At 57.7% G+C, this 139,420-nt stretch overlaps 3 protein-coding genes, 1 non-coding gene and 2 pseudogenes across 4 annotated transcripts; 5 read left to right on the forward strand and 1 right to left on the reverse strand.

Moving 5' to 3' along the window:
* Window positions 1-1,481: 1,481 nt before the first annotated feature.
* Window positions 1,482-1,553, forward strand: TRNAA-UGC (transfer RNA alanine (anticodon UGC)). The gene has a single exon. It is a non-coding gene; the product is annotated as a tRNA-Ala (tRNA).
* Window positions 1,554-36,008: 34,455 nt separating this feature from the next.
* LOC142595948 (SUN domain-containing protein 3-like) lies at window positions 36,009-41,747 on the forward strand. The gene is made up of 9 exons (XM_075724818.1): window positions 36,009-36,139; window positions 36,648-36,786; window positions 37,017-37,101; window positions 37,240-37,355; window positions 38,026-38,193; window positions 38,570-38,656; window positions 39,247-39,351; window positions 40,840-40,937; window positions 41,702-41,747. The coding sequence occupies exons 1-9, from the start codon at window positions 36,009-36,011 to the stop codon at window positions 41,745-41,747; spliced, it is 975 nt and encodes a 324-aa protein (XP_075580933.1).
* A 5,569-nt stretch (window positions 41,748-47,316) lies between these two features.
* Window positions 47,317-56,397, forward strand: LOC142595949 (scavenger receptor cysteine-rich domain-containing protein SCART1-like). The gene is given in 16 exon segments (XM_075724819.1): window positions 47,317-47,490; window positions 47,492-47,581; window positions 47,614-47,968; window positions 49,285-49,611; window positions 49,724-50,038; window positions 50,955-51,281; window positions 51,367-51,681; window positions 52,037-52,351; window positions 52,836-52,898; window positions 52,982-53,296; window positions 53,710-53,745; window positions 54,034-54,171; window positions 54,924-55,019; window positions 55,451-55,534; window positions 55,738-55,890; window positions 56,141-56,397. Coding segments are annotated over 16 exon segments (3,360 nt in total).
* Window positions 56,398-62,745: 6,348 nt separating this feature from the next.
* LOC142595950 (olfactory receptor 14J1-like) lies at window positions 62,746-63,370 on the reverse strand (annotated as a pseudogene).
* Window positions 63,371-80,473: 17,103 nt separating this feature from the next.
* On the forward strand, window positions 80,474-88,961 carry LOC142595951 (NADH-ubiquinone oxidoreductase chain 2-like; annotated as a pseudogene).
* Window positions 88,962-94,301: 5,340 nt separating this feature from the next.
* On the forward strand, window positions 94,302-103,196 carry LOC142595952 (antigen WC1.1-like). Its single transcript, XM_075724820.1, is given in 16 exon segments — window positions 94,302-94,475; window positions 94,477-94,566; window positions 94,599-94,953; window positions 96,075-96,410; window positions 96,523-96,837; window positions 97,753-98,079; window positions 98,165-98,479; window positions 98,835-99,149; window positions 99,634-99,696; window positions 99,780-100,094; window positions 100,508-100,543; window positions 100,832-100,969; window positions 101,722-101,817; window positions 102,249-102,332; window positions 102,537-102,689; window positions 102,940-103,196. Coding segments are annotated over 16 exon segments (3,369 nt in total).
* The last annotated feature ends 36,224 nt before the right edge of the window (window positions 103,197-139,420 follow it).

Raw genomic sequence — 139,420 nt, forward strand, 5'->3', positions numbered from 1 at the left:
GATCGAACAGCGAGAGCGAGCACAAAGGTGGCACAACACGTGGGTGGTGACGAGTGTCTCCTGTCCCCAGCCTTGCAGCTTGCTCAGCCTGTGGAGACGCTGTGCCTCTGACCCAGAGCCAGCAACCGGTCTGTCCCTTCCCTTCCCTTCCCTTCCCTTCCCTTCCCTTCCCTTCCCTTCCCTTCCCTTCCCTTCCCTTCCCTTCCCTTCCCTTCCCTTCCCTTCCCTTCCCTTCCCTTCCCTTCCCTTCCCTTCCCTTCCCTTCCCTTCCCTTCCCTTCCCTGCCCTGCCCTGCCCTGCCCTGCCCTGCCCTGCCCTGCCCTGCCCTGCCCTTCCCTGCCCTGCCCTGCCCTGCCCTGCCCTGCCCTGCCCTGCCCTGCCCTGCCCTGCCCTTCCCTGCCCTGCCCTGCCCTGCCCTGCCCTGCCCTTCCCTTCCCTGCCCTTCCCTGCCCTTCCCTTCCCTTCCCTTCCCTGCCCTTCCCTGCCCTGCCCTGCCCTGCCCTGCCCTGCCCTGCCCCAGTCCCAGGTTTCCAGCCTGCAGAGCAGGGCAGGGGGATGCAGGCGGGGGGAAGCAGTGTGCTGCCCAGGCAGGGGCAGGCTTCGTGCTTGTGTCTCACGCACCTCCCTCCCCTGGCCCTCAGCTCCCCGAGCAGAGGCCACCATCCCCCCAGTCCCAGGGAGAGGCACTCCCTGCAGCTGAGGCCTGAGTGCCAGCATCCTCCCTGCGGAGCTCTGTCGCAGCCAGACCTCTCATGTGCCCAGGACAGCTGACAAAGCCGTGCTGAGGATCAGCCACTGCAGTGCACGGGCGTCAGTGCTGTTTAGTCACACGCTGGCCCGAGCAGAGTTTCCTGGCCCCCTTTGCCCCGCTGCTGCAATGATTGATGGAACACGTGTGTGCTCCTCTCTGGGCATCAGCCCCATGGAGATGGAAGCCTGCCCTTCACCTCACCTCCAGGGATGCTGGCGGGAAGAGGGGTGCAGGGGGAGGCCCGGTACCAGGACGAGGGCGTGTGAGATTTCTGCCCCCATGTCCCCCCACCACACACCCTGGGGTGCCGTCAGAGCCTGGGGGCACCTCAGCCCAGCGAGGCCATTTCCCTCACCCTCTTGCTCTGCTCCTGCTGTGCGGCTGGCGACGCGTGTGGCACAGAGGGCTGTAGCCCTGGGGGGCAGAGGAGGCTCAGGGGTTTTCTCCTCTCCATCGAGCCCTGAGTGGGTCAGGGCATGGGAGCAGTGCCTGCAGCAAGAGCCTCCTCCTGCCCATTGCCCTGCAGGGACGTTGAAGGGGCCGTGCTCTGCAGTGCAGCCCCGTGCCAGGGCCAGGCCCCAGTGGAGAGCTACTGCTGACTTCCCCCATCTTGGGAGGGTGCAAGGGCTGTTTTCTGCAGAGGGTGCCTGGGCACCCAGGGGACAAGAGGGCTCTGCTTGTCACAGACATGTCACGGGAAGAGAGCGTCTCTGCTGCAGGCAGGTGTCAAGGGGATGTAGCTCAGTGGCAGAGCGCCTGCTTTGCGTGTGGGAGGTCCCGGGTTCAACCCCTGGCATCTCCAAGGGTGCTTTTTCCCTCCCTCCCAGGCCCATCTGTGGGGTGAGGAGGGCTGTGCCTCTTTTGAGCCCCCTCTCAGAAGAGGGGCAGGCAGCTGTGCTGGACCGCAGCTCAGGTCACTGCCCTGCACCACAGACCCACCCCACCCACCGCCCAGGGACAATGCTTGGCAGCAGAGTGCCTGCGGGGAGAGCTCAGGGAGGGCACAGGCAGCAGCAGCGCGCTAGGAATCCTCCCTGGCTGCACTCAGAGATGTGGTGTGAGGCTGCTGCTGCAGCCCAGGTGCCCTTTGGGACCAGAGCCACACTGCCCTCGAGGCTGTCCAGGGCTAAGGGTCTCAGATTGTCCTGGCTCCAGCTGGAGATCCCAAACTGCCTGGGAAGGGACCAGGGAGAAGAGCCCAGCGTCTGTCCCATGCCACCTCCCCACCAGCTCTGCCCTCCCCACCTGTAATAGTTCTCTCTTGCTCTGGCACCTGGCAGAGCTTTGCCTCCTCCTCCTCCTCCTCCTCCTCTTCAGGGAGATGAGGCACAGGCCCTGGGGGTGTGTGAGGGTGCAGCACACCTGAGCCGGAATTGCCCATTGCATGGCATTTTGGGGCCTGAACACTCTGGCCCTGCAGGCTGGCTCCGTTCTCTGGAGCCAAGCAGGATCATCACTGTGCCCCAGATCTGTGCTTGCTCCTGCAGCTCCCAAGCACCTACCCAAGGGGCCTGATGGTGAGACCCCAACCTTCTGCACTGCTGCCCCATGCTGGGCAGAGCACGGCTGTGGAAAGCCCATGGGAGAGCAGTGTTCCCAAGGCAAGACCCCCAAGGAGATGGGTGACACACATGGGCACTGCAAACACAGCCTCCATCCCCCAGGAAACTCCCACCGGGGCAGGCTCCAGCCCTGCATCTCCACAGGGAGTGGTGGGCCCAGAGCTGGGGAGGTAGGGGCTGGCTCTGGGGCCAGGGGCTGCCTGCAGGAAAGCTCTATGCACTAGAGAAGATGAGTGTGTGAGCCTGGGCTCCCCCGAGACCCCCCCAGGGTCACCCCAGGGCTGGAGGAGCTCCCAGCAGGGAATGGGCCAACGCTGGCATGGCAGAGGCTCTTGGTGACAGCTGCCTCCTCCCCTCTTCTGCTCTAGGGCCACATCCTGCTCTTGGCAGTGATACCGAGCTGTGGATGCTCCCCGCAGGGAGCCATGGACACCCAGTGCACCTTCCAGCCCGCAGCAGAGGAGCCCATCGGGCAAGAGCTGGAGGCTGTGGAGACCCACCAGCGGCAGCAGGGAGGGCCCTCAGGGCTCCGTCTTCCTGCCCAAGTGTCAAATCCTTCTCCCCACATGGCTCCTGTGGGAAAGCTTTCTCTGCCCATGGGAGCTGGGGCAGGTGAAAGCACCAGCCCAGGGAGAGGGAGCCTGGCTCAGCTCCCAGCAGTGCCTGCTTTAGGGGAGTGTCCTGCTTTTGCCTGGGACAGAGTGAATTTTCTTCCACGGAGCTGGCATAGAGTTGTGTTTTGGATTTAGGATGAGAACAATGCTGGTAACACACTGATGCTTTAGTTGTTGCTGAGCAGTGCTCACACTGGTCAAGGGCTTTTCATCTTCCCATGTCTGCCAGGGGCACAAGAAGCTGGGAGGGGGCACAGCCAGGACAGCTGACCCAAAGTGGCCAGAGGGACATTCCATACCATGTGACGTCATGCTCAGTATAGAAACTGGGGGGAGTTGGCCATGGGGCAGCAATTGCTGTTCGGGGACTGGCTGGGTATTGGTTGGTTGGTGGTGAGCAACTGCATTATGCATCACTTGCTTCGTATTTTTTATTATTATTATTATTACTATTACTCTTATTTTTATTGTTTCTACTACTTTTAATTTTATTTCAGTTATTAAACTGTTCTTATCTCAACCCAGGAATTTCCTCACTTTTGTCCTTCCAGTTCTCTTCCCCAGCCCACCGAGGGGGAGGCTGAGCCAGCGGCTGTGTGGTGCTTGGCTGCCGACTGGGGCTAAACCACAACACCTGCCTAACGGTGGGACAAGGAAAGGCAATTCTCATGCCCAGTTTTTTTCCTGATATGAGAAATGCCGCTGCTGGAATGAAATCTCTCTCCCTGGCTGAGGAAGGGAACATCAGTGGTTCCTTCAGCCTCTTTCACAGCAGGTTCCCCTGGAGCCCCAGGGACACCTGAAGGGGGAAGGAAAAGCCACGCCTTGGGCTGGTCCTCTGCTGCTGAGCTGGGCTGGGCTCCTGGGAGCTCCTGGAAGCGGGCAGCGCTGCAGAGACAGCTCTGCCCAGGGGCAGCTCCTCTGCAAAGCGCAGCAGGGCTGAGGGCACTGCCTGCAGGCACCAAAGGGAGAGGAGCGAGGCAGAGAGAGATTAAAGGCACTGTGGAGTAGGAGGATACCGAGAGCTGACGGCAGGGGAGAAATGTTGCAACCACAGAACTAGCTGAGACTGGCAGATGCAAGAATGAAGAAGAAAAGGAGCAAGGAAACAATTCCTAGGGAATGAGGTAGCTTCAGAAGGCGGCCAGCCCAGCAACCAAGAAAAGCAATAGGAAATCAAGAGACCACCAACCAGAATTAAGTAATCGGACTTGGGTTCGGGTGATGGGTGGTACATTCTGGGAAAGCTGTCTGTAAGGGTATAACTGGGGTCTGCCATCTGCAGCAGGGGCTCCTTGCCTGGAGGCACCCAGCTCGAGCTGCTCTGCATGTCGGATAAATGAACCACGTATTTACTCAGCGGGCTGGCGACTCGTCTTCTGCGAGCAGGAACCTAGGGCCGAGCCCTGCTGAGGTGGCACCCGCGTAATTCCTACCATGGTCTAGGTGGCGGCTGCGTCATTCCTGAAACAACAAGCCAGGTGCCTGCTCCTGCCCTATCACCTCCTCAGGCACCTGTGACATCACAAGAAGCTGCAGAAGCCAGGTGCCTGCTCCTGCCCTAAGCGCTACAGAGCCACCTGTGACATCACAAGCACCTGCACGAGCCAGCTCCTGCTCCTGCCCTATCACTCCTCAGCCCCCTGTGACATCACAAGCACCTGCACGAGCCAGCTCCTGCTCCTGCCCTATCACTCCTCAGCCCCCTGTGACATCACAAGCACCTGCACAGCCCAGGAGCTTGCTCCTGCCACACCATCTACTCAGGCACTCCTGACGCCATGAGCAGCTGCGCAGAGAAGCTTCCTGCTCCAGCTTTGTCACCTACTCAGGCACACGTGACATCGCAAGCACATGAACAAGCCAAGTGCCCCCTTCTACCCCTTCACCTCCTCAACCACCTATGACCTCACAAAGGTCTGCAAGAGCCAGGAGCTTACTCCTGACCTAATAACAACACCCGCCATTGACATCACAAGCGTCTGCCCTAGCCAGGTGCCTCCTCCTGCCCTATCACATCTGCAGGGACAAATGACAACACAAGCTCCTCCACAAGCCAGGTGTCCTTCCATTCCCAAGCAGATACTCAGACAACAGTGACCTCAAAAGCTGCTTTGCAAGCCAGGGGTCTGCTTCTGCCCTCCCATCTAATCAGTCATCAGTGACATCACAAGCACCTGCATAAGGCAGCTGCCTTCTCTTGCTCCGTCAACTACTCAGGCACCTCTGACATCATAATGAGCTGCACAAGGAACGTTCCTGCTCCAGCCCTATCAGCTACACAGGTACAGGTGACATCACAAGCACCTGCACAAGCCAGCTGCATGCTCTTGTCCTATCAGTCACTCATCTACCTATGACATCTGTCCTGGTTTTGGCTGGGATAGAGTTAATTTTCTTCCTAGCAGCAGGACAGTGCTGTGTTTTGGGTTTAGTAGGAGAAGAATGTTGATAACATGCTGATGTTTTTAGTTGTTGCTAAGTACTGCTTATGCTAGTCAAGGACTTTTTCAGCTTCCCATGCTCTGCCAGGCGCACAAGAAACTGGGAGGGGGCACAGCCAGAATAGTTGATCCAAACTGCCCCAAGAGCTATTCCATACCATATGACGTCATGCTCAGTATATAAACTGGGGGGGTTGGCCGGGGAGCAGCGACCGCTGCTCGGGAACTGTCTGGGTATCGGTCGTCGGGTGGTGAGCAATTGCATTGTGCATCACTTGCTTTGCATATTATTATTACTATTATTATTATATTGTTATTATTATTATTTTACTTTATTTCAATTCTTAAACTGTTCTTATCTCAACCCAGGAGTGTTTCTCACTCTTACTCCTCCGATTCTCTCCCCCATCCCATCGGGGTAGGGGGAGTGAGCGAGCGGCTGCGTGGTACTGAGTTGCTGGCTGGGACTAAACCACGACAGTCCTTTTTGGCGCCCAACGTGGGGCACGAAGGGTTTGAGATAAGAACAGATTAACTAGAGTGTATTAAGGAATCTGTTAACAGTTGCCGGTCATGATATTAGTTCATCTGATCTGTACCATGTTCTTTTCTTGGCTGTGCATGTTAAAGCTTGGTGTTGGTCTGTGCATTGCGCTATGCTCTGTAGTGATTAAGGATGTTTTGATTGGGAGGTTCCTTATCAAAATCCTGACCTTGAGCATGGTTTTGTATCTGGGTTTTATACACAAGTCATTACTGTACTTCGGGTACCACCTCATGGAGAGAGTTAGCAATTATACCTTTCCCTCAGAGACGTTTGTTGTGGAGGAACTACAGAATGGCACCTTCATTACCTTATTCTATAATGCTTCCTCCTTCATTACAGAAAGTTTTCAGTATTTTGAACATCCCTGGGCAGTTAAGATACTTCTATTGATACTTCTTGGGAATATTGTTTTGGTTTTGACAAAGGTTAGTAAGCAATTTAAGAATATCATCCAGAGATCTGCCCCAAGGCTGGAGAGTTATGAGTGGCAGGGTGTGTGGGATCGTATGCGCAAGTACCTAGGGCAGTGGGGACCTCCAGTGTTTTGGAACTTCACCCCTGAACAAGGGCAGAATCCTGAAGAACTAGTAAAGTATTTGGAAGAAGTATGTTCTCACCCTGGCAACTCCAAAGAGACACAACTCATTGCAACATGCTGGGGACTGGCCCCTGCTTATAGAGCCCTGTTCAACACTATTCAGTACCCTCAAGGGAAAGAGAGGGTCTCTGGATCTGATGACAAAACAACAGGCACTGTGGCTACTCCAACCACAGCCATGAGCACTGTGGCTACTCCAACCACAGCCACAAGCACTGCAGCTACTCCAACACCCACCACAGGCACTGCAGCCACTCCAACCCCAGTGGCAGGCACTGCGGCTAAACCAGAGAACCAACCTGCGCCGGTATCAGTTGCCCCTATACAGAAGAAAAAATACACAAGCAAATCAGTTCATTTAGTAAGGGAGGAAGATGAACCAGGGCCATCACGAGAACCAGAGGAGGAAGAACCCATAAATGAGATGGTGACCACCCGATCCCTATCCCTGAGTGAGCTGCGAGATATGCGAAAAGATTTTGGTCGTCATCCAGGCGAGCACATCATCACCTGGCTGCTCCGATGCTGGGATACCGGGGCCAGTAGCCTGGATTTAGAGGGTAGGGAAGCCAAGCAGCTGGGATCCCTTTCCAGGGAAGGGGGCATTGACAAAGCAATTGGAAAAGGGGCAAAACCGCTCAGCCTTTGGAGGTGACTTCTGTCAAGCGTGAAGGAAAGGTATCCCTTCCAGGAGGATGTTATATACCGCCCAAGCAAATGGACCACTGTAGAGAAAGGTATCCAGTACCTGAGGGAATTAGGCGTGCTGGAGGTGATTTACAGTGACCTGAATGATGAGCAGTTACCCAAAGATCCAGATGAAGTCAGGTGCACACAATCCATGTGGCAGAAGGTGGTATGGAGCGCATCAGCATCGTATTCCAACTCGTTGGCAATACTAGCCTGGAAAGATGACGAGGCACCAACGGTGGATGAAGTGGCTAGACAACTCCGGGACTACGAAGAAAGTCTCTCTTCCTCCCTATGGGCCTGTGTCTCGGCTGTGGAAAAACTGTCTGAAAAACTGTGCCAAGAGTTCCAACAACTCAGAGAGGATCTGTCCTACTCCCCACCTGCACGGACCAGTGTCTCAGCCATCAGGAGTCAACGTCCCTATGCTCAAGAGAGAGGATATAGAGGATACACACCATGGGGCACCCTGTGGTTTTACCTGCGTGATTATGGAGAGGACATGAGAAAGTGGGATGGAAAACCCACCTCAACCTTAGAGGCACGGGTGCGTGAGTTGCAAGGAAAAACTATTAGAAAAGGCGGTTCTCCCAGGAAAATTGCAGCTCCAGTTTCCAGTGAGCAGTTCCCCAGACAGAGTAAGAGGGCTAATTTTACTTCCGACCTTGATCAGGGGACTTTTGATTCACATTTACAGGAAGTGAACAACGAATACTATGACCAGTGTTAGAGGGGCCCTGCCTCCAGCCAGGTGGAGGAAAGGGACAACCGGGTTTACTGGACTGTGTGGATTCGATGGCCTGGAACGTCAGACCCACAGGAGTATAAGGCTCTAGTGGACACTGGTGCACAGTGCACGCTAATGCCATCAAACTATAGAGGGGCAGAACCCATTTGTATTTCTGGAGTGACAGGGGGATCCCAACAGCTCACTGTACTGGAAGCTGAAGTGAGCCTAATTGGGAATGAGTGGCAAAAGCACCCCATTGTGACTGGCCCAGACGCTCCGTGCATCCTTGGCATAGACTACCTCAGGAGAGGGTATTTCAAGGACCCAAAAGGGTACCGGTGGGCTTTTGGTATAGCTGCTTTGGAGACAGAGGAAATTAAACAGTTGTCCACCTTGCCGGGTCTCTCAGAGGACCCTTCGATTGTAGGGTTGCTGAAGGTTGAGGAACAACAGGTGCCGATTGCTACCACAACAGTGCACAGGCGGCAATATCGCACCAACCGAGACTGCCTGATTCCCATCCATAACCTGATTCGTCGACTGGAGAGCCAGGGAGTGATCAGCAAGACTCGCTCACCCTTTAGCAGTCCCATATGGCCAGTGCGAAAGTCTAATGGGGAGTGGAGACTAACAGTGGACTATCGTGGCCTGAACGAAGTTACACCGCTGCTGAGTGCTGCCGTGCCACACATGCGAGAACTTCAATAGGAACTGGAGTCAAAGGCAGCTAAGTGGTATGCCACAATTGATATTGTTAATGCATTTTTCTCCATCCCTTTGGCAGCAGAGTGCAGGCCCCAGTTTGCTTTTACCTGGAGGGGTGTTCAGTACAGCTGGAACCGACTGCCCCAGGGGTGGAAGCACAGCCCCACCATTTGCCATGGACTGATCCAGACGGCACTGGAACAGGGTGAAGCTCCAGAACATCTGCAGTACATTGATGACATCATTGTGTGGGGCAACACAGCAGAAGAAGTTGTTGAGAAGGGAAAGAAAATAGTCCAAATCCTTCTGAAGGCTGGTTTTGCCATAAAACAGAGTAAGGTCAAGGGACCTGCACAGGAGATCCAGTTTTTAGGAATAAAATGGCAAGATGGACGTCGTCAGATCCCAATGGATGTGATCAACAAAATAACAGCTATGTCCCCACCAACTAGCAAAAAGGAAACACAAGCTTTCATAGGCGTTGTGGGTTTTTGGAGAATGCATATTCCAAATTACAGCCAGATCGTAAGCCCTCTCTATCAAGTGACCCGGAAGAAGAACGATTTCCAATGGGGCCCTGAGCAACAACAAGCCTTTGAACAAATTAAATGGGAGATAGTTCATGCAGTAGCCCTTGGGCCAGTCCGGGCAGGGCAGGATATTAAAAATGTGCTCTACACTGCAGCCGGGGAGAATGGCCCTGCCTGGAGCCTCTGGCAGAAAGCACCAGGGGAGACTCGAGGTCGACCCCGAGGGTTTTGGAGTTGGGGATACAGAGGATCCGAAGCCCGCTGTACTCCAACTGAGAAAGAGATACTGGCAGCATATGAAGGGGTTCGAGCTGCTTCAGAAGTGGTTGGTGCTGAAGCGCAGCTCCTGCTGGCACCCCGACTGCCGGTGCTGGGCTGGATGTTCAAAGGGAAGGTCCCCTCTACACATCATGCAACTGATGCTGCGTGGAGTAAGTGGGTTGCATTGATCACACAACGGGCTCGAATAGGAAACCCCAGTCGCCCAGGAATCTTGCAAGTGATCATGGACTGGCCAGAAGGCAAAAACCTTAGAATATCACCAGAGGAGGAGGTGACACGTGCTGAAGAGGCCCCACTGTATAATAAATTGCCAGAAAATGAAAAGCAATATGCCCTGTTCAGTGCTGGGTCCTGTCGTCTTGTGGGAAAGCATCGGAGGTGGAAAGCTGCTGTATGGAGTCCTATACGACAAGTCGCAGAAACTGCTGAAGGAGAAGGGGAGTCGAGTCAGTTTGCAGAGGTGAAAGCCATCCAGCTGGCTTTAGATCTTGCTGAACGAGAAAAGTGGCCAGTCCTTTATCTCTATACTGACTCATGGATGGTGGCAAATGCCCTGTGGGGGTGGCTGCAGCAATGGAAGCAGAGCAACTGGCAGTGCAGAGGCAAACCAATCTGGGCTGCCGCATTGTGGCAAGATATTGCTGCCCGGGTAGAGAACCTGGTTGTAAAAGTTCGTCATGTAGATGCTCATGTACTTAAGAGTCGGGCCACTGAAGAACATCAAAACAACCAGCAAGTAGATCAGGCTGCTAAGATTGAAGTGGCTCAGGTGGATTTGGACTGGCAACATAAGGGTGAATTATTTATAGCTCGGTGGGCCCATGATGCCTCAGGCCATCAAGGAAGGGATGCAACGTATAAATGGGCTCGTGATCGAGGGGTGGACTTAACTATGGACAGTATTGCACAGGTTATTCATGAGTGTGAAACGTGCGCTGCAATCAAGCAAGCCAAGCAGTTCAAGCCCCTCGGGTATAGTGAACGATGGCTGAAATATAAATATGGGGAGGCCTGGCAGATTGATTATATCACGCTCCCACAGACCCGCCAAGGCAAGCGCCATGTGCTCACCATGGTGGAAGCAACCACCGGATGGCTGCAAACATATCCCGTGCCCCATGCCACCGCCCGGAACACCATCCTGGGCCTTGAAAAGCAAGTCCTGTGGCGACATGGCACCCCAGAAAGAATCGAGTCAGACAACGGGACTCATTTCCGAAACAACCTCATAGACACCTGGGCCAAAGAGCACGGCATTGAGTGGGTGTATCACATCCCTTACCATGCACCAGCCTCCGGGAAAATTGAGCGATACAATGGATTGTTAAAGACTCCCCTGAGAACAATGGGTGGTGGGACATTCAAACATTGGGATACGCATTTAGCAAAAGCCACCTGGTTAGTCAACACCAGGGGATCTGCCAATCGAGCTGGCCCTGCCCAATCAAAACCCTTATGTACTGTAGGGGGGATAAAGTCCCTGTAGTGCACATGAAAAATATGCTGGGGAAGACAGTCTGGGTGACCTCCCCCTCTGGCAAAGGCAAACCCATTCGTGGGATTGCTTTTGCTCAAGGACCTGGGTGCACTTGGTGGGTGATGCGAAAGGATGGGGAATTCCAATGTGTACCTCAAGGGAATTTGATTTTGGGTGAAAATAGCTAATGAACTGAATTGTATGATATTAATTGCTTTATAATACTGTATGTTATCTCTTAACTGTATGTTATCTCTTAACTGCATGTTAATATAATAATATAGTAGGTTAATATTAAGTATATAATACTGTATATTATGATTGCTATATGCGACATCAATGGTATTGCAGTAAGAATTGCCCAGCTTAATGAAAATGAACTTTGATGAAACCATGTTGGAATGAGAACTGACTTCAGCATGCAACAGTCCAACACTGCACACCACCTCTCCTGCTCTGAAAGACAGATGGAACCCAAAGTCACGGGCTAAATGAACTCAATGGACATTTTAGAGGGATGGGCCATAGACGAAGGGAATGATATCTGTGTGTATATCAAGATAGGGAAAGAGGTGGTGATTAATTGGAACACATTGGAAAGGGGAGGGCCTGTGCATGACGTAGATGGTATAGAATAAGGGGTGGATACTGTCCTGGTTTCGGCTGGGATAGAGTTAATTTTCTTCCTAGCAGCAGGCATAGTGCTGTGGTTTGGATTTAGTAGGAGAAGAATGTTGATAACATGCTGATGTTTTTAGTTGTTGCTGAGTACTGCTTATGCTAGTCAAGGACTTTTTCAGCTTCCCATGCTCTGCCAGGCGCACAAGAAACTGGGAGGGGGCACAGCCAGAATAGTTGATCCAAACTGCCCCAAGGGCTATTCCATACCATATGACGTCATGCTCAGTATATAAACTGGGTGGGGTTGGCCGGGGAGCAGCGACCGCTGCTCGGGAACTGTCTGGGTATCGGTCGTCGGGTGGAGAGCAATTGCATTGTGCATCACTTGCTTTGTATATTATTATTACTATTATTATTATATTGTTGTTATTATTATTATTTTACTTTATTTTATTTCAATTATTAAGCTGTTCTTATCTCAACCCAGGAGTGTTTCTCACTCTTACTCCTCCGATTCTCTCCCCCATCCCATCGGGGTAGGGGGAGTGAGCAAGCGGCTGCGTGGTGCTGAGCTGCTGGCTGGGACTAAACCACGACAGAAGGGAAGGGAAGGGAAGGGAAGGGAAGGGAAGGGAAGGGAAGGGAAGGGAAGGGAAGGGAAGGGAAGGGAAGGGAAGGGAAGGGAAGGGAAGGGAAGGGAAGGGAAGGGAAGGGAAGGGAAGGGAAGGGAAGGGAAGGGAAGGGAAGGGAAGGGAAGGGGAGGGGAGGGGAGGGGAGGGGAGGGGAGGGAGGGGGAGGGGAGGGGAGGGGAGGGGAGGGGAGGGGAGGGAAGGGAGGGAAGGGAAGGGAAGGGAAGGGAAGGGAAGGGAAGGGAAGGGAAGGGAAGGGAAGGGAAGGGAAGGGAAGGGAGGGAAGGGAAGGGAAGGGAAGGGAAGGGAAGGGAAGGGAAGGGAAGGGAAGGGAAGGGAAGGGAAGGGAAGGGAAGGGAAGGGAAGGGAAGGGAGGGAGGGGAGGGGAGGGGAGGGGAGGGGAGGGGAGGGGGAGGGCAGGGCAGGGCAGGGCAGGGCAGGGCAGGGCAGGGCAGGGCAGGGAAGGGCAGGGAAGGGAAGGGAAGGGCAGGGAAGGGCAGGGAAGGGCAGGGAAGGGCAGGGAAGGGAAGGGAAGGGAAGGGAAGGGAAGGGAAGGGAAGGGAAGGGAAGGGAAGGGAAGGGAAGGGAAGGGAAGGGAAGGGAAGGGAAGGGAAGGGAAGGGAAGGGAAGGGAAGGGAAGGGAAGGGAAGGGAAGGGAAGGGAAGGGAAGGGAAGGGAAGGGAAGGGAAGGGAAGGGAAGGGAAGGGGCAGACCGGTTGCTGGCTCTGGGTCAGAGGCACAGCGTCTCCACAGGCTGAGCAAGCTGCAAGGCTGGGGACAGGAGACACTCGTCACCACCCACGTGTCGTGCCACCTTTGTGCTCGCTCTCGCTGTTCGATCGCTTCTCAGAGGCAGCGGAACAGGCGGCTGCTGGTGGCCAGAGGGCAGGAGGAGCTGGCACAGACCCATGGCCCCCACGGGCAGAGCTGCCCCCAGGATGGGTTGTGTGGCCCCGGTGCCCTTGCCCTGAGATGCCAGTGGGAACCAGGAGCTGTGTGGTGCAGGGAGCCCTGCGGGCTCTGCCGCTCTCTCACTGCCGTCTCCTTTCAGCTGCTGGCCCGCATTAACATGGATGCAGAGGAGTTTGCTGACATATGCAAAGTCTGCAGGTTTCTGAGGCGTCCAAGCGTGGTGATGCTCTCAGTGATGCTCAGAGGCCTCGTCACCTTGTCGAAGGAACCCGAGATGGTGAGCAGGGCGCAGTAATGTGACTCAGGGGTCAGGGTGGTCTTTCACCACTTCACAAAAAGGAAACCGTGCTTTTCATGCAGGCAAGAACAATGCAGGTCCTGCTGCCAGGCATCATGGAGAGCCTGCAGGATGCCAATGCTGACGTTAAGAGGAAGGTCCTGTCTGTCTGCAGGAATGTGTTGGGTGTTATGAAGAGGCATGGGGCCAGCCCCATTGCCCCGAAACTCTCTGAGGAGCTCCTGCAGCTCTTTGACGATGTAAGGCTGCTGTGGGAGCCTGAGCCGCAGCGCTGGGCACTCTGCAAGGCCAGCTGCTGTTGGGCCCAGCGCTGCGGGCAGCACTCGGGCAGGGCTGCTCCCTTCCTCACGCCTCTTGTGTGGCCTTTCAGGGGCCCAGGGCCGTTCAGCTGTGGCTGCAGATGTGGCCCACAGCTCCTGTGTTCAGGAGCCGGCCCCGGAGCATGTCCCTTCCCAGCGGCCACACTAATGCCCCTGCGCACCACGGGCAGCAGGGAGCGGCTGTTGCTGAAGTCCTCCCGTCCTCCTCCCTACCACAAGTCCAGCCAGGTGCAGCAGCTCTGCATCAGCCTCAGAGAAATGATGAGTTTGGTGGTGAGGGACAGCAGGAGACAGAGAAAGAAGAATGTGTGGAAGAGCCCGATCCCACTCTTCTTCCATATGAATGACCAGATGGAGAGCGTGGCCGAGGTACAGATTTGAAACCCTACCAGTGGTGTGGGGAAGGGTGTGCTGACACCATGGGAGGGGCTTGGGCATCAGGGGCGAGGGCTGTTGGCAGTCGGACTGTTGGAATGTGTGTCACCTCGGGGTCCCAGTGCCTGAGTCGCTGGGGACAGGGCAGAGCTTCCCTCCTGCCCTGCACTGGGCCCACCGCTGCCTTCCTCCTCCCCGCCGACCCTTTCAGCTCTCCTCCAGCGCAGTCCGTAGGAAAGGTCCCTGCAGAGCCAGTGCAAGCAGGGCCAGAGAAGCTGGCACGGACATTTCCCAGAGCTGCCCTGCCTGGTCCAGCAGCACTCAGCAGCAGCCCGTGGCCACCAAACACACCAGTCCCTACAGGCTCCCAGCTGTCCCTGCAGGCGTGGGAGGCCAGGGCTTTGAGCCCCAGTCCCTGTCCCCCCGGACTGTGCCCAAGAGACCTCCCGCAGTTTGGGCCAGGGCATGTCCCAGCGCCCAGAGAGCAGGATAGCCCCAGGAACGAAGCGCTGCTGTGCCAGGTCCCCCTGCATTGGGCCAGTGAACTTGGTCTGCACAGAGGGGTGCAGCAGTTGCAAGGGGTGTAGAGGCAGCTTGTCCCCCAGCCTGGGGCAGGGAGAGCGGTGGGAGGGGAGATGCAGCCAGAGGGGGACTGGCCCTGCGTGCTGGGACCAAAGCTCTGCCTGCCCGGAGCCTGGGCGTGAAGCAGCTGGGGCAGCCGCAGCTGGGGAGCCAAGCGTCTTGCTGGGGGATTCCCATGGGGAGGTGCTGCTGGTGCCGTCCTGCTCCGGTGTCTCTGGGAGCCCAGCCCTCGCTGCCTACAGCCGTGGGCCTACACCTGCTTTGCCCTTCAGTCTGCCCCCATCCCTGGCAGCAGCTCAGCAGCGCTTGAGGATCCCTGTTCTGCTGGCCGGCAGCATGAGATATGTGAGGTGGTGGCTGCCCTGTGTCCCTGCCCTGGGCACTGAACCCAGTTCAGACTCTGTGCCCCGCTGCCTCTTCTCCTAAGGGGCTGGGAAGAGCTCGGAGCCTGGCCAAGAGCAGGAGGATGCCAGGTCTCCTTGCCTGGGCTGTGGTGCCATCTCCCAGCCTCTGCTTTTCTGCAGGCCTCTAGGGACACTCTCCTCGCCTGCGCAGAGCTCCTGCAGTGGAGGAAGCTCAGCTACCTGGCCGAGACAGGTCAGACACACCTGACTGGAGAGGGCTTGGTGAGGACAAGCCCCAAACCCCAGGGCCGGGCTGGACGGGGGCTGCCCTAGGTGCCCATGGGGAGGGCTGTGCCTCGCCTGCCCTGCTCCAGCCTGGAGCCGCATCCTCCTTCCCTGCCTTCAAGCACAGACCCCCAAGGGCTCTTCTCCAGGCCCCTCTCCCCTCCCTGCCCCCAGGGTGCTGAAGGAGACCCTGGCCCATGCGCGCCCTGGCAGTGGGACAGAGGGGTCTCAGCACCCCCAGACCCCCTCTGCCTGTGTCTCTCTGAACCTCAGCCCCACAGGGCTCCTGGCTGGGAGGTGGGAATCGCTGGGAGGGAAGGGGAGCACTGGTAGGAGGGCCTGGTCTGGATGGCTGGGGAGGGCCCACCCTATGGGCTGCTATGAAGAAAATTAACTCCATCCCAGCCAAAACCAGTGCAGTCAAGCCCATCCTACTCCTGCCACGCAAGCGACACGCAGCAGAGAGGAGTGTTTGGGCACACTGGAGGGGCTGTTGCATCCCACAGGCCTTCGATCCCATCTCTTGTAACTGCCCAACTGCAGCCAACCCCCAAACCCCACCTGCCCGCATGGGCTCCCAGTAGCAGAGGCGTGTTGGTGCAGGGGGCAGGCGGGGCTCTTGGAAAAGGACTGGTGAGAAAGGGGATGACTGTTGCCCAGGACAAGAGGGAAAATGTCTCTGCTCTGTCCCCAGCTGTGCCGTCTCCCTGCTGGTGTCATAATGCACCTTCAAATGATGCGGGCTGATGTCACAGGGGGATGCCCCACATCACAGGGAGGTCTCCCCAGCGCCGCAGAGGTGCCGACACTTCCCGGCAAGGCCTGGGTGCTGCTGGGCACTGCTCAGGGGCTCCCCAGTGCTGCCCTTTGGAGCTGCTCCACAGCCAGGAGTGGGGTTTGGAGGAAGCAGGGCTGTGCTGGGGGACCCTCGCTGACAGGCAGGACCCTCACTGACAGGGAAAGTAGGGGCACGTCGGAGAGGAGTTTTGGGCAAGGAGCTGCAAAGAGCATCCCTTTCCCTGAGCTGAGGGGCCATCAGCAAGTGCGATGGAGGGCTGCTGCACCGTGGCCGTCAGCTTGGAGCTGAGCAGCTTGTTCCCCACGCTCCTGTATCTCTCCACCAAGGGTAAGGGTTCTGGGAGCTCCTTCCCAAGGGGAGGCACCGGGGCTGTCCACTGTCAAAAGCTGCCACTGCTGGGCTGTGGGGGTGGCTGGAGGGGGCTGGGGGCTGCCGCGAGAGCCCTGCCTGAGGGTCCCACCGGGCTCGGGGAACAATGTGGCAAGCAGGACTCCCGGCTGCCCTGAGTCCCAAGGCTCCCATGGGAATGGCTCGGTCCCCTTGCAACGGGGCCCATCCAGGGCCAGCTTTCCCTGGGAGCGGGTACCACTTGGGGTTCTGGCTCTGGGATGAAAAGGGGTCCTGCATCGTGGGGCTGGGGTGTCCTTCAGCTCCCACGGGGCTCTCACCAGCCAGCTGGAAATGCCTCTGATGTAAATCAGTCCTTTACCTTCAAGCAGTCTGCTTTGGGACAACCTCTGTTCCTTCCCAGGGGATCCTCTTGTGCCACCAGGCGGGCAGACCGTGTCCTGGGCACTGGGGTGCCATCCCTTTCTGGGGCTTAGATGGCCACTGCCCTGGTCCTGAGCCCTTCCCACATCCCCATTTCTGCTCCAGCCCTGTCCCGGGAGCAGAGGAAGGCTGGCAGTCTGACATTGGAGCACAGCCCAGCTCCGCAGCCATGGCAGTGTTTGTCTGGGCTGTTTGTGGACACCCGCCTCTGTCACCCCCTGGGCGAGGAGCTGGCCGAGAGGCCGTGAGCCGGCTGGCCTGCAGCCTGACACCTCTTTCCCTTGCTTTCCAGAGGTTGTGGCTGTCTGGGATGCTGTGTCTGCGTATATCCTGGGACAGCTGAAGCTGGACAAGGTGGGCTGGCGTCTTGGTCCTCCTTTGCCCTGGAGAGCCTGGGCCCCGGGGAGCCATCCCTCCTTGAGCATCGTGGCAGCACACCAAGACAATCCCGTGTGCCCAGAGCTGCTTCTTGGTCAACCAAGAGAGAAACCAAGGCCAGATCGAGTCTGAGAAAGCACTTGGTGCACAATAGGGCTTCACTCTTCCCTGTGCTCAGAGTGGAGAGAGCAAGCAGAGAGGCAGGGGATTATGCTGGGTCCATGCCAAGGATAATCCCTGGGAATCAGTGCCTGTGCTGGAAATGCCTGGGCTCTTCTCCAGCCAAGGGACGTTAGCATGTGTTTTGAGGAGGGGAAGAAAACCAATGGAGAACATGGGCCTTGGCCACAGCTTTTACTTTTGCCATCTCTACAGTACTCACTCATCAGCCTTTTTGTCTTCTTCCTGGGCAGGGTGTCCTGCTTGCAGGACTCGGGACCTTCGCTATGGTCCAAGAGCAATGCCAGGGCGACAAAGAGGTGTATGTGGTTCGCAGACCCGTCTTCCAGCTGGATATTGATGTGTCATGCCTGCAGGAGCTGACGTTCCCCACAGTGGTTATCCCTGGTGAGGAGGCAGCGGCCACCCTCCACTCTCGGCCTCCATGTCCGGGGCTGGGGTGCGTGCTCTCTGCTCTTTGGAAAGGGCTGGGAGAAGTAGAGAATTGCATCCAAAGGTCGGGGCATGGCTTGAGCTCCCCCAAAACAAACCACTCCCCAGGAGCTCTTTTCTATGGCATTTTGTTATGACTCTTAGATGGAAATGTGGCCTGCTGTGGCAGTGACGCTGTTCCTCCTCCTTCCAGGCAATGTCAAGATCAAGCCGCTGAACTACAGGTGGCTATCGCGAGCCACCTCCTTGCCGTGGCACACGGTGGAGGACTGCGTGAAAGAGACCATACTCTTGTACTCTTACCACCTGAGGAACAGCCAGCACCTCTCCTTCGCCTTCAAGGACATTGGCGTTCTGTCCTGCGAAGACGGTGTCCTGTGCATGCGGTTTTACTACAACTGCGTCACAGGGCTGGAGAGCAAGGCCAGCCGCATTGCACTGCTTCACACTGTAAGCTGCTCAGGTTTTGAGGGCTGCTGCAATGTCTTTGGGAAGCCCACTGAAGGCTGAGCAACCCAGACGCCATTGGCCAGCCTGGACGTTGCAGGCCACTCAAGTGCCTTTCCCCATGCTCACCCCCACTAACTTCTCCATTAGCAAAGAAAGTTTCTTCTGAGTTTCTGGGTCCTTGCCCTACAAAAAGCCTGGCAGTGTTCTTGCGCAGCTTCAGTGTTTGCTGTGCAGCTTCTCCAGAGCAGAGCAAGGGCTAACGCTCATGGAGGACGATTTGGAAGAGGGGTTTGGAGAAGTGGCTTTCTTTTGGAGCAGGAGACAGGTCTGCTTCCTTTGGGAGCCAAGAGAAAACTGCCTTGGAAACCTTCCAACAGCTCTGGGTCACTTTGCAGAGGCTGTGGATGCCAGTTGCAGATGTCTGCGGTGGAGCGACCACCGCTCGGGAGATGCAGGCTGCTCCTGCCCAGGCATTCCCAAGGTGAGTGCGTTTCCTCTGCAGCCCTCGACTGACCGAGCGGGCGGCTTCCCAGCTCCTGCTCAGCAGCGCGCATTGTCGGGGCTCAACACTCAGCATCGCGTCAGGGCTCAGTCCTGAAGTGACTGGTTTATGGTTAACTAATGCTGAGTTTGGGCTCTGCCTGTATTCTCCTGCAGTGACTGGGCACCGTGATTGTGTTTCTCACGCCCAGCCTGCCGTCATTCCCACCAGAGAGAAGCAGCTGCACACGGAGAGGACTTGAAGCTGCATTTTCTGGTGTTGGGGGGAGATCGCCAGTAAAACCTGTGCATGGCCACAAAGGAAAAGGGCTGCCATGCCTTGCACGACAGTCAGGAGGATTAGTGCTGGGAAGCTGCAGAGGGTAGAGGGTCACCCTTCTTCAAGCCTGTGTCATCATTTGCTTTCCAGGTTTCAGTTCCTGGTGGTCAGCAGAGCGCTGGCCAAGTCTTTCGCCACCTGGCACAAGAAGGCTGCAGAAAAGCATGGGAGCAGAAGAGGTACGGGTACCCTGCCCCACGCTGGGTGACCACAGCCCACTTAAAACGCACTCTCCACGGGGCTGCTCTGAAGAGCTTCCTCCTTTCCCAGGCACAGAGGGGCATCCTGACCAGCTGCTGCACAGGCGGGTGAAGTTATCCCTCCCCGTGCTGCCAAGCCAGGGGCCAGGCACAAGGCAGCAAGACATGGGGAAGAAGCCTTCTGCCAGGTGAGAGCCTTGTGGGAAGGGATGAAAGGGATCCTTGCACCCATGTGGGAGAGACATCCCCTTTGGACAGTGCGGATGCAGGGACTCAGGAAAGTGCCTGACTCATGCCCCACGGTTTTTATGAGCTTGCTTGCCCCATGGCAGGCCCCTTAGTGAGGAAGACGGCACATGCTGAGTGCACCCCACATCGCTTTGCTTGCCCTCACGACAGAGCTGAGGTGCAGCCCTCTCCCATCCATCTGATGGGGCTCAGGAAAGGCTCCCCCTTGCCATGGGAGATGGCCCCACCTCCCCTGCTGCTTCTGCCAGCCTGGGGAGCCTTGGCACCAGATGAAAAGGAGAGGCCAAAGTGCCCCGTGCTCATGCCGACTCCTCCTGGTGTCTCTTTGCAGTGTGCTCCCCCCGTGTCCAGGCAGCTCCCCCAGGATGAAGGAGCCAGGCAGGCAGGAGCCAGCTCCTCCAGCCAGGCCCACCGCTGCACTCCTGTCCTCTGAAGCCTGCAAGAGAGCGTTGCAGGTACGTGCTCTGCCTTGCTGTAACTACCGTGCTGGTTGAGACTCGGCAAAAGCCTCTTTGTGCAGAGAGCCATCCTGAAAGGATCCCTTGGCGTGCGTTCATTGTAACCTGGCTGTCACCTCCTTCAGATCTTCTTCAGGAAAAGGAAGGGGCTGCACGTCCTTCCCGCCTGTTATTGCCCCTGGGTTTGTCATGAAACACTTTATTGTGTCCAGGGGCTATGGAAAGTGTACAAGTCCTTTCTAGGTCATTGACAGTGGAGGTCTTTGCTCGCTCAGCTGTGTTTGCCATGAGCTGAGGAGCCTGGCATGACTCCATGGCCCCTCATCTGTTAGGGGAAAAGCGCTGCTGACCGACCAGCTGAAGCAAGAGGCACCGACATGGGCCAGGCCCAAAGGAACATCCCCTCTGGGAGCTGAGACTAATCCTGTCTGCTGCTGCGTTTCCATCCCCTCCAGGAGGTCTGGCAGCTGTCTGCAGAGTGGGAGCGAGGGAAGACCCAGTGGCAAGAGCGGCGACAGCAAGCAAAGGCAGAATGGGCAGCGTGGCAAGCATGGTCTGCAGGGGAGGACCGACAGCCGCCCCAGGTACGGGCAGTGACTGACACCGCTGAGAGCAGCAGTGACCCTCTCTCTCGGGGCACCAGGGCGGCAGGTCTCCAGGGAGTGGGAGCAGGACTGACCCAGCTGCAGGGCAGGGGTTTGCCTGCTCATCCCTGTCAGGGAGATTGGCAGCAGGGTCCAAGGGGCAAAAGCAGCCGTCGGCCATGATGACGGGCAGACGATGCTGAGTCTCCCAGCAGCAGAGGCAGCTCCCCTGGTAACTATCTCCAAAAAGAGATGGTGCTTCCCCAGCTGCAAGGGAAGCCCATCCCTCCACTGAGGGCAACCCTGGGGGAAAGAGGATATTTCTCTGCCAGCCCTTGTGAGACTGAAGCAGGTTCTGGAGCTTGGCTGTGGGCTGGATCTCCCTGACACCCAAGGGGACTGCCTGCGCATCCAGAATTGGCTTTCCATGTGGGATGTGGAAGTCCTGGCTGAAGACAGAGGGGTCCCTCTGATGGCTGGCTCTCCCCTTTCCAAAGCAGAGAGCATGTCCTTCCCTTGAAGAGTCTTGGGCCAAGACACCTTGCCCCTGGGGGGACACCTGTATGGGGCACTCAAGGTCTTGGCCCAGCCTCACTCAGCCCCAGGCTGATCAGCTGCACCTAGGACCTTCTCATGGGCTTGGGCATCAGGGGCCTCTCCCACTTCACAGGCACCTTCAGGCTTCATCGCAAGCAGATCCCACCACAGGTGGCCTGAGCTATGCCTGCAGGATTTCTCTGCCTTCTCCCTCTCCATACAGTCATAGGCTTTTCTTTCTTCCTCCCTAGCACTAGGTGCTGGTACCGCAGCAGCAGGGAAGGTGCCGGGAGCAGCGGCTGTAGCAGTGGCTGTTAGCAAAGAAGCTGGGAGGCTTCTCAGCTGCTGAGATCCACCTATAAATACAAAATAAAGAGCTCTGGGGCTGTTCCCAGCTGGACTGACTGGCCTGTGCCCGGTGCTGGACCGCTCTAAAGGGATTATGCACACCCCATGTGTGATCCCAGAAGTGCTCCTAGGTGGAGGAGGGAATAAAGTCCACACATAGCCCACAGCTTGAAGACGTGCAGCCCCACTCCTGCACATCCCAACACACAGGCAGCATGACAGAGGAGGCTCTCACACCCCTCCTGGGAACCCAGCACAGCTGGTGCCTCCCTGCAGCGCCTGCACGCTCATGCACACGGCATGGAGAACCACCAGCAGGGCCAGCAGTCTGTGTGTGATTGCAGGGCTGTGACCACACCGGGACCACGGAGGTGTGGTGGGTCAATGGCACAGCAGGACGGCTGCAGTGGAGGGACACGGGCTCTTCAGGAAGGACCATCTGGGGAGGCGAGGAGGTGGACTTGCCTCCTGCTCGGGGTGGGACGGGAGCCAGCTTATGGCTCAGGATCAGAAGGCAGACCAACGTGGGTGCTGCGTTAGCAGGTATCTGCTAGAGAGCTGTTCAGGAGGAAGATGTAGATGAGGCCTTCTTGAAACAAGTGAAAGAAGCCTCACATTCACAGGGCCTGGTCCTCATGGGGGGCCTGAACCACCCTGGTGTAGCTGCTGGAAGGACAATGCGGCAGGGCCAAGCAATCTAGGAGATTTCTCGAGTGCATTTCCTGGCACAGGTGATGGGGGAACCAAGAAGGAGAGGTGCTCTGCTGGACCGGGCACTGCTGAACAAGGAAGAACTGCTAGGGGATTTGAAAGCCAGTGGCAGCCTTGGCTGCAGTGACCATGAGATGGTGGAGTTGAGGATGCAGAAGGAAGGGAGCAAGGCAAAGAGCAGGACTAGAGCCCTGGCTTTCAGGACAGCAGATTTCAACCTTGTCAGAGATCAGTTTGGAAGAATCCCATGGGAGATGGCCATGGAGAGAAGAGGGGTCCTGCAGAGCTGCTTGATATTCATGGACCACCTCTTCCAAGCTCAAGAAAGGTGCCTCCCAAGAAACAGGAAATCAAGCAAAGGCAGCAGGAGGCCAGCATGGATGAGTGAGGAGCTCCTCACAGATGACAGATGTCATCTACTTGGATTTCTGTAAAGCATTCAACACAGTCCCCCACAACATCCTTCTCTCTAAACTGGGGAGATATGGATTTGAATGGTGGACTGTTTGGTGGATAAGGAATTGGTTGCATGGTTGCATCCAGAAGGTAATGGTCAACAGCTCGATGTCCAAATGGAGACAGATGGTGTTCCTCACGGGTCCGTACTGAGACCAGTGCTGTTTAATATCTTCATCCATGACACAGACAGTGGGATCGAGTGCACCCTCAGCAAGTTTGCAGACGACACCAAGCTGAGTGGTGCGGTTGACGAGATGTCATCCAAAGGGATCTGGAGAAGCTGGAGAGGTGGGCCTGTGTGAACCTCATGAGGTTCAACAAGGCCAAGTGCAAGGTCCTGCACCTGGGAGGGGGCAACCCCCAATATCAATGCAGGCTGGGGGATGGAGGGATGGAGAGCAGCCCTGCGGAGAAGGACTTGGGGCTACTGGGGGATGAAAAGCTGGACATGAGCCAGCAATGTGCGCTTGCAGCCCAGAAGGCCAACCCTATCCTGGGCTGCATCAAAACAAGCGTGGCCAGCAGGTCGAGGGAGGGGATTCTGCCCCTCTGCTCTGCTCTGCTGAGACCTCACCTGGAGCCCTGCGTCCAGCTCTGGGGCCCTCAGCACAGGAAGGACATGGAGCTGCTGGAGCGGGTCCAGAGGAGGCCACCAAAATGATCCGAGGGCTGGAGCCCCTCTCCTACGAGGCCAGGCTGAGAGAGTTGGGGTTGTTCAGCCTGGAGAAGAGAAGGCTGCGAGGAGACCTTATTGCGACCTTCCAGTACTGAAAGGGGGCCTACAGGAAGGATGGGGAGAATCTTTTTAGCAAGGCCTGTTGTGACAGAACAAGGAATAATGGATTTAAACTAAAGAAGAATAGATTTAGACTGGGTATAAGGAAGAAATTTTTCACACTGAGGGTGGTGAGGCACTGGAACAGGTTGCCCAGAGAGGTGGTGGAGGCCCCATCCCTGGAAACCTTCAAGGTCAGGTTGGACGGGTCTGTGAGCAACCAGATCTGGTTAAAGCTGTCCCTGCCTCCTGCAGGGGGGTTGGGCTAGGTGAGCTCTAAAGGTCCCTTCCAACCCAAAGCGTTCTATGATTCTATGATTCTATGATGCAATTGCTCACCACCCACTGACCCGATCCCCAGCCAGTCCCCAAGCAGCAATCGCTGCCCCCTGCTCAACTCCCCCCAGTTTCTATACAGAGAAGAGGTGACAGCAGCATTCTCCAATTTATAGTTGTCGTGGTTTAGCCCCAGCCAGCAGCTCAGCACCACGCAGCCGCTCGCTCACTCCCCCTACCCCGATGGGATGGGGGAGAGAATCGGAGGAGTAAGAGTGAGAAACACTCCTGGGTTGAGATAAGAACAGTTTAATAATTGAAATAAAGTACAATACTAATGATAATAGTAACAATAAAATAATGATAATAATGATGATAATAATAAGAATATACAAAGCAAGTGATGCACAATGCAATTGCTCACCACCTGCCGATCGATACCCAGTCGGCCAACCCCCCCCAGTTTCTATACTGAGCATGACGTCATATGGTATGGAATAGCCCTTGGGGCAGTTTGGATCAACTATTCTGGCTGTGTCCCCTCCCAGTTTCTTGTGCCCCCGGCAGAGCATGGGAAGCTGAAAAGTCCTTGACTAGCATAAGCAGTATTTAGCAACAACTAAAGACATCAGCGTGTTATCAGCATTCTTCTCCTACTAAATCCAAAACACAGCACTATGCCTGCTAGTAGGAAGAAAATTAACTCATCTAGGAAGAAAATTAACTCTATCCCAGCCAAAACCAGGACACCAGAGAAGGGCAACGAAGCTGGTGAAGGGACTGGAGCACAGGCCTTATGAGGAGCGGCTGACGGCACTCTGTCTGCAGAAGAGGAGGCTGAGGGGTGACCTTATCGCTCTCTACAGCTGCCTGAAAGGAGGGTGTAGTGAGGTGGGTGTTGGTCTCTTCTCCCACGTAATTAGCAATAGGGCAAGAGGAAATGGGCTCAAGCTGCACCAGGGGAGGTTTAGGTTGGATAGTAGGAAAAATTTCTTCACGGAAAGGGTGGTCAAGCATTGGAACAGGCTGCCCAGAGAGGTGGTGCAGTCACCATCTCTGGAAGCGTTCAAAAACGGGCAGATGTGGCACTTGGGGACATGGTTTAGTCTAGTCTGCCCTTGGTTGGTTTAGTGTAGACTTGGTAATGTTAGGTGAATGGTTGGACTGGATGATCTTAAAGGTCTTTTCCAACCTAAACAATTCTATGATTCTATGATTGTGTTTCCTTCTTGCTAGCTGGTGCGGACAGAGCTGTTATTTTGTTGATCACATCCATTGGGAGCTGACGACGTCCATCTTGCCATTTTATTTCTAAAAATTGCATCTCCTGTGCAGGTCCCTTGACCTTTCTTTGTTTGATGGCAAAACCGGCCTTCAGAAGGATTTGGACTATTTTCTTTCCCTTCTCAAAAACATCTTCTGCTGTATTGCCCCACACAATGATGTCATCAATGTACTGCAGATGTTCTGGAGCTTCACCCTGTTCCAGTGCCGTCTGGATCAGCCCATGGCAAATGGTGTATTTGGTTTCTGTACGTGCACGAGTAATTCTGCCTCTACCTGCAATGATATCCATAACGTCACATACCATTATTGGTCTCGATACGTGTGCATCACTGTAACGCTATTGCTGTCTCGATCTGTAGTGGTATCGGGATCTGTAATGGTATTGGTGATGGCATCTATCATGGCACTTGTATCTGCATCGGTATGTGTAATGCTATCGCTATCTGTAGTGGGATCAGAATGTGCGATGGCCTCTACATCAGCAAAGGCATTTGTAATGCTCTGAGTGTCTGCTGTGGCCTCTGCATCTCCTAGTGTACCTGCACCTGACTTTGCATCAGCAATGGTCTCTGCGGTGGTTTCTGCAGTGCTATCTGCAGCTGCAGCAGAATCTGCATCTGGCATGGCGTCTGCATCTGCAGCGCTATTGGCTTTGGTGTCTGCACTGTGGCATCTGTGCATCTGCAAAGGTCTGTGCAATGGGTTCTGCAATGGTATTTGATCTGCCATGCCATTTGCAATGCTGTCTCTGTCTGTAATGGCATCCGCATCTGCTCTGGCATCCGCAACACTCTATGCATCATCAATAGCATCTGCAATGGGAACTTGCGTTGCAGAGGTGTCTGATGGTTCCTCTGTCTGTCACGGGCCCTCAGTCGGTAATGGTGTCACTTGCTGTACCTGCTGCTTTTGGTGTAATTGAAAGTGCACTTGGATCTGTGACTGCACTTGTATCCTCAATTGTATGTGCAATTGCACCTGTATCTGGAATTGTATCTGGTTTGTGCCTGTCCCTGCAGTTGTATTGGCAATTCAGTGTGGGTCCGTGCCTGTAATGATATTGGTCTCTGTGATGATGCTGGCAGCAGTGTATTTGATGGTGCCAGTATCTGTGTCTCTAATGGTATCTGTGCCTGTACCCGTAATTGTACCCGTAACTGTATCTGCATTGCTAACGGTATCTGGACCTGCACATGTACTTGGAATGGTTTCTGTATGCGCACACGTAATTCCCTCTCTAGCTGAACTAGGAAGCGCAGGGGTATCTCTAATGGTATCTGTACCACTGACGGTCTCAGGATCTGTGTGACTACCTGTAATGCTATCGCCTTCTCTGTACTGGTGTTGGGATCTGTGACAGTCCTGGTAGTGGCATCGGCAATGGCGTGGGTACCTGTATCAGTATGTGCAACGCTATCGATAGCTGCAATGGGATCGGCATCTCCAAGGGCCTCTGCACCTGCAGCGGGAGCTGGATCTGCAATGCCATCTGCAATGGTTTCTTCAGCTGCAGTGGTACCTGCCTCTGCAGTGCTGTTTGCTTTGATAGCAGCACCTGCAGGGTTGCCAGCAGTGGCTTGTTCAGCTGAAATGGTGGCTGCAATGGCATTTGAATCTGCAATGGCATCTGCAAAGCCATAGCGTCTGCAATGCTCTGTGTGCATCTGTACGCTCTCCACTGCAGACACCACTGCAGATGCAGATGCCATTGCAGATGCAAATACAATTTCAGATGAGGTTGTGGATGGAGATGCTGTTGAAGATGCAGGTGCCATTGCAGACGCCATTGCAGATGCAGAAACCATTACAGACACCAGTGGAGATGCAGATGCCATGTCAGACACCACTTCAGATGAAGATGCTGTTGCAGATGCAGGTACCTTTGCAGACGCCATTGCAGATGGAGATGCCTTTGAAGCTTCCTTTGAAGATAGAGCCCTTGATGCCACTGGAGATGGCCTTGCAGACGCAGATACCACTGCAGATGGCCCTGCAGATGCAATTGCCTTTAGAGTTGCTCTCAAAGATGCTGAAGCCATTGCAGTCACCCAATGGAGATGCAGATACTCCCTGTACCTTCAGTGGTATGTCTACCACTCCCTGTATGTGTAACGGCAGCTCTCTCTGTAATGGTTCCCCTCCCAGGAGCGAGATCGGTCTCTGTATCTGTATCCATAGCTGTAACTGAATGTGTACTCGTGGCTGGGGCTCTTCTGGTGGCTGGAACTGCGTGTGCAGTTCTGTCTGTATCTATGACTGCCCCTGCAAGTGTATGTGTAACGGTGTCTGTGACTGTACTTGTATCTCTAATGGTAGGTGTCTTCTGTCTGTATGTGCCCCTGTATCTGCCGTTGCATCTGCAATTGAGTCGGTATCTTCCTCGTGGGATTGCTGTCTATGGCTGTATGTGAAAAGGCATTGTCAAGGATATCTGCAATGGCACCTGCATCTACAATGTTCTGGCCAATGGACTGTGCATCTGCAAAGGTATCTGCAGTGGCGTCTGCAATGCGAATTCATGCTGCAGGGCCATCTGAAATGGTATTTGCATCTGCAATGGAAGCTGCAACGGTATCTTCTTCTGTAAATGGATTGGGCATCTGCAATGGCATCTCCATCTCCAGCACTACGTCCACCTACAATGCTCTCTCTATTGGTATTTGCAGCTGAGGAAAGGCGTGGGGTTTTCCCTCAGATGGACAAAACCAAATGATCAGAAAACAGGACAGGTTGCAACGCCCGTCAGGTATTAATGAATTACTTAAAAGTCAAGTGAAAGAGAGGTGCTGCGATGACAGACAGTGAATTTCACACCCTGCCTCATATCCAGAGGCTCAAGCTCGGCACGCTCCATGCTCCTGCGTGGCAGGCGGCTTTCCGCAGCAATGCTGCTCACCGGGCGTTGTTAAAGACATCAGCCTCACAGATGTTTCTGCCTCCCCCCAGACAGCCCTGATCCCCTCAGTCACTGCCTGCCTGCCGGGTGCCCCCACCCCTTCCTCCTGGTGCTCCCCTGCGTGCCAGCAGCCACGGCTCTCTGAGCAGGAGAGACACTCCACTCCTCTTGGCAGCCTGCAAGCACAGACTAGAGCACAGGGCTAGTCTTTTTGTTCCCCTTCCTGGGCTGCACTTCCGCCCCGGAGCTGGGTGCTGGATCCTGGTGGGGGCTGGGTGTTTCAGCCCTGTCTTGGAGCCCAAGCGGTGTGTGTGTCCGTGCACACCCGTGCTGCACGCGCCTCTCTGTGAGTGTCTGCGTGTGCCTGCTGGGAGTCCATGTGCAGCCCGGCTCCCGCGTGGACCTGGTGTGGGGAGCTGCCGCAGCTGGACTTCCGTGGGACAGGCAAACCCCGCGGGGAGAGGCCGACACGCGTTGACCGTGGCTGCTCCGGCCGTGCGCTGAGAGTGGGTGCTGAGAGTTATGCCCTGTTTCCCACGTCAGCTCTTGGCACCAGCCCCGGGGAGGTGATTGTCGTGTCACAGTGGGCAGTGGTGGCCGTGTCACCGTGATGTCACTGTGGGCTTGTGACACGGGCGCCCTGGAGGGTACAAAGGGTGCTGCTCCCAGAGGCGGGGGAGCATCTGGAGGAGAACCTGGGTGCTGCTGGGCAGGAGTATGGAGAGTACTCGCCAACGACCTCTCCGGCGTCCACTGTGCAGAGGGGACGCGCGGGTGCCCGGCAAAGCAGGGCAGGAGAAACTCCTTCTCTCCTCAGCCCCGCACCACACCTGGCCAGAAGCTCAGCACCCAGCTGGTGCAGGCCAAGCCGCGCATGGAACCAGTGCGTGCGCGAGCACAGGACCGCTGGCAGAGTGGGACACAGGTGCGTGAGTGCAGGCGGCTGACGGAGCCCCTCTCTGGGGGAGGCTCCCGTGCCAGCCCTGGCCATCCCTGACAATTCCCACGGCCGTGCCCCTCACACCCTGCTGGCTCCTGACGCACAGGTGCAGCCATGCAGGCAGAGGTGCTGAAGCAAGACCTCTGCATGCTCCGGGAGCGCCTGCTGCAGTGTTCTGGTGACTCACAAAGGCACAAGGAGCTGCTGCAGTGTCTGGTAGGTGTGGAGTGTTCCCGTTGTGCCCGGGGGCTGGGGCTGCGAGACCTGAGCCCCTGAGCCCTCCTTTCCCCCTGCAGGGCAAGCAGCAGCAGGAGCTGCGGCAAACCATGGAGGAGCTCAGCACGGAGGTCAGTGTCCCCTCCTCTGCCCACGTCCCCCAGCTGCAGCACCTGGGGCTGTGTCAGGGGCTCAGTGCCTGTGTCCGGCTCCTCTTCCCAGAACCGTCTTGTGGCGCGGTGTTTTGAGAACAACCGCCGGGAGCTCCAGCAGCTGGAGGGGCTGGTGGCCCAGGCAAAGGTGAGTTCACAGAATCACAGACTGGTTGAGGCTGGAAGGGACCTCTGGAGATCATCTGGTCTTGTGCAATGCCCCTGCTCAAGCAGGGTCACCTAGAGCCACTTGCTCAGCCCCATGTCCAGCTGTGGACCGTGTCCAGAGTTGGGCCTGGGGGTTGCTCTGGCTGCCTGCAGTGCCTGCAGGGCTGGGAAGGAGAGGGGACGTGAGGGCAAAGGCAGTGCCCGAAGGGAGCCATGAGTGCACTCGTGGGAGCGTCCCGGTGCCCTGATGGCTGCTTCTCTTCCCCTCCTCTCCCACAGGAGCACGTTCAGCTGGCAAAGGAGGAGGCAGCTACAAGCCTGGAAGAGGTGCTGAAGGTACAGGGGAAAAGGAGGCCCGTTCTGACAGGGTCCGGGAGGGGGGTGCCAGTGCTGGGTCCGTGCAGCCCAGCAGCCACGGGCAGTGGTGTGGCTGCGGAGGATATTTACTCCGGGATATGGCATCCATGATGGAGGGATTGGGCCTCTGGAGAGCCCCCAGGCTCTTGGCTGTGGCTGTGCTGCAGAGGGGACCCTGATGGGTCTGCAGGCACAGCAGGCACAGCAGGCACAGCACTATGGCTTTGGGGAAGGGGGTGCGATGAGTGACCCTCACTTGGCTGTACGGGGACACCGGGTGTGACAGGAACCCAGGCATGGGCTGGAGGGGAGGTGATGGGGAGTCTGGTGTTGCGCCCTGGCCGGTGGCATGGGGGTCCTCCTCCACCCCGTGCCCCTCCTGGAGCCGTTCCCGTTCCCCCTTCTCTCCCAGGCACACCTCTGTCAGGGAAAGGCAGAGGGAGGCACAAAAGTGCGGGAGCTGATCAAGGTCTGTGACCCGCACCCAGAAGTGCCACGGGGAGTGGCCAGAGCTGCTGAGCAATGGTGCTGGCCCCAGGACACCCGTGTGCCTGCCGCCCTGGCCCTGGCCTGACCTCCCAGTGCCCTGGGGACTGAGTGGGGATGCCCTTTCCCACCATGGCTCCCTGCAATGTGTCCCGCGTGCTTTGCAGGGGGAGCAGTGGTCAGAGCTGGCACAAGCTGTTCAGGAGCAGGCTGAGGTCAAGAAGGTACTGGGGACTGGAGGGACGGGGGCTCCACAGGTTTGTGGGGGGAAGCCCCCTCAGAGCAGACATGGCATGGACTCCTGACTGGGCCCTTTGCTTCTCCAGCTGCTCAGGAACAAGCTCCAGCACCTCCTGGAGAGACAGGAATGCCTCCGAGAGCCAACAGCTTTGTGAGTGGTGATGGGGCCCCGACTGAAACCTGGGGCAGCGGGGTGGGGGATGCTCAGCAGCTTTGGGCAGAGCTCTGCCACTTGCAGACATCTTTGTGGCTCCTGTCCGCTGCTCCAGCCTGCTCTGCAGAGCCCTTTGTCTTCTCCTAAGCAGCTCAAAACCCCTCTGTGCCACTCGGGACTCCTGCAAGCAGCTCTGCAGCACTCTGAGCAGCTCCCAGGCTCTCCTCCATGCCCCCCAGGCCTGGGGTGGGACAGGGGCAGGGGGTGGGTCTGTGCAGTGCTGGGATGCCGCGGTGCCTGGTGCCAGCCCCGGCAGAGCCTGGGCAGCACCCTGGCTCCCTGTTGGCCACCCAGGGGGCCACCATGCCGGCCGAGGTCTCTTCTCACAGCCCAGAACCCCATGGTGTCCGTAGCAGGGGGAAGGCGGCGCCGGCGGACAAGACAGGCGAGTCGCTGCTGCAGGAGATGGTGGCTGTGCGGCTGGTAGGACAGACAACCCCGCTGTGGGCCTTGGGGAGGGAAGGGTCTGCACTGTGCCCGGGGGACATGGGGGCACTGATCTCAGCGCGAACGAGGGAGGGGGGCTGAGCCCCCAAACCTCGCCGCCTCGCACACCCCAACACATGTCCCTGCTGTGCCTTGGCCTCTAGGAGGAGCAGCTGGCGTCAAGGAGGCATAACATCACTTCTTGGCTGAGGTGAGTGGCCCGGGGGAGTCAGGGTGCCGGGGCTCTTCCATAGGCACTGGCATGTCCGTGCCAGTGGTCCAAGGGCACTACGCAGCTTTGGACTTCTCTGGGATGAAATGGTTCAGTATTTCTTTTCTTCCTAGCTTGGGGGGCGCATGGGGGGGATTTTGGGGCCCACCGGGGAGACGTACAGTAGAGCCGAGAGAGGTAGCCGGGCCCCTCACCCCAGTCCTGAGCGGGGAGTGTTGTGCCCAGCACGGTTCAAGGTGCCACGGTGCTGTGCGAAGAGGGTGGTTGGAAAGAGCTGAGACACATTTGCCCCCTGTTCTGCCTGACCCCTCTCCTGTCCCACAGGAGATTTCTTCTGTTCCTCGCCTTCCTGCAGATCGTCGTCCTCATCCTGGTCCTGCTGAACAGGGACATCCTTAACTGGGTCCTGCCACCGAAGCTGGCGGCTGCCTTTGGGAGCCGCCCAGTGACGTCCCGGTTCTTTTGAAATAAAACCAGAAAGAGAAGACAGACATCTGTGACTGTAGGACAAGTGCGCGACCGTGTCAATAGTGAATGTCCGCTGACGGGCCAGAGGGAGGTGGCTGCTGCTTTCCCTTCTGCCTGTGCGTGCCCCACGATGGCTCTGCCTCAGACCTGGTTCTTGCCCGATTTGCAGGCAGGAGGGTGTGTGCACCGTCCTGCGTAAACGGTTGCCCGTTTTCACACAGGCGCAATGGAACTTGACCAACAATGACCGCACTTGCATAAGAGGGTTTGTTGTTAGGAGAAACCAGGCCAAACCAGCTGAAAGTGCCAAAGTTGCAACAAAGTAGTGCAAACTCAGCTAATAAATATGCATTAAGCATGCTTGCATGGGGGTTGATGTGAACAAATCCTCAAAAGCGTATGGTAACAAGGGGTGTCATGGCCAAAGCATATAGGTTATGTACATTGCAAAAATGAATATGTGAGTAGTCTCAAAACTGTATATAAAGGGTCAAGAGCATGAAAAGGGGTACTTCTCATGCTCCCAGCCAAGAAGCACCGTTACTGCCAGCAATACAAGGGGTTTTAGCTAGGGTGTACTTCTGCTGCCTTCTTTCCAGTACCTGCGCACGAACGAGAAGAAAACAAAATGCGAGCAAATCCTTTTTTACTAACACCGTGAATGCCAGGTGACCGGTCGGAGGGAGGTGGCTGCTGTGCTCCCTACGACGGCTCTGACTGTACACCGCTATGTACCGAGTACAGGTTCACGAGAAGGTGGCGAGCCACAATGACCACCCGCAGGCTCAAGACCTCCTTTAGGAAGAATAATAAAACAAAGAAGGTGTGTGGCAGCTCGACTTGTTCCTCGCAAACGTTCTTCCAGGGGGCTTCCAACAGCTTGCACTGCCGACATGGATCTGTTGGAGCGGGTCCAGAGGAGGGCCACAAAAATGATCCCAGGGCTGGAACACATCTGCTATGAAGAAAGGCTGAGAGAGTTGGGGTTGTTCAGAGTGCAGAAGTGCAGGCTCTGGGCAGAGCTTCCTGCGGCCTTTCAATATATAAAGGGCGCTTGCAAGAAGGACAGAGGCAGACTTTTTATCAAGGCTTGTAGTGACAGGACAAGGGGCAATGGTTTTAAACTGAAAGAGGGTTGGTTTAGCTTGGGCGTAAGGAAGAAATGTTTTCCAGTAAGAGTTGTGAGACTCTGGTCACCCAGAGAAGCGTGGCTGCCCCATCACTGGAAGTGTTCAAGGTCAGGTTGGGTGGGGCTTTGAGCTACCTGATCTAATGAAAGATGTCCCTGTCCATGGCAGGGGGGTTGGACTAGATGATCCCTTCCAACCCAACCCGTTCTATGATTCTATGCCCTGGATCAGCCCCCACCCAGCTGCTCGCTGGGTGCAGCAGCACATGCCCTTGGCGCCCAGACAGCTGTGGAGTGGAAGAATGCCCAGGAGAAACCCAGGAAGAAGGCGGCTTTGGATATGATGAAGAGGATTATTCCGTGTCACAGGCGTTTTTGGACAGTAGGGGTGTGGTGGCCTTGGAATGTGCTTCCTTGTACAATGTCTTGTCATCATTGGATTACAACTAGGACTATGGAGAGCAGAGCTAGGGCCAGGAGTTGTGATGACTTGTGGTGGAATCATATGATTAAACGTGACATAGTAAGTATGGCGGCAGCTGCTCCCAAGATGGGCCAGGGGCTTGGGTCTACTATGTGGTAGGAGTGTGCTTGGTGAGCCATTAGATGTTTTCTGGTAAGTATAGGCTTAGTAGGAGAACAAAGACGTAGGTGTGGATTATGGCTACTGCTACTTCTAGGATTGTTAGGAGGAATCGGATTGATGCAGTTAGGATTGACACTGCTGGGATGATGGGGAGTAAGGCGGTTGTGGCTGTGGAGATGAGTTGAATAAGGAGATGTCCTGCTGTAAGGTTTGCTGTGAGGCGGACTCCTAGCGCTAGTGGTCGGATAAGGAGGCTGGTGGTTTCGATTATGATTAGGGCAGGAATTAGTAGTGTTGGGGTTCCTTTGGGTAGTAGGTGTCCTCGGGAGGCTGAGGGTTGATTTCATAGGCCTGTGAGTAGGGTGGCTAGTCATAGTGGGAAGGCTAGTGCGATGTTCATTGATAGCTGGGTGGTTGGGGTAAATGTATATGGTAATAGGCCTAGTAGGTTGATTGTAAGCAGCAGTACTATTAGTGATGTCAGGATTAAGGCACATTTGTGGCCTTCTTTGTGGCCCAGGAACATCCCTGGGCAGCCAGGAAGGCAGAGGAGGTGGCACAGGGCTCTCCGGGGAGCACCCTGGGTGCCTGCAGCAGCTCTTCCTGGTCTGGGGACAGCAGCTGGCCCAGCACTGGCAGGAGGGAGGCAGGGAGGGAGGCCAGGACAGCAGCACCACTCGAGAGAGAGAGAGAGAGAGAGAGCCATGCTGCTGATCATTTCCACCATGCACAGCGTCATCTCCGTTAACACCGTGTGAAAATGCGTGCATCTGAGCAGCCCTGGCTGTATGCAGAGGTGCCAGTCTGCATTGGGTGGCCCTCCAGCCTGAGGGGACCTGCACACCACGCTGCTTGATGCCAGGAGCCAAAGGAGCTGCTGCTCTCTGTGCTCCCGGGTGCTTCTGGGCCCCTTGTCTCTGGGAGCTGCAGCTGCGGGCGGAGGCTCACCCACAGGGTTGCTCCCTCCAGGCAGCACAGCAACCCTTTCTTGGTAGCCCCTCTCAGCTCATCACGGGCATCACCAGGCGGCTCTTGTGATGTCATAACCTGCTGCCCTCCATAAAACCCCGCGCTGCAGAGGTGGGCAGCAGTGCGAAGCAGAGCACTGGCAGCAGCTAGCGCATGCCTAGAGAAGAGGTGCTTGGGTCTCGGGAGGAGAGCAGGCTTTTCCCTGTGCCTGGTCGGTGTGCTGGGCTTGTGGAGATGCCAGCCACTTTGGGCAGGTGGGTGCAAGGGGGCCCAGAAAGCAGAGGGTGGTCAGGCCAGAAGCCTTGTGTGCTGCCTGGCTTCCCGGCAGGAGCAGGCAGCCCCACAGCATGGGGGCTGTCTGCACTACTGCCCTCCAGCCGGGCAGCCCAGCAACCCCATTCTGGGGGCACGGCCCTGCCCCTTCTGCGGGGAGAGCCGAGCAGGGCCAGGCTGCTGCCCCTGTCTCAGGCCAGAGCTCTTTGTGCCCCAGGGGTGGGGTGCAAGGGGCCAGACCTTCCCAAAGGCCCTTGGGCTTTCAGACTTGCAGCTGTGCTGAGCACAGGAACCTGGTGGCAAGCGAGCTCCTAAGCAGATCCCTGGCAAATACGTGTCCCAGATTTTGCGCTTTGCTAACAGCAGTGGTCCTGCTCTTTTAGACAACGCCACACCCACCAGAAGGGCAGGAGTGTCCTGAGGCTCCTTCTCCTGCTGCTTCCCGTCCTGTCGGGTGAGTACCCCTCACCAAAAATGGGCCTCTCAGTCCTGGGGAGAGGGAGCAGCTCCTGAGGAAAATAACCATCTCTTGACAATGTGACCCACAGCTCTTGTCTACTGCTGGAGACACCCAACGGTGTGGGGAACGGGAGCGTTGCAGGTAAGTGTCCCTTGCTGTGGGAAAGCCAACGCCTGCAAAGGCCGTCGCTCTGCCCTCCTGCCTCCCCTGGGAACACGCAGTGCCTGCTCGAAACTCCCCATCACCGCTGAGGCAGAGGCGAGGGAGGAGCACTTCTGGTCATCCTTCAGTCTCCTTAGCGCCTGCTTGGGGTTTAACACGGAGACGGATCTTCCCGAGTGACTTCCAGAGGGTGGCAGGCTGAAGTGGGGAGCACTTTGGCAGAAGGTGCCTTTGCTGCCTGCATACCCATCGGAGAGCCTGGGGGGGGTCAGATGGCGACCCGAAAGATGCTCTGCTGAACATGGATGGTTAAAGAGGCCAGGTTTGGGTCAGGGTCTCTCCAAAGTGACTGAAAGCAGCAGGAAATTCTGCCACCTCTCCGTAGGGGAGTCTCCTTTGGGAAGCCCTGGCAGTGCTCCTCATGCTCGCTCCAATAGAGTGTCTCTCCAAAGAGTCAATTTTGGCAGTAAACAAGCTATTTAACGAACATATATAATTTATACATGTTCCTTTTCCGGGTTAAGTAAAGGTGGCCTGTCCACCTGGGTCAAATTTGGTAAGTAAGTGTCACAATCAATGGAAATTGCCAATCAGGGGAAAAGACAATTTAGATGTGAACGCGTCATGTCCGAGTTCCATTTTATCCCTACATACTATACTCCCTATAAAATCAGCCTTCGACACAAGCTCTTCCTATCCTCCTCCATACCTCCTTTGCCCTCCTTTATGGCTTCTCTGCACAACTTTCGCTCCCCGTACGGCTCCGCCCCATTTTCTTTCACACACAATTTATTAACAATCAAATAGATGTTACAATTTACAACTTAATACCGTAACAATCACGATCTCACAATTGTACGGGTTTTACTAATAAACATATGTAATATATCAACTGATGAAAACAAGCTACTTAAGGAGTCCATCCCACACCCTCTTTATCTTGCAGGAGGTGTCGGGCCTTCCTGAAGCGGAGCTGCAGTCTCTGGGGTAAGAGCGCTTTCTTGCCAAGCAACACACGCTGTGGAGCCGTCTCAGCTGGCTTCATGCTGCCTGCACTCACTTGCTTCGCACCCAGGGCTCCCGGCCTTTCCATCTACTACCCACGGTGCTGGAAGGGAGCCATTTGTAAACCAGAGGAAGGAAAGGGGCCGGGGGACGGGGCTTGACCCAAGCTCACCTGACCCTTCTCTGCACGGCATTTGGAGCCTGCCTGCAGAGGCTTGGCAGCTGCTGGACAAGACCTGCTTTCCCTCTGCCTTGCAGGAACTCACAGGCTTGGCTGGAGCAGAAGATGCGGGATCTCGAGGAGACGGTGGCTCAGGTGTCTGCTGCGAGGGGGAACATACTTCAGGCAGTGAGAGAGGTCCTCGTAGACCATGGTGTCCAAGCAGAGAAGAGAGAGGTAAGGGTGCTGGCGGTAGATCAGAGACCCCGCTACCTATCCGGGCTCCCTCCTGCTGCTTCCTCTTGGCACTCTCAGAGTCGGCACCTCTTCCGACAGGTCTTGCCTTGGGTTTTCTGACACACAGGCGCTCCTTGGCTCTGTGCTAGGGCTCGGGGTTCATGCAGAATGGCCTGTGCACGTGTGTGTGTGTGTTCACTGCCATCTCTCCATTCCCAATTTTTCCCCAGGAAATTCTGCAGTTGACACAGGCGGCAATTAAGAAGGTGCTTGAAAACTACCTCCAGATGCCTGACTGGGCTCTGGAAGCCATAGGTAGGAAGACAGGAAGTCTCACTGCCCTCACGTTGTCTGTGGCACTCCCCCAAACTCTGCCAAGCTCTGCTTTCCAGCCTGAGAAATGCATCCTAATGCACTGCTTCAACTCCTAATCTCTCTCCACCGTCATGTAAGGTGCCACCATTGATGAGGAGAGGACATCCAAGAGTTATGGTGAGCAAGGCAAGAAGACCTGGTGGCTTTCTCCATTTGCCTTCTCTTCTGGAAACCCTCCAGAGACAATCTTGCAGGCAGGTGTCACAAAGGAACTCCTGGCTTCAGTGTGCTTCACCTCCTTGCTTTCCATTGGCAGACCAAGTGCACAGCACTTTGCTGCAGCCTGCATTGCATTCCTGACCCCTGCGATCCCTGGCAGCACTGCGTCCCATCAGGAAGGGGACCGAGATGAACCCAGCTGCTGTGACCTGCCCACCACCCTTGGCTGCAGTTTGCCAAGGAACTTTGTCCTTGGGAGTCCCACTGCCATACGGCACCTCTGAGGGTCCCTTTCCAGAGTGGGTGGGAGTGGTGGGGGCTGCTGAGCCATGCCAGCAGCGAGAGGTGCTCCTCTGGGCCCCCGGCCCTGATCTGGTCTACCACGTCTGAAGCAGGGTCCATGTCTGCATTGGACCTTGTAGCTGCAGCGGAATCTTTGAAGGACGATGGGGTGAGGTACACTAGGGAGACCTGCCCTTTCTCTGCAGGCTCTGAGAAAGCAGAGCTGCCTTGGGAAAGGCGGTGGAGCCCAGAGGGTTTGTAGAAACACTTCCATATTGCCCTGCTGCCCATGCACTTGTACTCATTTACAAACAGGATTGCAGCCCACAGGCAAGGCAAGGTCTCTGCTTCTGGCCAAACAGGCAGCTGTGGTGGCTCTTTGGCTGCCAGTAGCAACTGATGGTCATGGCTTTCTGGTTTCAGCCCCGTATTGCCCCTGGCAACTGCTGGGCTTTCCAAGGATCTCGGGGCCACGTGGTCATCCGGCTGCCTGAGCAAATCTGGCCAAAGGCTTTCACCATCTGGCATATCTCCGAGGCAGTCTCTCCTTCCGGGGAAGTCAGCAGTGCCCCCAAAGACTTTGCTGTCTCCGTAAGTCCTGGCCTTGCACTTCTCGGGGAGGGTTGGGGGTGGGGGGCGGCCCCAGGGAAAAGCTGTACCAGAGACGTGCTTCTCGTGGTGGCTTCTCTCAGAGCTCTGTCTGGGGCTGGGTGCTGCAGCGCACCGCATCCCCTGGGGCGCCACTGGGGGCACGTGCAGGTTCTGTGCCTTTGGGGGCTTCTTCTCTGCTTCATGGCCAACGATCCTGGAGCACATGCTGAAAGCATCCCGACCCACACTCACCCTAAGCTGAGTCACCAAGGGAGCCAAGGGAGGTGGGCAAGGGTTCCCGCGTTTGGCCTCGCCGTGCCCATTTTCTGACACCCTGCTTCGGCCTGACCGGCTCCCTTTCTCTCTCGTCTTTGAGGGAGTGGATGAGGCAACGGCAGAAACTCTCCTGGGGACATTCACCTACAACGTGCACAAGGAGATCGCTCAGACATTCCATGTGCAGGTACCGCAAGAGCTGTGGGCAGGATGCCCGGGAAGAAGGCAGGCTTGTCTGCAAGTCCTTGGAGGAAGGAGTGCAGAGGATCACCCCAGCCAGCCTCTGCTCTCCCACGCTCCATGCCCCTGCGGGGAAGGCGGCAAGAGGAGGGCAAATGGGGCTTTGCTCTGCTGGCCGAGGCAGCTGCCCCACCTTTGCAAGGGCTTTCCTTTCCCTTCGGGTAGCGCAGAGAAAGCAGCAGTGGGAAGGGGTGCGGGAAGGGAAGCAGTCCCCCTCAGGGGAGACGGTGGCAGGGAGGATGGCAGACGCCTGCCCCCCTCAGCGGGACTCTCCCCGCGTCCCGCGGCAGCCCGGGCAGCACTGTGCCTCCGCTTTCCACAGCTGCCCTCAGCAAGCCTCTGAGGCCAGGCCTTTGCTTTCTAGGCACAGAGGGCTCCTCCTTGGCCCTGGCAAAGGGGGCTCTGCTTGCCCTGGCTTCCTCCTCCGTCAGGGCTGCCCTTTGGACCTCAGCAGGGGAGCGCAGGCAGGGGGGCCTCCCGCAATCTGTTGTGGCTCTTCCCACCAGCGCAATGACGGCTCCCCACATTTCTTTACAGAAGGAGCTTCCCAGGACCTTTCGCTACATCAAATTCCAGGTGCAGAGCAACTGGGGAAACCCAGAGTACACCTGTGTGTACCGGGTACAGGTTCACGGGAAGATGGTGAGCCACAACGACCACCCGCAGGCCCAAGACCTCCTTTAGGAAGAATAATAAAACAAAGAGGATGTGTGGCAGCTCGACTTGTGTGTGTCCCTTGCAAACGTTCTTCCAGGGAGCTTCCTACAGCTTGTGCTGCTAGTGGGGAAGGGAGCTTTGTCCCTCAGGAGAAGGATGCTTGTGGTCCGGGCTGCAAGGGACAGCGCAGGGGAATGGAGCTTGAAGGAGAAGCCCCCGTGGTCCAGCTCTGGCTCCCACAGCCCAGGGTCGCTCACCAAAGCTCCAGTGTCACTGAGAGAGCAGAATCGCAGCCCCGGGAAAGCTCTCCTGCTGGCAGAGAAGAGGAGCAAAGCAGGCCTGTCTAGGCACCATGTTTAGTGTTTCATTTAAAGGCACATAAAATGGGATATCCTTGGAGAATAATTCCCCCCTTTTGTCCGTTTACTCTTTCTGTGGTCACCTCTTAGCTCCCCCCACAAACACCCCTCATGCCCTCACTTCCCCCGCAGACACGCCCATCCCCTTCCCTTCTCCCACACCCCTCCAACCCCCTCAGCCACCCACGTACCCGCTCCCCCCGCTCCCCCTCTGGACACCCTGGCCCTGCCTGCTCCCAGCTTCAGCCCCACACTCGCGATGCCGGGCAGGTCAGCGTACTTGGGGTCAGCCATGGCCGGGGGGCATTGACAGGGGGGACGTTTTCTGGGGGATGCCCCTGGGTGGCCTTGGTGTTAGCAACTTACTCATAATTGCTTTTCAACGTGATGAAGATAAATGAAGAGCATTTAGGAAAACCCCTACAAGAGCTGATGTGGGTGCAAATGTTCATAAAAAGGACACGGGTTAAGAAATGGAAGAAGAAAGGGTCTTTTAGTGTACCTGTGCCAAGACTAAATGGGAAAGGTCTCTCTCTGCTGCCTGTCTTTAATGTCCTGCCAAGCACCGTGGAGAAAACATCTACATGGGATTAATAACTGGATCTTTTTAGAGATGAATTTAAGAGTGAGAGGGGAATTCATCACGGTGGGTACATTTAGTTTAGTCTTCCTTTTCTGGCCAACACAACTGTAAAAGCCCTTCTATTATTCTTTGCATCTTTTGCCAAATTCAGCCACAGCTCTTCCTTAGCTTTCCTGATTCCATCCCTACACATCCAGGCAGCATCCCTATATTCTTCCCACGACACAGGGCCCTGCTGCCACTGCCTCTGCATTTCCTTCTGACGCTGCACTTGGACCAGGTGCTCCTTACTGAGCCATGCGGGCCTCCTGCCTTCCTTGCACAATGTCTTGCACATGGCAATCAAGAGCTCTTGCACGCTAAGAAAAATGTTCTGACAGAGCTGCCAGCTCTCTTCAGCTCCTTTAGCCCTGAGGGCAGTGTCCCAGCGCGTCCCATCCACTAATTCCTTAAACCACTCAAACTTCACTCACCTGAAATTCAGGGTCCTGACCGTACTCTTTACCTGGCCCATATCGCCATATCCCTCAGGATCGAGAATTCCACCAGGGCATGATCACTGCAGCCCAGGCTGCAACCAGCCTTGACCTCTCTATTTACTTCTTCCATGCCTGCAAGCAACAGGTCTGGTAATGCTTCCCCTCTGGCTGGGCTCCCTATCACCTGCATTAAGAAATTATGCTCAACGCACACCAAGAGTCTCCTGGACTGCTTACAGCTCGCTCTGCTGCTTTTCCAGCAGACGCAGGGGGACTGAAGTCCCCCAGTAGGATCTCAGCCTCCCAGTGGGATGCTTCCTGCCGCTGAAGTAGGAACGCTTCCTCAAAAGGCTCCTCGTGCTCAGGTGGCCGGGAGGGAACACCAGCCATAAGGTTTCTAGCTGCACAGTGGTGCTTAGCTCCTCCTCTCTGTTACCCAGGCTGCGTGCATTGGTGCAGAGCCATTGGTAACACACCCTAATTCCTGTGAAGCTTTTCACAGCTGTTTCCCTGTTTCTTCCTAATACATCACCAGCCCATGGCTCTTCCCTCTTACTCAAAACTCCATCCCCTTCCTCACTAAGTCGAGTTTTACACGCACCTGGCCTCTTTTATACCATTTTCTGCCACACCCCACTTTGTTCCTCCCCGCTTCCCCTTCCTCTGCACGTCCCTCATGGCTTTGCATAGCTCTCCTGATTCCCGCATCCCTCCCAGTCCATGGTCCCTCTGATTCACAATCATGTCACTTGACAAGTCCGGTTGGTCCTCTGGGAAGTGGCACCTGTAGTTTCTTGATGGCACAACAACTAGTGTGACTGGCAAAGTTCCTTTCTTGTCATTCACTCCATCTTTCTTTTGTCAAGTCTCTGTCTCAGCACACTTTGCTTCTGGTTTCCCCTTTTGTCTCTTAGCTTCCCAATTCACAAGGTCCCCAAGCAGATAACCTTGCTGGAATAAACACTCTCCCCCTCTCACACGCCTCCATCCATCAGCATGACTGGCCAGCTTTGGTTCCCAGCACTGCCTCCCTCAGCATCTGCCCGTCAGGTTTGTGTCCCTGTCTCTTCTTGCCTGTGGCTTCCTCCTTTCCTCATTATTGTATTATCCCTTGTGGCAGCCAAACAGGGCCTTGACCCAATACTCTCAGGGGATCAGACGTGCTCCCTCCACACCCCCATACACAGGTGAGAGCAAGCTATGCTGTGGCTGGCTGTCACGAGCAAGATGAAAATAGAGACCATGCCAGCGCATGCGTAGACAGCCCCCACACAGAGCGAGGGCTCCTTTTGTGCCGCTGTCGACGGTGACCGCAGGCGGTGCTGGGGCAGCTGCAGGCTCCCCGGGAGGAGAAGCGCAGATAAACTGCCCCGAGGGCTCAGCCAGGGCCGCTGTTCCATGTCACTTCCATGGCCCGTATGTTTTGCGGGACAGTCGCTGCCGGGGCCTGGAGCTCGGAGGAAACTGGAGGCTCGGGCAGCTGCGCAGGCCCAGCTCTGGCTGGGGTGTTTGTAGCTCCCCAGGGCCCTTCCTGCTGCCTGTTGGGATCCCTGCCCTGGGACACACCAGCAGCACAGGCCCCGCTGCTCCGCCAGCCCTGGCGGGACAGGTGCCGCGCCCAGCGGCTGCCGGGGGAAGTCCCGGCCCCTGCCAGCAGCCCCGGCGCCATTTGCCCTGGCAGCCCCTCTCCTCTCCCGCCACGTGCTCTGCTCTGATTGGCTGCCAGCACCGGCCACCCCTTCCGCTGTGCCCAGCGAGACATCAGGCGCGGAAGGCCCTGCCCCTGCCTGCACAGGGGCCGCCACTTTGGTTTGGCCGCCAGGCTGGGACAGGGTGCCGCCATGCCATGGCCGTCAGCTGCCATTGGGTGACACCTCATGCTGCTCTCTGATTGCCTGATGGCCATTTCCTGACACCGTCACACCCGCCTGCTCTCAGGCAGCCCCTGGGATTGGCTGGCAGGACTGGCCACGCGTCCCGGTGTCCCCAGGGCCACGGCACAAAGGAAGCCCCTGGCATTGCCCACAGGGAGGCTGCCACTTCCCACAGCCTCCTTGCCCACCTCTTTTCATCCGGCACTGGGATTGGCTGGCAGCCATTTCTTCACCCCTTCATACCCACGTCTTCTCAGGCAGCCCTGGGATTGGCTGCCCACCGCCTTTGGGCCAGGAAGGGCTCACATGTACATATATGGACATTTATCTAAAATATATATTGTTATAAATAGGTGGACAATTATGTATAAATGCATATTTTATTTAAAATTATGAACAGTATTTCTTTATCTGTAGCTCTATATGCATGTAAACATTTACAAAGCTATAGAAAGTAAATATATGTAGCCATAAACACATAGGTATGAAACAGATAAAACCTTTTTTGTAATAAGAGCTAGTGGAGTGAGCAATTAACGTTCAAATGTGAATAGAAAGAAAAGGAGAAGGCCAGGTCGGGGTCCCCCACTTTACCAGGCTGCAGAACAAGCCCTGGCAGGGCGGGGCTGGGGGGCACTTCGGGAGGGCAGAGGGGTGCCCGAAAAGTGGTGGGGCGTGGGCAAGCTGGAACATGCCCAAGGGCTACGGCCCGCGTCTAGGAGGCCTCCAAGGGGCCCCCACAGCAAATCCTGTCACCTGCAAAGAAGAGCCCAGTGCTGTGAGCCGGACTGGGAATCCCCCCCAGCCCAGCCCAGCCCAGCCCAGCCCAGCCCAGCCCAGCCCAGCCCTGCAGGGCGGCCATGCAGGCTTACTGGGGCAGGCTCTGGGCTTTGACCAGTGCTGCAAGACACAGGCCATGCTCTCCGTGAAAATGGAAAACCAGGACAAAATGCCAGCTTCAGAAGACCACGTGCATGGGGACAAAGAGGAAAAGACCCCAAGGGAATCCCTCAGAAGAACCACATGAATGAGAAAAAGCAGCCAATGGGCCCATGAACTGCACATTGCACTTTGAGGGGTCACACTAAGAACATTAATGGTGGAGGTGAGCTCCCTTTCCCCATGGTTGGGGGCATCTCACAGCTCCCTGTAAGACCATTGTGGGGGGCAGGCTGGTGCTACATGTTTCGCGTTGTCCTTAGCTTGATGACCTGATTGAATGTTGCAAAAAACTCCAGATGACTGAGTGAGGGGAGACATCAGGAGTGGGCTTTGTCCAGGTCCACTTGAGCCACACCAGCCAAACCCAGTACCCTGTGTGTACGTCATGTCAAAGGACAGGGAAGCAGGGGGTGGTGGTTGATGGAAATGCATTGAATCCTGCAGGCCTTGAGCAGGATGCAAACGGTTTGTAATAAGGGGTGGAGATTGTCCTGGGTCTGGCTGGCGTGGAGTTCATTTTCTTGACAGCAGCACGTATGGTGCTGTGCTGTGCGCTGGTGGCTAAAACAGTGCTGATAACACGGTGACGTTGTGGCTATTGCTGATCAGTGCTGGCGTAATGTCAAGGCCTTCTCTGTGTCTCATTGCGTCCCCACGGCGAGGAGGCAGGGGGTGGGCAAGAGGCTGGGAGGGGACAAGGTCAGGGCAGCCCACCCGAACTGACCAAAGAGATAGTCCATGCCATCTGGCATCTTGTTAAGAAATACAGCTGGGAGGGGAGTTTCTCCAAAGGAGCCATTGCTCGGAGACTGGCTGGGCATCGGTCTGCTGGGGTGAGTGAGTGCTTCTCCATCCCTTCTTTCCTTTTCTCTTGTTCCCTCCACTTCTTCAACTGTGTTTATCGTCACCCATGAGTTTTGCTCTCGCTGTTGCCCTTCCAGTTGTCTCCCCCATCCTGCTGGGAGGGAGGCAGTGAGTGCCTGGGTGGGGGTTTAGCTGCCGTCTGGGGTCACTGCACCACACGAGCACATAGCACCTAGGCTGGTATGTGCTTGTGAGGTCACTGCTGCCTGAGTAGCTGATAGGCCAAGAGGAGGCTCATGGCTTGTGTAGGAGCTTGTGAGGTCACTCTTGGCAGAGTAGCTGATAGGCCCGGACCAGGTGCAAGGCTTGTAGAGGAGCTTGTGAGGTCACTGGAGACTGAATACCTCAACAAGGAGTACATGGCAAACAGGGGGAGATGTGCTTGTGAGGTCACTCTTGGCAGAGTAGCTGATAGGCCCAGAGCAGGCCCCTGGACTCTGTAGGTTCTTGTGAGGTCATTGCTTCCTGAAGAGCTGACAGGGCAAGAGCAGGAACATGGTTTGTGGGGGTGGTTGTGAGGTCACCGGTTCCCGAGTAGCTGATAGGCCGGGCAAAGGCCCAAAGCTTGTGTAGGGGTTTGTGAGATCATTGGTGCCTGAATACTTCACAAGCCAGGAGAAGGCCCATGGGTTGTGCAGGTTCTTATGAGGTCACTCAGGCCTGAGGAGCTAATAGGCCAGGAGCAGGCTTATGGATTGTGTAGGTGCTTGTGAGGCTGCTGGTGCCTGAGTGGATGATGGGCCAGGAGCTGGCACATGGCTTGTGAATGTCCTTGTGATGTCAGTAGTGCCGGCATAGCTGGTAAGCCAGGAACAGGTCCATGGCAGGTGGAGATGCTGTGACATCACCTGTAGCTGCGTGGCGGATAGGCCAGCAGTATGCACATGGCTTGTGTACGAGCCTGTGATTTCCCTGCTGCTGGAATAGCTTTTAGGCCAAGAGCAGGCATGTGGCTTGTGTGGGTGCTTCTGATGTCATGCAGATCATATGGAGCCCCTACCCAAATGTGGCTTTTTGGAAGAAGCATCATCATCAGGAGCCCATGCACCACAGGCAGAGGTGTGACAGTGTAAGCCATGAGCACAGAGCAGTGGCAGCAGGAGGGGGTGAGGTCACGTCACCGATGGCACCCGTGGCCGTGGGGCTGGGTGCAGAGCGGCCGTGTGCATGAGAGGGGCACGACGGGGGACGGGAGCTGCCTGGCCCCGTGGCTGCCAGGCCGAAGGAGCAGCCCCTGCAGCCCTGGCTGGAGCAGTGGGGCTGGGGGTGGCTCGGGGGCACGGCAGGGATGTGCCTGGGCACGGTGCCAGGAGGAAACCACAGACTTCCTGCACGGGCGCTGCCAGGGGAGCGCGGCGAGCGCTGCGAGGCCACGTGGGCTGTGGTTTGTGCACCTGCAGGCTCCAGGTCCCGATCCACCCGCGGGGAATAACGGCACCGCAGTGACACGCTGAGAGCCAGGGACATGTCTGAGCCTCGGGGCTGCGTGTCTGCTGCCAGGGCAGGGCCATGTCCCAGCTCCGGCTCCTGCGAGGGACCCACCGTGGGTCTCTCCAGGGAGGGAGGCGTGAGCCAGCACTGCTGGCATGGAGCTCTTCCCCTGGCCAAGGCTTTTTCCCAGCTGCTGCTGCCAGCACAGCAGGGGCTGTGGCAGGGGAAGGGGCTGTTCCCTTCCCATCCTGACACAGGTCGCGCGGCAGTCCCAGCCCTGTGCTTCCCATGTCTCGGGGGCGTCGGGACACTCACGCCTTGGGCTCTTGGATGAGCCCAGTGCAGGAGATGCTCAGTGCTCCCTGTCCCCACAGCAGGCTGCAAGGGGTGATAGACTCCTTTCCCCTCCACTCTCAGCTCGTCCTGTGACGATCCCCCACCGCAGTGACCCTGACGCCCGCAGTGGGACAGAGATGTCCCTCATATATGGTCATGAACGGCGCTGGAGAAGTTCATTGGAGGACTGGTCTGTGTCGGAGGGGAGATAGCTGCCGCTCATGTCTAAAAAGGTGCTGCTGCTTCGCTTGGCTCCTCCTGCAGCTGGGTCGGCATCTGCAGAGATATATCAGCCTGCCATCGTCGTTGTCCCCATGAGTTGCCCGGAGCCGTGGCAGGGAGCGGGGCGCAGCAGGGCTGTGCCAGCGGGGCAGCAGGCTCAGGTTGGGGATGGAGGGACTCCTGTCCCCTCGGGTGCTGTGCCTGCTCCTCTGGGTGCAGCTGTGCAGGGGTAAGTGCTGGCTCCCTTGTCTCACCGCCCAGGGCCAGTGGGTAGCGGCGGGGTATCAGGATCCCTTTGGGGCTGGGGTTGCTTTCCCGGCAACACTGGGACAAGGGTCAGAAGGTGCTCACGTCCATGGACCTTCTGCCTTTCCCTGTGCCTCTCTGTCTTTAAGGCAGCCCGTGCCTGGCTGCATTTAGAGACATCCCCCATCCTGGGGTACCCTTTGGGGCTCCTTGTTCCCCAGGCTGTGCCCCTGGGGCCAGCAGTGGCCCAGGGGGTGATGGCAGCACTCAGGGATCCCCAGGGCACAGCCAATCTGTGGGGTGCCCCGCAAGGTTTGTGTGCTGCTCCCTGCCCCCGGGTGCAGGGGAGCCCCGACCCCAGGAAGGCAGTTTGTGTCCCCCAGAGAGAAGGGGAGCGGGCTGTCTGCACTCGCAGGCTGCAGAGGATTTTCCTTCCTGGGGGCCCTGGCCAAGCACAGGGGCTGGGCTGATGCCAGGGGCGAGGAGGGGACGTGGGTTGGGGGGATCCTTGGGATTGTGTCGGTGCTCCCTGAGGACACAGAAAGCCCTGGGGGTGGTGTGGGTTTGGGTGGTGCCAGGGAAGGTGGTGCCGGGGAAGCTGTGGGCGTGGGGGCATGGGGCTGTGCAGGGTGTGCTTGGCTGGGGAGGAGACGGTGCCCTGTGCAGGGCCTGGGGGCACGGTGTGTGGGTGGGCACGGGCAGGGGCCGTTGGCGTGGGAAGAGGTGCCAAGGGCTGTGGGGTGGTGAATAGCCCATCAGGGCTGGAGTTGGGCACCCCAGCCCTGCACAGACCGTGGGGACAGGAGGGACCCCAAAACTGCTGCAGGGACAGCCTGGAGGGGAAGGGGCTCCCACCCCGGTGCCTGTGACTCGGCCTGGGCAGGGGTGACCCTTAGACCTGCAGTCTGGAGCTCGGCACTCTCCTGACCGGTCCCATGTTGCTGTTTGAAGGGGCTGCAGAGCTGAGGCTGGAGGATGGCGGCGGGCCCTGTGCTGGGCGAGTGGAGGTGAAACACCAGGGCCAGTGGGGAACCGTGTGTAGTTACGGCTGGGACACGAAGGATGCTGCAGTGGTTTGTAAGCAGCTGGGCTGTGGGTCTGCTGTCACAGCTCCTCAGTACGGGCACTTTGGGCCAGGATCTGGCCCCATATGGATGTATGGTGTTCAGTGTCATGGTACTGAGTCTGCCCTGTCTGACTGTAAACACCCTGGATGGGGTCCATACAGCTATAGTCACTATTTGGATGCTGGAGTGACGTGTTCAGGTAAGGGGCCAGCCTGTTCCCCACCTTTGGGACCGGGACAGGGGAAGGGACCTGGCTGTGCCCTCAGGGAGCAACAAGCGGGCACCGGAGCAGGGCTGGGTGTGGCTGGTGACACTGCCAAGCTGGGACTGTCATTGCTGCTGTCCCTGGTCCCTGAGGAGAGAGCAATGCGAGCCCACCCTGTGTGTCCAGCCACTGCCAGGCCCCAAGGTGGCTCAGCCCACCCTCAGTGGAGGCCTGGGGCTGGGAGATTAATCCCTCTCCCTGCCCCGGGATGGCTGCTGGTTCCCATCTTTCTCCTCCCATTCAGCCAGGACCTGTCTGGCATTGCCGAGGGCCAGGTCCCCCCATGCCAGAGGCACCGGGAGCTGCTCACGTGGCCACCCACAGCCCCGGGGAAGGGCATGAGATGGCAAGGGACTTTTGGGTTGTGCCTGCTGGCAGAGAGGAGTCCCTCAGCCTCAGCAAAGGGATGTTCAGAGGGGAGGAGCGCTGGCCTTGGGCAGAGGAGCAGGGTGGCCCGTGGCACCTCATTCCTCTCCCAGGGTCCCCCATGAGTTCCAGCCCATGGGGATACGGCCCCAGGCAGGCAGGGCCAAGCTGCTGCCCAGCCTTTCCTGCCTGCCCCAGCCCGCGGCTGCCCTGTGCCACAGGGGCTTTGCCAGCACTTGCACTGTCCTCAGTGCCTGTGCTTGCACCGGGAGATCGTGTCAGCCCAGGGCTGCTCCTCTGCCCGCTCTCCTGCCCTCTGCCTGGCCCTTGGTGGGGATGTGCGTGCCTGGCACTGCACTCTGGCCCTGGCTGAGGACCCCCTCCCTGGGCAGGTGCCAGAGTGGGGAGCTGGCACAGACAGCGGCTGCGGATACAGCCGTGCCATACCTCTAGCCTGTCCCATGTCCCACCTAACAGCCTGAGACGGCCCGGAAAGAAAGGCTGTGTTTCTGGCAGCTCCAAGGGGCTCCTCATCCTGGCCCTGAGCTCAGTGCACAGATGAGGCTGCAGCCGCCAGCAGGGCCTGGGCCAGTCCCCCTGGGCCCCAAGTGCTCTGGGTACTGCAGTGCCTGTGGCTGGTGCCAGGAAGCCCAGGGTCTCCAGGACAGCAGCAGTGTGCCTGAGCAGTGCCTACGGCTGGGGCTTTGGGACAGCAGCAAGCCCACAAGTGCTGTGATGATGCCTGAGGAGCGGCAGGGGGGCCCTGGTGTGTTTGTGCCATCGGCACCCACTGGCAGCGGTGGGGTGGTTGCGGTCTCTCTGCCTGTGGCCACCTTGCAGAGCAGCTGGGATGTAGGCACGTAACTGCCAGAGGGCTCTGGGAGAGCTTGAGGGGTCTTTGGTTGTTCCAGGATTTGTCCGGCTGGTCGGAGGGGACAGCCCCTGCTCGGGACGTGTGGAGGTCCATAATGGGAAGACTGTCTGTGACTCTGACTTTGGTCCCAAAGCTGCCGAGGTGGTCTGCAGGGAGCTCCAGTGTGGCACAGCCCTGTCCGTGCCTGGGGCAGCTCGCTTTGGAGAAGGTGTGGGTCCCATGTGGGACAGAGAGCTGCAGTGTGCCGGGAATGAATCCTTCCTCATGTTCTGCCCCAGGGGATCCCCCAGGGACCAGCCTTGCACCCATGCCAATGCTGTCGGTGTCATCTGCGCACGTAAGGACTCAGGGTGGGGTGTTACATATCCGGGGGTGTGCTGGGGACAGGGGAGCAGGGCAGGGACCGTGCCGTGCTGGGTGCGCACTCTGTCATCGTTCTCTGTCCCCAGAGTACACAGGGTTCCGGCTGGTGAACGGCAGCACGGCGTGTGAGGGGAGAGTGGAGGTGCAGGTGCTGGGCACCTGGGGCACCCTCTGTGCCTCCCGCTGGGATCTCTTGGACGCCCACGTTCTCTGTCGTCACCTCGACTGCGGGTTTGCTGAGTCCATTCCCAGAGGAGGGCATTTTGGGAGTGGAACCGGACCTGTGTGGAGAGACTCATTCCACTGTGAGGGGACTGAAGCCCACCTGGGACAGTGCCCAGTGACTGCCCTGGGGGCCTCACCGTGCTCCCCCGAGAACCACGCTGCTGTCATTTGCTCAGGTGGGTGCTGGGAAAAGGTGCCATGGCCACCCAAAGCAGGGGAGCCCGTGGCAGCACCAGCTGCATTTCTCCCTTGAGAAACCCTGCCTGCACCAGGAGCAACCTGGAGGGCTTTGCCTGCTCTCACCGACGGCTCTGATGTGGGAGAGCTGAAGAGTGAACGAGGTCAGGCATCTCTGCCCCCCAGGGCAGTGGCTCAGGCCCTGCGGCCAGCACCAGGCGCGGGGTCCTCTGCTCTGCTGCTGCAGGACAGGCCCAGGATAGGGCTGTGGGGCTCAGCTCCATCCCTCTGGCTGCAGACAGCCCTGTCCCAGCCCCACAGAGACCCCCCCAGAGCCCAATCCCACGCCTGTGGGGGCTGCCCAGGTGCCCCCAGCAGCAGACCTGGGGGGTGAGGTGCAGAGCGGGGCTGGGCTTTGCCCTTGCTCCTGGTGCTTCTGGTCAGCACAAGACCCAACCTTGTGCTGTTTGCTCAGAAAGGCCCCCCGTGCTCTGCTCCCTGCCAGGGACACAGGCGCCCAGACCCCAAACCCAGGGATGCAGAGGGGCACAGACGTGCGGGCTCTGCCTGCTGTCTCAGCAGCGCCGGTGTCAGCGCTGAGGTTGGGCAAGGCTTGGCCAGCACTGCCTGTGCCCGGGTCCCTGCACCGGCTGCTGCTCCCTCCTGCGGGAGCTGCCCCATCGCCCTCAGCAGAGACGTGTTGGGTGGCTCTGCCCCACCGAGAGCAAAGACAGCGTCTTGCTCAGGGCCTGGGAAAGCAATCCTGTGGAAACGTGCTCCTGAAGCTGAGCGCAGAGGGCTGGGGCAGGCGGGTGAGCTGCAGGGTGCTGTGCGGGTTGCAGAGCCTGGGGAGGTGCTGCAGGTCTGTGGGCTCTGTGGTGCTGCCGAGGGCTGGGGCACGGCTGCTGTCCCCAGGCCCCGCTGGCTCCACGGCCCTGCGGCTGGTGGGTGGAGGGAGCCGGTGCGACGGACGAGTGGAGATCTTGCAGCGCGGGACGTGGGGCCGAGTCCTGGATGACGAGTGGGACGTGCGGGAGGCCAGCGTGGTGTGCCGTCAGCTGAGGTGCAGAGAGGCAGAAAAAGCCTACAACCCCGCGAAGCCTCAGAGAGGGACGGGTCCCGTGGGGCTGCGAGGGGTGCGGTGCGCAGGGCACGAGGCCGAGCTGAGCCTCTGCAACACCTCCCTGCCCGAGAGCGCAGCGGCGGCAGGGATTGCGGAGGACGTGGGCGTCGTGTGCGCGGGTGAGTGGCACTGCACGGGCCCCCCGGGCTCTGGGCTGGGTGGGCAGCAGCCCCTGAGGGCAGCTGGGGTTTCTTCCTGCTGCAGGGAGCCGGCAGGTGCGGCTGGTGAAGGGGCCCGGGCGCTGCGCTGGGAGAGTGGAGATCTACTACCAGGGCAGCTGGGGGACCGTCTGCGACGATGGCTGGGACCTGTCTGATGCCGCCATCGTTTGCCAGCAGCTGGGCTGCGGCGGGGCGGTGGAGGCGGTCGGCTCCGCTCGCTTCGGGGAAGGCTCCGGTCAGATCTGGCTGGATGGCGTGAACTGCTCCGGGGCCGAAGCTGCTCTCTGGGACTGCCCGGCAGGGTCCTGGGGGCAGCACGACTGCGCGCACAAAGAGGACGCAGGAGTCGTCTGCTCAGGTCTGTGCCGGGAGCTGTGGTGGGAGCCCAGCGCCCGGGGAGGCCGGGACGAGGGGAGAGCCGGCAACGGCCCAGGCTGTGCCTGGCTGCCTCGGAGCCCCTGCCCGAGCCTGTCCTGGGGACACCCCTGCACAAAGCCCCTCGGTCCCACGGGGGGTCCCTTGTCAGCTGAGCTGTGCCCAGGGCTTAGCGGGGAGGGCATGGGTGTCTCTCCGTCAGGGACTTCTCTCGGCCCCTGGCAAAAGGGTGACTTGCTGGCCGTGCCCCTGCCTGGCCAGGGCCTGCAGGGGGAAGAGGCTTCTCTGCTCCCACAGCCCCACACCAGCCTGTGCCCCTCTGGGGCCTTTCCTCCCAGATTTCATGGCCCTGAGGCTGGGGAACGGCAGCAACTGCTCCGGGCGCCTGCAGGTTTTCTACAATGGCACATGGGGGAGCGTTTGCTCCAACTCAATGACTCTCCAAACGGTGTCGCTGGCATGCAAGGAGCTGGGCTGCGGGGACGCGGGGACCCTGGAAACACGCCTGCCCTCTGGTAGGGTGTCTGGCCACGCCTGGCTGGATCGCGTGGAGTGTGGGGAGAGAAACAGCTCCTTCTGGCAGTGTCCCTCTGCTCCCTGGGACCCACGGTCGTGCGATGACCTGCGAGAGGAGACCCACATCACCTGCAGTGGTAATTCTGAGCTTCCTGGGCACCAGCATCCCCCCAGCTCCTGCTCCCTGCCGGGCACAGTCAAGCGCAGAGACAGGGCCCACGGGGGCTTTTACTGTACGTGCCAGACCCTGCTGCTTCTGGTGGCACAAATGGCACTTCAGCTCTCAGAGCCCCACACGTTCGTTCGCCAGCAGTTGCCAGCCGGCTGGCAGCAGCGCCCGGGGGAGGCAGCGGTGTCTCCAGGCAAGGTCTCAGAAGAGACCAGCCAGGGCTGCGAGGCGTGTCCCCTCCACGGACACCCTCCTGCTTCTCTGTGACCCGGGGTCCCTTTGGGGCTGAGCAGCCAGGGTCCCCCACAGTGCCGTGCATGTCCCCTGAAGGAGCGGGGTTCAGCTGCTGCCGTGAGCGAGGCGGCATGGGGAGGCGTGAGCAGAGCTCAGCCCCACTCTCTGCTGCACGACCCCCTTCAGCAGCCCCTTCACGGCAGCATTGCCTTCTGCAGGGAGATGGCCAGAAACAGCCCCGGCCGTGGGGACCGTGTGCCCAAACTCCACGAGCTGCACAGGTAGCTGCTCCTCTGCATGCCCCTCTCTCCTGGCAGGGCTCTGCCTGCTGCCCGGTGCCCTGGGAGGTCTCTGCCTTCTCCAGACAGGGAGAAGATTCGTGCCGTGGGAGGCGAGAGCGGGTGCTCGGGCAGGGTGGAGGTCTGGCAGCGCGGCTCCTGGGGGACGGTGTGCGACGACTCCTGGGACATGCAGGATGCCGAGGTGGCGTGCAGGCAGCTGGGCTGTGGCCCCGCAGTGTCTGCCCTGGACGAGGCTGCGTTTGGGGAGGGGACGGGCCCCATCTGGCTGGAGCAGGTGGAGTGCCGGGGGTCTGAGCCATCTCTGCAGGCCTGCTGGGCTCGGCCTGGGGACAGCGGGGCCTGCCGGCATAAGGAGGACGCTGCCGTGCAGTGCTCAGGTGAGCGGCGGGGCTGGCAGCCCTCGCTGGGGTATTGGGAGGGAGCCAGGGCAGGCGTTTTCCCCACTGGGTCCCCTCATGGCTGCAGAGCTGCTGAGAGCAAGGCTGTGCCTGTGGAGCATGGGAGCCCGGTGCCAAGTGGGCAGCAGCCTCTGTGGGGCTGGATGTCCTCCGGCTCCTGCCTGCAGGGCCCTGCAGCCCCCAGGGGCATCTCCTGGGCTGCCTGCGCCATCCTGCCCGATAGCCAGAGCAGGGCCCTGGGCTCTGTCCCAGCCCCCCTGACCAGCCTCGCAGGAGGGGCAGTGTGGGTGGGGGGTGGCAGGGATATACGCACGCGTGCACACACACACGCACGGCTCCCTGGTACCCTCACAGCCACCCTCTCAGCCCAGTTCCCTTTCTCCCCTCTGCAGCTGCACCCAGGACGGCAGCACCAACCCCGCGAGCAGGTAACCTGTCCTCCCTGCCAGCGCTGGCTCTTCTCGGGGCCAGCTGTGAGCCACAGCCGCAGGGAGGGGGCTCCTTGCTGGGGTGTGAAACTCCCAAGAGGAGGCACCGGGACAGCAGTGGGGAGGGGCGTTGGGGAGGGCTCTCATTTACCCAGCAGCCTGGGAGCTTCCTCATCCCTCACTCCTGGGGTCCCCTACCCCTGCTGTAGTGGGGGGCAGCACTGGGGTGTGCCAGCCCCCACCTCTCCCAGGCCTGCTGCTGCCCTTTCTCTCTTCCTGCCCATGCAGATCCCAGCCGGGACCGTCCGACCGGCAGCGGGAGACTGTCGTTGCCCGTCATCATCTGCATCGTCCTGGGGGCCCTTCTCTGCCTGCTCCTGGCCCTCCTGGCCGGGCAAGTGCGAAGCGCCAGGGCTGGGCGCGCAGGTGTGTCCCGGGGAAAGATGCCTCCTGGCAAGGCCAGGGGTGCTGGCAGGTGTCAGTGAGCGGCACAGGCAGAGCTGGGGGGATAAGCGTGTGTGCTGCCTTCATTGCCATGTGCCGCCTCATCCACCGCCTGACCATGGGCCATGGGCCACCAGCAGCAAGGGGTAGAGAGAGTCCAGGCACGGTGGGAGTTAGGGACGGGGCGAGGAGAGAAATGGCCGAGCTGGGCTGGGGGAGATGGGAGCAGAGGGGACACAGACGAGGACACGACACTGGCAGCGCTCCGGGCAGCTCTGGAGGGGTCTGTGGGGCAGGGGAGATGCCAGGAGGAACGTGGGGCAGCAGGGTCCATCCCTGTGGTTTCAGGCCCCCAGGCTGTTCCTCTGTGCAACCGTGACCTCCCCGCGGCAGGGCAGGGGCCGTGCTATGGATCCCTGGGGCAGAGAGGGGGCAGCTCCAGGGGGAGAGGAGAGACGGGAGCTGCTCCAAGCTCAGCACCGGGGAGCTGACCCAGGGGCCAGAGGGGCACAAGGGCTGTCTCTGAGGGGACGCTGTGAGGGTGTCGCTGCCCCAGATCACCTCCGTGGGGACATTGCCCTCACTGAGGAAGGGGTGGCGGTGAGCAGGCAGCGCAGCGGGGCTGTGCTGTGGCCAGAGCCTTTTGCTGGCCCCGGGGACCAAAGCAGGGGGAGCAGAGTGGGATCCTGTCCCCTCTCTGCCTGTCCCTGGGCCAGCCCTGCCGCTGTCCGCAGGCTCGGGGAGAGCGTGGGAGCCCTTCCCTGACGCCGTCTATGAGGAGATCGCTTACGGCCCGGCATGGGAGAAGCGGGCGAGGTTCAGCGTCTCAGGTGGGTGTGGGTCCCTCATGGGGGCACATCGGCAGGGCTCTGTCCCCAAACCTCCACCTAGGGCTGACCCACGGCAGTCCCCTGGCCTACGGTCCCTGCAGCGCTGGGGTGTGTGGGGAGAGCAGCCGGGTCCTGGGCCCAGCAGAGGAGCTTCCTCCCCAGCAGTTCTTCCCATCGCAGCCAGGGACAGCCCCTCTCTGCCTGCCCCTGCATAAATCCCTGGGTGACACCGCGGGGCTGAGGGAAGGGGCTGTCCCGGGGCAGCTCTGGGAGCCCCGTTGAGGCAGGCTTGGTCCCAGGGGAGCAGGGTGAGTCCTGAGCCCTCCTCCCCACACAGCCCTGCCTCTGTGGGTCCCCCGTCCCCAGCAGCACTCACCACAAGCCGGCTCAGCAGAGCACACTCCCATAACAGCCGCTGCGCCTCTCTCCAGGCTCCTACTCAGAGGGGTCCCTGGCCAAGCTGCAGCCCTACCCCGCGGACAGCAAGGAGGAGGAGGGTCCAGGGTCAGCACCAGGTAACAGGGTGCGGGAAGGAGTGGATCTCTCCTCCCTGCAGCCATGTGAGGGACAGCGGTGTCACTGAGTGTCCCCACAGAGCTGGGGAGTCTCCTGGGGTGCTGCCAACACCAGGGTCTGAGCCCCACGGCCCTGCGCATCCTCCTGGCCTCTGCTCTGCAGATGTATCTCCTCAGTGTCACCAGCTCCCCTCTCCTTTCAGACGTCCCTGTCCTGCTTGGAAGTGACCCAGCGCATGGCTATGATGATGCCAGGGAGGTTTCTGCCCCTGGGGAGGATCCTGCCCCTGGGCAGGGAGCCTGGGAAATGCCCAGGGCACCAGAGGAGGGAGCAGGGCCCAGGGATGCCCCTGGAGGTGAGAGGGAAAGATGGCGCTGCCGCTTTATGGGATGCCATCCCTGGTGCCGGGTGAATCGCTGCCGTACGGAGAGCCCAAGCTCCTGGGATGGGGGACCCTGCCCTGGGAGTTTTCCCTGGGGGGCCCGGGGCTGGCAGAGGGAGCTGGACATGTCAGGAGGGAGGAGGAGACGGGAGGCAGGTGATGCAGAGAGCAGGAGGGGCACCCCATGGGGCCAACGTGCAATGGCCTGCCTTGCTGCTTGCAGGGGCAAACCTGCGCTCGCAGAGAAGTGCTGGGGCCCCTGCAGCTGAGGGAGATGCCTGGTCCCTGTCCCCAGAGAGCACAGGCTATGACGATGCTGAAGAGGTGTCTCTGGCACATCCCCCTGAGCACAGAAAGGCTGCGACAGCAGAGCTCAGTGCACAGCCATCCCTGAGCCCCGCGCCAGGAGAGCCCATCCCTGCCGTGCAGCTGGGTGCAGCCAGGAGTGAGGAGGGGACTTTGCAGCGGGGAGAGCCGTGAGCACCAGGGAACCGTCTCCCTCTTCCCACGGGCAGCAGAAACAGCCGGCCATTGCCTCTCTTTTGATTCCCCTGGTTTCACGCTGTGCCTCCGCAGCTGTTCCTATTAAAAGCCTTTGGGGTATGGCCCAGAGCTGGTGCTTGCCTGCCCGGCTGTCGGGGTGTCTCCCTGAGGCTGACTGGGGGGAGCAGAGCACAAAGACGTGGTGGTGGGGAAGGGGCACATCTCGGGGGCAGCGGGCTCGGGGTCAGGCTGTGGGGCTGCCAGAGCCCATGGTCCCTGGGCAATATTCCTGCTGACAGAGACGTTTCCATCCTGCCAGCAAAAGTTTCCAACAAAACTGTCTCTCTGCAAGGTGCTGTGATGCGCCCCAGCGGGAGCGCCCATCTCCTCACCTCGGGCTTCCCCAGCTGCTCTTTCCCCCAGGCCCTGCCTGGGCCATGCTGGTCCCACAGCACACAGGCCACGACAGAGCTGCCGTGTTGGGCTGAGCCCTGGGCTGTGGCCCCACACAAGTGAGCCCACAGGTGGCTGCGGTGCCCTGGACCCCCCAGCCAGCCCCAGGGGCTATCACGTCCCGCGCATCACCTCCCACACTGGTTAGGAGGCAGCTCTGCTCCCCACTGCCCTGGCACAGGGTGCAGAGCCACTTGCTGGGGAGCACGGGGCTGGCATTGCCCCTTGGCTGCCTCTGCCAGCACCCCAGTCTCCATGGGCTCTTCTTGCTGCCTTGGGCCCTGGCAGAGCCCCGCACTCCCCTCACAGCCCCACAGCTGCCTCTGTCCTGGGCAGGGGCTGGAAGGCCCCATGGCAGCCCTGGCAGCCCCTCCTCCTGCTGCGCCTCAGCCCCAACCCCTGCCCTCCTGCTGCCTGGCCACGGGGCTCAGTGTGGGTTTGTGCTGGGGCAGTGCCTGTGTGCAGGTGCAGGAGGGGTGGGAGCAGGGGGCGTGGGGGGACCTTTCCCTCAGCGCTGGGGGAGGCAGAGGAGGGAGAGGCCAGGGGGAGGGAGAAGGGATCCCCATGAGACGTGGACTGGAAGCCAGAGCCGTCATCCAGCCCCTGGCCTGGAGAAGGGCCTGGCTGGGAGGGTGCTAACGTGGGCACATTTCCATGGCAGAGGGTATTTTGTGTCCCTCCCTGTCGTGCTGTCACCCCAGCCAGCAACTAAGCACCACACAGCCGCTCGCTGACCCTCGTCCCCTGCCCCGGTGGGATGGGGGAGAGAAGTGGAAGACTAAAACTGAGTAAACTTGTGGGTTAAGAACACTGTAGTAATTGAAAGAAAATAAAGTAAAATAGTAGTAGTAGTAATAATAATAATATTAATAATAATATGCAAAGGAAATGATACACAATGCAATTGCTCACCACCCACTGACCGATCCCAGCCAGTCCCTGAGCAGCGATCGCTGCCTCCTGCCCAACTCCCCCCAGTTTCTATACTGAGCATGATGTCATATGGTACGGAATAGCCCTCTGGCCAGTTGGGGTCAATTCTCCTGGCTCTGACCCCTCCCTGCTTCTTGCTGGCAGGGCATGAGAAGTTGAAAAGCCCTTGACCAGTGTGGTCAAGCACTTCTTAGCAACAACTAAACCATCAGTGTGTTATCAACATTATTCTGAAACTTAATCCAAAACACAGCACCATGCCAGCCCCCAGGAAGAAAATTCACTCTATCCAGCCAAAACCAGGACAGCATCCGCCCCTTATTCTACACCACCTACGTCATGCCCAGCTGTGCGGTGTTGAATTGCCAGATCTGTTTCCATCACTGCTGCACTTTGCTCAGTTTCCTCAAAGTTCATTCTTCATTAATCTGGGTGATTGTTACTGTAAGACCGCTGATATGGCATATAGCGACCAGAGAAGTGATGATATACAGTAGTATATAACACTTAACATCATACAATTCAATTCTTTGGCTATTTTCACCCCAAATCAAATTCCCTTGAGGTACACATCAGGTCCTTGAGCAAAAGAAATCCCATGGATGGGTTTGCCCTTGCCCGAGGAGGGAGTAACCCAGAGGGACTTCCCCAGCATATTTTTTATGTGTGCTACAGGGACTTTATCCCCCCTACAGTACATAAGAGATTTGATTGGGCAGGGCCAGCTCGATTGGCAGATCCCCTGGTGTTGACTAACCAGGTGGCTTTTGCTAAATGTGTATGCCAATGTTTGAATGTCCCACCACCCATTGCTCTCAGGGGAGTCTTTAACAGTCCATTGGATCGCTCGATTTTCCCAGAGGCTGGTGCGTGATAGCGGATGCGATACACCCACTCAATGCCGTGCTCTTTGGCCCAGGTGTCTATGCAGTTGTTTTGGAAATGAGTCCCATTGTCTGACTCAGTTCTTTCTAGGGTGCTATGTCACCATAGCACTTGCTTTTCAATACCCAAGATAGTGTTCCAGGTGGGGGCATGGGGCACGGGATATGTTTGCAGCCATCCGGTGGTTGCTTCCACCATGGTGAACTCACTCCAGTATGCCCATGTCTCTCTCGTAGTAAGGAGCCCACCACTGAACACAGCACTCCAGATGTGGCCTCACCAGGCCAGACTAGAGGGGAAGGTTCACCTCTCTTGACCTGCTGTCAGTCCTCTTCCAAACGCAGCCCAGGATGCTGTAGACCTGCTTTGCCACACAGCCACACTGGTGCCTCATGCTCAGCTGCTTGTCCGCAAAACCCCCAAGTCCTACTCTTCAAAGCTGCTTTCCAGCCAGTCGCCCCCCACAGCCCGAGCTGCTCCATGGGGTTACTCTTGCCCATGGAAAGAACTTGGTGTTTCCTTTGCTGAACTTCATGCAGTTCCTCTCTGCACAGTTCTCCAGCCTGCCCAGGTCTTCTTGAATGGCAGTGCAACCATCCTGCGCATCAGGCACTCATCTCAGCTTTCTGTCACCCACAAAGTTGCTCACGATGCCCTTGGTCCCATCCTCCAGGACATTAAGGAAAGCTTGAATAGAATGGGCTCCACCACTGGTGACTGTCCTGCAGATGGACTTTGTGCTGTTTGGACCATTCAGTCCGTTTTCAATCTACCTCATTTTCCAATTATCTAGTCCAGACTTGCTCAGCTTGTCTACTGCCTCTCCTACAGGAGAACAGGGTAAAGCTCTCCAGATCCACCTTTGTGCCCTTCTTCAAGACACAAGGGACACTTGCCTTTTGCTTTCTTCCCAGCCCTCAGGAACCTCTCCCTATCACCATGACCTTTCAAAGGTGATTTCAAGCAGCCTTACAACGACATCAGCCAGCTCCCTCAACGCTCATGAGTGCATCCCCTCAGGTCCCATGGACTTACGTATGTCCATTTCTTCTAATGTGCTGCCTAACCTGTGACTCCTACACCAAGGGTAAGTCTTCCTTGCTCCAGACTTTCCCTCTTGGGGCCTGAGATTCCTGAAGGCTGGTCTCACCAGTAAAGACAGAGATTGAAGAAGGCATTGAGTACCCTGGCCTGTTCTCTGTTCTCTGTCACCAGGGTCCTTGATACATCTAGCAGCAGGCGCACATTTTCCCTAGCCTTCCTCTTGCTGCTGGAATCCTTGTCAAATCCTTTCTTCACATCCAGCCTGAATTTCCAGATTGAACTTGAGGTGGGCCTTGGCATTCCTAACCCCTTCTCTGAATGTTCAGGAGGTTATTGGTGCCCTCCAGAAACCTCCTGCATGTTTCCTGCTCTACTGTGCTGCCCCTCAGGCAGATGTCTGAGTGCCTAAAGTCCAAAATGAGGACCAGGGCCCGAGAATGTGAAGCTTCTTCCAGTTGGCTGAAGAAGTCTCATCTGTTCCTTCTTCCTAATATGGTTGGTCTGTAGCAGACATCGACTGCACGTCACCCGTGCAGGTCTGTCCACTAATCCCGACCCATCAGCTCTCAGCTGGCTCATCACCTGTCACTAGGCAGAGCTCCATGCAGTCCTGCTGCTTGTTCACACACTGGGCAACTTCTCCTCCTCACTGACCTGCCCCATCCTTCCTAGAGGCTGCTTCCATCCATGGCCACACCCCAGTGGTGTGAGCTACGTGACCGTGTCTCTGTTATCCCCATGAGATTGCAGCTCAGGACCTCCCCACAGACCCCTGACTCCTTCGGTTTGCTCCCCAGACGGTGTGCACTACTGTACAGGCACATCGGAAGGGTACCCAGCCAGGCTGATTTCCCTGCTCAGATTCAGGGCTGCTTGACAGGTGCCCCTAAAATGGTCCTCATCCCATCCTTTGCTTTAGCTCCTATTTTTCCCTTCCCTCTTTTCCCCCTCACAAGTTCTTCCCTTTGGTCTTCCTCATATCCTCCCACACAAACAGCCCACCTCTTTTCCCTCTGCCCACGGGCCCTGGCTTTGCTTGCCTAGTGCCCTCTTTGGGTGTTTCTGGGATGGCTGCCATGGGAATGCCTACCTTGCTCAGCAAGTCCATTGAACTAGGACCTCCTTTTATTGTCTCTCATGTCCTCCAGTTCCTCGTGCTGTCATCTTGTTAGAGGCATCACTGGGCAGGGTGAGCCACCTACACACACGTATTAACAGCTGGCACAATGAAGCTTCAGTCCATGGGGACCTTGAGAAACTCTGAGATTTGGCCAACAAAAACCTCACTAAGTTCTTCAAGGAGAAGTGCCCAGTCCTGCATCAGGGCCAGAATAACCCCATGCATCAGGGCAGGCTGGGACCTGACTGTTGCTACCAGAGATGCCCTGGGAGCCAGTGGAGCATGCTCACCACGAATAAGACCAGCTGCATGCAGGGCTGTATTAGGAGGAGCGTGGCCACCCAGACAAGGGCAGTTACCTCCCTCCCTTGATTCAGCACAGTTGGGACCAAGTCTGGAATAGTGTGTCCTGGTGTGGGGCTCCTTTCTCTGGAAGAGTGGAGAGGAACTGGAGAGGGTCCAGAGGAGGTCTGCCAAGATGGGGTTCAGGGCCTGAAGCACATGACCCGTGTGCAGAGACGGAGGGCCCTTGGCTCCTTTAGCCTCATGGCGTGGGGGCTAAGGGCACTGTAGCAACAGCCTGTGACTGCTTCAAGAGTTGTTTCAGAGATGATGGAGAGTTGCCCTGTAGTGGAATAAAGCAGGACAAAACTACAAAGTTCAGCTTGGGATGTCTGTCCTGGACACAAGGAGAAATGAGTGTCACTCAAAGGGTGGTGCTGTGGTGCAAGAGGTCACCCAGTGAGCGTCTGTGACCATCGCACGGCGTTGTGTTTCAGGGAGAGACATCAGTACAGGGAGGGACATGACAGGGTGAGGGCAAGGTGGGAAATGAGATGGGTGTCTGCAGCCTGCAGGGAAACCAATGAGGCATGGGGCAGCGTAGGACAGCCTGAGGTGGAGATGGCCGAGGACACTGGCCAGGCAGAAAAGCTTAGCAGGACGGAGATCTTGGTCCCCTTGGCTGTGGCACTTGTCTCTGTTACCGAGGCCTATGAGGACACACCTTGTCCTCATGACACTGGAGCCTTGCTGCCTCCTTGCACACCCCGGAGATGCCAGGAGGTGTTGTACCACCGTCCTTCAGCTGACATTGCACACCCCACATCCCACCACCCCAGGAAGAGCCTGGAGCCACGCTTGAGGGACAGGATCTCTCTTGCGAGGGGCTGGGGGTCAGGGCTTGGTGTTTGCCCTGATGAAACACATCAAGGCTGCTTCTTGAGGAGTTTTTGCAGTCTCCTGTCAGAATCAAAGGTCCAGGGACTCGGCACCAAATCCACTTTAGGCTCATTACAATGCAGAGAGCCCTCATGTGCTTTGTCTCTTCCTGTAGTTTTCTTCAAGATTCCACGACCTGTTAAGCTGATCGGTAGTTAAAGACAGAGTTTTCAATGAGTATTTAATGGAGGAGGATTTTTGCTCATTAAAGGTTTCTTTTATTAATTTCTGGTTTACAGAGAAGAGGTGATAGCAGCATTCTCTAGTTCATAGTGATTCAGATGGTCACACTGTATGGACAGCCTTTCTCCTCCCCTGCCCAACCCCACCATTTCTCTCATCAGCCACCTGGGACTTGCCTCACTTTTGCTGACATCAGACTTCTCCACTGAAGCCTGCAGCTGGCTATTACAGCTCCTTTGCACCAACTCCCACCTGCTTGCCTCAGAGAACTGGCTGCTCACAGGCACAGAAAGGTTTCTCTTCATTACCAAGCAAGAAAAGTAAAAGATGATTCCATTCAGGAAACCATAAACCACACACCTCAGCTGGCTGCTATGTGGAAGCAGGACCTGCTGAGCTCTGCCTTCCACAAGGACCATCCATACAAGAACTCTTTGAGACCCAGAGATAGCAAAGGACAGATACAAAAGCAATGAAGGAGTTGGCTAAAGAGACCTTGAGGCAGACTACTGGAAGATGGGAGAGTTTTTAACTCCCTGAAGCTCCAAGCAGCAGCTCCACACTTTCTTCAGCTTCTTCAGTGCATCTTTGAGCTCCTGGTTCCTCATGCTGCAGGTGAGGGGGTTCACTGCAGGAGGCACCACCGAGTACAGAAGAGTCACCCCCAGGTCAAGGGATGGGAAGGAGATGGAGGGGGGCTTCAAGTAGGTAAACGTGGCGGTGCTGACAAGCAGGGAGAGCACAGCCAGGTGAGGGAGGCACGTGGAAAAGGCTTTGTAGTGTCCCTGCTCAGAGGGGATCCTCAGCACAGCCCTGAAGATCTGAACATAGGACACCGGAATTAAAATAAACAGAAAAAGAATAAACAGGCACTAACTACAGTAAGGCCGGCTTCCCTGAGGTAGGCGTCTGAGCAGGAGAGCTTGAGGGTCTGAGGGATTTCACAGCAGAGCTGATCCAGGGCGTTGCCTTGGCAGAGTGGTGCTGAAAAGCTGCGCAAGCTGTGTGCATCAGAGCACAGAGACAGCCACTGCCCCAGGCAGCTGCTGCCATGTGCACACAAGCTCTGCTGCCCAGGAGGCTCCTGTAGTGCAGGGGTTTGCCGATGGTCACGTAGCGGTCATAGGCCATGAGAGGGAGGAGAGAATACTCTGCTGAGATCAAGAAGAGAAAAAAAAAAAAAAAGATCTGTGCAGGACGTCCCAAGTGGGAGATGACCCTGTTGTTCCAGAGGGAACTGGCCATGGATTTTGGGAGAGTGGTGGAGATGGAGCCCAGGTCGAGGAGGAAGAGGGTGAGGAGGAAGAAGTACATGGGGGTGTGGAGGCGGTGGTGGCAGGCCATGGCAGTGATGGTGAGGCCGTTGCCCAGGTGGGCAGCCAGGCAGATGCCCAGGAAGAGCCAGAAGTGCAAGAGCTGCAGCTCCGCGTGTCTGCCAGCGCCGGGAGGAGGAAGTCAGTGATGGAGCTGCCGTTGGACATCTGCTGCTCCGGGCATGGGGCACTGTTCAAGGAGGAAAACACAGTAAGTTAGGGGAGACTTCTCTGAGCACAATCAAAGCCATTTCCCATAGATACTCCCCCTGCCAAGCACACCCCATTGTCTTCCTCCAGGAGACTCTCCTCAGCTCCGTGGCTGGAGCCCTGGTTGATGCTGGCTAAGTGTGCCGTGAGGACAGGGCCCCTGCCCACAGCATGCCGAGGAGTCAGCCCTGCTCTGCAGCAGTGGGTTCATGGGCACCGTGGGGGCAGGGGCAGTCCTGCTGTTTGACTTGCTCAGGTGAAAATGGTCCTGACGCAGAAGGGCTTGTCAGCATCTGCACTCACAGTGCTAAGGCATGGGGATGGCAACAGCAGTTTGAGGGGTTTGGGGCTCTTGACAGCTCCCCTCATCTCACCTGGGGAGTGCTCTTGGATGTCAGAAACCCTCAGCATTGCTGCTGCTCTCAGGGAGAACAGAGTGAGTCCTGCAAAGCAAGAGGATTGCCTGTGGCTTAGAGCAGAGTGAGGGGAGTTGATCTGTCCCTCCGTCTTGTTCCCATCTACTCTGGAATGACACCATTCTCTGATGGAGGGTGATCACACTCCCATGTTACCCTGAAAAGTCACCAGACAAGGCTGGGGGCAGATGGATCAACCACAGATCACTCAATATCTCTCCCTTTCTCAAGGTCTCCTCACCCCGCTTCTAGGCACGGACATGCATGGCTCATGTCACCAACCCCACAGCATTTCCTTGGTCGTAGCATCTCTGCACTTCTCTGTGGGACTTTCAGAAAACACAAAGGTGCTATGGGACAGGTTTGGGTTTTGGAGGGCAGCTCACAGCTTGGAAGGACACCTCAAGGAGACAGCCAAGTGTCCTAGTGATGGCATCTGATTAACAAAAAGCCAGCTCATTCCCCAGCTCCACAGGCTGCCTTCCCCACAGCCCCACAGGTGAAAGCTGGGGCACTTCATTTCCATGGACACACCTGCATGGGAGCACCCACATGATCAGTGACTGCGCAGCTGAAATTCCCATCCCCAGAGAGCCTGACAGCAAGAGCAAGATAGCAGGAACAATAGCACAGGTAGGTGGAGAAAAAGGAAAAGTACCCTGGGGTGCTGGCTGAGAGAGGCAAGCAGAGAGGCAGCTGCGCACCCAGGAAAGCGTCACCTTTACCCAGCTGGGCCACCTCCCCGACATTGCTGGGCAGCTGCTCTCAGCCCCTGTGCTCTGCAGAGGGAAGTGGACGCGTGGCTGGAGAGCTGCCCCACGGCTCTGCTGGAGCTCTGCCTGCTGAGGAGGTGGTTCATGCCTTGGAGCCCACGGCCCTGAGGGCAGAGGCTTTGCTGGCTGGGACAGGAGGCAAGGGGGCTTGCTCAGGGGAAGGCATCTCTACTGGGAGGGGAGATACACAGCTCTGATTCCTCCCTCCCACAAGATTTCTGGTTTTACTTTCCTCCCATTCCTTGATCATATCCTTGCTGCCTGGAGATTTTCCTCCTAGGGGGTGTTTCCCTGCCCCATGGCTTTTTCCCATCAGCACTCACTGGCCCCATCCCAGCCTCTGTGCACTCACCTTGGCCCTGCAGCAACCTGCCTGTTGGCAGGGCACTGCCTGGGTGCATGTTCTTGTTTGCAGGTGGAAAAGGGCAGGCCAGAACAACCCTGATGAATCCAGCAAAGGTGATGCAGGGGCTGTCCATAGGAAGAGAAGTGGCTGAAGGTGCTTCAGGAGGCTCCTAGCAGACTCACGGATCACTCAAAGTCACAGTTCAGGAGTCTCAGTGACTTGTTCAAACTTGAGAGCTCCTTTTCCATTTCCCCTCTCCCATCAGCCAAGAGTAGGAAATTGAAAAGCCAGACTCGGGAAATCTCCTTGTCTTTATATGAATCGCTGCTGTGTCCTTCCCCTTGAAGCATCACCCAATGTCCTGGGGTGCTCTGGAGCTGTGAACAGCTCTGACCCACGCAGCACTGTGGAGTAATTGTTGGAGGTAACTTAGACATCAGACTTAGATTTACAATTTCAAGAAAGGCACAGCATTGAAGAAGCTTTCCGGGTGGAATGCAGCTGGATGCAAGGAATCTATCCCACAGGAAGTTCCCTAAGCCTGCAACCTTGGATGTCAGCAATATCAGGAGAGCCTGGTGCGCTGGCTCTAAGGGGAGTTGCCCAGAGGGAGGAGTGGTGTGGAGACACCACGGCCCAGCTCTGAGATAAGGGACTCAGAAGAGCACCATGGCACTGATAAGCTGCATAATTGATGCCCTGAGCCGACAAGCTGTCCTGATTTTGACAAAATGCTGTCCTTTTGGTACACTTTGCTCATTATAATGTCATTATAATACCAAAACACACCTCCATCCAAAAACCTACCCTCCTCTAAGGCGAGACCACTCCTTGCTGAGCCTGCGCTCTGAATTTTTCCGAGCCTGTACCTTTAAAATGAAGTGAGAAAGCTTTACACCAATCGTAACACAAGTATGTATGACTAGAGTCCCTCAAGCTCCACCTGATGTGTAAAAATACTATAAATTAGCCTAAGAGAGAGGGGATGTTAGGGAAGATACCATCGTGTACTACTCTGACCTCTGGGATCAGTCAACGGGCTGAGCCTCTCTTCCCCCCGCATCGGGACACCTTTGGGTAAGAATCTAACACTTGGTCGTACCAAGTGCCTCCCCAGAAAAATTAGAAACCTCTATAGAGTCGCTTTTATGTCTTTTGATGCATCTGTGTTACTCTAAGCTTTGGTATTTGCATGTGCCTTGCAGTCAGTGAATTTATCACTGGTAATCCAAAGAACCTGTGTGTCTGTTGCTTTAATAAATTGCTTTGATTTATGGGTCTAGCTGTGGTAGCAGTCATTGAATGCGACCAGACGCTTTAAGTGTGGCCGTGATAGTTCATGCATCACGACTAGACGAAAGGTGCCTACGTTATTTGTGAATCCATAATCGTGATAGTTCAGTGTACTGAACGTGACCAGACTTACAGCGATAAATTGGGTACCTTCCAAAGCCTCTCTTGATGCAACAAGCACCCTCTCAGCAGCAAAGACCCTGCCCTCCTGGGGATCGCTCCTTCCACCCACAGCCTCTCCCCGCAGCGCTGTTGCGAGCTCCCCGGGCAGGCTGAGTGCTGACCCTGGCAGGCGGCAGAGTCCCTGCCCCGGCACACAGCCCCCTGAGGCGCAGCAAAACTGCTTGGCAGGACAGCCCTGGACAGCCCTGGGGGTACTCCCGGCTTCACACCCCTGCAGCCATCCCCAGCAGAAGGCAGCGGTCATGCCTTGTCCCTCTAACAGTGAAGCAGGAAATCCCTGCTCCAGAGCATGTCCTTCTCCTCTGCACCAACCATGGGACGTGCCAGCTCTGGGAGATCCCTTCAGGACATTCTTGCACATTGCCCTGCAGCCAGGGATGTAACATGTCCACAGCTGTGAAGATTAAAGAAAGCGTACCCCCCCCCCACCCCCCGCAATGAACAAGAATGGTGACCTAGGATCAACAGACGAGGAGAAGGCTGAGGTACTCAACAACTTCTTTGCCTCAGTCTTCACTGGCAACCTCTCTCCTCACCCCTCCCAAATCGATGGACCGCAAGATGGGGAACAGGGGGGTAAAGCCCCTCCCACACTGTAAGGGAAGATCAGGTTCGAGACCACCTGAGGAACCTCAATGTACATGAGTCTATGGGACCTGATGAGATGCATCCCAGAGTCCTGAGGGACATGGCTGTTGTAGTTGCCAAGCCACTCTCCATGATATTTGAAAAGTCCTGGCAGTCAGGTGAAGGCCCTGGGGACTGCAAGAAGGGGAATGTTGTGCCCATTTTTAAACAGGGAAGAAAGGAGGACCCTGGGAACTACCGACCTGTCAGCCTCACCCCTGTGCCTGGGAAGATCATGGAGCAGATCCTCCTAGAAGCTATGCTCGAGCACATGGACGACAGGGAGGTGATTCGAGAGAGCCAGCACGGCTTCACCAAGGGCAAGTCCTGCCTGACCAACCTCGTGGCTTTCTGTGAAGGAGTGACTGCATCAGTGGACAAGGGAAAAGCAATGGATGTCATCTACTTGGATTTCTGTAAAGCGTTCAACACGGTCCCCCACAACATCCTTCTCTCTAAACTGGGGAGATATGGATTTGATGGGTGGACTGTTTGGTGGTGTCCTGGTTTCGGCTGGGATAGAGTTAATTTTCTTCCTAGTAGCAGGCACAGTGCTGTGTTTTGGATTTAGGAGGAGAAGAATGTTGATAACATGCTGATGCTTTTAGTTGTTGCTGAGTACTGCTTATGCTAGTCAAGGACTTTTTCAGCTTCCCATGCTCTGCCAGGCGCACAGGAAACTGGGAGGGGGCACAGCCAGAATAGTTGATCCAAACTGACCAAAGGGCTATTCCATACCATATGACGTCATGCTCAGTATATAAACTGGGGGGGGGGCAGGGAGCAGCGATCGCTGCTCGGGAACTGTCTGGGTATCGGTCGGTGGGTGGTGAGCAATTGCATTGTGCATCACTTGCTTCGTGTATCATTATTATTATTATCATTATTATACTGTTACTATTAGCATTACTATTTTACTTTATTTCAATTATTAAACTGTTCTTATCTCAACCCAGGAGTGTTTCTCACTCTTACTCCTCCGATTCTCTCCCCCATCCCTTCGGGGTAGGGGGAGTGAGCGAGCGGCTGCGTGGTGCTTAGTTGCTGGCTGGGGCTAAACCACGACAGTCCTTTTTGGCGCCCAACGTGGGGCACGAAGGGTTTGAGATAACAACAGATTAACCAGAGTGTATTAAGGAGTCTGTTAACTGTTGCCGGTCACGATATTAGTTCTTCTGATCTGCACCATGTTCTTTTTTTTGCAGCACACGTTAAAGCTTGCTGTCAGTTTGTGTAGTGTGCTATGCTCTGCCGTGATTCATGATCTTTTGCTTGGGAGGCTCCTTATCAAAACCCTGACCTTGAGCATTCTTTGGTATTTGGGTTTCATACAGAAGTCACTACTGTACTTCGGGTACTACCTCATGGAGAGAGTTAGCAATTATACTTCTTACTCTGAGAGGCTTGTTGTGGAGGAAATACAGAATGGCACCTTTGCTGCTTTCTTCTATGATGTTTCCTCCTTCATTACAACAACTTTCCTGTATCTTGAACACCCCTGGGCAGTTAAGATACTTCTATTGATAATTCTTGGGAATGTTGTTTCCGTTTTGATAAAGGTCAGTAAGCAGTTTAAAAATACCATCCAGAGATCTCCCCAAGGCTGGATAGTTATGAGTGGCAGGGTGTGTGGGAACGTATGGGCAAGTACCTAGGGCAGTGGGGACCTCCAGTGTTTTGGAACTTCACCCCTGAACAAGTGCAAAATCCTGAAGAATTAGTAAAGTATTTGGAAGAAGTATGTTGTCACCCTGGTAGCTCCAGAGAGACACAAATCATTGCAACATGCTGGGGACTGGCCCATGCCTATCGAGCCGTGGTCAACGCTAATCAGTACCCTCAAAAGAAAGAGAAGGTCTCTGGATCTGATGACAAAACAACAAGCACTGTGGCTACTCAAACCCCCACTACAGGCCCTGCGGCTACTCCAACCCCCACTACAGGCCTTGCAGCTACTCAAACCCCTGCCCCAGGCACTGTGGCTACTCCAGCCACAGCCATGAGCACTGCGGCTACTCAAACCACAGCCATGGGCGCTGCGGCTACTCAAACCCCAGTGACAGACACTGCGGCTAAACCAGAGAACCAACCTGCGCCGGTATCAGTTGCCCCTATACAGAAGAAAAAATACACGAGGAAATCAGTTCGTTTAGTAAGGGATGAAGATGAACCAGGGCCATCATGAGAACCAGAGGAGGAAGAACCCATAAATGAGATGGTGACCCCCCGATCCGTATCCCTGAGTGAGCTGCGAGATATGCGAAAAGATTTTGGTCGTCATCCAGGCAAGCACATCATCACCTGGCTGCTCCGATGCTGGGATAACGGAGCCAGTAGCCTGGATTTAGAGGGTAGGGAAGCCAAGCAGCTGGGATCCCTTTCCAGGGAAGGGGGCATTGACAAAGCAATTGGAAAAGGGGCAAAACCGCTCAGCCTCTGGAGGCGACTTCTGTCAAGCGTGAAGGAAAGGTATCCCTTCAAGGAGGATGTTTTATACCGCCCAAGCAAATGGACCACCGTAGAGAAAGGTATCCAGTACCTGAGGGAATTAGGCGTGCTGGAGGTGATTTACAGTGACCTGAATGATGAGCGGTTACCCAAAGACCCAGATGAAGTCAGGTGCACACAATCCATGTGGCGGAAGGTGGTACGGAGCGCACCAGTATCGTATTCCAACTCGTTGGCAATACTAGCCTGGAAAGACGACGAGGCACCAACGGTGGATGAAGTGGCTAGACAACTCCGGGACTACGAAGAAAAGCTCTCTTCCTCCCTACGGGCCTGTGTCTCGGCTGTGGAAAAACTGTGCCAAGAGTTCCAACAACTCAGAGAGGATCTGTCCTACTCCCCACCTGCACGGACCAGTGTCTCAGCCATTAGGAGTCAACGTCCCTATGCTCAAGAGAGAGGATACAGAGGATACACACCACGGGGCACCCTGTGGTTTTACCTGCGTGATTATGGAGAGGACATGAGAAAGTGGGATGGAAAACCCACCTCAACCTTAGAGGCACGGGTGCGTGAGTTGCAAGGAAAAACTATTAGAAAAGGCAGTTCTCCCAGGAAAATTGCAGCTCCAGTTTCCAGTGAGCAGTTCCCGAGACAGAGTAAGAGGGCTAATTTTACTTCCGACCTTGATCAGGGAACTTTTGATTCACATTTACAGGAAGTGAACAGCGAATACTGTGACCGGTGTTAGAGGGGCCCTGCCTCCAGCCAGGTGGAGGAAAGGGACAACCGGGTTTACTGGACTGTGTGGATTCGATGGCCTGGAACGTCAGACCCACAGGAGTAGAAGGCTCTAGTGGACACTGGTGCACAGTGCACACTAATGCCATCAAACTATAGAGGGGCAGAACCCATTTGTATTTCTGGAGTGACAGGGGGATCCCAACAGCTCACTGTACTGGAAGCTGAAGTGAGCCTAACTGGGAATGAGTGGCAAAAGCACCCCATTGTGACTGGCCCAGATGCTCCGTGCATCCTTGGCATAGACTACCTCAGGAGAGGGTATTTCAAGGACCCAAAAGGGTACCGGTGGGCTTTTGGTAGAGCTGCCTTGGAGACAGAGGAAATTAAACAGTTGTCCACCTTGTCCGGTCTCTCAGAGGACCCTTCAATTGTAGGGTTGCTGAAGGTTGAGGAACAACAGGTGCCGATTGCTACCACAACAGTGCACAGGCGGCAATATCGCACCAACCGAGACTGCCTGATTCCCATCCATAACCTGATTCGTCGACTGGAGAGCCAGGGAGTGATCAGCAAGACTCGCTCGCCCTTTAACAGTCCCATATGGCCAGTGCGAAAGTCTAATGGGGAGTGGAGACTGACAGTGGACTATCGTGGCCTGAACGAAGTTACACCGCCACTGAGTGCTGCCATGCCAGACATGCTAGAACTTCAGTATGAACTGGAGTCAAAGGCAGCTAAGTGGTATGCCACAATTGATATTGCTAATGCATTTTTCTCCATCCCTTTGGCAGCAGAGTGCAGACCCCAGTTTGCTTTTACCTGGAGGGGTGTTCAGTACAGCTGGAACCGACTGCCCCAGGGGTGGAAGCACAGCCCCACCATTTGCCATGGACTGATCCAGATGGCACTGGAACAGGGTGAAGCTCCAGAACATCTGCAGTACATTGATGACATCATTGTGTGGGGCAACACAGCAGAAGACGTTTTTGAGAAGGGAAAGAAAATAGTCCAAATCCTTCTGAAGGCTGGTTTTGCCATAAAACAGAGTAAGGTCAAGGGACCTGCACAGGAGATCCAGTTTTTAGGAATAAAATGGCAAGATGGACGTCGTCAGCTCCCAATGGATGTGATCAACAAAATAACAGCTATGTCCCCACCAACTAGCAAAAAGGAAACACAAGCTTTCATAGGCGTTGTGGGTTTTTGGAGAATGCATATTCCAAATTACAGCCAGATCGTAAGCCCTCTCTACCAAGTGACCCGGAAGAAGAACGAATTCAAATGGGGCCCTGAGCAACAACAAGCCTTTGAACAAATTAAACGGGAGATAGTTCATGCAGTAGCCCTTGGGCCAGTCCGCGCAGGGCAGGATATTAAAAATGTGCTCTACACTGCAGCCGGGGAGAATGGCCCTGCCTGGAGCCTCTGGCAGAAAGCACCAGGGGAGACTCGAGGTCGACCCCGAGGGTTTTGGAGTTGGGGATACAGAGGATCCGAAGCCCGCTGTACTCCAACTGAGAAAGAGATACTGGCAGCATATGAAGGGGTTCGAGCTGCTTCAGAAGTGGTTGGTACTGAAGCACAGCTCCTGCTGGCACCCCGACTGCCGGTGCTGGGCTGGATGTTCAAAGGGAAGGTCCCCTCTACACATCATGCAACTGATGCTGCGTGGAGTAAGTGGGTTGCATTGATCACACAACGGGCTCGAATAGGAAACCCCGGTCATCCAGGAATCTTGGAAGTGATCATGGACTGGCCAGAAGGAAAAAAACTTAGAATATCACCAGAGGAGGAGGTGACACGTGCTGAAGAGGCCCCACTGTATAATAAATTGCCAGAAAATGAAAAGCAATATGCCCTGTTCACTGATGGGTCCTGTCGTCTCGTGGGAAAGCATCGGAGGTGGAAAGCTGCTGTATGGAGTCCTATACGACAAGTCGCAGAAACTGCTGAAGGAGAAGGGGAGTCGAGTCAGTTTGCAGAGGTGAAAGCCATTCAGCTGGCTTTAGATATTGCTGAAAGAGAAAAGTGGCCAGTCCTTTATCTATACTGACTCATGGATGGTGGCAAATGCCCTGTGGGGCTGGCTGCAGCAATGGAAGCAGAGCAACTGGCAGTGCAGAGGCAAACCAATCTGGGCTGCCGCATTGTGGCAAGATATTGCTGCCCGGGTAGAGAACCTGGTTGTAAAAGTTCGTCATGTAGATGCTCATGTACCTAAGAGTCGGGCCACTGAAGAACATCAAGACAACCAGCAAGTAGATCAGGCTGCTAAGATTGAAGTGGCTCAGGTGGATTTGGACTGGCAACATAAGGGTGAATTATTTATAGCTCGGTGGGCCCATGACGCCTCAGGCCATCAAGGAAGGGATGCAACGTATAAATGGGCTCGTGATCGAGGGGTGGACTTAACTATGGACAGTATTGCACAGGTTATTCATGAGTGTGAAACATGCGCTGCAATCAAGCAAGCCAAGCAGTTCAAGCCCCTTGGGTATAGTGAACGATGGCTGAAATATAAATATGGGGAGGCCTGGCAGATTGATTACATCACGCTCCCACAGACCCGCCAAGGCAAGCGCTATGTGCTCACCATGGTGGAAGCAACCACTGGATGGTTGGAAACATATCCCGTGCCCCATGCCACCGCCTGGAACACCATCCTGGGCCTTGAAAAGCAAGTCCTGTGGCGACATGGCACCCCAGAAAGAATCGAGTCAGACAACGGGACTCATTTCCGAAACAACCTCATAGACACCTGGGCCAAAGAGCACGGCATTGAGTGGGTGTATCACATCCCTTACCATGCACCAGCCTCCGGGAAAATTGAGCGATACAATGGATTGTTAAAGACTACCCTGAGAGCAATGGGTGGTGGGACGTTTAAACATTGGGATACGCATTTAGCAAAAGCCACCTGGTTAGTCAACACCAGGGGATCTGCCAATTGAGCTGGCCCTGCCCAATCAAAACTTTTACGTACTGTAGAAGGAGATAAAGTTCCTGTAGTGCACATGAAAAATATGCTGGGGAAGACAGTCTGGGTGACCTCCCCCTCTGGCAAAGGCAAACCCATTCGTGGGATTGCTTTTGCTCAAGGACCTGGGTGCACTTGGTGGGTGATGCAAAAGGATGGGGAATTCCAATGTGTACCTCAAGGGAATTTGATTTTGGGTGAAAATAGCTAATGAACTGAATTGTATGATATTAATTGCTTTATAATACTGTATGTTATCGCTTAACTATATGTTATCTCTTAACTGCATGTTAATATAATAATAATAGTAGGTTAATATTAAGTATATAATACTATATATTATGATTGCTATATGCCGCATCAATGGTATTGCAGTAAGAATTGCCCAGCTTAATGAAAATGAACTTTGATGAAACCGTGTTGGAATGAGAACTGACTTCAGCATGCAACAGTCCAACACTGCACACCACCGCTCCTGCTCTGAAAGACTGTGATGACAGATGGAACCCAAAGTCACGGGCTAAATGAACTCAATGGACATTTTAGAGGAATGGGCCATAGACGAAGGGAATGATATCTGTGTGTATATCAAGATAGGGAAAGCGGTGGTGATTAATTAGAACACATTGGAAAGGGGAGGGCCTGTGCATGACGTAGATGGTATAGAATAAGGGGTGGATACTGTCCTGGTTTCGGCTGGGATAGAGTTAATTTTCTTCCTAGCAGCAGGCATAGTGCTGTGTTTTGGATTTAGTAGGAGAAGAATGTTGATAACACGCTGATGTCGTTAGTTGTTGCTGAGTACTGCTTATGCTAGTCAAGGACTTTTTCAGCTTCCCATGCTCTGCCAGGCGCACAAGAAACTGGGAGGGGGCACAGCCAGAATAGTTGATCCAAACTGACCAAAGGGCTATTCCATACCATATGACGTCATGCTCAGTATATAAACTGGGGGGGGGGGGGGGGGGGGGGGGGGCGGAGGGAGCAGCGATCGCTGCTCAGGAACTGTCTGGGTATCGGTCGGTGGGTGGTGAGCAATTGCATTGTGCATCACTTGCTTCGTGTATCATTATTATTATTATCATTATTATACTGTTACTATTAGCATTACTATTTTACTTTATTTCAATTATTAAACTGTTCTTATCTCAACCCAGGAGTGTTTCTCACTCTTACTCCTCCGATTCTCTCCCCCATCCCATCGGGGTAGGGGGAGTGAGCGAGCGGCTGCGTGGTGCTTAGTTGCTGGCTGGGGCTAAACCACGACAGGTGGATAAGGAATTGGTTGCATGGTTGCATCCAGAAGGTAATGGTCAACGGCTCAATGTCCAAATGGAGACAGATGGTGTTCCTCACGGGTCCGTACTGAGACCAGTGCTGTTTAATATCTTCATCCATGACACAGACAGTGGGATCGAGTGCACCCTCAGCAAGTTTGCAGACGACACCAAGCTGAGTGGTGCGGTTGACACACCAGAAGGACGAGATGTCATCCAAAGGGACCTGGAGAAGCTGGAGAGGTGGGTCTCTGTGAACCTCATGAGGTTCAACAAGGCCAAGTGCAAGGTCCTGCACCTGGGACGGGGCAACCCCCAATATCAATGCAGGCTGGGGGATGGAGGGATGGAGAGCAGCCCTGCGGAGAAGGACTTGGGGCTACTGGGGGATGAAAAGCTGGACATGAGCCAGCAATGTGCGCTTGCAGCCCAGAAGGCCAACCCTATCCTGGGCTGCATCAAAAGAAGCGTGGCCAGCAGGTCGAGGGAGGGGATTCTGCCCCTCTGCTCTGCTCTGGTGAGACCTCACCTGGAGCCCTGCGTCCAGCTCTGGGGCCCTCAGCACAGGAAGGACATGGACCTGCTGGAGCGGGTCCAGAGGAGGCCACCAAAATGATCCGAGGGCTGGAGCCCCTCTCCTACGAGGCCAGGCTGAGAGAGTTGGGGTTGTTCAGCCTGGAGAAGAGAAGGCTGCGAGGAGACCTTATTGCGACCTTCCAGTACTGAAAGGGGGCCTACAGGAAGGATGGGGAGAATCTTTTTAGCAAGGCCTGTTGTGACAGAACAAGGAATAATGGATTTAAACTAAAGAAGAATAGATTTAGACTGGGTATAAGGAAGAAATTTTTCACACTGAGGGTGGTGAGGCACTGGAACAGGTTGCCCAGAGAGGTGGTGGAGGCCCCATCCCTGGAAACCTTCAAGGTCAGGTTGGACGGGTCTGTGAGCAACCAGATCTGGTTCAAGCTGTCCCTGCTCCCTGCAGGGGGGTTGGGCTGGGTGAGCTCTAAAGGTCCCTTCCAACCCAAAGCGTTCTATGATTCTATGATTCTATGATGCAATTGCTCACCACCCACTGACCCGATCCCCAGCCAGTCCCCAAGCAGCAATCGCTGCCCCCTGCTCAACTCCCCCCAGTTTCTATACAGAGAAGAGGTGACAGCAGCATTCTCCAATTTATAGTTGTCGTGGTTTAGCCCCAGCCAGCAGCTCAGCACCACGCAGCCGCTCGCTCACTCCCCCTACCCCGATGGGATGGGGGAGAGAATCGGAGGAGTAAGAGTGAGAAACACTCCTGGGTTGAGATAAGAACAGTTTAATAATTGAAGTAAAGTAAAATACTAATGATAATGATAACAATATAATAATGACAATAATGATGATAATAATAAGAATATACAAAGCAAGTGATGCACAATGCAATTGCTCACCACCCGCCGATCGATACCCAGTCGGCCAACCCCCACCCAGTTTATGTACTGAGCATGACGTCATATGGTATGGAATAGCCCTTTGGGCAGTTTGGGTCAGCTGTCCTGGCTGTGCCCCCTCCCAGTTTCTTGTGCCCCTGGCAGAGCACGGGAAGCTGAAAAAGTCCTTGACTAGCATAAGCAGTACCCAGCAACAACTAAAGACATCAGCGTGTTATCAACATTCTTCTCCTACTAAATCCAAAACACAGCACTGTGCCTGCTGCTAGGAAGAAAATTAACCCAGCCGAAACCAGGACACCAGAGAAGGGCAACGAAGCTGGTGAAGGGACTGGAGCACAGGCCTTATGAGGAGCGGCTGACGGCACTCTGTCTGGAGAAGAGGAGGCTGAGGGCAGACCTTATCGCTCTCTACAGCTGCCTGAAAGGAGGGTGTAGTGAGGTGGGTGTTGGTCTCTTCTCCCACGTAATTAGCAATAGGACAAGAGGAAATGGGCTCAAGCTGCACCAGGGGAGGTTTAGGTTGGATATTAGGAAAAATTTCTTCATGGAAAGGGTGGTCAAGCATTGGAACAGGCTGCCCAGAGAGGTGGTGCAGTCACCATCCCTGCAAGCGGTCAAAAATGGGCAGATGTGGCACTTGGGGACATGGTTTAGTCTAGTCTACCCTTGTTTGGTTTAGTGTAGACTTGGTAATGTTAGGTGAATGGTTGGACTGGATGATCTTAAAGGTCTTTTCCAACCTAAACAATTCTATGATTCTATGATTGTGTTTCCTTCTTGCTAGCTGGTGGGGACATAGCTGTTATTTTGTTGATCACATCCATTGGGAGCTGACGACGTCCATCTTGCCATTTTATTCCTAAAAATTGCATCTCCTGTGCAGGTCCCTTCACCTTTCTTTGTTTGATGGCAAAACCGGCCTTCAGAAGGATTTGGACTGTTTTCCTTCCCTTCTCAAAAACTTCTTCTGCTGTATTGCCCCACACAATGATGTCATCAATGTACTGCAGATGTTCTGGAGCTTCACCCTGTTCCAGTGCCGTCTGGATCAGTCCATGGCAAATGGTGTATTTGGTTTCTGTACGTGCACGAGTAATTCTGCCTCTACCTGCAATGATATCCCTAACGCCAGGTACCATTATTGGTCTCAGTACGTGTGTGTCACTCTGTAACACTATTGATGTCTCGATCTGCCGTGGGATCAGAATGTGCGATGGCCTCTGCATCGGCAAAGGCATTTGTAATGCTCTGAGTGTCTGCTGTGGCCTCTGCATCTCCTAGTGTACCTGCACCTGACTTTGCATCAGCAATGGTCTCTGCGGTGGTTTCTGCAGTGCTATCTGCAGCTGCAGCAGAATCTGCATCTGGCATGGCGTCTGCATCTGCAGCGCTATTGGCTTTGGTGTCTGCACTGTGGCATCTGTGCATCTGCAAAGGTCTGTGCAATGGGTTCTGCAATGGTATTTGATCTGCCATGCCATTTGCAATGCTGTCTCTGTCTGTAATGGCATCCGCATCTGCTCTGGCATCCGCAACACTCTATGCATCATCAATAGCATCTGCAATGGGAACTTGCTGTGCACTGTCTACCACTGATGATCTCAGGATCTGTGTGACTACCTGTAATGCTATCGCCTTCTCTGTACTGGTGTTGGGATCTGTGACAGTCCTGGTAGTGGCATCGGCAATGGCGTGGGTACCTGTATCAGTATGTGCAATGCTATCGATAGCTGCAATGGGATCTTCATCTCCAAGGGCCTCTGCACCTGCAGCGGGAGCTGGATCTGCAATGCCATCTGCAATGGTTTCTTCAGCTGCAGTGGTACCTGCCTCTGCAGTGCTGTTTGCTTTGATAGCAGCACCTGCAGGGTTGCCAGCAGTGGCTTGTTCAGCTGAAATGGTGGCTGCAATGGCATTTGAATCTGCAATGGCATCTGCAAAGCCATAGCGTCTGCAATGCTCTGTGTGCTTCTGTACGCTCTCCACTGCAGACACCACTGCAGATGCAGATGCCATTGCAGATGCAAATACAATTTCAGATGAGGTTGTGGATGGAGATGCTGTTGAAGATGCAGGTGCCATTGCAGACGCCATTGCAGATGCAGAAACCATTACAGACACCAGTGGAGATGCAGATGCCATGTCAGACACCACTTCAGATGAAGATGCCGTTGCAGATGCAGCTACCTTTGCAGACGCCATTGCAGATGGAGATGCCGTTGAAGCTTCCTTTGAAGATAGAGCCCTTGATGCCACTGGAGATGGCCTTGCAGACGCAGATACCTCTGCAGATGGCCCTGCAGATGCAATTGCCTTTAGAGTTGCTCTCAAAGATGCTGAAGCCATTGCAGTCACCCAATGGAGATGCAGATACTCCCTGTACCTTCAGTGGTATGTCTACCACTCCCTGTATGTGTAACGGCAGCTCTCTCTGTAATGGTTCCCCTCCCAGGAGCGAGATCGGTCTCTGTATCTGTATCCATAGCTGTAACTGAATGTGTACTCGTGGCTGGGGCTCTTCTGGTGGCTGGAACTGCGTGTGCAGTTCTGTCTGTATCTATGACTGCCCCTGCAAGTGTATGTGTAACGGTGTCTGTGACTGTACTTGTATCTCTAATGGTAGGTGTCTTCTGTCTGTATGTGCCCCTGTATCTGCCGTTGCATCTGCAATTGAGTCGGTATCTTCCTCGTGGGATTGCTGTCTATGGCTGTATGTGAAAAGGCATTGTCAAGGATATCTGCAATGGCACCTGCATCTACAATGTTCTGGCCAATGGACTGTGCATCTGCAAAGGTATCTGCAGTGGCGTCTGCAATGCGAATTCATGCTGCAGGGCCATCTGAAATGGTATTTGCATCTGCAATGGAAGCTGCAACGGTATCTTCTTCTGTAAATGGATTGGGCATCTGCAATGGCATCTCCATCGCCAGCACTACGTCCACCTACAATGCTCTCTCTATTGGTATTTGCAGCTGAGGAAAGGCATGGGGTTTTCCCTCAGATGGACAAACCCAAATGATCAGAAAACAGGACAGGTTGCAACGCCCGTCAGGTATTAATGAATTACTTAAAGGTCGAGCAAAAGAGAGGTGCTGCGATGACAGACAGTGAATTTCACACCCTGCTTCATATCCAGAGGCTCAAGCTCGGCACGCTCCATGCTCCTGCGTGGCAGGTGGCTTTCCGCAGCAATGCTGCTCACCGGGCGTTGTTAAAGACATCAGCCTCACAGATGTTTCTGCTTCCCCCCAGACAGCCCTGATACCCTCAGTCACTGCCTGCCTGCCAGGTGCCCCCACCCCTTCCTCCTGGTGCTCCCCTGCGTGCCAGCAGCCACGGCTCTCTGAGCAGGAGAGACACTCCACTCCTCTTGGCAGCCTGCAAGCACAGACTAGAGCACAGGGCCAGTCTTTTTGTTCCCCTTCCTGGGCTGCACTTCCGCCCCGGAGCTGGGTGCTGGATCCTGGTGGGGGCTGGGTGTTTCAGCCCTGTCTTGGAGCCCAAGCGGTGTGTGCGTCCGTGCACACCCGTGCTGCACGCGCCTCTCTGTGAGTGTCTGCGTGTGCCTGCTGGGAGTCCATGTGCAGCCCGGCTCCCGCGTGGACCTGGTGTGGGGAGCTGCCGCAGCTGGACTTCTGCGGGACAGGCAAACCCCGCGGGGAGAGGCCGACACGCGGTGACCGTGGTTGCTCCGGCCGTGTGCTGAGAGTGGGTGCTGAGAGTGATGCCCTGTTTCCCACGTCAGCTCTTGGCACCAGCCCCGGGGAGGTGATTGTCGTGTCACAGTGGGCAGTGGTGGCCGTGTCACCGTGATGTCACTGTGGGCTTGTGACACGGGTGCCCTGGAGGGTACAAAGGGTGCTGCTCCCAGAGACAGGGGAGCATCTGGAGGAGAACCTGGGTGCTGCTGGGCAGGAGTATGGAGAGTACTCGCCAACGACCTCTCCGGCGTCCACTGTGCAGAGGGGCCGCGCGGGTGCCCGGCAAAGCAGGGCAGGAGAAACTCCTTCTCTCCTCAGCCCTGCACCACACCTGGCCAGGACTGCTGGCTGAGTGGGACGCAGGTGTGTGAGTGCAGGCAGCTGACGGAGCCCCTCTCTGGGGGAGGCTCCCGTGCCAGCCCTGGCCGTCCCTGATGGTTCCTATGGCCGTGCCCCTCACACCCTGCTGGCTCCCAACACACAGGTGCAGCCATGCAGGCAGAGGTGCTGAAGCAGGACCTCCGCATGCTCCGGGAGCGCCTGCTGCAGTGTTCTGGCGACTCACAAAGGCACAAGGAGCTGCTGCAGTGTCTGGTAGGTGTGGAGTGTTCCCCTTGTGCCCGGGGGCTGGGGCTGCGAGACCTGAGCCCCTGAGCCCTCCTTTCCCCCTGCAGGGCAAGCAGCAGCAGGAGCTGCGGCAAACCATGGAGGAGCTCAGCATGGAGGTCAGTGTCCCCTCCTCTGCCCACGTCCCCCAGCTGCGGCACCTGGGGCTGTGTCAGGGGCTCAGTGCCTGTGTCCGGCTCCTCTTCCCAGAACCGTCTTGTGGCGCGGTGTTTTGAGAACAACCGCCGGGAGCTCCAGCAGCTGGAGGGGCTGGTGGCCCAGGCAAAGGTGAGTTCACAGAATCACAGACTGGTTGAGGCTGGAAGGGACCTCTGGAGATCATCTGGTCTTGTGCAATGCCCCTGCTCAAGCAGGGTCACCTAGAGCCACTTGCTCAGCCCCATGTCCAGCTGTGGACCGCGTCCAGAGTTGGGCCTGGGGGTCGCTCTGGCTGCCTGCAGTGCCTGCAGGGCTGGGAAGGAGAGGGGACGTGAAGGCAAAGGCAGTGCCCGAAGGGAGCCATGAGTGCACTCGTGGGAGCGTCCCGGTGCCCTGATGGCTGCTTCTCTTCCCCTCCTCTCCCACAGGAGCACGTTCAGCTGGCAAAGGAGGAGGCAGCTGCAAGCCTGGAAGAGGTGCTGAAGGTACAGGGGTAAAGGAGGCCCGTTCTGACAGGGTCTGGGAGGGGGGTGCCAGTGCTGGGTCCGTGCAGCCCAGCAGCCACAGGCAGTGGTGTGGCTGCGGAGGATATTTACTCCGGGATATGGCATCCATGATGGAGGGATTGGGCCTCTGGAGATCCCCCAGGCTCTTGGCTGTGGCTGTGCTGCAGAGGGGACCCTGATGGGTCTGCAGGCACAGCAGGCACAGCAGGCACAGCACTATGGCTTTGGGGAAGGGGGTGCGATGAGTGACCCTCACTTGGCTGTACGGGGACACCGGGTGTGACAGGAACCCAGGCATGGGCTGGAGGGGAGGCGATGGGGAGTCTGGTGTTGCACCCTGGCCGGTGGCATGGGTCCTCCTCCACCCCGTGCCCCTCCTGGAGCCGTTCCCGTTCCCCCTTCTCTCCCAGGCACACCTCTGTCAGGGAAAGGCAGAGGGAGGCACAAAAGTGCGGGAGCTGATCAAGGTCTGTGACCCGCACCCAGAAGTTCCTCGGGGAGTGGCCAGAGCTGCTGAGCAATGGTGCTGGCCCCAGGACACCCGTGTGCCTGCCGCCCTGGCCCTGGCCTGACCTCCCAGTGCCCTGGGGACTGAGTGGGGATGCCCTTTCCCACCATGGCTCCCTGCAATGTGTCCCGCGTGCTTTGCAGGGGGAGCAGTGGTCAGAGCTGGCACAAGCTGTTCAGGAGCAGGCTGAGGTCAAGAAGGTACTGGGGACAGGAGGGACGGGGGCTCCACAGGTTTGTGGGGGGAAGCCCCCTCAGAGCAGACATGTCATGGACTCCTGACCGGGCCCTTTGCTTCTCCAGCTGCTCAGGAACAAGCTCCAGCACCTCCTGGAGAGACAGGAATGCCTCCGAGAGCCAACAGCTTTGTGAGTGGCGATGGGGCCCCGACTGAAACCTGGGGCAGCGGGGTGGGGGATGCTCAGCAGCTTTGGGCAGAGCTCTGCCACTTGCAGACATCTTTGTGGCTCCTGTCTGCTGCTCCAGCCTGCTCTGGAGAGCCCTTTGTCTTCTCCTAAGCAGCTCAAAACCCCTCTGTGCCACTCAGGACTCCTGCAAGCAGCTCTGCAGCACTCTGAGCAGCTCCCAGGCTCTCCTCCATGCCCCCCAGGCCTGGGGCGGGACAGGGGCAGGGGGTGGGTCTGTGCAGTGCTGGGATGCTGCGGTGCCTGGTGCCAGCCCCGGCAGAGCCTGGGCAGCACCCTGGCTCCCTGTTGGCCACCCAGGGGGCCACCATGCCCGCCGAGGTCTCTTCTCACAGCCCAGAACCCCATGGTGTCCGTAGCAGGGGGAAGGCGGCGCAGGCGGACAAGACAGGCGAGTCGCTGCTGCAGGAGATGGTGGCTGTGTGGCTGGTAGGACAGACAACCCCGCTGTGGGCCTTGGGGAGGGAAGGGTCTGCACTGTGCCCGGGGGACATGGGGGCACTGATCTCAGCGCGAACGAGGGAGGGGGGCTGAGCCCCCAAACCTCGCCGCCTCGCACACCCCAACACATGTCCCTGCTGTGCCTTGGCCTCTAGGAGGAGCAGCTGGCGTCAAGGAGGCATAACATCACTTCTTGGCTGAGGTGAGTGGCCTGGGGGACTCAGGGTGCCGGGGCTCTTCCATAGGCACTGGCATGTCCGTGCCAGTGGTCCAAGGGCACTAGGCAGCTTTGGACTTCTCTGGGATGAAATGGTTCAGTATTTCTTTTCTTCCTAGCTTGGGGGGCGTGTAGGGGGGGATTTTGGGGCCCACCGGGGAGACGTACAGTAGAGCCGAGAGAGGTAGCCGGGCCCCTCACCCCAGTCCTGAGCGGGGAGTGTTGTGCCCAGCACGGTTCAAGGTGCCACGGTGCTGTGCGAAGAGGGTGGTTGGAAAGAGCTGAGACACATTTGCCCCCTGTTCTGCCTGACCCCTCTCCTGTCCCACAGGAGATTTCTTCTGTTCCTCGCCTTCCTGCAGATCGTCGTCCTCATCCTGGTCCTGCTGAACAGGGACATCCTTAACTGGGTCCTGCCACCGAAGCTGGCGGCTGCCTTTGGGAGCCGCCCAGTGACGTCCCGGTTCTTTTGAAATAAAACCAGAAAGAGAAGACAGACATCTGTGATTGTAGGACAAGTGCGCGACAGTGTCAATAATGAATGTCAGCTGACGGGCCGGAGGGAGGTGGCTGCTGCTTTCCCTTCTGCCTGTGCGTGCCCCACGATGGCTCTGCCTCAGACCTGGTTCTTGCCCGATTTGCAGGCAGGAGGGTGTGTGCACCATCCTGCGTAAATGGTTGCCTGTTTTCACACAGGTGCAATGGAACTTGACCAACAATGACCGCACTTGCATAAGAGGGTTTGCTGTTAGAAGAAACCAGGCCAAACCAGCTGAAAGCACCAAAATTGCAACAAAATAGTGCAAACTCAGCTAATAAATATGCAATAAGCATGCTTGCATGGGGGTTGATGTGAACAAATCCTCAAAAGCGTATGGTAACAAGGGATGTCATGGCCAAAGCATATAGGTTATGTACATTGCAAAAATGAGTATGTGAGTAGTCTCAAAACTGTATATAAAGGGTCAAGAGCGTGAAAAGGGGTACTTCTCATGCTCCCAGCCAAGAGGCACCGTTACTGCCAGCAATACAAGGGGTTTTAGCTAGGGTGTACTTCTGCTGCCTTCTTTCCAGTACCTGCGCACGAACGAGAAGAAAACAAAATGCGAGCAAATCCTTTTTTACTAACACCGTGAATGCCAGGTGACCGGTTGGAGGGAGGTGGCTGCTGTGCTCCCTACGACGGCTCTGACTGTACACCGCTATGTACCGAGTACAGGTTCACGAGAAGGTGGCGAGCCACAATGACCACCCGCAGGCCCAAGACCTCCTTTAGGAAGAATTAATAAAACAAAGAGGATGTGTGGCAGCTCGACTTGTGTGTGTTTCTTGCAAACGTTCTCCCAGGGAGCTTCCTACAGCTTGTGCTGCTAGTGGGGAAGGGAGCTTTGTCCCTCAGGAGAAGGATGCTTGTGGTCCGGGCTGCAAGGGACAGCGCAGGGGAATGGGGCTTGAAGGAGAAGCCCCCGTGGTCCAGCTCCGGCTTCCACAGCCCAGGGTCGCTCACCAAAGCTCCAGTGTCACTGAGAGAGCAGAATCGCAGCCCCGGGAAAGCTCTCCTGCTGGCAGAGAAGAGGAGCGAAGCAGGCCTGTCTAGGCACCATGTTTAGTGTTTCATTTAAGAGCAGATAAAATGGGATATCCTTGGAGAATAATTCCCCCCTTTTGTCCGTTTACTCTTTCTGTGGTCACCTCTTAGCTGCCTTGTGAGATCGCACTGACTGTGGGGGCTTGGGCAGATCATTTATGAGCAGACACCCCCGAGCTCCTCGGTTGCCCTCAGACTCCCCCGACCCCCTCAGTTCCCAGCCAAACACCACCGATTACCTCAGCTCTCCCACACACACCCTGGAGCCCCTCAGCTCCCCCCACAAACACCCCTCATGCCCTCACTTCCCCCGCAGACACACCCATCCCCTTCCCTTCTCCCACACCCCTCCAACCCCCTCAGCCACCCACGTACCCGCTCCCCCCGCTCCCCCTCTAGACACCCTGGCCCTGCCTGCTCCCCGCTTCAGCCCCACACTCGCGATGCCGGGCAGGTCAGCGTACTTGGGGTCAGCCATGGCCGGGGGGCATTGACAGGGGGGACGTTTTCCGGGGGATGCCCCTGGGTGGCCTTGGTGTTAGCAAGTTACTCATAATTGCTTTTAAATGTGATGAAGATAAATGAGGAGCATTTAGGAAAACCCCTACAAGAGCTGATGTGGGTGCAAATGTTCATAAAAAGGACATGGGTTAAGAAATGGAAGAAGAAAGGGTCTTTTAGTCTACCTGTGCCAAGACTAAATGGGAAAGGTCTCTCTCTGCTGCCTGTCTTTAATGTCCTGCCAAGCACCATGGAGAAAACATCTACATGGGATTAACAACTGGATGTTGTGGCTGACAACAGTCAACCACCCTTTAACAAATCTCTCTTTTTAGAGGTGAATTTAATAGTGAGAGGGGAATTCATCACGGTGGGTACATTTACTTTAATCTTCTTTTTCTGGCCAACACAACTGTAAAAGCCCTTCTTATTATTCTTTGCATCTTTTGCCAAATTCAGCCACAGCTCTTCTTTAGCTTTCCTGATTCCATCCTTACACATCCAGGCAGCATCCCTATATTCTTCCCACGACACAGGGCCCTGCTGCCACTGCCTCTGCATTTCCTTCTGACACTGCACTTGGACCAGGAGCTCCTTACTGAGCCATGTGGGCCTCCTGCCTTCCTTGCACAATTTCTTGCACATGGCAATCAAGAGCTCTTGCACGCTAAGAAAAATGTTCTGACAGAGCTGCCAGCTCTCTTCAGCTCCTTTAGCCCTGAGGGCAGTGTCCCAGCGCGTCCCATCCACTAATTCCTTAAACCACTCAAACTTCACTCACCTGAAATTCAGGGTCCTGACCCTACTCCTTACCTGGCCCATATCGCCATATCCCTCAGGATCCAGAATTCCACCAGGGCATGATCACTGCAGCCCAGGCTGCAACCAGCCTTGACCTCTCTATTTACTTCTTCCATGCCTGCAAGCAACAGGTCTGGTAATGCTTCCCCTCTGGCTGGGCTCTCTATCACCTGCATTAAGAAATTATGCTCGACGCACTCCAAGAGTCTCCTGGACTGCTTACAGCTCGCTCTGCTGCTTTTCCAGCAGACGCAGGGGGACTGAAGTCCCCCAGTAGGATCTCAGCCTCCCAGTGGGATGCTTCCTGCCGCTGAAGTAGGAACGCTTCCTCAAAAGGCTCCTCGTGCTCAGGTGGCCTGGAGGGAACACCAGCCATAAGGTTTCTAGCTGCACAGTGGTGCTTAGCTCCTCCTCTCTGTTACCCAGGCTGCGTGCATTGGTGCAGAGCCATTGGTACACACCCTAATTCCTGTGAAGCTTTTCACAGCTGTTTCCCTGTTTCTTCCTAATACATCACCAGCCCATGGCTCTTCCCTCTTACTCAAAACTCCATCCCCTTCCTCACTAAGTCGAGTTTTACACGCACCTGGCCTCTTTTATACCATTTTCTGCCTACCCCCACTTTGTTCCTCCCGGCTTCCCCTTCCTCTGCACGTCCCTCATGGCTTTGCATAGCTCTCCTGATTCCCGCATCCCTCCCAGTCCATGGTCCCTCTGATTCACAATCATGTCACTTGACAAGTCCGGTTGGTCCTCTGGGAAGTGGCACCTGTAGTTTCTTGATGGCACAACAACTAGTGTGACTGGCAAAGTTCCTTTCTTGTCATTCACTCCATCTTTCTTTTGTCAAGTCTCTGTCTCAGCACACTTTGCTTCTGGTTTCCCCTTTTGTCTCTTAGCTTCCCAATTCACAAGGTCCCCAAGCAGATAACCTTGCTGGAATAAACACTCTCCCCCTCTCACACGCCTCCATCCATCAGCATGACTGGCCAGCTTTGGTTCCCAGCACTGCCTCCCTCAGCATCTGCCCGTCAGGTTTGTGTCCCTGTCTCTTCTTGCCTGTGGCTTCCTCCTTTCCTCATTATTGTATTATCCCTTGTGGCAGCCAAACAGGGCCTTGACCCAATACTCTCAGGGGATCAGACGTGCTCCCTCCACACCCCCATACACAGGTGAGAGCAAGCTATGCTGTGGCTGGCTGTCACGAGCAAGATGAAAATAGAGACCATGCCAGCGCATGCGTAGACAGCCCCCACACAGAGCGAGGGCTCCTTTTGTGCCGCTGTCAGACGGTGACCGCAGGCGGTGCTGGGGCAGCTGCAGGCTCCCCGGGAGGAGAAGCGCAGATAAACTGCCCCGAGGGCTCAGCCAGGGCCGCTGTTCCATGTCACTTCCATGGCCCGTATGTTTTGCGGGACAGTCGCTGCCGGGGCCTGGAGCTCGGAGGAAACTGGAGGCTCGGGCAGCTGCGCAGGCCCAGCTCTGGCTGGGGTGTTTGTAGCTCCCCAGGGCCCTTCCTGCTGCCTGTTGGGATCCCTGCCCTGGGACACGCCAGCAGCACAGGCCCCGCTGCTCCGCCAGCCCTGGCGGGACAGGTGCCGCGCCCAGCGGCTGCCGGGGGAAGTCCCGGCCCCTGCCAGCAGCCCCGGCGCCATTTGCCCTGGCAGCCCCTCTCCTCTCCCGCCACGTGCTCTGCTCTGATTGGCTGCCAGCACCGGCCACCCCTTCCGCTGTGCCCAGCGAGACATCAGGCGCGGAAGGCCCTGCCCCTGCCTGCACAGGGGCCGCCACTTTGGTTTGGCCGCCAGGTTGGGACAGGGTGCCGCCATGCCATGGCCGTCAGCTGCCATTGGGTGACACCTCATGCTGCTCTCTGATTGGCTGATGGCCATTTCCTGACACCGTCACACCTGCCTGCTCTCAGGCAGCCCCTGGGATTGGCTGGCAGGACTGGCCACGCGTCCCGGTGTCCCCAGGGCCACGGCACAAAGGAAGCCCCTGGCATTGCCCACAGGGAGGCTGCCACTTCCCACAGCCTCCTTGCCCACCTCTTTTCATCCGGCACTGGGATTGGCTGGCAGCCATTTCTTCACCCCTTCATACCCACGTCTTCTCAGGCAGCCCTGGGATTGGCTGCCCACCGCCTTTGGGCCAGGAAGGGCTCACGTACATATATGGACATTTATCTAAAATATATCTATTTATAGATAAGTTTGGAAATACGTCTAAACAGATATTTATTTAGAGATAGTTGCACTATATATATGTATACAGAACCGGCCTAGAAATCAACACAGTCGCCATCACCCTTCTCATCTCAAAATCCCACCACCCACGGGCTATCGAAGCAGCAATCAAATATTTCCTAGTCCAAGCAACCACCTCGACACTAATCCTTTTCTCAAGTCTAACCAGTGCTTGATGCACAGGACAGTGAGACAGCACCCAGCTAAGTCACCCAATATCCTGCCCCCTACTAACATCAGCCATTGCAGTAAAACTAGGCCTAGTTCCATTCCACTTCTGATTCCCACAAGTCCTTCAAGGATCATCCCTAACTACTGCCCTACTACTATCAGCAATAATGAAATCCCCCCCAGTCACCATTCTCTTCCTAACATCCCACTCACTCAGCCCGACACTCCTAACCAGCATAGCTATTGCCTCTGCCGCCCTAGGGGGTTGGATAGGACTAAACCAAGCCCAAATTCCAAAAATCCTAGCCTTCTCATCCATCTCACACTTGGGCTGAATAGCCATCATCATCATCATCTACAACCCCAGCCTTACACTACTTACCTTCTACCTGTACTTGCTAATAACCACCGCCGTATTTCTCACCTTCAATACAACCAAAACCTTAAAACTAGCAACAATCATAACCACATGGACAAAGACCCCGATGCTAAACGCAGCCCTACTAATAACCCTACTCTCCCTAGCAGGCCTTCCACCACTAACAGGCTTCTTGCCCAAATGACTCATCACCCAGGAATGAACTAAACAAGAAATGACAACAGCAGCCACTACCATCACTAGACTGTCACTACTAGGACTATTCTTTTACCTCCGCCTCGCGTATTACTCAACAATCACACTCCCACCAAACTCCACAAACCACATAAAACAGTGGCACGTCAGCAAATCAACAAGCACCCTGATTGCCATCCTCACCTCCCTATCGGCCCTACTACTACCTATCTCCCCCATAATTTTGACCATCATTTAGAAACTTAGCATAGCCAAAACCAAAGGCCTTGAAAGCCTTAAACAAGAGTTAAACCCTCTTAGTTTCTGCTAAGACCCGCAGGACACTAACTGCATCTCCTGAGTGCAACGCAGACACTTTAATTAAGCTAGGGCCTTGGTCTAGACAGGTGGGCCTTGGTCCCACAAAATTCTAGTTAACAGCTAGATGCCCAAACCAACAGGCCTCCATCTATCAGGCTCTGGCACGCTCTTAGCACACATCGATGAGCTTGCAACTCAACATGAATTTCACCACAGAGCCGATAAGAAGAGGAATCAAACCTCTGTAAAAAGGACTACAGCCTAACGCCTTGACACTCGGCCATCTTACCTGTGACCTTCATTAACCGATGATTATTCTCAACTCACCACAAAGATATCGGCACCCTATACCTGATTTTTGGTGCATGAGCCGGAATAGTTGGAACCACCCTTAGTTTACTCATCCGCACAGAACTAGGACAACCAGGGACCCTCCTAGGAGATGAACAGATCTACAATGTAATCGTCACCGCCCATGCTTTCGTAATAATCTTCTCCATATTAATGCCAATTATATTCGGGGGCTTTGGAAACTGAATAGTCCCACTTATAATCGGCGCCCCAGATATGGCATTCCCACGTATAAACAACATAAGCTTCTGACTCCTGCCCCCATCCTTCCTACTCCTACTAGCCTCCTCCACAGCAGAGGCAGGGGCAGGCACAGGGTGAACTGTATACCCCGCCACTAGCTGGTAACCTAGCCCATGCTGGAGCTTCAGTAGACCTAGCCATTTTCTCTCTCCACTTAGCAGGTGTGTCCTCCATCCTAGGCGCAATCAACTTCATCACAACTGCCATCAACATAAAACCACCAGCCCTCTCACAATACCAAACTCCACTATTCGTATGGTCCGTACTCATTACTGCCGTTCTACTACTACTATCACTTCCAGTCCTAGCTGCTGGCGTTACCATACTGCTAACAGACCGAAACCTAAACACCACATTCCTTGACCCAGCAGGAGGAGGAATCCAGTCCTATTCCAGCACCTATTCTGATTCTTGTGGATGTATATATATGTATTCATGTATAGATTTATATACACATGTAAACATTTATAAAGGTAGAGAAAGTAAATATATGTAGCCATAAACACATAGGTATGAAATGGATAAAACCTTTTTTGTAATAAGAGCTAGTGGAGTGAGCAATTAACGTTTAAATGTGAATAGAAACAAAAGGAGAAGGCCAGGTCGGGGTCCCCCACTTTACCAGGCTGCAGAACAAGCCCTGGCAGGGCGGGGCTGGGGGGCACTTCGGGAGGGCAGAGGGGTGCCCGAAAAGTGGTGGGGCGTGGGCAAGCTGGAACATGCCCAAGGGCTACGGCCCGCGTCTAGGAGGCCTCCAAGGGGCCCCCACAGCAAATCCTGTCACCTGCAAAGAAGAGCCCAGTGCTGTGAGCCGGACTGGGAATCCCCCCCAGCCCAGCCCAGCCCAGCCCAGCCCAGCCCAGCCCAGCCCTGCAGGGCGGCCATGCAGGCTTACTGGGGCAGGCTCTGGGCTTTGACCAGTGCTGCAAGACACAGGCCATGCTCTCCGTGAAAATGGAAAACCAGGACAAAATGCCAGCTTCAGAAGACCACGTGCATGGGGACAAAGAGGAAAAGACCCCAAGGGAATCCCTCAGAAGAACCACATGAATGAGAAAAAGCAGCCAATGGGCCCATGAACTGCACATTGCACTTTGAGGGGTCACACTAAGAAGATTGATGGTGGAGGTGAGCTCCCTTCCCCCATGGATGGGGGCATCTCACAGCTCCCTGTAAGAACATTGTGGGGGGCAGGCTGGTGCTACATGTTTTGCGTTGTCCTTAGCTTGATGACCTGATTGAATGTTGCAAAAAACTCCAGATGACTGAGTGAGGGGAGACGTCAGGAGTGGGCTGGGACTTGTCCAGGTCCACCTGAGCCACACCAGCCAAACCCAGTTCCCTGTGTGTATGTCATGTCAAAGGACAGGGAAGCAGGGGGTGGTGGTTGATGGAAATGCATTGAATCCTGCAGGCCTTGAGCAGGATGCAAACGGTTTGTAGAAAGGGGTGGAGATTGTCCTGGGTCTGGCTGGCGTGGAGTTCATTTTCTTGACAGCAGCACGTATGGTGCTGTGCTGTGCGCTGGTGGCTAAAACAGTGCTGATAACACGGTGACGCTGTGGCTATTGCTGATCAGTGCTGGCGTAATGTCAAGGCCTTCTCTGTGTCTCATTGCGTCCCCACGGCGAGGAGGCAGGGGGTGGGCAAGAGGCTGGGAGGGGACAAGGTCAGGGCAGCCCACCCGAACTGACCAAAGAGATAGTCCATGCCATCTGGCATCTTGTTAAGAAATACAGCTGGGAGGGGAGTTTCTCCAAAGGAGCCATTGCTCGGAGACTGGCTGGGCATCGGTCTGCTGGGGTGAGTGAGTGCTTCTCCATCCCTTCTTTCCTTTTCTCTTGTTCCCTCCACTTCTTCAACTGTGTTTATCGTCACCCATGAGTTTTGCTCTCGCTGTTGCCCTTCCAGTTGTCTCCCCCATCCTGCTGGGAGGGAGGCAGTGAGTGCCTGGGTGGGGGTTTAGCTGCCGTCTGGGGTCACTGCACCACACGAGCACATAGCACCTAGGCTGGTATGTGCTTGTGAGGTCACTGCTGCCTGAGTAGCTGATAGGCCAAGAGGAGGCTCATGGCTTGGGTAGGAGCTTGTGAGGTCACTCTTGGCAGAGTAGCTGATAGGCCCGGACCAGGTGCAAGGCTTGTAGAGGAGCTTGTGAGGTCACTGGAGACTGAATACCTCAACAAGGAGTACATGGCAAACAGGGGGAGATGTGCTTGTGAGGTCACTCTTGGCAGAGTAGCTGATAGGCCCAGAGCAGGCCCCTGGACTCTGTAGGTTCTTGTGAGGTCATTGCTTCCTGAAGAGCTGACAGGGCAAGAGCAGGAACATGGTTTGTGGGGGTGGTTGTGAGGTCACCGGTTCCCAAGTAGCTGATAGGCCGGGCAAAGGCCCAAAGCTTGTGTAGGGGTTTGTGAGATCATTGGTGCCTGAATACTTCACAAGCCAGGAGAAGGCCCATGGGTTGTGCAGGTTCTTAGGAGGTCACTCAGGCCTGAGGAGCTAATAGGCCAGGAGCAGGCTTATGGATTGTGTAGGTGCTTGTGAGGCTGCTGGTGCCTGAGTGGATGATGGGCCAGGAGCTGGCACATGGCTTGTGAATGTCCTTGTGATGTCAGTAGTGCCGGCATAGCTGGTAAGCCAGGAACAGGTCCATGGCAGGTGGAGATGCTGTGACATCACGTGTAGCTGCGTGGCGGATAGGCCAGCAGTATGCACATGGCTTGTGTACGAGCCTGTGATTTCCCTGCTGCTGGAATAGCTTTTAGGCCAAGAGCAGGCATGTGGCTTGTGTGGGTGCTTCTGATGTCATGCAGATCATATGGAGCCCCTACCCAAATGTGGCTTTTTGGAAGAAGCATCATCATCAGGAGCCCATGCACCACAGGCAGAGGTGTGACAGTGTAAGCCATGAGCACAGAGCAGTGGCAGCAGGAGGGGGTGAGGTCACGTCACCGATGGCACCCGTGGCCGTGGGGCTGGGTGCAGAGCGGCCGTGTGCATGAGAGGGGCACGACGGGGGACGGGAGCTGCCTGGCCCCGTGGCTGCCAGGCCGAAGGAGCAGCCCCTGCAGCCCTGGCTGGAGCAGTGGGGCTGGGGGTGGCTCGGGGGCACGGCAGGGATGTGCCTGGGCACGGTGCCAGGAGGAAACCACAGACTTCCTGCACGGGCGCTGCCAGGGGAGCGCGGCGAGCGCTGCGAGGCCACGTGGGCTGTGGTTTGTGCACCTGCAGGCTCCAGGTCCCGATCCACCCGTGGGGAATAACGGCACCACAGTGACACGCTGAGAGCCAGGGACATGTCTGAGCCTCGGGGCTGCGTGTCTGCTGCCAGGGCAGGGCCATGTCCCAGCTCCGGCTCCTGCGAGGGACCCACCGTGGGTCTCTCCAGGGAGGGAGGCGTGAGCCAGCACTGCTGGCATGGAGCTCTTCCCCTGGCCAAGGCTTTTTCCCAGCTGCTGCTGCCAGCACAGCAGGGGCTGTGGCAGGGGAAGGGGCTGTTCCCTTCCCATCCTGACACAGGTCGCGCGGCAGTCCCAGCTCTGTGCTTCCCATGTCTCGGGGGCGTCGGGACACTCACGCCTTGGGCTCTTGGATGAGCCCAGTGCAGGAGATGCTCAGTGCTCCCTGTCCCCACAGCAGGCTGCAAGGGGTGACAGACTCCTTTCCCCTCCACGCTCAGCTCGTCCTGTGACGATCCCCCACCGCAGTGACCCTGACGCCCGCAGTGGGACAGAGATGTCCCTCATATATGGTCATGAACGGCGCTGGAGAAGTTCATTGGAGGACTGGTCTGTGTCGGAGGGGAGATAGCTGCCGCTCATGTCTAAAAAGGTGCTGCTGCTTCGCTTGGCTCCTCCTGCAGCTGGGTCGGCATCTGCAGAGATATATCAGCCTGCCATCGTCGTTGTCCCCGTGAGTTGCCCGGAGCCGTGGCAGGGAGCGGGGCGCAGCAGGGCTGTGCCAGCGGGGCAGCAGGCTCAGGATGGGGATGGAGGGACTCCTGTCCCCTCGGGTGCTGTGCCTGCTCCTCTGGGTGCAGCTGTGCAGGGGTAAGTGCTGGCTCCCTTGTCTCACCGCCCAGGGCCAGTGGGTAGCGGCGGGGTATCAGGATCCCTTTGGGGCTGGGGTTGCTTTCCCGGCAACACTGGGACAAGGGTCAGAAGGTGCTCACGTCCATGGACCTTCTGCCTTTCCCTGTGCCTCTCTGTCTTTAAGGCAGCCCGTGCCTGGCTGCATTTAGAGACATCCCCCATCCTGGGGTACCCTTTGGGGCTCCTTGTTCCCCCGGGCTGTGCCCCTGGGGCCAGCAGTGGCCCAGGGGGTGACGGCAGCACTGCGGGATCCCCAGGGCACAGCCAATCTGCGGGGTGCCCCGCAAGGTTTGTGTGCTGCTCACTGCCCCCGGGTGCAGGGGAGCCCCGACCCCAGGAAGGCAGTTTGTGTCCCCCAGAGAGAAGGGGAGCGGGCTGTCTGCACTCGCAGGCTGCAGAGGATTTTCCTTCCTGGGGGCCCCGGCCAAGCACAGGGGCTGGGCTGATGCCAGGGGCGAGGAGGGGACGTGGGTTGGGGGGATCCTTGGGATTGTGTCGGTGCTCCCTGAGGACACAGAAAGCCCTGGGGGTGGTGTGGGTTTGGGTGGTGCCAGGGAAGGTGGTGCCGGGGAAGCTGCGGGCGTGGGGGCATGGGGCTGTGCAGGGTGTGCTTGGCTGGGGAGGAGACGGTGCCCTGTGCAGGGCCTGGGGGCACGGTGTGTGGGTGGGCACGGGCAGGGGGCGTTGGCGTGGGAAGAGGTGCCAAGGGCTGTGGGGTGGTGAATAGCCCATCAGGGCTGGAGTTGGGCACCCCAGCCCTGCACAGACCGTGGGGACAGGAGGGACCCCAAAACTGCTGCAGGGACAGCCTGGAGGGGAAGGGGCTCCCACCCCGGTGCCTGTGACTCGGCCTGGGCAGGGGTGACCCTTAGACCTGCAGTCTGGAGCTCGGCACTCTCCTGACCGGTCCCATGTTGCTGTTTGAAGGGGCTGCAGAGCTGAGGCTGGAGGATGGCGGCGGGCCCTGTGCTGGGCGAGTGGAGGTGAAACACCAGGGCCAGTGGGGAACCGTGTGTGATGACTCCTGGGACATGAAGGATGCTGCAGTGGTTTGTAAGCAGCTGGGCTGTGGGTCTGCTGTCACAGCTCCTAAATACGGGCACTTCGGGCCAGGATCTGGCCCCATATGGATGGATGAAGTTGATTGTCGTGGCAATGAGTCTGCCCTGTCTGACTGTACACACCCTGGATGGGGAGAAGAAGACTGTGATCATGATGAGGATGCTGGAGTGACGTGTTCAGGTAAGGGGCCAGCCTGTTCCCCACCTTTGGGACCGGGACAGGGGAAGGGACCTGGCTGTGCCCTCAGGGAGCAACAAGCGGGTACCGGAGCAGGGCTGGGTGTGGCTGGTGACACTGCCAAGCTGGGACTGTCATTGCTGCTGTCCCTGGTCCCTGAGGAAAGAGCAAGGGGAGCCCACCCTGTGTGTCCACAGTCCCGGGGAAGGGCATGAGATGGCAAGGGACTTTTGGGTTGTGCCTGCTGGCAGAGAGGAGTCCCTCAGCCTCAGCAAAGGGATGTTCAGAGGGGAGGAGCGCTGGCCTCGGGCAGAGGAGCAGGGTGGCCCGTGGCACCTCATTCCTCTCCCAGGGTCCCCCCATGAGTTCCAGCCCATGGGGATACGGCCCCAGGCAGGCAGGGCCAAGCTGCTGCCCAGCCTTTCCTGCCTGCCCCAGCCCGCGGCTGCCCTGTGCCACAGGGGCTTTGCCAGCACTTGCACTGTCCTCAGTGCCTGTGCTTGCACCGGGAGCTCGTGTCAGCCCAGGGCTGCTCCTCTGCCCGCTCCCCTGCCCTCTGCCTGGCCCTTGGTGGGGATGTGCGTGCCTGGCACTGCACTCTGGCCCTGGCTGAGGACCCGCTCCCTGGGCAGGTGCCAGAGTGGGGAGCTGGCACAGACAGTGGCTGCGGATACAGCCGTGCCATACCTCTAGCCTGTCCCATGTGCCACCTAACAGCCTGAGACGGCCCGGAAAGAAAGGCTGTGTTTCTGGCAGCTCCAAGGGGCTCCTCATCCTGGCCCTGAGCTCAGTGCACAGATGAGGCTGCAGCCGCCAGCAGGGCCTGGGCCAGTCCCCCTGGGCCCCAAGTGCTCTGGGTACTGCAGTGCCTGTGGCTGGTGCCAGGAAGCCCAGGGTCTCCAGGACAGCAGCAGTGTGCCTGAGCAGTGCCTACGGCTGGGGCTTTGGGACAGCAGCAAACCCACAAGTGCTGTGATGATGCCTGAGGAGCGGCAGGGGGGCCCTGGTGTGTTTGTGCCATCGGCACCCACTGGCAGCGGTGGGGTGGTTGCGGTCTCTCTGCCTGTGGCCACCTTGCAGAGCAGCTGGGATGTAGGCACGTAACTGCCAGAGGGCTCTGGGAGAGCTTGAGGGGTCTTTGGTTGCTCCAGGATTTGTCCAGCTGGTCGGAGGGGACAGCCCCTGCTCGGGACGTGTGGAGGTCCATGATGGGAACCAGTGGAAGACTGTCTGTGACTCCAACTTTGGTCCCAAAGCTGCCGAGGTGGTCTGCAGGGAGCTCCAGTGTGGCACAGCCCTGTCCGTGCCTGGGGCAGCTCGCTTTGGAGAAGGTGTGGGTCCCATGTGGGACAGAGAGCTGCAGTGTGCCGGGAACGAATCCCTTCTCATCTCCTGCCCCAGGGGATCCCCCAGGGACCAGCCTTGCACCCATGCCAATGCTGTCGGTGTCACCTGCACACGTAAGGACTCAGGGTGGGGTGTTACATATCCGGGGGTGTGCTGGGGACAGGGGAGCAGGGCAGGGACCGTGCCGTGCTGGGTGCGCACTCTGTCATCGTTCTCTGTCCCCAGAGTACACAGGGTTCCGGCTGGTGAACGGCAGCACGGCGTGTGAGGGGAGAGTGGAGGTGCAGGTGCTGGGCACCTGGGGCACCCTCTGTGCCTCCCGCTGGGATCTCTTGGACGCCCACGTTCTCTGTCGTCACCTCGACTGCGGGTTTGCTGAGTCCATTCCCAGAGGAGGGCATTTTGGGAGTGGAACTGGACCTGTGTGGAGAGACTCATTCCACTGTGAGGGGACTGAAGCCCACCTGGGACAGTGCCCAGTGACTGCCCTGGGGGCCTCACCGTGCTCCCCCGAGAACCACGCTGCTGTCATTTGCTCAGGTGGGTGCTGGGAAAAGGTGCCATGGCCACCCAAAGCAGGGGAGCCCGTGGCAGCACCAGCTGCATTTCTCCCTTGAGAAACCCTGCCTGCACCAGGAGCAACCTGGAGGGCTTTGCCTGCTCTCACCGACGGCTCTGATGTGGGAGAGCTGAAGAGTGAACGAGGTCAGGCATCTCTGCCCCCCAGGGCAGTGGCTCAGGCCCTGCGGCCAGCGCCAGGCGCGGGGTCCTCTGCTCTGCTGCTGCAGGACAGGCCCAGGATAGGGCTGTGGGGCTCAGCTCCATCCCTCTGGCTGCAGACAGCCCTGTCCCAGCCCCACAGAGACCCCCCCTCAGAGCCCAATCCCACGCCCGTGGGGGCTGCCCAGGTGCCCCCAGCAGCAGACCTGGGGGGTGAGGTGCAGAGCAGGGCTGGGCTTCTGGTCTTCTGGTGCTTCCGGTCAGCACAAGACCCAACCTTGTGCTGTTTGCTCAGAAAGGCCCCCCGTGCTCTGCTCCCTGCCAGGGACACAGGCGCCCAGACCCCAAACCCAGGGATGCAGAGGGGCACAGACGTGCGGGCTCTGCCTGCTGTCTCAGCAGCGCCGGTGTCAGCGCTGAGGTTGGGCAAGGCTTGGCCAGCACTGCCTGTGCCCGGGTCCCTGCAGCGGCTGCTGCTCCCTCCTGCGGGAGCTGCCCCATCGCCCTCAGCAGAGACGTGTTGGGTGGCTCTGCCCCACCAAGAGCAAAGACAGCGTCTTGCTCAGGGCCTGGGAAAGCAATCCTGTGGAAACGTGCTCCTGAAGCTGAGCGCAGAGGGCTGGGGCAGGCGGGTGAGCTGCAGGGTGCTGTGCGGGTTGCAGAGCCTGGGGAGGTGCTGCAGGTCTGTGGGCTCTGTGGTGCTGCCGAGGGCTGGGGCACGGCTGCTGTCCCCAGGCCCCGCTGGCTCCACGGCCCTGCGGCTGGTGGGTGGAGGGAGCCGGTGCGACGGACGAGTGGAGATCTTGCAGCGCGGGACGTGGGGCCGAGTCCTGGATGACGAGTGGGACGTGCGGGAGGCCAGCGTGGTGTGCCGTCAGCTGAGGTGCAGAGAGGCAGAAAAAGCCTACAACCCCGCGAAGCCTCAGAGAGGGACGGGTCCCGTGGGGCTGCGAGGGGTGCGGTGCGCAGGGCACGAGGCCGAGCTGAGCCTCTGCAACACCTCCCTGCCCGAGAGCGCAGCGGCGGCAGGGATTGCGGAGGACGTGGGCGTCGTGTGCGCGGGTGAGTGGCACTGCACGGGCCCCCCGGGCTCTGGGCTGGGTGGGCAGCAGCCCCTGAGGGCAGCTGGGGTTTCTTCCTGCTGCAGGGAGCCGGCAGGTGCGGCTGGTGAAGGGGCCCGGGCGCTGCGCTGGGAGAGTGGAGATCTACTACCAGGGCAGCTGGGGGACCGTCTGCGACGATGGCTGGGACCTGTCTGATGCCGCCATCGTTTGCCAGCAGCTGGGCTGCGGCGGGGCGGTGGAGGCGGTCGGCTCCGCTCGCTTCGGGGAAGGCTCCGGTCAGATCTGGCTGGATGGCGTGAACTGCTCCGGGGCCGAAGCTGCTCTCTGGGACTGCCCAGCAGGGTCCTGGGGGCAGCACGACTGCGCGCACAAAGAGGACGCAGGAGTCGTCTGCTCAGGTCTGTGCCGGGAGCTGTGGTGGGAGCCCAGCGCCCGGGGAGGCCGGGACGAGGGTAGAGCCGGCAACGGCCCAGGCTGTGCCTGGCTGCCTCGGAGCCCCTGCCCGAGCCTGTCCTGGGGACACCCCTGCACGAAGCCCCTCGGTCCCACGGGGGGTCCCTTGTCAGCTGAGCTGTGCCCAGGGCTTAGCGGGGAGGGCATGGGTGTCTCTCCGTCAGGGACTTCTCTCGGCCCCTGGCAAAAGGGTGACTTGCTGGCCGTGCCCCTGCCTGGCCAGGGCCTGTGGGGGGAAGAGGCTTCTCTGCTCCCACAGCCCCACACCAGCCTGTGCCCCTCTGGGGCCTTTCCTCCCAGATTTCATGGCCCTGAGGCTGGGGAACGGCAGCAACTGCTCCGGGCGCCTGCAGGTTTTCTACAATGGCACATGGGGGAGCGTTTGCTCCAACTCAATGACTCTCCAAACGGTGTCGCTGGCATGCAAGGAGCTGGGCTGCGGGGACGCAGGGACCCTGGAAACACGCCTGCCCTCTGGTAGGGTGTCTGGCCACACCTGGCTGGATCGCGTGGAGTGTGGGGAGAGAAACAGCTCCTTCTGGCAGTGTCCCTCTGCTCCCTGGGACCCACGGTCGTGCGATGACCTGCGAGAGGAGACCCACATCACCTGCAGTGGTAATTCTGAGCTTCCTGGGCACCAGCATTGCCCCAGCTCCTGCTCCCTGCCGGGCACAGTCAAGCGCAGAGACAGGGCCCACGGGGGCTTTTACTGTACGTGCCAGACCCTGCTGCTTCTGGTGGCACAAATGGCACTTCAGCTCTCAGAGCCCCACACGTTCGTTCGCCAGCAGTTGCCAGCCGGCTGCCAGCAGCGCCCGGGGGAGGCAGCGGTGTCTCCAGGCAAGGTCTCAGAAGAGACCAGCCAGGGCTGCGAGGCGTGTCCCCTCCACGGACACCCTCCTGCTTCTCTGTGAGCCAGGGTCCCTTTGGGGCTGAGCAGCCAGGGTCCCCCACAGTGCCGTGCATGTCCCCTGAAGGAGCGGGGTTCAGCTGCTGCCGTGAGCGAGGCGGCATGGGGAGGCGTGAGCAGAGCTCAGCCCCACTCTCTGCTGCACGACCCCCTTCAGCAGCCCCTTCACGGCAGCATTGCCTTCTGCAGGGAGACGGCCAGAAACAGCCCCGGCCGTGGGGACCGTGTGCCCAAACTCCACGAGCTGCACAGGTAGCTGCTCCTCTGCATGCCCCTCTCTCCTGGCAGGGCTCTGCCTGCTGCCCGGTGCCCTGGGAGGTCTCTGCCTTCTCCAGACAGGGAGAAGATTCGTGCCGTGGGAGGCGAGAGCGGGTGCTCGGGCAGGGTGGAGGTCTGGCAGCGCGGCTCCTGGGGGACGGTGTGCGACGACTCCTGGGACATGCAGGATGCCGAGGTGGCGTGCAGGCAGCTGGGCTGTGGCCCCGCAGTGTCTGCCCTGGACGAGGCTGCGTTTGGGGAGGGGACGGGCCCCATCTGGCTGGAGCAGGTGGAGTGCCGGGGGTCTGAGCCATCTCTGCAGGCCTGCTGGGCTCGGCCTGGGGACAGCGGGGCCTGCCGGCATAAGGAGGACGCTGCCGTGCAGTGCTCAGGTGAGCGGCGGGGCTGGCAGCCCTCGCTGGGGTATTGGCAGGGAGCCGGGGCAGGCGTTTTCCCCACTGGGTCCCCTCATGGCTGCAGAGCTGCTGAGAGCAAGGCTGTGCCTGTGGAGCATGGGAGCCTGGTGCCAAGTGGGCAGCAGCCTCTGTGGGGCTGGATGTCCTCCGGCTCCTGCCTGCAGGGCCCTGCAGCCCCCAGGGGCATCTCCTGGGCTGCCTGCGCCATCCTGCCCGATAGCCAGAGCAGGGCCCTGGGCTCTGTCCCAGCCCCCCTGACCAGCCTCGCAGGAGGGGCAGTGTGGGTGGGGGGTGGCAGGGATATACGCACGCGTGCACACACACACGCACGGCTCCCTGGTACCCTCACAGCCACCCTCTCAGCCCAGTTCCCTTTCTCCCCTCTGCAGCTGCACCCAGGACGGCAGCACCAACCCCGCGAGCAGGTAACCTGTCCTCCCTGCCAGCGCTGGCTCTTCTCGGGGCCAGCTGTGAGCCACAGCCGCAGGGAGGGGGCTCCTTGCTGGGGTGTGAAACTCCCAAGAGGAGGCACCGGGACAGCAGTGGGGAGGGGCGTTGGGGAGGGCTCTCATTTACCCAGCAGCCTGGGAGCTTCCTCATCCCTCACTCCTGGGGTCCCCTACCCCTGCTGTAGTGGGGGGCAGCACTGGGGTGTGCCAGCCCCCACCTCTCCCAGGCCTGCTGCTGCCCTTTCTCTCTTCCTGCCCATGCAGATCCCAGCCGGGACTGTCCGACCGGCAGCGGGAGACTGTCGTTGCCCGTCATCATCTGCATCGTCCTGGGGGCCCTTCTCTGCCTGCTCCTGGCCCTCCTGGCCGGGCAAGTGCGAAGCGCCAGGGCTGGGCGCGCAGGTGTGTCCCGGGGAAAGATGCCTCCTGGCAAGGCCAGGGGTGCTGGCAGGTGTCAGTGAGCGGCACAGGCAGAGCTGGGGGGATAAGCGTGTGTGCTGCCTTCATTGCCATGTGCCGCCTCATCCACCGCCTGACCATGGGCCATGGGCCACCAGCAGCAAGGGGCAGAGAGAGTCCAGGCACGGTGGGAGTTAGGGACGGGGCGAGGAGAGAAATGGCGGAGCTGGGCTGGGGGAGGTGGGAGCAGAGGGGACACAGACGAGGACACGACACTGGCAGCGCTCCGGGCAGCTCTGGAGGGGTCTGTGGGGCAGGGGAGATGCCAGGAGGAACGTGGGGCAGCAGGGTCCATCCCTGTGGTTTCAGGCCCCCAGGCTGTTCCTCTGTGCAACCGTGACCTCCCCGCGGCAGGGCAGGGGCCGTGCTATGGATCCCTGGGGCAGAGAGGGGGCAGCTCCAGGGGGAGAGGAGAGGCGGGAGCTGCTCCAAGCTCAGCACCGGGGAGCTGACCCAGGGGCCAGAGGGGCACAAGGGCTGTCTCTGAGGGGACGCTGTGAGGGTGTCGCTGCCCCAGATCACCTCCGTGGGGACATTGCCCTCACTGAGGAAGGGGTGGCGGTGAGCAGGCAGCGCAGCGGGGCTGTGCTGTGGCCAGAGCCTTTTGCTGGCCCCGGGGACCAAAGCAGGGGGAGCAGAGCGGGATCCTGTCCCCTCTCTGCCTGTCCCTGGGCCAGCCCTGCCGCTGTCCGCAGGCTCGGGGAGAGCGTGGGAGCCCTTCCCTGACGCCGTCTATGAGGAGATCGCTTACGGCCCGGCATGGGAGAAGCGGGCGAGGTTCAGCGTCTCAGGTGGGTGTGGGTCCCTCATGGGGGCACATCGGCAGGGCTCTGTCCCCAAACCTCCACCTAGGGCTGACCCACGGCAGTCCCCTGGCCTATGGTCCCTGCAGCGCTGGGGTGTGTGGGGAGAGCAGCCGGGTCCTGGGCCCAGCAGAGGAGCTTCCTCCCCAGCAGTTCTTCCCATCGCAGCCAGGCACAGCCCCTCTCTGCCTTCCCCTGCATAAATCCCTGGGTGGCACCGCAGGGCTGAGGGAAGGGGCTGTCCCGGGGCAGCTCTGGGAGCCCCGTTGAGGCAGGCTTGGTCCCAGGGGAGCAGGGTGAGTCCTGAGCCCTCCTCCCCACACAGCCCTGCCTCTGTGGGTCCCCCGTCCCCAACAGCACTCACCACAAGCCGGCTCAGCAGAGCACACTCCCATAACAGCCGCTGCGCCTCTCTCCAGGCTCCTACTCAGAGGGGTCCCTGGCCAAGCTGCAGCCCTACCCCGCGGACAGCAAGGAGGAGGAGGGTCCGGGCTCAGCACCAGGTAACAGGGTGCGGGAAGGAGTGGATCTCTCCTCCCTGCAGCCATGTGAGGGACAGCGGTGTCACTGAGTGTCCCCATCAGAGCTGGGGAGTCTCCTGGGGTGCTGCCAACACCAGGGTCTGAGCCCCACGGCCCTGCGCATCCTCCCGCCCTCTGCTCTGCAGATGTATCTCCTCAGTGTCACCAGCTCCCCTCTCCTTTCAGACGTCCCTGTCCTGCCTGGAAGTGACCCAGCGCATGGCTATGATGATGCCAGGGAGGTTTCTGCCCCTGGGGAGGATCCTGCCCCCGGGCAGGGAGCCTGGGAAATGCCCAGGGCACCAGAGGAGGGAGCAGGGCCCAGGGATGCCCCTGGAGGTGAGAGGGAAAGATGGCGCTGCCGCTTTATGGGATGCCATCCCTGGTGCCGGGTGAATCGCTGCCGTACGGAGAGCCCAAGCTCCTGGGATGGGGGACCCTGCCCTGGGAGTTTTCCCTGGGGGGCCCGGGGCTGGCAGAGGGAGCTGGACATGTCAGGAGGGAGGAGGAGACGGGAGGCAGGTGATGCAGAGAGCAGGAGGGGCACCCCATGGGGCCAACGTGCAATGGCCTGCCTTGCTGCTTGCAGGGGCAAACCTGCGCTCGCAGAGAAGTGCTGGGGCCCCTGCAGCTGAGGGAGATGCCTGGTCCCTGTCCCCAGAGAGCACAGGCTATGACGATGCTGAAGAGGTGTCTCTGGCACATCCCCCTGAGCACAGAAAGGCTGCGACAGCAGAGCTCAGTGCACAGCCATCCCTGAGCCCCACGCCAGGAGAGCCCATCCCTGCCGTGCAGCTGGGCGCAGCCGGGAGCGAGGAGGGGACTTTGCAGCTGGGAGAGCCGTGAGCACCAGGGAACCGTCTCCCTCTTCCCACGGGCAGCAGAAACAGCCGGCCATTGCCTCTCTTTTGATTCCCCTGGTTTCACGCTGTGCCTCCGCAGCTGTTCCTATTAAAAGCCTTTGGGGTATGGCCCAGAGCTGGTGCTTGCCTGCCCCGCTGTCGGGGTGTCTCCCTGAAGCTGACTGGGGGGAGCAGAGCACAAAGACGTGGTGGTGGGGAAGGGGCACATCTCAGGGGCAGCGGGCTCGGGGTCAGGCTGTGGGGCTGCCAGAGCCCATGGTCCCTGGGCAATATTCCTGCTGGCAGAGACGTTTCCACCCTGCCAGCAAAAGTTTCCAACAAAACTGTCTCTCTGCAAGGTGCTGTGATGCGCCCCAGCGGGAGCGCCCATCTCCTCACCTCGGGCTTCCCCAGCTGCTCTTTCCCCCAGGCCCTGCCTGGGCCATGCTGGTCCCACAGCACACAGGCCACGACAGAGCTGCCGTGTTGGGCTGAGCCCTGGGCTGTGGCCCCACACAAGTGAGCCCACAGGTGGCTGTGGTGCCCTGGACCCCCCAGCCAGCCCCAGGGGCTATCACGTCCCGCGGATCACCTCCCACACTGGTTAGGCGGCAGCTCTGCTCCCCACTGCCCTGGCACAGGGTGCAGAGCCACTTGCTGGGGAGCACGGGGCTGGCATTGCCCCTTGGCTGCCTCTGCCAGCACCCCAGTCTCCATGGGCTCTTCTTGCTGCCTTGGGCCCTGGCAGAGCCCCGCACTCCCCTCACAGCCCCACAGCTGCCTCCGTCCTGGGCAGGGGCTGGAAGGCCCCATGGCAGCCCTGGCAGCCCCTCCTCCTGCTGCGCCTCAGCCCCAACCCCTGCCCTCCTGCTGCCTGGCCACGGGGCTCAGTGTGGGTTTGTGCTGGGGCAGTGCCTGTGTGCAGGTGCAGGAGGGGTGGGAGCAGGGGGCGTGGGGGGACCTTTCCCTCAGCGCTGGGGGAGGCAGAGGAGGGAGAGGCCAGGGGGAGGGAGAAGGGATCCCCATGAGACGTGGACTGGAAGCCAGAGCCGTCATCCAGCCCCTGGCCTGGAGAAGGGCCTGGCTGGGAGGGTGCTAACGTGGGCACATTTCCATGGCAGAGGGAATTTTGTGTCCCTCCCTGTCGTGCTGTCACCCCAGCCAGCAACTAAGCACCACACAGCCGCTCGCTCACCCCGATGGGATGGGGGAGAGAATCGGAGGAGTAAGAGTGAGAAACACTCCTGGGTTGAGATAAGAACAGTTTAATAATTGAAATAAAGTAAAATACTAATGATAATGATAACAATATAATAATGGTAATAATGATGATAATAATAATAATATGCAAAGCAAGTGATGCACAATGCAATTGCTCACCATCCGCCGATCGATACCCAGACAGTTCCCAAGCAGCGATCACTGCTCCTCGGCCAACTCCCCCCAGTTTCTATACTGAGCATGACGTCACATGGTATGGAATAGCCCTTTGGGCAGTTTGCATCAACTATTCTGGCTGTGCCCCCTCCCTGCTTCTTGTGCGCCTGGCAGAGCATGGGAAGCTGAAAAAGTCCTTGACTGGCATAAGCAGTACCCAGCAACAACTAAACGATCAGTGTGTTATCAACATTCTTCTCCTACTAAATCCAAAACACAGCACTGTCCTGCTGCTAGGAAGAAAATTAACTCTATCCCAGCTGAAACCAGGACATCCACCAAAGAGTGCACCCATCAAATCCATATCTCCCCAATTTAGAGGGAAGGATGTTGTGGGGGACCGTGTTGAACGCTTTACAGAAATCCAAGTAGATGACATCTGTTGCTTTTCCCATGTCCACTGATGCAGTCACTCCTTCACAGAAAGCCCCGAGGTTGGTCAGGCAGGACTTGCCCTTGGTGAAGCCGTGCTGGCTCTCTCGAATCACCTCCCTGTCGTCCATGTGCTCGAGCATAGCTTCTAGGAGGATCTGCTCCATGATCTTCCCAGGCACAGGGGTGAGGCTGACAGGGCGGTAGTTCCCAGGGTCCTCCTTTCTTCCCTTTTTAAAAATGGGCACAACATTCCCCTTCTTCCAGTCCCCAGGGCCTTCACCTGACTGCCAGGACTTTTCAAATATCATGGAGAGTGGCTTGGCAACTACATCAGCCATTTCCCTCAGGACTCTGGGATGCATCTCATCAGGTCCCATAGACTCATGTACATTGAGGTTCCTCAGGTGGTCTCGAACCTGATCTTCCCTTACAGTGTGGGAGGGGCTTTACCCCCCTGTTCCCCATCTTGCGGTCCATCTATTCGGGAGGGGTGAGGAGAGAGGTTGCCAGTGAAGACTGAGGCAAAGAAGTTGTTGAGTACCTCAGGCTTCTCCTCGTCTGTTGATCCTAGGTCACCATTCTTGTTCATTGCGGGGGGTGGGGGGGGTACACTTTCTTTAATCTTCACAGCTGTGGACATGTTACATCCCTGGCTGCAGGGCAATGTGCAAGAATGTCCTGAAGGGATCTCCCAGAGCTGGCACGTCCCATGGTTGGTGCAGAGGAGAAGGACATGCTCTGGAGCAGGGATTTCCTGCTTCACTGTTAGAGGGACAAGGCATGACCGCTGCCTTCTGCTGGGGATGGCTGCAGGGGTGTGAAGCCGGGAGTACCCCCAGGGCTGTCCAGGGCTGTCCTGCCAAGCAGTTTTGCTGCGCCTCAGGGGGCTGTGTGCCGGGGCAGGGACTCTGCCGCCTGCCAGGGTCAGCACTCAGCCTGCCCGGGGAGCTCGCAACAGCGCTGCGGGGAGAGGCTGTGGGTGGAAGGAGTGATCCCCAGGAGGGCAGGGTCTTTGCTGCTGAGAGGGTGCTGCGTGAGTCATAGAATCATAGAATCGTTTAGGTTGGAAAAGACCTTTAAGATCATCCACTCCAACCATGAACCTACACTACCAAGTCCACACTAAACCAATCAAGGGTAGACTAGACTAAACCATGTCCCCAAGTGCCACATCTACCTGCTTTTTGAGCACTTCCACTTCCTGTCCGTGGGCGTCATGTGCGCGGGTGAGTGGCACTGCACGGGCCCCCCGGGCTCTGGGCTGGGTGGGCAGCAGCCCCTGAGGGCAGCTGGGGTTTCTTCCTGAACAGGTCTCTAGCAGATACCTGCTAACGCAGCACCCACGTTGGTCTGCCTTCTGATCCTGAGCCATAAGCTGGCTCCCGTCCCACCCCGAGCAGGAGGCAAGTCCACCTCCTCGCCTCCCCAGATGGTCCTTCCTGAAGAGCCCGTGTCCCTCCACTGCAGCCGTCCTGCTGTGCCATTGACCCACCACACCTCCGTGGTCCCGGTGTGGTCACAGCCCTGCAATCACACACAGACTGCTGGCCCTGCTGGTGGTTCTCCATGCCGCGTGCATGAGCGTGCAGGCGCTGCAGGGAGGCACCAGCTGTGCTGGGTTCCCAGGAGGAGTGTGAGAGCCTCCTCTGTCATGCTGCCTGTGTGTTGGGATGTGCAGGAGTGGGGCTGCACGTCTTCAAGCTGTGGGCTATGTGTGGACTTTATTCCCTCCTCCACCTAGGAGCACTTCTGGGATCACACATGGGGTGTGCATAATCCCTTTAGAGCGGTCCAGCACCGGGCACAGGCCAGTCAGTCCAGCTGGGAACAGCCCCAGAGCTCTTTATTTTGTATTTATAGGTGGATCTCAGCAGCTGAGAAGCCTCCCAGCTTCTTTGCTAACAGCCACTGCTACAGCCGCTGCTCCCGGCACCTTCCCTGCTGCTGCGGTACCAGCACCTAGTGCTAGGGAGGAAGAAAGAAAAGCCTATGACTGTATGGAGAGGGAGAAGGCAGAGAAATCCTGCAGGCATAGCTCAGGCCACCTGTGGTGGGATCTGCTTGCGATGAAGCCTGAAGGTGCCTGTGAAGTGGGAGAGGCCCCTGATGCCCAAGCCCATGAGAAGGTCCCAGGTGCAGCTGATCAGCCTGGGGCTGAGTCAGGTTGGGCCAAGACCTTGAGTGCCCCATACAGGTGTCCCCCCAGGGGCAAGGTGTCTTGGCCCAAGACTCTTCAAGGGAAGGACATGCTCTCTGCTTTGGAAAGGGGAGAGCCAGCCATCAGAGGGACCCCTCTGTCTTCAGCCAGGACTTCCACATCCCACATGGAAAGCCAATTCTGGATGCGCAGGCAGTCCCCTTGGGTGTCAGGGAGATCCAGCCCACAGCCAAGCTCCAGAACCTGCTTCAGTCTCACAAGGGCTGTCAGAGAAATATCCTCTTTCCCCCAGGGCTGCCCTCAGTGGAGGGATGGGCTTCCCTTGCAGCTGGGGAAGCACCATCTCTTTTTGGAGATAGTTACCAGGGGAGCTGCCTCTGCTGCTCCTGACGCCGCCTGTGGTTGTCAGTGACGTGCTTGAATATGTTCCTCCGTGCTTGATACGGCTCCAGCCTTCTGAGGACCTGGAGCGCTCGTGGGGAAAGGTGCCTGCAACAACAGGGAAGCATCATCCCTCAGCCCGTGGGGTCACGACTGCTCGGCTGCCCCGGGCTGTGTGCAGAGCCAGCGCACACTTACTCAGGCCGGAGTCTCTCCCGCTGGGCTGCTGCTGCCATCTCCTCTGCTGGGAGAGGGTTTTCAGCCTTTCTCCACCTCTGGGTGACCTCCTTTCTCCTGGGCTGGGCTGGAGGGTGGGGAGTCCAAGTGCCTCCAGTGCCCAGTGCCTGCCAAGAAGGAGACACTCTCAGCAAACCAGACGGCAAACAGAGGTGCTGTTTGCCAGAGGACTTCTCTTCAGAGGAGCCTGCAGCAGGACCTGGGAGCCGGGAGACTCAGCATCGTCTGCCCGTCATCATGGCCGACGGCTGCTTTTGCCCCTGGGACCCTGCTGCCAATCTCCCTGACAGGGATGAGCAGGCAAACCCCTGCCCTGCAGCTGGGTCAGTCCTGCTCCCACTCCCTGGAGACCTGCCGCCCTGGTGCCCCGAGAGAGAGGGTCACTGCTGCTCTCAGCGGTGTCAGTCACTGCCCGTACCTGGGGCGGCTGTCGGTCCTCCCCTGCAGACCAGGCTTCCCACGCTGCCCATTCTGCCTTTGCTTGCTGTCGCCGCTCTTGCCACTGGGTCTTCCCTCACTCCCACTCTGCAGACAGCTGCCAGACCTCCTGGAGGGGATGGAAACGCAGCAGCAGACAGGATTAGTCTCAGCTCCCAGAGGGGATGTTCCTTTGGGCCTGGCCCATGTCAGTGCCTCTTGCTTCAGCTGGTCGGTCAGCAGCGCTTTTCCCCTAACAGATGAGGGGCCATGGAGTCATGCCAGGCTCCTCAGCTCATGGCAAACACAGCTGAGCGAGCAAAGACCTCCACTGTCAATGACCTAGAAAGGACTTGTACACTTTCCATAGCCCCTGGACACAATAAAGTGTTTCATGACAAACCCAGGGGCAATAACAGGCGGGAAGGACGTGCAGCCCCTTCCTTTTCCTGAAGAAGATCTGAAGGAGGTGACAGCCATGTTACGATGAACGCACGCCAAGGGATCCTTTCAGGATGGCTCTCTGCACAAAGAGGCTTTTGCCGAGTCTCAACCAGCACGGTAGTTACAGCAAGGCAGAGCACGTACCTGCAACGCTCTCTTGCAGGCTTCAGAGGACGGGAGTGCAGCGGTGGGCCTGGCTGGAGGAGCTGGCTCCTGCCTGCCTGGCTCCTTCGTCCTGGGGGAGCTGCCTGGACACGGGGGGAGCACACTGCAAAGAGACACCAGGAGGAGTCGGCATGAGCACGGGGCACTTTGGCCTCTCCTTTTCATCTGGTACCAAGGCTCCCCAGGCTGGCAGAAGCAGCAGGGGAGGTGGGGCCATCTCCCATGGCAAGGGGGAGCCTTTCCTGAGCCCCATCAGATGGATGGGAGAGGGCTGCACCTCAGCTCTGTTGTGAGGGCAAGCAAAGCGATGTGGGGTGCACTCAGCATGTGCCGTCTTCCTCGCTAAGGGGCCTGCCATGGGGCAAGCAAGCTCATAAAAACCGTGGGGCATGAGTCAGGGACTTTCCTGAGTCCCTGCATCCGCACTGTCCAAAGGGGATGTCTCTCCCACATGGGTGCAAGGATCCCTTTCATCCCTTCCCACAAGGCTCTCACCTGGCAGAAGGCTTCTTCCCCATGTCTTGCTGCCTTGTGCCTGGCCCCTGGCTTGGCAGCACGGGGAGGGATAACTTCACCCGCCTGTGCAGCAGCTGGTCAGGATGCCCCTCTGTGCCTGGGAAAGGAGGAAGCTCTTCAGAGCAGCCCCGTGGAGAGTGCGTTTTAAGTGGGCTGTGGTCACCCAGCGTGGGGCAGGGTACCCGTACCTCTTCTGCTCCCATGCTTTTCTGCAGCCTTCTTGTGCCAGGTGCAGAAAGACTTGGCCAGCGCTCTGCTGACCACCAGGAACTGAAACCTGGAAAGCAAATGATGACACAGGCTTGAAGAAGGGTGACCCTCTACCCTCTGCAGCTTCCCAGCACTAATCCTCCTGACTGTCGTGCAAGGCATGGCAGCCCTTTTCCTTTGTGGCCATGCACAGGTTTTACTGGCGATCTCCCCCCAACACCAGAAAATGCAGCTTCAAGTCCTCTCCGTGTGCAGCTGCTTCTCTCTGGTGGGAATGACGGCAGGCTGGGCGTGAGAAACACAATCACGGTGCCCAGTCACTGCAGGAGAATACAGGCAGAGCCCAAACTCAGCATTAGTTAACCATAAACCAGTCACTTCAGGACTGAGCCCTGACGCGATGCTGAGTGTTGAGCCCCGACAATGCGCGCTGCTGAGCAGGAGCTGGGAAGCCGCCCGCTCGGTCGGTCGGTCGAGGGCTGCAGAGGAAACGCACTCACCTTGGGAATGCCTGGGCAGGAGCAGCCTGCATCCCCCGAGCGGTGGTCGCTCCACCGCAGACATCTGCAACTGGCATCCACAGCCTCTGCAAAGTGACCCAGAGCTGTTGGAAGGTGTCCAAGGCAGTTTTCTCTTGGCTCCCAAAGGAAGCAGACCTGTCTCCTGCTCCAGAAGAAAGCCACTTCTCCAAACCCCTCTTCCAAATCCTCCTCCATGAGCGTTAGCCCTTGCTCTGCTCTGGAGAAGCTGCACAGCAAACACTGAAGCTGCGCAAGAACACTGCCAGGCTTTTTGTAGGGCAAGGACCCATAAACTCAGAAGAAACTTTCTTTGCTAATGGAGAAGTTAGTGGGGGTGAGCATGGGGAAAGGCACTTGAGTGGCCTGCAACGTCCAGGCTGGCCAATGGCGACTGGGTTGCTCAGCCTTCAGTGGGCTTCCCAAAGACATTGCAGCAGCCCTCAAAACCTGAGCAGCTTACAGTGTGAAGCAGTGCAATGCGGCTGGCCTTGCTCTCCAGCCCTGTGACGCAGTCGTAGTAAAACCGCATGCACAGGACACCGTCTTCGCAGGACAGAACGCCAATGTCCTTGAAGGCGAAGGAGAGCTGCTGGCTGTTCCTCAGGTGGTAAGAGTACAAGAGTATGGTCTCTTTCACACAGTCCTCCACCGTGTGCCACGGCAAGGAGGTGGCTCGCGATAGCCACCTGTAGTTCAGCGGCTTGATCTTGACATTGCCTGGAAGGAGGAGGAACAGCGTCACTGCCACAGCAGGCCACATTTCCATCTAAGAGTCATAACAAAATGCCATAGAAAAGAGCTCCTGGGGAGTGGTTTGTTTTGGGGGAGCTCAAGCCATGCCCCGACCTTTGGATGCAATTCTCTACTTCTCCCAGCCCTTTCCAAAGAGCAGAGAGCACACACCCCAGCCCCGGACATGGAGGCCGAGAGTGGAGGGTGGCTGCTGCCTCCTCACCAGGGATAACCACTGTGGGGAACGTCAGCTCCTGCAGGCATGACACATCAATATCCAGCTGGAAGACGGGTCTGCGAACCACATACACCTCTTTGTCGCCCTGGCATTGCTCTTGGACCATAGCGAAGGTCCCGAGTCCTGCAAGCAGGACACCCTGTTCAGGAAGAAGACAAAAAGGCTGATGAGTGAGTACTGTAGAGATGGCAAAAGTAAAAGCTGTGGCCAAGGCCCATGTTCTCCATTGGTTTTCTTCCCCTCCTCAAAACACATGCTAACGTCCCTTGGCTGGAGAAGAGCCCAGGCATTTCCAGCACAGGCACTGATTCCCAGGGATTATCCTTGGCATGGACCCAGCATAATCCCCTGCCTCTCTGCTTGGTCTCTCCACTCTGAGCACAGGGAAGAGTGAAGCCCTATTGTGCGCCAAGTGCTTTCTCAGACTCGATCTGGCCTTGGTTTCTCTCTTGGTTGACCAAGAAGCAGCTCTGGGCACACGGGATTGTCTCAGTGTGCTGCCACGATGCTCAAGGAGGGATGGCTCCCCGGGGCCCAGGCTCTCCAGGGCAAAGGAGGACCAAGACGCCAGCCCACCTTGTCCAGCTTCAGCTGTCCCAGGATATACGCAGACACAGCATCCCAGACAGCCACAACCTCTGGAAAGCAAGGGAAAGAGGTGTCAGGCTGCAGGCCAGACGGCTCACGGCCTCTCGGCCAGCTCCTCGCCCAGGGGGTGACAGAGGCGGGTGTCCACAAACAGCCCAGACAAACACTGCCATGGCTGCGGAGCTGGGCTGTGCTCCAATGTCAGACTGCCAGCCTTCCTCTGCTCCCGGGACAGGGCTGGAGCAGAAATGGGGATGTGGGAAGGGCTCAGGACCAGGGCAGTGGCCATCTAAGCCCCAGAAAGGGATGGCACCCCAGTGCCCAGGACACGGTCTGCCCGCCTGGTGGCACAAGAGGATCCCCTGGGAAGGAACAGAGGTTGTCCCAAAGCAGACTGCTTGAAGGTAAAGGACTGATTTACATCAGAGGCATTTCCAGCTGGCTGGTGAGAGCCCCGTGGGAGCTGAAGGACACCCCAGCCCCACGATGCAGGACCCCTTTTCATCCCAGAGCCAGAACCCCAAGTGGTACCCGCTCCCAGGGAAAGCTGGCCCTGGATGGGCCCCCTCGCAAGGGGACCGAGCCATTCCCATGGGAGCCTTGGGACTCAGGGCAGCCGGGAGTCCTGCTTGCCACATTGTTCCCCGAGCCCGGTGGGACCCTCAGGCAGGGCTCTCGCGGCAGCCCCCAGCCCCCTCCAGCCACCCCCACAGCCCAGCAGTGGCAGCTTTTGACAGTGGACAGCCCCGGTGCCTCCCCTTGGGAAGGAGCTCCCAGAACCCTTACCCTTGGTGGAGAGATACAGGAGCGTGGGGAACAAGCTGCTCAGCTCCAAGCTGACGGCCACGGTGCAGCAGCCCTCCATCGCACTTGCTGATGGCCCCTCAGCTCAGGGAAAGGGATGCTCTTTGCAGCTCCTTGCCCAAAACTCCTCTCCGACGTGCCCCTACTTTCCCTGTCAGCGAGGGTCCTGCCTGTCAGCGAGGGTCCTGCCTGTCAGCGAGGGTCCCCCAGCACAGCCCCGCTTCCTCCAAACCCCACTCCTGGCTGTGGAGCAGCTCCAAAGGGCAGCACTGGGGAGCCCCTGAGCAGTGCCCAGCAGCACCCAGGCCTTGCCGGGAAGTGTCGGCACCTCTGCGGCGCTGGGGAGACCTCCCTGTGATGTGGGGCATCCCCCTGTGACATCAGCCCGCATCATTTGAAGGTGCATTATGACACCAGCAGGGAGACGGCACAGCTGGGGACAGAGCAGAGACATTTCCCCTCTTGTCCTGGGCAACAGTCATCCCCTTTCTCACCAGTCCTTTTCCAAAAGCCCCGCCTGCCCCCTGCACCAACACGCCTCTGCTACTGGGAGCCCATCCGGGCAGGTGGGGTTTGGGGGTTGGCTGCAGTTGGGCAGTTACAAGAGATGGGATCGAAGGCCTGTGGGATGCAACAGCCCCTCCAGTGTGCCCAAACACTCCTCTCTGCTGCGTCTCGCTTGCGTGGCAGGAGTAGGATGGGCTTGACTGCACTGGTTTTGGCTGGGATGGAGTTAATTTTCTTCATAGCAGCCCATAGGGTGGGCCCTCCCCAGCCATCCAGACCAGGCCCTCCTACCAGTGCCCCCCTTCCCTCCCAGCGATTCCCGCCTCCCAGCCAGGAGCCCTGTGGGGCTGAGGTTCAGAGAGACACAGGCAGAGGGGGTCTGGGGGTGCTGAGACCCCTCTGTCCCACTGCCAGGGCGCGCATGGGCCAGGGTCTCCTTCAGCACCCTGGGGGCAGGGAGGGGAGAGGGGCCTGGAGAAGAGCCCTTGGGGGTCTGTGCTTGAAGGCAGGGAAGGAGGATGCGGCTCCAGGCTGGAGCAGGGCAGGCGAGGCACAGCCCTCCCCATGGGCACCTAGGGCAGCCCCCGTCCAGCCCGGCCCTGGGGTTTGGGGCTTGTCCTCACCAAGCCCTCTCCAGTCAGGCGTGCCTGACCTGTCTCGGCCAGGTAGCTGAGCTTCCTCCACTGCAGGAGCTCTGCGCAGGCGAGGAGAGTGTCCCTAGAGGCCTGCAGAAAAGCAGAGGCTGGGAGATGGCACCACAGCCCAGGCAAGGAGACCTGGCATCCTCCTGCTCTTGGCCAGGCTCCGAGCTCTTCCCAGCCCCTTAGGAGAAGAGGCAGCGGGGCACAGAGTCTGAACTGGGTTCAGTGCCCAGGGCAGGGACACAGGGCAGCCACCACCTCACATATCTCATGCTGCCGGCCAGCAGAACAGGGATCCTCAAGCGCTGCTGAGCTGCTGCCAGGGATGGGGGCAGACTGAAGGGCAAAGCAGGTCTAGGCCCACGGCTGTAGGCAGCGAGGGCTGGGCTCCCAGAGACACCGGAGCAGGACGGCACCAGCAGCACCTCCCCATGGGAATCCCCCAGCAAGACGCTTGGCTCCCCAGCTGCGGCTGCCCCAGCTGCTTCACGCCCAGGCTCCGGGCAGGCAGAGCTTTGGTCCCAGCACGCAGGGCCGGTCCCCCTCTGGCTGCATCTCCCCTCCCACCGCTCTCCCTGCCCCAGGCTGGGGGACAAGCTGCCTCTCCACCCCTTGCAACTGCTGCACCCCTCTGTGCAGACCAAGTTCACTGGCCCAGCGCAGGGGCACCTGGCGCAGCAGCGCTTCGTTCCTGGGGCTATCCTGCTCTCTGGGCGCTGGGACATGCCCTGGCCCAAACTGCGGGAGGTCTCTTGGGCACAGTCCGGGGGGACAGGGACTGGGGCTCAAAGCCCTGGCCTCCCACGCCTGCAGGGACAGCTGGGGAGCCTGTAGGGACTGGTGTGTTTGGTGGCCACGGGCTGCTGCTGAGTGCTGCTGGACCAGGCAGGGCAGCTCTGGGAAATGTCCGTGCCAGCTTCTCTGGCCCTGCTTGCACTGGCTCTGCAGGGACCTTTCCTACGGACTGCGCTGGAGGAGAGCTGAAAGGGTCGGCGGGGAGGAGGAAGGCAGCGGTGGGCCCAGGGCAGGGCAGGAGGGAAGCTCTGCCCTGTCCCCAGCGACTCAGGCACTGGGACCCCGAGGTGACACACATTCCAACAGTCCGACTGCCAACAGCCCTCGCCCCTGATGCCCAAGCCCCTCCCATGGTGTCAGCACACCCTTCCCCACACCACTGGTAGGGTTTGAAATCTGTACCTCGGCCATGCTCTCCATCTGGTCATTCATACGGAAGAAGAGTGGGATCGGGCTCTTCCACACATTCTTCTTTCTCTGTCTCCTGCTGTCCCTCACCACCATACTCATCATTTCTCTGAGGCTGATGCAGAGCTGCTGCACCTGGCTGGACTTGTGGTAGGGAGGAGGATGGGAGGACTTCAGCAACAGCCGCTCCCTGCCCGTGGTGCACAGGGGCATTAGTGTGGCCGCTGGGAAGGGACATGCTCCAGGGCCGGCTCCTGAACACAGGAGCTGTGGCCACATCTGCAGCCACAGCTGAATGGCCCTGGGCCCCTGAAAGGCCACACAAGAGGCGTGAGGAAGGGAGCAGCCCTGCCCGAGTGCTGCCCGCAGCGCTGCGCCCAACAGCAGCTGGCCTTGCAGAGTGCCCAGCGCTGCGGCTCAGGCTCCCACAGCAGCCTTACATCATCAAAGAGCTGCAGGAGCTCCTCAGAGAGTTTTGGAGCAATGGGGCTGGCCCCATGCCTCTTCATAACACCCAACACATTCCTGCAGACAGACAGGACCTTCCTCTTAACGTCAGCATTGGCATCCTGCAGGCTCTCCATGATGCCTGGCAGCAGGACCTGCATTGTTCTTGCCTGCATGAAAAGCACGGTTTCCTTTTTGTGAAGCGGTGAAAGACCACCCTGACCCCTGAGTCACATGACTACTCCCTGGATTTAGAGGGTAGGGAAGCCAACCATCTGGGATCCCTTTCCAGGGAAGGGGGCATTGACAAAGCAATTGGAAAAGGGGCAAAACTGCTCAGCCTTTGGAGGCGACTTCTGTCAAGCGTGAAGGAAAGGTATCCCTTCAAGGAGGATGTTATATACCGCCCAGGTAAATGGACCACCGTAGAGAAGGGTAGCCAGTACCTGAGGGTATTAGGTGTGCTGGAGGTGATTTATAGTGACCTGAACGATGAGCAGTTACCCAAAGATCCAGATGAAGTCGGCTGCACACAACCCATGTGGCGGAAGGTGGTACGGAGCGCATCAGCATCGTATGCCAACTCGTTGGCAATACTGACCTGGAAAGATGACGAGGCACCAGTGGTGGATGAAGTGGCTAGACGACTCTGGGAATACGAAGAAAGTATCACTTCATCCCTACGGGCCTGTGTCTCGGCTGTGGAAAAACTGTCTGAAAAACTGTGCCAAGAGTTCCAACAACTCAGAGAGGATCTGTCCTACTCCCCACCTGCACGGACCGGTATCTCAGCCTTTAGGAGTCAACGTCCCTATGCTCAAGAGAGAGGATACAGAGGATACACACCACGGGGCACCCTGTGGTTTTACCTGCAGGATCACGGAGAGGACATGAGGAAGTGGGATGGAAAACCCACCTCGACCCTAGAGGCACGGGTGCGGGAGTTGCAAGGAAAAACTAGTACAAAAGGTGGTTCTCCCAGGAAAATTGCAGCTCCAGTTTCCAGTGAGCAGTTCCCCAGACAGAGGAAGAGGGCTGATTTCACTTCCAACCTTAATCAAGGGACTTTTGATTCACATTTACAGGAAGTGAACAGCGAATACTGTGACCAGTGTTAGAGGGGCCCTGCCTCCAGCCAGGTGGAGGAAAAAGACAATCGGGTTTACTGGACTGTGTGCATTCGATGGCCTGGAACGTCAGACCCACAGGAGTAGAAGGCTCTAGTGGACACCGGTGCACAGTGTACCTTAATGCCATCAAGTTGTAGAGGGGCAGAACCCATTTGTATTTCTGGAGTGACAGGGGGATCCCAACAGCTCACTGTACTGGAGGCTGAAGTGAGCCTAACTGGGAATGAGTGGCAGAAGCACCCCATTGTGACTGGCCCAGATGCTCCGTGCATCCTTGGCATAGATCACCTCAGGAGAGGGTATTTCAAGGACCCAAAGGGTACCGGTGGGCTTTTGGTAGAGCTGCCTTGGAGACGGGGGAAATTAAACAGCTGTCCACCTTGCCCGGTCTCTCAGAGGACCCTTCTATTGTGGGGTTGCTGAGCGTCGAAGAACAACAGGTGCCGATCGCCGTGCCACACATGTGAGAACTTCAATAGGAACTGCAGTCAAAGGCAGCCAAGTGGTGTGCCACAACTGACATCGCTAATGCATTTTTCTCCATCCCTTTGGCAGCAGAGTGCAGGCCCAGCTTGCTTTTACCTGGAGGGGTGTGGGACCGACTGCCCCAGGGGTGGAAGCACAGCCCCACCATTTGCCATGGACTGATCCAGGCGGCACTGGAACAGGGTGAAGCTCCAGAACATCTGCAGTACATTGATGACATCATTGTGTGGGGCAATACAGCAGAAGAAGTTTTTGAGAAGGGAAAGAAAATAATCCAAATCCTTCTGAAGGCCGAATTTGCCTTTATGGCAAAGTAAGGTGAAGGGACCTGCACAGGAGATGCAATTTTTAGGAATAAAATGGCAAGATGGACGTCGTCAGATCCCAATGGATGTGATCAAACAAAATAACAGCTATGTCCCCGCCAACTAGCAAAAGGACACACAAGCTTTCTTAGGTGTTGTGGGTTTTTGGAGAATGCATATTCCAAATTACAGTCAGATCGTAAGCCCTCTCTACCAAGTGACCCGGAAGAAGAACGATTTCCAATGGGGCCCTGAGCAACAACAAGCCTTTGAACAAATTAAACGGGAGATAGTTCATGCAGTAGCCCTTGGGCCAGTCCAGGCAGGGCAGGATATTAAAAATGTGCTCTACACCGCAGCCGGGGAGAATGGCCCTGCCTGGAGCCTCTGGCAGAAAGCACCAGGGGAGACTCGAGGTTGACCCCGAGGGTTTTGGAGTCGGGGATACAGAGGATCCAAAGCCCGCTGTACTCCAACTGAGAAAGAGATACTGGCAGCATATGAAGGGGTTCGAGCTGCTTCGGAAGTGGTTGGTACTGAAGCGCAGCTCCTGCTGGCACCCTGACTGCCGGTGCTGGGCTGGATGTTCAAAGGGAGGGTCCCCTCTACACATCATGCAACTGATGCTGCGTGGAGTAAGTGGGTTGCACTGATCACACAGCGGGCTCGAATAGGAAACCCCGGTCATCCAGGAATCTTGGAAGTGATCATGGACTGGCCAGAAGGAAAAAACCTTAGAATATCACCAGAGGAGGAGCTGACACGTGCTGAAGAGGCCCCACTGTATAATAAATTGCCAGAAAATGAGAAGCAATATGCCCTGCTCACTGATGGGTCCTGTCGTCTTGTGGGAAAGCATCAGAGGTGGAAAGCTGCTGTATGGAGTCCTATACGACAAGTCGTAGAAACCAGTGAAGGAGAAGGGGAGTCGAGTCAGTTTGCAGAGGTGAAAGCCACCCAGCTGGCTTCAGATATTGCTGAACGAGAAAAGTGGCCAGTCCTTTATCTCTATACTGACTCATGGATGGTGGCAAATGCCCTGTGGGGGTGGCTGCAGCAATGGAAGCAAAGCAACTGGCAGCGCAGAGGCAAACCAATCTGGGTTGCCGCATTGTGGCAAGATAAAAATGTTTTTATAAGTACATCAGCAATAAAAGGAGAGCCAAGGAGGATCTCCATCCCTTGCTGGATGTGGGGCGGAACATTGTCACCGAGGACAAGGAAAAGGCTGAGGTACTTAACGCCGCCTTTGCCTCTGTGTTTAACAGCCAGACCGGTCATCCCCAGGGTACTCAGGCCCCTGAGCTAGAGGATAGGGATGGGGAGCAGAATGGAGCCCTCATAGTCCAGGAGGAAGCAGTTAACGACCTGCTATGCCACCTGGACGCTCACAAGTCTATGGGGCCAGATGGGATCCACCCGAGAGTACTGAGGGAGCTGGCAGAGGAGCTCACCAAGCCACCCTCCATCATCTATCAGCAGCCCTGGTTAACAGGGGAGGTCGCTGATGCCTGGAGGCTTGCCAATGTGACACCTATCTACAAGAAGGGCCGGAAGGAGGACCTGGGGAACTACAGGCCTGTCAGCCTGACCTCAGTGCCAGGAAAGATTATGGAGAGGTTCATCTTGAGTGAACTCAACAGGCAAGTGCAGGTCAACCAGGGGATCAGGCCCAGCCAGCATGGGTTCATGAAAGGCAGGTCCTGCTTGACCACCCTGATCTCCTTTTATGACCTGGTGACCTGCCTGGTGGATGATGGAAAGGCTGTGGATGTCATTTACCTGGACTTTAGCAAAGCCTTTGATACCGTCTCCCAAAACATTCTCCTTGGGAAGCTGGCAGCTCATGGCTTGGAGGGCGTAGTCTTTGCTGGGTAGAAAACTGGTTGGGTGGCCGAGCCCAGAGACTAGTGGTGAATGGAGTTAAGTCCAGTTGGCAGCCAGTCATGAGCGGTGTTCCCCAGGGCTCAGTTTTGGGACCAGCCTTGTTTAATATCTTTATCGATGATCTGGATGAGGGGATTGAGTGCACCCTCAGTAAGTTTGCAGATGACACCAAGTTGGGTGGGAGTGTCGATCTGCTGGAGGGTAGGATGGCCCTGCAGAGGGACCTGGACAGGCTGGATCGATGGGCCGAGGCCAACTGGATGAGGTTTAACAAGGCCAAGTGCCAGGTCCTGCACTTTGCTTACAACAACCCCATGCAACACTATAGCCTTGAGGAAGAGTGGCTGGAAAGCTGCCTGGCTGAAAAGGACCTGGGGGTGTTGGTTGACAGTGGCTGAACATGAGCCGGCAGTGTGCCCAGGTGGCCAAGAAGGCCAACAGCATCCTAGCTTGTATCAGGAATAGTGTGGCCAGCAGGAGCAGGGAGGTGATTGTTGCCCTGTACTCGGCGCTGGTGAGGCCGCACCTGGAATGCTGTGCCCAGTTTTGGGCCCCTCACTACAAGAAAGACATTGGGGTGCTGGAGCGTGTCCAGAGAAGGGCAGCGGAGATGGGGAAGGGTCTGGAGCACAGGGCTGATGGGGAGCGGCTGAGGGAGCTGGGGGTGTTCAGCCTGGAGAAGAGGAGGCTGAGGGGAGACCTTATCGCTCTCTACAGCTGCCTGAAAGGAGGGTGTAGTGAGGTGGGTGTTGGTCTCTTCTCCCAAGTAATTAGCGATAGGACGAGAGGAAATGGGATCAAGCTGCACCAGGGGAGGTTTAGGTTGGAAATTAGGAAAAATTTCTTCACTGAAAGGGTGGTCAAGCATTGGAACAGGCTGCCCAGAGAGGTGGTGCAGTCACCATCCCTGGAAGTGCTCAAAAAGCAGGTAGATGTGGCACTTGGGGACATGGTTTAGTCTAGTCTACCCTTGTTTGGTTTAGTGTGGACTTGGTAGTGTAGGTTCATGGTTGGACTGGATGGTCTTAAAGGTCTTTTCCAACCTAAACGATTCTATGATTCTATGACTCACGCAGCACCCTCTCAGCAGCAAAGACCCTGCCCTCCTGGGGATCGCTCCTTCCACCCACAGCCTCTCCCCGCAGCGCTGTTGCGAGCTCCCCGGGCAGGCTGAGTGCTGACCCTGGCAGGCGGCAGAGTCCCTGCCCCGGCACACAGCCCCCTGAGGCACAGCAAAACTGCTTGGCAGGACAGCCCTGGACAGCCCTGGGGGTACTCCCGGCTTCACACCCCTGCAGCCATCCCCAGCAGAAGGCAGCAGTCATGCCTTGTCCCTCTAACAGTGAAGCAGGAAATCCCTGCTCCAGAGCATGTCCTTCTCCTCTGCACCAACCATGGGACGTGCCAGCTCTGGGAGATCCCTTCAGGACATTCTTGCACATTGCCCTGCAGCCAGGGATGTAACATGTCCACAGCTGTGAAGATTAAAGAAAGCGTACCCCCCCCCACCCCCCGCCAGTGAACAAGAATGGTGACCTAGGATCAACAGACGAGGAGAAGGCTGAGGTACTCAACAACTTCTTTGCCTCAGTCTTCACTGGCAACCTCTCTCCTCACCCCTCCCGAATAGATGGACCGCAAGATGGGGAACGGGGGGTAAAGCCTCTCCCACACTGTAAGGGAAGATCAGGTTCGAGACCACCTGAGGAACCTCAATGTACATGAGTCTATGGGACCTGATGAGATGCATCCCAGAGTCCTGAGGGAAATGGCTGTTGTAGTTGCCAAGCCACTCTCCATGATATTTGAAAAGTCCTGGCAGTCAGGTGAAGGCCCTGGGGACTGGAAGAAGGGGAATGCTGTGCCCATTTTTAAAAAGGGAAGAAAGGAGGACCCTGGGAACTACCCACCTGTCAGCCTCACCCCTGTGCCTGGGAAGATCATGGAGCAGATCCTCCTAGAAGCTATGCTCGAGCACATGGACGACAGGGAGGTGATTCGAGACAGCCAGCACGGCTTCACCAAGGGCAAGTCCTGCCTGACCAACCTCGGGGCTTTCTGTGAAGGAGTGACTGCATCAGTGGACATGGGAAAAGCAATGGATGTCATCTACTTGGATTTCTGTAAAGCATTCAACATGGTCCCCCACAACATCCTTCCCTCTAAATTGGGGAGATATGGATTTGATGGGTGCACTCTTTGGTGGATGTCCTGGTTTCAGCTGGGATAGAGTTAATTTTCTTCCTAGCAGCAGGACAGTGCTGTGTTTTGGATTTAGTAGGAGAAGAATGTTGATAACATGCTGATGGTTTAGTTGTTGCTGGGTACTGCTTATGCTAGTCAAGGACTTTTTCAGCTTCCCATGCTCTGCCAGGCGCACAAGAAGCAGGGAGGGGGCACAGCCAGAATAGTTGATGCAAACTGCCCAAAGGGCTATTCCATACCATGTGACGTCATGCTCAGTATAGAAACTGGGGGGAGTTGGCCGAGGAGCAGTGATCGCTGCTCGGGGACTGTCTGGGTATCGATCGGTGGATGGTGAGCAATTGCATTGTGCATCACTTGCTTTGCATATTATTATTATTATCATCATTATTACCATTATTATATTGTTATCATTATCATTATTATTTTACTTTATTTCAATTCTTAAACTGTTCTTATCTCAACCCAGGAGTGTTTCTCACTCTTACTCCTCCGATTCTCTCCCCCATCCCATCGGGGTGAGCGAGCGGCTGTGTGGTGCTTAGTTGCTGGCTGGGGTGACAGCACGACAGGGAGGGACACAAAATTCCCTCTGCCATGGAAATGTGCCCACGTTAGCACCCTCCCAGCCAGGCCCTTCTCCAGGCCAGGGGCTGGATGACGGCTCTGGCTTCCAGTCCACGTCTCATGGGGATCCCTTCTCCCTCCCCCTGGCCTCTCCCTCCTCTGCCTCCCCCAGCGCTGAGGGAAAGGTCCCCCCACGCCCCCTGCTCCCACCCCTCCTGCACCTGCACACAGGCACTGCCCCAGCACAAACCCACACTGAGCCCCGTGGCCAGGCAGCAGGAGGGCAGGGGTTGGGGCTGAGGCGCAGCAGGAGGAGGGGCTGCCAGGGCTGCCATGGGGCCTTCCAGCCCCTGCCCAGGACGGAGGCAGCTGTGGGGCTGTGAGGGGAGTGCGGGGCTCTGCCAGGGCCCAAGGCAGCAAGAAGAGCCCATGGAGACTGGGGTGCTGGCAGAGGCAGCCAAGGGGCAATGCCAGCCCCGTGCTCCCCAGCAAGTGGCTCTGCACCCTGTGCCAGGGCAGTGGGGAGCAGAGCTGCCTCCTAACCAGTGTGGGAGGTGATGCGCGGGACGTGATAGCCCCTGGGGCTGGCTGGGGGGTCCAGGGCACCGCAGCCACCTGTGGGCTCACTTGTGTGGGGCCACAGCCCAGGGCTCAGCCCAACACGGCAGCTCTGTCGTGGCCTGTGTGCTGTGGGACCAGCATGGCCCAGGCAGGGCCTGGGGGAAAGAGCAGCTGGGGAAGCCCGAGGTGAGGAGATGGGCGCTCCCGCTGGGGCGCATCACAGCACCTTGCAGAGAGACAGTTTTGTTGGAAACTTTTGCTGGCAGGGTGGAAACGTCTCTGCCAGCAGGAATATTGCCCAGGGACCATGGGCTCTGGCAGCCCCACAGCCTGACCCCGAGCCCGCTGCCCCCGAGATGTGCCCCTTCCCCACCACCACGTCTTTGTGCTCTGCTCCCCCCCAGTCAGCCTCAGGGAGACACCCCGACAGCCGGGCAGGCAAGCACCAGCTCTGGGCCATACCCCAAAGGCTTTTAATAGGAACAGCTGCGGAGGCACAGCGTGAAACCAGGGGAATCAAAAGAGAGGCAATGGCCGGCTGTTTCTGCTGCCCGTGGGAAGAGGGAGACGGTTCCCTGGTGCTCACGGCTCTCCCAGCTGCAAAGTCCCCTCCTCGCTCCCGGCTGCACCCAGCTGCACGGCAGGGATGGGCTCTCCTGGCGTGGGGCTCAGGGATGGCTGTGCACTGAGCTCTGCTGTCGCAGCCTTTCTGTGCTCAGGGGGATGTGCCAGAGACACCTCTTCAGCATCGTCATAGCCTGTGCTCTCTGGGGACAGGGACCAGGCATCTCCCTCAGCTGCAGGGGCCCCAGCACTTCTCTGCGAGCGCAGGTTTGCCCCTGCAAGCAGCTAGGCAGGCCATTGCACGTTGGCCCCATGGGGTGCCCCTCCTGCTCTCTGCATCACCTGCCTCCCGTCTCCTCCTCCCTCCTGACATGTCCAGCTCCCTCTGCCAGCCCCGGGCCCCCCAGGGAAAACTCCCAGGGCAGGGTCCCCCATCCCAGGAGCTTGGGCTCTCCGTACGGCAGCGATTCACCCGGCACCAGGGATGGCATCCCATAAAGCGGCAGCGCCATCTTTCCCTCTCACCTCCAGGGGCATCCCTGGGCCCTGCTCCCTCCTCTGGTGCCCTGGGCATTTCCCAGGCTCCCTGCCCAGGGGCAGGATCCTCCCCAGGGGCAGAAACCTCCCTGGCATCATCATAGCCATGCGCTGGGTCACTTCCAGGCAGGACAGGGACGTCTGAAAGGAGAGGGGAGCTGGTGACACTGAGGAGATACATCTGCAGAGCAGAGGGCGGGAGGATGCGCAGGGCCGTGGGGCTCAGACCCTGGTGTTGGCAGCACCCCAGGAGACTCCCCAGCTCTGTGGGGACACTCAGTGACACCGCTGTCCCTCACATGGCTGCAGGGAGGAGAGATCCACTCCTTCCTGCACCCTGTTACCTGGTGCTGACCCCGGACCCTCCTCCTCCTTGCTGTCCGCGGGGTAGGGCTGCAGCTTGGCCAGGGACCCCTCTGAGTAGGAGCCTGGAGAGAGGCGCAGCGGCTGTTATGGGAGTGTGCTCTGCTGAGCCGGCTTGTGGTGAGTGCTGCTGGGGACGGGGGACCCACAGAGGCAGGGCTGTGTGGGGAGGAGGGCTCAGGACTCACCCTGCTCCCCTGGGACCAAGCCTGCCTCAACGGGGCTCCCAGAGCTGCCCCGGGACAGCCCCTTCCCTCAGCCCTGCGGTGCCACCCAGGGATTTATGCAGGGGCAGGCAGAGAGGGGCTGTCCCTGGCTGCGATGGGAAGAACTGCTGGGGAGGAAGCTCCTCTGCTGGGCCCAGGACCCGGCTGCTCTCCCCACACACCCCAGCGCTGCAGGGACCGTAGGCCAGGGGACTGCCGCGGGTCAGCCCTAGGTGGAGGTTTGGGGACAGAGCCCTGCCGATGTGCCCCCATGAGGGACCCACACCCACCTGAGACGCTGAACCTCGCCCGCTTCTCCCATGCCGGGCCGTAAGCGATCTCCTCATAGACGGCGTCAGGGAAGGGCTCCCACGCTCTCCCCGAGCCTGCGGACAGCGGCAGGGCTGGCCCAGGGACAGGCAGAGAGGGGACAGGATCCTGCTCTGCTCCCCCTGCTTTGGTCCCCGGGGCCAGCAAAAGGCTCTGGCCACAGCACAGCCCCACTGCGCTGCCTGCTCACCGCTACCCCTTCCTCAGTGAGGGCAATGTCCCCACGGAGGTGATCTGGGGCAGCGACACCCTCACAGCGTCCCCTCAGAGACAGCCCTTGTGCCCCTCTGGCCCCTGGGTCAGCTCCCCGGTGCTGAGCTTGGAGCAGCTCCCGCCTCTCCTCTCCCCCTGGAGCTGCCCCCTCTCTGCCCCAGGGATCCATAGCACGGCCCCTGCCCTGCCGCGGGGAGGTCACGGTTGCACAGAGGAACAGCCTGGGGGCCTGAAACCACAGGGATGGACCCTGCTGCCCCACGTTCCTCCTGGCATCTCCCCTGCCCCACAGACCCCTCCAGAGCTGCCCGGAGCGCTGCCAGTGTCGTGTCCTCATATGTGTCCTCTCTGCTCCCACCTCCCCCAGCCCAGCTCGGCCATTTCTCTCCTCGCCCCGTCCCTAACTCCCGCCGTGCCTGGACTCTCTCTACCCCTTGCTGCTGGTGGCCCATGGCCCATGGTCAGGCGGTGGATGAGGCGGCACATGGCAATGAAGGCAGCACACACGCTTATCCCCCCAGCTCTGCCTGTGCCGCTCACTGACACCTGCCAGCACCCCTGGCCTTGCCAGGAGGCATCTTTCCCCGGGACCCACCTGCGCGCCCAGCCCTGGCGCTTCGCACTTGCCCGGCCAGGAGGGCCAGGAGCAGGCAGAGAAGGGCCCCCAGGACGATGCAGATGATGACGGGCAACGACAGTCTCCCGCTGCCGGTGGGACGGTCCCGGCTGGGATCTGCATGGGCAGGAAGAGAGAAAGGGCAGCAGCAGGCCTGGGAGAGGTGGGGGCTGGCACACCCCAGTGCTGCCCCCCACTACAGCAGGGGTAGGGGACCCCAGGAGTGAGGGATGAGGAAGCTCCCAGGCTGCTGGGTAAATGAGAGCCCTCCCCAACGCCCCTCCCCACTGCTGTCCCGGTGCCTCCTCTTGGGAGTTTCACACCCCAGCCAGGAGCCCCCTCCCTGCGGCTGTGGCTCACAGCTGGCCCCGAGAAGAGCCAGCGCTGGCAGGGAGGACAGGTTACCTGCTCGCGGGGTTGGTGCTGCCGTCCTGGGTGCAGCGGCAGAGGGGAGAAAGTGAACTGGGCTGAGAGGGTGGCTGTGAGGGTACCAGGGAGCCGTGCGTGTGTGTGTGCACGCGTGCATATATCCCTGCCACCCCCCACCCACGCTGCCCCTCCTGCGACGCTGGTCAGGGGGGCTGGGACAGAGCCCAGGGCCCTGCTCTGGCTATCGGGCAGGATGGCGCAGGCAGCCCAGGAGATGCCCCTGGGGGCTGCAGGGCCCTGCAGGCAGGAGCCGGAGGACATCCAGCCCCACAGAGGCTGCTGCCCACTTGGCACCAGGCTCCCATGCTCCACAGGCACAGCCTTGCTCTCAGCAGCTCTGCAGCCATGAGGGGACCCAGTGGGGAAACGATATGTAACAGCCCCCCTGTGACCTTACGTGTGCAGGTGACACCGACAGCATTTGCATGGGTGCAAGGCTGGTCCCTGGGGGATCCCCTGGGGCAGAACATGAGGAAGGATTCATTCCCGGCACACTGCAGCTCTCTGTCCCACATGGGACCCACACCTTCTCCAAAGCGAGCTGCCCCAGGCACGGACAGGGGTACACCACACTGGAGCTCCCTGCAGACCACCTCGGCAGCTTTGGGACCAAAGTCGGAGTCACAGACAGTCTTCCACTGGTTCCCATCATGGATCTCCACACGTCCTGAGCAGGGGCTGTCCCCTCCGACCAGCTGGACAAATCCTGGAGCAACCAAAGACCCCTCAAGCTCTCCCAGAGCCCTCTGGCAGTTACGTGCCTACATCCCAGCTGCTCTGCAAGGTGGCCACAGGCAGAGAGACCGCAACCACCCCACCGCTGCCAGTGGGTGCCAGTGGGACGAGCTCCCGGTGCAAGCACAGGCACTGAGGACAGTGCAAGTGCTGGCAAAGCCCCTGTGGCACAGGGCAGCCGCGGGCTGGGGCAGGCAGGAAAGGCTGGGCAGCAGCTTGGCCCTGCCTGCCTGGGGCCGTATCCCCATGGGCTGGAACTCATGGGGGGACCCTGGGAGAGGAATGAGGTGCCACGGGCCACCCTGCTCCTCTGCCCAAGGCCAGCGCTCCTCCCCTCTGAACATCCCTTTGCTGAGGCTGAGGGACTCCTCTCTGCCAGCAGGCACAACCCAAAAGTCCCTTGCCATCTCATGCCCTTCCCCGGGGCTCTGGGTGGCCACGTGAGCAGCTCCCGGTGCCTCTGGCATGGGGAGACCTGGCCCTCGGCAATCCCAGACAGGTCCTGGCTGAATGGGAGGAGAAAGATGGGAACCAGCAGCCATCCCGGGGCAGGGAGAGGGATTAATCTCCCAGCCCCAGGCCCCCACTGAGGGTGGGCTGAGCCACCTTGGGGCCTGGCAGTGGCTGGACACACAGGGTGGGCTCCCCTTGCTCTTTCCTCAGGGACCAGGGACAGCAGCAATGACAGTCCCAGCTCGGCAGTGTCACCAGCCACACTGAGCCCTGCTCCGCTGCCCGCTTGTTGCTCCCTGAGGGCACAGCCAGGTCCCTTCCCCTGTCCTGGTCCCAAAGGTGGGGAACAGGCTGGCCCCTTACCTGAACACGTCACTCCAGCATCCAAATAGTGATTACAGCTGTGTTGACCCGATCCACGGTGTGTACAGTCAGACAGGGCAGACTCAGTGCCAGCACAGTCAACCTCATCCATCCAAATGGGGCCAGATCCTGGCCCGAAGTGTGCATTGGTATGAGCTTTCACAGCAGACCCACAGCCCAGCTGCTTACAAACCACTGCAGCATCATCCATGTCCCAGAAGACACAACACACGGTTCCCCACCAGCCCTGGTGTTTCACCTCCACTCGCCCAGCACAGCGCCCGCCGCCATCCTCCAGCCTCAGCTCTGCAGCCCCTTCAAACAGCAACATGGGACCGGTCAGGAGAGTGCCGAGCTCCAGACTGCAGGTCTAAGGGTCACCCCTGCCCAGGCCGAGTCACAGGCACCGGGGTGGGAGCCCCTTCCCCTCCAGGCTGTCCCTGCAGCAGTTTTGGGGTCCCTCCTGTCCCCACGGTCTGTGCAGGGCTGGGGTGCCCAACTCGAGCCCTGATGGGCGATTCACCACCCCACAGCCCTTGGCACCTCTTCCCATGCCAACGGCCCCTGCCCGTGCCCACCCACACACCGTGCCCCCAGGCCCTGCACAGGGCACCGTCTCCTCCCCAGCCAAGCACACCCTGCACAGCCCCATGCCCCCACGCCCGCAGCTTCCCCGGCACCACCTTCCCTGGCACCACCCAAACCCACACCACCCCCAGGGCTTTCTGTGTCCTCAGGGAGCACCGACACAATCCCAAGGATCCCCCCAACCCACGTCCCCTCCTCGCCCCTGGCATCAGCCCAGCCCCTGTGCTTGGCCGGGGCCCCCTGGAAGGAAAATTCTCTGCAGCCTGCGAGTGCAGACAGCCTGCTCCCCTTCTCTCTGGGGGACACAAACTGCCTTCCTGGGGTCGGGGCTCCCCTGCACCCGGGGGCAGTGAGCAGCACACAAACCTTGCGGGGCACCCCGCAGATTGGCTGTGCCCTGGGGATCCCTGAGTGCTGCCATCACCCCCTGGGCCACTGCTGGCCCCAGGGGCACAGCCCGGGGGAACAAGGAGCCCAAAAGGGTACCCCAGGATGGGGGATGTCTCTAAATGCAGCCAGGCACGGGCTGCCTTAAACACAGAGAGGCACAGGGAAAGGCAGAAGGTCCATGGACGTGAGCACCTTCTGACCCTTGTCCCAGTGTTGCCGGGAAAGCAACCCCAGCCCCAAAGGGATCCTGATACCCCCGCCGCTACCCACTGGCCCTGGGCGGTGAGACAAGGGAGCCAGCACTTACCCCTGTGCACCCAGAGGAGCAGGCACAGCACCCGAGGGGACAGGAGTCCCTCCATCCCCATCCTGAGCCTGCTGCCCCGCTGGCACAGCCCTGCTGCGCCCCGCTCCCTGCCACGGCTCCGGGCAACTCACGGGGACAACGACGATGGCAGGCTGATATATCTCTGCAGATGCCGACCCAGCTGCAGGAGGAGCCAAGCGAAACAGCAGCACCTTTTTAGACATGAGCGGCAGCTATCTCCCCTCCGACACAGATCAGTCCTCCAATGAACTTCTCCAGTGCCGTTCATGACCATATATGAGGGACATCTCTGTCCCACTGCGGGCGTCAGGGTCACTGCGGTGGGGGATCGTCACAGGACGAGCTGAGCGTGGAGGGGAAAGGAGTCTGTCACTCCTTGCAGCCTGCTGTGGGGACAGGGAGCACTGAGCATCTCCTGCACTGGGCTCATCCAAGAGCCCAAGGCGTGAGTGTCCCGACGCCCCCGAGACATGGGAAGCACAGGGCTGGGACTGCCGCGCGACCTGTGTCAGGATGGGAAGGGAACAGCCCCTTCCCCTGCCACAGCCCCTGCTGTGCTGGCAGCAGCAGCTGGGAAAAAGCCTTGGCCAGGGGAAGAGCTCCATGCCAGCAGTGCTGGCTCACGCCTCCCTCCCTGGAGAGACCCACGGTGGGTCCCTCGCAGGAGCCGGAGCTGGGACATGGCCCTGCCCTGGCAGCAGACACGCAGCCCCGAGGCTCAGACATGTCCCTGGCTCTCAGCGTGTCACTGCGGTGCCGTTATTCCCCGCGGGTGGATCGGGACCTGGAGCCTGCAGGTGCACAAACCACAGCCCACGTGGCCTCGCAGCGCTCGCCGCGCTCCCCTGGCAGCGCCCGTGCAGGAAGTCTGTGGTTTCCTCCTGGCACCGTGCCCAGGCACATCCCTGCCGTGCCCCCGAGCCACCCCCAGCCCCACTGCTCCAGCCAGGGCTGCAGGGGCTGCTCCTTCGGCCTGGCAGCCACGGGGCCAGGCAGCTCCCGTCCCCCGTCGTGCCCCTCTCATGCACACGGCCGCTCTGCACCCAGCCCCACGGCCACGGGTGCCATCGGTGACGTGACCTCACCCCCTCCTGCTGCCACTGCTCTGTGCTCATGGCTTACGCTGTCACACCTCTGCCTGTGGTGCATGGGCTCCTGATGATGATGCTTCTTCCAAAAAGCCACATTTGGGTAGGGGCTCCATATGATCTGCATGACATCAGAAGCACCCACACAAGCCACATGCCTGCTCTTGGCCTAAAAGCTATTCCAGCAGCAGGGAAATCACAGGCTCGTACACAAGCCATGTGCATACTGCTGGCCTATCCGCCACGCAGCTACACGTGATGTCACAGCATCTCCACCTGCCATGGACCTGTTCCTGGCTTACCAGCTATGCCGGCACTACTGACATCACAAGGACATTCACAAGCCATGTGCCAGCTCCTGGCCCATCATCCACTCAGGCACCAGCAGCCTCACAAGCACCTACACAATCCATAAGCCTGCTCCTGGCCTATTAGCTCCTCAGGCCTGAGTGACCTCCTAAGAACCTGCACAACCCATGGGCCTTCTCCTGGCTTGTGAAGTATTCAGGCACCAATGATCTCACAAACCCCTACACAAGCTTTGGGCCTTCGCCTGGCCTATCAGCTCCTTGGGAACCGGTGACCTCACAACCACCCCCACAAACCATGTTCCTGCTCTTGCCCTGTCAGCTCTTCAAGGAAGCAATGACCTCACAAGAACCTACAGAGTCCAGGGGCCTGCTCTGGGCCTATCAGCTACTCAGGCAGCAGTGACCTCACAAGCACATCTCCCCCCTGTTTGCCATGTACTCCTTGTTGAGGTATTCAGTCTCCAGTGACCTCACAAGCACCTCTACAAGCCTTGCACCTGGTCCGGGCCTATCAGCTACTCTGCCAAGAGTGACCTCACAAGCTCCTACCCAAGCCATGAGCCTCCTCTTGGCCTATCAGCTACTCAGGCAGCAGTGACCTCACAAGCACATACCAGCCTAGGTGCTATGTGCTCGTGTGGTGCAGTGACCCCAGACGGCAGCTAAACCCCCACCCAGGCACTCACTGCCTCCCTCCCAGCAGGATGGGGGAGACAACTGGAAGGGCAACAGCGAGAGCAAAACTCATGGGTGACGATAAACACAGTTGAAGAAGTGGAGGGAACAAGAGAAAAGGAAAGAAGGGATGGAGAAGCACTCACTCACCCCAGCAGACCGATGCCCAGCCAGTCTCCGAGCAATGGCTCCTTTGGAGAAACTCCCCTCCCAGCTGTATTTCTTAACAAGATGCCAGATGGCATGGACTATCTCTTTGGTCAGTTCGGGTGGGCTGCCCTGACCTTGTCCCCTCCCAGCCTCTTGCCCACCCCCTGCCTCCTCGCCGTGGGGACGCAATGAGACACAGAGAAGGCCTTGACATTACACCAGCACTGATCAGCAATAGCCACAGCGTCACCGTGTTATCAGCACTGTTTTAGCCACCAGCGCACAGCACAGCACCATACGTGCTGCTGTCAAGAAAATGAACTCCATGCCAGCCAGACCCAGGACAATCTCCACCCCTTATTACAGACCATTTGCATCCTGCTCAAGGCCTGCAGGATTCAATGCATTTCCATCAACCACCACCCCCTGCTTCCCTGTCCTTTGACATGACATACACACAGGGAACTGGGTTTGGCTGGTGTGGCTCAGGTGGACCTGGACAAGTCCCAGCCCACTCCTGATGTCTCCCCTCACTCAGTCATCTGGAGTTTTTTGCAACATTCAATCAGGTCATCAAGCTAAGGACAACGCAAAACATGTAGCACCAGCCTGCCCCCCACAATGGTCTTACAGGGAGCTGTGAGATGCCCCATCCATGGGGGAAGGGAGCTCACCTCCACCATTAATCTTCTTAGTGTGACCCCTCAAAGTGCAATGTGCAGTTCATGGGCCCATTGGCTGCTTTTTCTCATTCATGTGGTTCTTCTGGGGGATTCCCTTGGGGTCTTTTCCTCTTTGTCCCCATGCACGTGGTCTTCTGAAGCTGGCATTTTGTCCTGGTTTTCCATTTTCACGGAGAGCATGGCCTGTGTCTTGCAGCACTGGTCAAAGCCCAGAGCCTGCCCCAGTAAGCCTGCATGGCCGCCCTGCAGGGCTGGGCTGGGCTGGGCTGGGCTGGGCTGGGGGGGATTCCCAGTCCGGCTCACAGCACTGGGCTCTTCTTTGCAGGTGACAGGATTTGCTGTGGGGGCCCCTTGGAGGCCTCCTAGACGCGGGCCGTAGCCCTTGGGCATGTTCCAGCTTGCCCACGCCCCACCACTTTTCAGGCACCCCTCTGCCCTCCCGAAGTGCCCCCAGCCCCGCCCTGCCAGGGCTTGTTCTGCAGCCTGGTAAAGTGGGGGACCCCGACCTGGCCTTCTCCTTTTCTTTCTATTCACATTTAAACGTTAATTGCTCACTCCACTAGCTCTTATTACAAAAAAGGTTTTATCTGTTTCATACCTATGTGTTTATGGCTACATATATTTACTTTCTATAGCTTTGTAAATGTTTACATGCATATAGAGCTACAGATAAAGAAATACTGTTCATAATTTTAAATAAAATATGCATTTATACATAATTGTCCACCTATTTATAACAATATATATTTTAGATAAATGTCCATATATGTACATGTGAGCCCTTCCTGGCCCAAAGCCGGTGGGCAGCCAATCCCAGGGCTGCCTGAGAAGACGTGGGTATGAAGGGGTGAAGAAGTGGCTGCCAGCCAATCCCAGTGCCGGATGAAAAGAGGTGGGCAAGGAGGCTGTGGGAAGTGGCAGCCTCCCTGTGGGCAATGCCAGGGGCTTCCTTTGTGCCGTGGCCCTGGGGACACCGGGACGCGTGGCCAGTCCTGCCAGCCAATCCCAGGGGCTGCCTGAGAGCAGGCGGGTGTGACGGTGTCAGGAAATGGCCGTCAGCCAATCAGAGAGCAGCATGAGGTGTCACCCAATGGCAGCTGACGGCCATGGCATGGCGGCACCCTGTCCCAGCCTGGCGGCCAAACCAAAGTGGCGGCCCCTGTGCAGGCAGGGGCAGGGCCTTCCGCGCCTGATGTCTCGCTGGGCACAGCGGAAGGGGTGGCCGGTGCTGGCAGCCAATCAGAGCAGAGCACGTGGCGGGAGAGGAGAGGGGCTGCCAGGGCAAATGGCGCCGGGGCTGCTGGCAGGGGCCAGGACTTCCCCCGGCAGCCGCTGGGCGCGGCACCTGTCCCGCCAGGGCTGGCGGAGCAGCGGGGCCTGTGCTGCTGGTGTGTCCCAGGGCAGGGATCCCAACAGGCAGCAGGAAGGGCCCTGGGGAGCTACAAACACCCCAGCCAGAGCTGGGCCTGCGCAGCTGCCCGAGCCTCCAGTTTCCTCCGAGCTCCAGGCCCCGGCAGCGACTGTCCCGCAAAACATACGGGCCATGGAAGTGACATGGAACAGCGGCCCTGGCTGAGCCCTCGGGGCAGTTTATCTGCGCTTCTCCTCCCGGGGAGCCTGCAGCTGCCCCAGCACCGCCTGCGGTCACCGTCGACAGCGGCACAAAAGGAGCCCTCGCTCTGTGTGGGGGCTGTCTACGCATGCGCTGGCATGGTCTCTATTTTCATCTTGCTCGTGACAGCCAGCCACAGCATAGCTTGCTCTCACCTGTGTATGGGGGTGTGGAGGGAGCACGTCTGATCCCCTGAGAGTATTGGGTCAAGGCCCTGTTTGGCTGCCACAAGGGATAATACAATAATGAGGAAAGGAGGAAGCCACAGGCAAGAAGAGACAGGGACACAAACCTGACGGGCAGATGCTGAGGGAGGCAGTGCTGGGAACCAAAGCTGGCCAGTCATGCTGATGGATGGAGGCGTGTGAGAGGGGGAGAGTGTTTATTCCAGCAAGGTTATCTGCTTGGGGACCTTGTGAATTGGGGAGCTAAGAGACAAAAGGGGAAACCAGAAGCAAAGTGTGCTGAGACAGAGACTTGATGAAAGATGGAGTGAATGACAAGAAAGGAACTTTGCCAGTCACTCTAGTTGTTGTGCCATCAAGAAACTACAGGTGCCACTTCCCAGAGGACCAACCGGACTTGTCAAGTGACATGATTGTGAATCAGAGGGACCATGGACTGGGAGGGATGCGGGAATCAGGAGAGCTATGCAAAGCCATGAGGGACGTGCAGAGGAAGGGGAAGCGGGGAGGAACAAAGTGGGTTTAGGCAGAAAATGGTATAAAAGAGGCCAGGTGCGTGTAAAACTCGACTTAGTGAGGAAGGGGATGGAGTTTTGAGTAAGAGGGAGGAGCCATGGGCTGGTGATGTATTAGGAAGAAACAGGGAAACAGCTGTGAAAAGCTTCACAGGAATTAGGGTGTGTACCAATGGCTCTGCACCAATGCACGCAGCCTGGGTAACAGAGAGGAGGAGCTAAGCACCACTGTGCAGCTAGAAACCTTATGGCTGGTGTTCCCTCCCGGCCACCTGAGCACGAGGAGCCTTTTGAGGAAGCGTTCCTACTTCAGCGGCAGGAAGCATCCCACTGGGAGGCTGAGATCCTACTGGGGGACTTCAGTCCCCCTGCGTCTGCTGGAAAAGCAGCAGAGCGAGCTGTAAGCAGTCCAGGAGACTCTTGGAGTGCGTTGAGCATAATTTCTTAATGCAGGTGATAGAGAGCCCAGCCAGAGGGGAAGCATTACCAGACCTGTTGCTTGCAGGCATGGAAGAAGTAAATAGAGAGGTCAAGGCTGGTTGCAGCCTGGGCTGCAGTGATCATGCCCTGGTGGAATTCTGGATCCTGAGGGATATGGCGATATGGGCCAGGTAAAGAGTAGGGTCAGGACCCTGAATTTCAGGTGAGTGAAGTTTGAGTGGTTTAAGGAATTAGTGGATGGGACGCACTGGGACACTGCCCTCAGGGCTAAAGGAGCTGAAGAGAGCTGGCAGCTCTGTCAGAACATTTTTCTTAGCGTGCAAGAGCTCTTGATTGCCATGTGGAAGACATTGTGCAAGGAAGGCAGGAGGCCCGCATGGCTCAGTAAGGACCTCCTGGTCCAAGTGCAGCGTCAGAAGGAAATGCAGAGGCAGTGGCAGCAGGGCCCTGTGTCGTGGGAAGAATATAGGGACGCTGCCTGGATGTGTAGGGATGGATTCAGGAAAGCGAAGGAAGAGCTGTGGCTGAATTTGGCAAAAGATGCAAAGAATAATAGAAGGGCTTTTACAGTTGTGTTGGCCAGAAAAGGAAGACTAAAGTAAATGTACCCACCGTGATGAATTCCCCTCTCACTCTTAAATTCATCTCTAAAAAGATCCAGTTATTAATCCCATGTAGATGTTTTCTCCACGGTGCTTGGCAGGACATTAAAGACAGGCAGCAGAGAGAGACCTTTCCCATTTAGTCTTGGCACAGGTAGACTAAAAGACCCTTTCTTCTTCCATTTCTTAACCCATGTCCTTTTTATGAACATTTGCACCCACATCAGCTCTTGTAGAGTTTTTCCTAAATGCTCCTCGTTTATCTTCATCATGTTGAAAAGCAATTATGAGTAAGTTGCTAACACCAAGGCCACCCAGGGGCATCCCCCAGAAAACGTCCCCCCTGTCAATGCCCCCCGGCCATGGCTGACCCCAAGTACGCTGACCTGCCCGGCATCGCGAGTGTGGGGCTGAAGCTGGGAGCAGGCAGGGCCAGGGTGTCCAGAGGGGGAGCGGGGGGAGCGGGTACGTGGGTGGCTGAGGGGGTTGGAGGGGTGTGGGAGAAGGGAAGGGGATGGGCGTGTCTGCGGGGGAAGTGAGGGCATGAGGGGTGTTTGTGGGGGGAGCTAAGAGGTGACCACAGAAAGAGTAAACGGACAAAAGGGGGGAATTATTCTCCAAGGATATCCCATTTTATGTGCCTTTAAATGAAACACTAAACATGGTGCCTAGACAGGCCTGCTTTGCTCCTCTTCTCTGCCAGCAGGAGAGCTTTCCCGGGGCTGCGATTCTGCTCTCTCAGTGACACTGGAGCTTTGGTGAGCGACCCTGGGCTGTGGGAGCCGGAGCTGGACCACGGGGGCTTCTCCTTCAAGCCCCATTCCCCTGCGCTGTCCCTTGCAGCCCGGACCACAAGCATCCTTCTCCTGAGGGACAAAGCTCCCTTCCCCACTAGCAGCACAAGCTGTAGGAAGCTCCCTGGAAGAACGTTTGCAAGGGACACACACAAGTCGAGCTGCCACACATCCTCTTTGTTTTATTATTCTTCCTAAAGGAGGTCTTGGGCCTGCGGGTGGTCGTTGTGGCTCACCATCTTCCCGTGAACCTGTACCCGGTACACACAGGTGTACTCTGGGTTTCCCCAGTTGCTCTGCACCTGGAATTTGATGTAGCGAAAGGTCCTGGGAAGCTCCTTCTGTAAAGAAATGGGGGGAGCCGTCATTGCGCTGGTGGGAAGAGCCACAACAGATTGCGGGAGGCCCCCCTGCCTGCGCTCCCCTGCTGAGGACCAAAGGGCAGCCCTGACGGAGGAGGAAGCCAGGGCAAGCAGAGCCCCCTTTGCCAGGGCCAAGGAGGAGCCCTCTGTGCCTAGAAAGCAAAGGCCTGGCCTCAGAGGCTTGCTGAGGGCAGCTGTGGAAAGCGGAGGCACAGTGCTGCCCGGGCTGCCGCGGGACGCGGGGAGAGTCCCGCTGAGGGGGGCAGGCGTCTGCCATCCTCCTTGCCACCGTCTCCCCTGAGGGGGACTGTTTCCCTTCCCGCACCCCTTCCCACTGCTGCTTTCTCTGCGCTACCCGAAGGGAAAGGAAAGCCCTTGCAAAGGTGGGGCAGCTGCCTCGGCCAGCAGAGCAAAGCCCCATTTGCCCTCCTCTTGCCGCCTTCCCCGCAGGGGCATGGAGCGTGGGAGAGCAGAGGCTGGCTGGGGTGATCCTCTGCACTCTTTCCTCCAAGGACTTGCAGACAAGCCTGCCTTCTTCCCGGGCATCCTGCCCACAGCTCTTGCGGTACCTGCACATGGAATGTCTGAGCGATCTCCTTGTGCACGTTGTAGGTGAATGTCCCCAGGAGAGTTTCTGCCGTTGCCTCATCCACTCCCTCAAAGACGAGAGAGAAAGGGAGCCGGTCAGGCCGAAGCAGGGTGTCAGAAAATGGGCACGGCGAGGCCAAACGCGGGAACCCTTCCCCACCTCCCTTGGCTCCCTTGGTGACTCAGCTTAGGGTGAGTGTGGGTCGGGATGCTTTCAGCATGTGCTCCAGGATCGTTGGCCATGAAGCAGAGAAGAAGCCCCCAAAGGCACAGAACCTGCACGTGCCCCCAGTGGCGCCCCAGGGGATGCGGTGCGCTGCAGCACCCAGCCCCAGACAGAGCTCTGAGAGAAGCCACCACGAGAAGCACGTCTCTGGTACAGCTTTTCCCTGGGGCCGCCCCCCACCCCCAACCCTCCCCGAGAAGTGCAAGGCCAGGACTTACGGAGACAGCAAAGTCTTTGGGGGCACTGCTGACTTCCCCGGAAGGAGAGACTGCCTCGGAGATATGCCAGATGGTGAAAGCCTTTGGCCAGATTTGCTCAGGCAGCCGGATGACCACGCGGCCCCGAGATCCTTGGAAAGCCCAGCAGTTGCCAGGGGCAATACGGGGCTGAAACCAGAAAGCCATGACCATCAGTTGCTACTGGCAGCCAAAGAGCCACCACAGCTGCCTGTTTGGCCAGAAGCAGAGACCTTGCCTTGCCTGTGGGCTGCAATCCTGTTTGTAAATGAGTACAAGTGCATGGGCAGCAGGGCAATATGGAAGTGTTTCTACAAACCCTCTGGGCTCCACCGCCTTTCCCAAGGCAGCTCTGCTTTCTCAGAGCCTGCAGAGAAAGGGCAGGTCTCCCTAGTGTACCTCACCCCATCGTCCTTCAAAGATTCCGCTGCAGCTACAAGGTCCAATGCAGACATGGACCCTGCTTCAGACGTGGTAGACCAGATCAGGGCCGGGGGCCCAGAGGAGCACCTCTCGCTGCTGGCATGGCTCAGCAGCCCCCACCACTCCCACCCACTCTGGAAAGGGACCCTCAGAGGTGCCGTATGGCAGTGGGACTCCCAAGGACAAAGTTCCTTGGCAAACTGCAGCCAAGGGTGGTGGGCAGGTCACAGCAGCTGGGTTCATCTCGGTCCCCTTCCTGATGGGACGCAGTGCTGCCAGGGATCGCAGGGGTCAGGAATGCAATGCAGGCTGCAGCAAAGTGCTGTGCACTTGGTCTGCCAATGGAAAGCAAGGAGGTGAAGCACACTGAAGCCAGGAGTTCCTTTGTGACACCTGCCTGCAAGATTGTCTCTGGAGGGTTTCCAGAAGAGAAGGCAAATGGAGAAAGCCACCAGGTCTTCTTGCCTTGCTCACCATAACTCTTGGATGTCCTCTCCTCATCAATGGTGGCACCTTACATGACGGTGGAGAGAGATTAGGAGTTGAAGCAGTGCATTAGGATGCATTTCTCAGGCTGGAAAGCAGAGCTTGGCAGAGTTTGGGGGAGTGCCACAGACAACGTGAGGGCAGTGAGACTTCCTGTCTTCCTACCTATGGCTTCCAGAGCCCAGTCAGGCATCTGGAGGTAGTTTTCAAGCACCTTCTTAATTGCCGCCTGTGTCAACTGCAGAATTTCCTGGGGAAAAATTGGGAATGGAGAGATGGCAGTGAACACACACACACACGTGCACAGGCCATTCTGCATGAACCCCGAGCCCTAGCACAGAGCCAAGGAGCGCCTGTGTGTCAGAAAACCCAAGGCAAGACCTGTCGGAAGAGGTGCCGACTCTGAGAGTGCCAAGAGGAAGCAGCAGGAGGGAGCCCGGATAGGTAGCGGGGTCTCTGATCTACCGCCAGCACCCTTACCTCTCTCTTCTCTGCTTGGACACCATGGTCTACGAGGACCTCTCTCACTGCCTGAAGTATGTTCCCCCTCGCAGCAGACACCTGAGCCACCGTCTCCTCGAGATCCCGCATCTTCTGCTCCAGCCAAGCCTGTGAGTTCCTGCAAGGCAGAGGGAAAGCAGGTCTTGTCCAGCAGCTGCCAAGCCTCTGCAGGCAGGCTCCAAACGCCGTGCAGAGAAGGGTCAGGTGAGCTTGGGTCAAGCCCCGTCCCCCGGCCCCTTTCCTTCCTCTGGTTTACAAATGGCTCCCTTCCAGCACCGTGGGTAGTAGATGGAAAGGCCGGGAGCCCTGGGTGCGAAGCAAGTGAGTGCAGGCAGCATGAAGCCAGCTGAGACGGCTCCACAGCGTGTGTTGCTTGGCAAGAAAGCGCTCTTACCCCAGAGACTGCAGCTCCGCTTCAGGAAGGCCCGACACCTCCTGCAAGATAAAGAGGGTGTGGGATGGACTCCTTAAGTAGCTTGTTTACTGCCAGAATTGACTCTTTGGAGAGACACTCTATTGGAGCAAGCATGAGGAGCACTGCCAGGGCTTCCCAAAGGAGACTCCCCTACGGAGAGGTGGCAGAATTTCCTGCTGCTTTCAGTCGCTTTGGAGAGACCCTGACCCAAACCTGGCCTCTTTAACCATCCACGTTCAGCAGAGCATCTTTCGGGTCTCCATCTGACCCCCCCCAGGCTCTCCGATGGGTATGCAGGCAGCAAAGGCACCTTCTGCCAAAGTGCTCCCCACTTCAGCCTGCCACCCTCTGGAAGTCACTCGGGAAGATCCGTCTCTGTGTTAAACCCCAAGCAGGTGCTAAGGAGACAGAAGGATGACCAGAAGTGCTCCTCCCTCGCCTCTGCCTCAGCGGTGATGGGGAGTTTCGAGCAGGCACTGCGTGTTCCCAGGGGAGGCAGGAGGGCAGAGCGACGGCCTTTGCAGGCGTTGGCTTTCCCACAGCAAGGGACACTTACCTGCAACGCTCCGGTTCCCCACACCGTTGGGTGTCTCCAGCAGTAGACAAGAGCTGTGGGTCACGTTGTCAAGAGATGGTTATTTTCCTCAGGAGCTGCTCC

Source organism: Pelecanus crispus, chromosome 25, assembly GCF_030463565.1.
Source record: "Pelecanus crispus isolate bPelCri1 chromosome 25, bPelCri1.pri, whole genome shotgun sequence".
Classification (NCBI taxonomy): Eukaryota; Metazoa; Chordata; class Aves; order Pelecaniformes; family Pelecanidae; genus Pelecanus; species Pelecanus crispus.

What these genes read in the sequence shown, in the direction of transcription:
- LOC142595948 (XM_075724818.1), top strand. Translation starts at nt 36,009, where the DNA reads ATGTCCGAGTTCCATTTTATCCCTACATACTATACTCCCTATAAAATC. An exon ending in CTGGGCTCTGGAAGCCATAG is followed by an intron (nt 37,102 to 37,239) that starts GTAGGAAGACAG and finishes CCGTCATGTAAG; the next exon opens with GTGCCACCATTGATGAGGAG. An exon ending in CTCAGACATTCCATGTGCAG is followed by an intron (nt 38,657 to 39,246) that starts GTACCGCAAGAG and finishes ATTTCTTTACAG; the next exon opens with AAGGAGCTTCCCAGGACCTT.